At 40.1% G+C, this 144179-nt stretch overlaps 2 protein-coding genes across 2 annotated transcripts; one reads left to right on the forward strand and one right to left on the reverse strand.

The window, feature by feature from the left end:
- The first annotated feature begins 4553 nt into the window (after positions 1-4553).
- On the forward strand, positions 4554-96279 carry LOC131069373 (tubulin-folding cofactor A). The gene is made up of 4 exons (XM_058004745.1): positions 4554-4891; positions 95080-95251; positions 95685-95771; positions 95918-96279. Exons 2-4 carry the CDS (start codon positions 95099-95101, stop codon positions 96014-96016), a joined length of 339 nt encoding a protein of 112 aa, XP_057860728.1. The 5' UTR covers positions 4554-4891; positions 95080-95098; the 3' UTR covers positions 96017-96279.
- LOC131069351 (uncharacterized) lies at positions 85072-85941 on the reverse strand. Its single transcript, XM_058004721.2, has one exon. The coding sequence runs from the start codon at positions 85939-85941 to the stop codon at positions 85072-85074; it is 870 nt and encodes a 289-aa protein (XP_057860704.2).
- Positions 96280-144179: the final 47900 nt, after the last annotated feature.

Here is a 144179-nt window from a genome sequence, read left to right on the forward strand (position 1 = left end):
GCTACCTTTGTAGGAGGGACTTCCTTATCCCAACTAGGGTTTGAGGGCATATTGCTAGAACCATCTTTAAGATTTACAAGGGCTTGCATTTATCAAGAAGAGGGTAGTTTTTATCGATATGGCCTTCCTGCCTACATAAAAAACATGCACTAATCCTGCCAAGGGCTTCAAGAACACAATAAATTGACTCCTCATCAAGGTTGATTTCAATGAACCTGGGAATGTCAACACCAAGATTTATCAAAATAAGGACTCTAGCATCCAAATGGGGGAGGAGAGTTTGGGTGTTATCCACTCTAATAAATTTACCAATAGAATCCAACAAATGAGGGATAAAATTCCATAATAGGGGAGGGAGGTCTGTGATTACCACCCATCTAGGGTAGGAAAGAGCTACAATTTCATCACTCATGACATCCAAAGACCACTTGAGTGCCCTAAATGTGTAGTTTCCAATGGTCTAATATTATCTCTCAACCACAACTACTTGAGACTTAAGGTTAGTGAGAAAAATAATAAACATACCTTTTTGAATTATTCTACAGAAAGGAAAGTGAAACCTTAGTTTTTTCATCCAAACATTTTTTAACCATTCATCCAGAAATCTACGAGTCTGACATTTAGAAGTGTTTGCGACTGCTAAAAATATAGCAGTGCTTTTAAGATGAATATTTTCTTGATTTATAACATTAATCATTTTAGAATTAGGGGTAATGTAGAGCCGAGAAACCACAGGAGCAAAATGCTTACCTTCTTCGTCTCTCAAATCTCCATTACCACCAGTCAGGTCTATAATAGAAGAATTGAACTTAGTAGTGTTAGGAAAAACAACAGAGGATTCTACAAGAACATTTAAAAGATTTCACATTATTAGCAGAGGTCTCTTGGTTAGCCCAGCCCTCAATCACAGGATGAGGAATCCCATTTTCCATATTACCATCCATATATGATAGGTTTCTCCCACCACCTTAATCAAATTAAACGCTCAGCCGCATGAACAAAACACAAACACAACAAAAGGATAAGAAACAAGAACAAAGAAGCAACAATGTAGGGCTAGGTGCATACCTTCATGGAGGAGGTTGTACACCCTCCTCCACATCTGTAATGACCCCTCCGACAACCGAAAGAAACCCTAGAATCGCCCACCTTCAGAGTTTCTTCCTCACCCTCCTCCTCCAAAGAGCTTAGCCAACATTCACTTCCACAACTATTTCAATAATCTTTTTGGTATGAATTTAAAAACTTAGTAAATTTAAAATTTATGCATGTATTAATAATTTATCACTGTTTTCTAATTTTATATTATTTTATGTATACATAAGATATCCATATGATTAACGAAAGAACAAAGATTTTCATTTATTTTTAAGAAACACATGCATCTACATTTCACTATAGCTTCAATCTTGTGTGCTCAGAGATGAAGCTTTAGGTATATCATTCATAATAATTCATACCGTTAAATTCTTTAAAAAAAAAAAATATTTATCAATAAATTTTATCTTTATTTATTTTATGTTTTGTATCTCAATGTCAAATAAATAAAATAAAATAGCTCCTTTCTTTCATATAAGATTATTATATGTTTTATTTTTAGTGGCATTTTTTAAAATTATAATTTCTATTAAAAAATAATTAGTTAATTCTAATCATGCAAAACATGTTTTAAAATAATTACTAGATTATTTGCATTACTTTAGCAAAAATAAAAATTATTTTTTTATATTTAATATGTATGATTGATAAAATTCATAAAAATATTTAAATATAGATGATTTTATATAAAATTATTAATAATTTTTTTTTTGACAATTAATATTTGTTTTAAATGTCAAATGAAAGAAATTAAAAAGACCAAACTATCATAAATTTTTTATATGATAGGTAGGGGTGATCGTCAAATTCTAGGCCTATTTGAGATTGTGTTGTTTAGGGTTTACACACAAGGCTTCACTTGTTAAGCACATAGTGATATTAGTGGCCATGATGAAAGAGACCCTCTACTTGAAATGGGCGAAAAAATAGTAGGAGACCTTGAAGGGGAGGAAAAGGTAGGGTAGCTAGAAGTAGGAGACCTTATTTGGTAGCTAGAAATAGGAGACCTTAGTGAGCGCCAAGGGTGGCAAGGAGTGCAAGATGAGCACAATAATGCTAATGCCTTGATAGAGCTCGATATTGACAAGGAGATTCAAAGTTTGCAAATATTGGCTGACATCTTGGTGATGATAGTCATAGGGGAGCAACTAGGGTTGCAAGGAATGTGAGCTGAGCATAATGATGGTAATGCCATGATAGAGCTCAATATTGACAAGGAGATTCAAAGTTTACAAACCTTGGCTATATCTTTGTCGACAATAGCCATAGGGGTCATTTTTGCAATGACCAATGGTTTAAGATATGAAGAGTCCCTTTCGATCATCATATTTCTCCTTGCAGATTTTATTGTGGCATTTGCATCCTTAAACACTATGTTTTTGCTTGGAATTGTGTTGTTTGGACTTGGGTTGTTCTGTGGAAATAAGTTGAAGATTATCATGTTAGCCAAGGTTAGTTTGTTGCTAACATTAGGAGTTCACCTTCAGTTTTTTTCAAGAAACCACTTTATTTATGCTAAATGGTTTTGAATGGATTACACTGATTGTAGGTCTAGCAACTGTGGTTGTACACTCTGTTTGGTTTTTGCTTAACCTTATTCACAATTAGACATCTTTCCATCTATATTTATTAAGAATTACTTTTTTTTTTGTTTCAATCACAAAGATTATTGTAGTTGTGGGTGTGCATAATGACTTAGCTCAATGCTTGAGTAGTTTAAAATTTGTGTTTGGATTTTGTGATGTTGATGTTTATCTAAGTCTATATTGTTTTTAGCAGCGTCTGTTGTTTTTCTATGTAAGTTTTAACTGCTTTATTTCAATAAAAAAATTGCGTTGTTCAAATTGTTCTTCTCCTATTTCTTGCTCTAATGCATGTTGTTCCACTCATATTATTTACTCTATTACCATTGTATTTATTTCTCTCATTGGTATATATTTTTTATATTTCTCTCTTAGACACACTCATCTTTCATTCGAGCATTCTAATTTTATATCTCAGTGCATGGTACCCATTCATTTGTATATTTCAATGGCTATTTTTATTTGTAAGTGTCGTATAATGAAAATATGTGCATATTATGTGACTAGTTGAATTATAAAGGGGTGTAACTCTCAGCCACTTCTATTCACTCAAGTTATAGTTGGCCACGTTGACATGCACATGAAGAGATAACACATTGATTTATAATGGTTTTAAAGATAGAATACAATTGTTTCTTGTTTTTAGAATATTTCTAATATGGCTTTTTAAAATAGTTTCTAAAATAAATTCCAAAAACTTAGTTAATTTAATTTTTAAAACATTTTAAACAAGATTGCCCTAAATATTTTTAATATGAGTTTAGAAACTCGCTACAATGGGTAAAATTGTACAAATGTTTATGTTAGATTATTATAAATTTATTGTTTATTGATATTTTTAAGAATTACATTTCATATTTAAAATATATAGTTATTTGGGATCTTCGCATAGTGCGTTGGTTAAGTGGTGTTGTTGTTATTGTGACCACTAAGGTTCAAACCCTCACGAGTCATTGTGATCAAAAGGCTTGTGCCTTTGTTGATCTAATGTCCTCGTGGGTTTGGCATTGTTATATGGGGACGAGGTCCTCCATTTGTGACCTCACCAATTCATAGCTTCGGGTCAAAAGCGCTTTATATGGAATCGAAAGACGTGTCATGCTAGCATCATTGATCACATTAAATTATACATAATAATATTTTTTAAAGAATAATTATTTACCTTTTTCTCATTTGAACGTCTTTCATTTGTCATTTTAAGAAAAATATAAATTGTAAAAAATATCTAGATATAAAACTTTTTAAATAAAATTCTTCAAATAATTTATATTTTTCTTAATACATCAAATAAAAGACATTCGAATGAACAAATCATTTCTTGTGAGAAGTGGGGGTTAGTGTCAAATTCCAAGCCACAACAATTACCACATAATGAAATCAACCATTTAAATAAAATATCAAATCAACCATTCAAATAAAATATACATTCATTTACCTTTTAGGAGTCATTGCTGAATTAGGAAAAAAAATTGGAGGAAGAAAGAGGTAATTAGGGTAAGGCCCTATGAGGGGGACTTCGGGATCTATTTTCATGGAGTAGGAAGTCTCATGAATAAAACAAATTAATGCTATAAGATAATTTCAAATCTTTTCTTGAAAAATAGCAGCCCCTATAATTTAGAGGTGCAATTGGGGTGGGGCTAAATTGCCCCACTAGCTTGGAGATTTTGTCTACTACTTGTTAATTAGCTACTATTTTAAATTTCTGCTAGAAAAGAAATAGAAAGAAAATTGTGTTCATTTATTAATTTTTTATTTGCATTTTTCATGAGATCAACAAGCTTCTCTAAATTTAGGAGGTTAAACTTTTAAGCTAATCTCACTACGAACTACCAGCTTTAAAATATTCCTAAAAAATCTGAACAGCACTCACTGAATTTTTTTAGGAAGTGCCCCTCCATGAGACCTTGCCCTTAAAGAGAGAAACTGCAATGAATTTGGAAAAAAATCCGATTTAATTAAAAAAAAACTAAATTTATCTGCTCTGTTTTGCCCTCTATCTTTCTTCTCATTCAGAAATTTCCCTTTAACCACAATTTCCACCCCAAAATAACATTTTATGAGCCAGCGAAAGTCAAATAAATATTGTAAATTATTCACTCCACCGCGCCATTCAAATTCAGGAAACATGTTCAGTTTTCAATCGATAAGTTGCCCTCCGACAGGTTTACTCGGACATAACACATTAGTTCAGTTAGCGGGGATTTCAGGTATTTTGTAAACCCTAGTATACTTTATTGGTGAAATCTAGTCTTTGTTAGCTGAAGTATTTTAGTACACAGGACCAAGGGAAGTAAAAGCATAAAACGGCATATAAATATACCTGCAACATTCGATATTGTGTATGTTTAAGACGATTAAAAAAGGTCTAAATATTAGCGGGGCTTTAATGCTTTATTGAAGTGAACCTAGAAAGTGATAATACTCAGTTTAAATGAATGGAGTGAGGAAATTAGACATATTAATTTAGGTTGAGGTTATGAAGTGGTGTATGTTGAAATGACATGAAATGAAAGATTTTAATAATGAGGCCAAAGCAGTATATGGGATTCAAGAATAGCGCACATTTTTAGAACGGGGCACTAAAGTCTTAAACAATTTGGAATTTATTCTTTAGATCTATCCTTCAACAGTGGATTTTGATCAATAAGTTTGCTATTTTGTCTAGCTTTATTTCCTCAAACAAAGTGTTTAAATTATCCATTTTAAAAATGTCCTCTTAACTATTCCGAATGTCACTATACATTGGACACTCCATGACAAAATGTCATTCTGTCTATACCACTCTCATGTTATAAAATAGACATTATCTCTTTTCCCATTCTTTTTAAGTATTGTCCATGTACGTGATTCACACTTGAAATGATGAGAACTAATTCTCAATTGGACTTATGCAAGAGAATCCAGCTGAAAGTGAAATGTCATTGTGAGAGGTGAAAATAAAGAGATAAAGCGAATGGAAATTAAAAATGTCTGCCATACTAATAGTTGAGAAGGGAGAATGAAGGGCTGCAAGGAGTTTAATAGACAAGCAAAAGATTAAAATTTACAAATAACATATAATAAAGTTCGGGGTCTGCAGCAAGAAGATGAAAGGGCTTAGTAAGAAGGAATGGAAGAGGCACAGTTGTATAGCTGGAAGATTAAAATTTTCAGTTACAGATTTTAAATAAATTAATTTTGAAGTGAAAAGAATTTAGGGAGGGCTGCATTGAAACAGAGGTAGCGCATACTAGAGCCTGGCAGATTTCTAAGTGCATAAAAGATTAGAAGAAGGCTGCTGCGTAGGAAAGGGAAGTCAGTTCGTAGCATGGAAAATTGTTAAGGAAGTATAAGTTGTGTTCGAGTTTGTGGCAACTAGTGTGGAGAGGAAGAAATTAATTACAGTTTGAAACGAAAAAAAAAGACCCATAGTTGCGCAATAGAGGAAGATAATTTCCATGTGGAAGGAAGAAATAGAGAATTAGTGTGTGCAAACCAAAACAATGCAAATTAATACAAAGATATGAGAGCGAGAATGAAAACAGGAAAAGTGTGTAAGAATAAAGGAAGAGTATTATGAGTAAAGAGTGCAGTCTCAAAACAGAGAACAGAGGATTCATCTTTGAAGAATAAAGTTATCTTTGGATGTATTTTTTGAATTCAAGTTTTGAAATTGAATAATTTGTATTTGTGTTGTTTCATTTTTAATTGTGTTCAATTGGGTATTGCGATTGCGAAAACAGATCTTGAGAATTTCTATTGAATGTATGTAAAATGAATTCATATTTTTTAATCATAATCACTTTTGACTGAAGCTTTGAACTAATGGAGCCACAATAGAAGACCCCACCCCAAATTCATATCGAGACATTAACAATTCCTGTCTCTTTATCTCCTCTTCTCTGTCACCTTGTCTCCACTCTGTCTCCTATCTCCTCCATCATCCCGTCTTTGTCTCTTGCCTTTCTTTCTTTCTGTTGGGTATATGAAGCCCAACAGTCACATGGTTGTTTGTCTTCCCCAGAAGACTCTTCATTTCATATTTGATATGTTTATATAAATGGCTGTGTGCAGCCCATACATGATGTACTGTGTAATTGGATATTAGTTAATAAGAATTCTCGTTTCTGGTGGACGTAGCCACTTAGTGGTGAACCACGTTAATCTTGTGTCTTGAGTTCTTTGTTGTGTCTATTATTCTTTCTGCTGTTTTCTGTTCATTATTATGTGTTTTCTCTGCTCGTTTTTTAAACTAACAATTGGTATTAGAGCCACGGTTGGCTTGAGCAGAGATGGGATCTGATTGGATAGTTGATCCTGGAGTTGGGTGCTTTTATGTTATCAATAAACAGGCTGAAGTTTCAGATGATGAGGCCGAATCAGTCATCGAAAAATTTCTTGGCAGTCTAGACTTGGTAGAGAGTGATGTCCAAGTGGAGGTTGAAACCAAATGTCATTGGTGGGATGGCTGGAAAAAGGAGGAGACTTTGGCTGAAGAAGAAGAGGGTTTGTTGTATTCGCTGTTTGAAGAAGAGACTGGTTTGTTTCCCTTCCAAGATGAGGAGGATGCCTCCCGGGGTGAGGAGGATGTAGTCTCGAATCTAGCGAATGAGGATGAACCTGAAGAAGAACAAGCAGATTGCAAAAGTGATGATTTATTGTTGCAGATTGCAGTAGTGGAGGCAGAGTGGAATGCATTGATTGTAGGCACTGCACAAGTTTCTGCACAAAATACAACAAATTCATTCAGTGAGGCAATCGTGAGAATTGGGAGTGACGTTTGTAGGCTATTCACACCTGTACGAGAGTTTTATATTCGGGTATTAAAATCTGATAATGGTGATCTAGATATTCTATTATGGGGGAGCACAAGAGCAAGAGACTTTGATGGAGGAATGTATTATGCATCAACAGATAGTAGTGTTCCTGATTATGGATTACCAGATGAAGTAGTTAGAGAATATGTTTTTAACTCTGATCTGACTTGGAAAAGATTAATTCGCACTGTTCATGAACAGAGTTTGGCGATATTAAAATCTTCTCAAGAGCTGGTTGTAGTATGAGCCTCGGAATGGAGATGCAGGGAATGTTACAGGCTGTGCCAGTTGGACTTCACGGGGGAGATTGTTGGGTATATAAAGCCCAACAGTCACATGGCTGTTTGTCTTCCCCAGAAGACTCTTCATTTCATATTTGATATGTTTACATAAATGGCTGTGTGTATCCCATACATGATGTACTGTGTAATTGGATATGAGTTAATAAGAATTCTCGTTTCTGGTGGACGTAGCCACTTAGTGGTGAACCACGTTAATCTTGTGTCTTGAGTTCTTTGTTGTGTCTATTATTCTTTCTGCTGTGTTCTGTTCATTATTATGTGTTTTCTCTGCTCGTTTTTTAAACTAACACTTTCATCACCCCATCTCCACTATTATGTCTCTTGCCTCCCCTCCTCTGTCACCCATCTCTAGCCTCTACCATTCTCTCCTTCCTCACCACGTCTCCTCCACCCGTCCTCCGCACTCTTCTCCCTATGCTTACTTCCACTGGCCATCCTCCGTCTTCTTCACTTCTTAACCTTCCTCCCTACTCCTTATCTCTTTGCACCATCATTCACTTCATGTCCCTCCACACCACCAACCGCACCTCTGCCATCTTCACCGCTACCCATCACCTCTGGCTACATTACCTTGCCTCCTTTGCCTACAGCCACGTGAGACCTCCGGATGTTGATCTATCCACCGTGCAACTTGCCACAACACCACCGTGGCACCAACGAGCATCCAACGCACTATCTCGCGCCGCCTCCAAACCTGCATCCAACAAACTCAATAGGGGATGAGAATCGAACATGGGACCGCCCTATCAATAGGGCCTGTGACAACCATCGTGCTGTAGGGTCAACCCCATGTAAAATGAATTCATTATTAATAAACAAATTGTAAGTTTTTGGGTACCTTTTGGTATATTGCAGTGAGCTTTCAGTTGTATTGAATTTAATATAAATTGGTTCAAATTCATTGGGGCATTTGGGCGTATTCCCAATTGTTAGCCGCATTATTGTATACGGGAATAAGACTAGTTAATTAAGTTGTAATTGAGTTTGTTAGTTGGCAGCCGAGGGGTGGTAGTTGTGGTGCGACGGTTGGCACTCGCACCCCCTCGGTATCTTTATATACTTCAGAATGTAACTTGCAACACACGAATTATGAATGGAATAACATATCTGATACTTGTCTGATATCTATGGCATTGTTCTGCATTACGTACTTTATGCTTTAAGTATTCACCCGAGAGGGCAAACATTTGGCGCCGTTGCCTAGACGTACTCGAGAACGGAAGACACGGATGGCACACAGACACGATGGGCCTACCCGTTGGTGAAATAAACCCAGAGGCCGACGACGCGCGAACAGAACTTTACGCAGGAGAAGACACGGCAACGAGAGAATTTTCAATTCTGCTCCAGGTAGCCATCCAGACCTACGTCCGACGAGAGGCGGCGAGGCAGAAATCCCACCAAGTGCCGTGTGGACAGCTCTGGAGGTTAGCCTGACAGTAAACCGGTTGATGAACCACCTCCCCCGGTTGCTTGCATAGGCATTGCTGGCACAACAAGCTCGCCTGGTGGAGATTGCCTAGGAAGAGCGACTACGAAGAAAACAGCCAACGGGAAATGAAACGGGATGGCGCCAGGCCAGGAGGGAATTGAACCTTGAACTTTTTATATTCAAATAAAAGTGTCATTGACATGAGTTGTATTTGAGCAAATGAATTAATAAAGACGTGTTTTGATTTATGTATTGTGAGTTATGGAAATGTGCGACAATTAATGCCAAACCTATTGAATAAAGATAGAAATAAAAAAGCAGAAACGGACGAGTGGGAGGCCGCGCAGAGGGCCTTGATTCTGGAGCAGCAAGTAGAACGTAGATGGAGGCTGAGGCAACTTGCCGAAGGACGACCTGCCGAAGGGTGGCCCGAGGGGAACCAAGGAGGTGTCACGAAGGGTGCAGAAGCCGACGGAAATTTCTACATGTTGCCAGAGCATCGTAGGATGCGGAGCCACGAAGAGTTTCTTGAAGAAACAAGGTTACAGCGAAATCTAGTCGAGGAGACTCGGGATCAGTTTAGAAACTTATCCCTTACACCACGGAGTGAAGATCACCAACGGGAACCAGGAGTGGGCGCGGGTGAGAGCGAAGGGAAGGGCAACCGTACTGGTTTAGGTGCCACACATGACAGGCAAAACATCGTACCTCCAATCGCCCACGTAGGACACGCCACCGGCGCCACCAGAGGAAGCAGCGCAGGGCCACAACCACCCCCAAGAAGACGACCCGGGATGGCGAGTAAACAAAAATTGCCAAAGTTCACAGGGGATGGCAAGGAAGACCCCTTACGGCACTGCCGTACATGTGAAACCATTTGGTTCGCCAACGGAGTGACAAACCAGGATGACTGGGTACAGCAGTTCCCAGCCACGTTACGTGGAGTTGCCATAGATTGGTACTCCGATGTGGACAAGCAAAAAGTGGCCACGTGGGCCAATCTACAGAAGGAATTCACAGAGGAGTTTCGGTTGCTCCATGATGACAATGAAATTGTAACGGAGATATACAGTACCAAACAAGGTACCAAGGAGACAGTACGGGCATACAGTAGGAGGTTGAAGGAATTGCTGGGTAAAATGGAAAGCCAACCAACAGAGGGATTGAAGAAACGATGGTTCGTTGAAAGATTGAAATCCTCCCTACGAAAAAAGATGAAAATTGTACCCCCGACGTCATATGACGATGCCTATTATAGGGCGATGGACCTAGAGAGCGAGTACAAAACATCAAAGAAGAAGAAAAGTAATAAATATTCATCTGACGATGATGAAGACTCTGACGGGGAAAGCAATAGCAGTGGCGAATCGAGTAAAAAGGTGCACGCTCTCCAAAAGGACATGGAACGAATGCTGAAAGAATTCAAAGCCATGAAGGGGAGTACAAGTAAGACTGAAGAAAACGACGTGTGGTGTACCGACTATAGGAGTGACGGACACACCAAGGGGTCCTGCCCCAAGAAGGCTTTTTGCGACATTTGTCAGATTGCGGGACATTTGACAAAGGAATGTCCCTACAATATGAAAACTAGGAGCCAACAAGTTCTCTTCACGCAAGAGCAGCCGGCCGTCGGAACTTCGCAAACCGCCAACAATAGTGCATCATCTGGCAGATACCGGAACAACCGGCGAGGGGGGAAAACCAATAATAAGAAGAGCCGGATCCAATATGATGCAAAGGGACGGCCAATGATCCAGTGCCGAGCCTGCAATCAATGGGGCCACTTTGCCAGGGAATGCACCTCAGAAGAAACTCCACAAAAACTATGTAAATGGTGTGGGCCTGGAGACCACGATGATGGAACTTGCCCAAAGTCAGGAGTGAACTTGCTTAACATTGATAGGACGGAGGAACGGGTATTGGCAATCACACGGTCACAGGCAAAGAAGGCCACATACCCAGACCCTTGCACGGAGAAGCAACGGGCACTGGAGGCCAAGGCTGAGGTGGCGAAGGAAATGTTGGCACAAGGGAGCACCCAGGAAGCGGTAAGTACTTCCCGCTCTGAGGCGGAGGAAAATATCCTGAAGCAAATGCTGCAGATTGAAGTACCCGTGAAGATGAAGGACCTCTTGGAAACGATGCCGCAATTACGTACGACACTCCTACGTACGGTGCAAGTAACTCCGCACAGTCAGGCGACCCGGAATACGGATGTTTCCGGCAGAACACCTACAGACCCATTGGTCTTGACACTATACAGTGGCCGGCACCCGACGGTGGTAGAAATGGGAATACTTGGCACCATTTTGACTGACACTATTGTCGACGGTGGGTCGGGAGTGAATGTGCTTCCGGAAGAAACCTGGAAGCAGCTTGGCAAGCCGACACTATGGCTGTCAACCTTCAACTTACTGGGAGCGGATCAACATGGTATCAAACCCCTTGGAATGCTCATGGCGCAACAAGTGATCATCGGGACACAACCATTTGTCCTCGACTTCGTGGTGATTCCACTCGCCAAGAAAGGATACGACGCCATTCTGGGTAGAGGGTTGTTGGTGGCAGCCAGAGTGAATCACAATTGGAAGCGTAACACACCGTCAATGGAGAAAGCCGGGAGAAAATTTATTATCGACCTGAAAACACAACTTGTGAGTGAAGAACTCACGTCAGAGTCAGAATCAGACGGCGAGGGCGGAGTTGACGGAGGAAAGTACGGAAGGGAACCGAACGAGGAAGGCATCCTGGGAATCCAAGGATGTTTCGAGGACGAGACCGATTCCCTTAATGGGCTCTTCCACTGGCAAATGGAGGACTACGAGCTGCTGTATGGGTGCAACATGTTGCAGGTTGATGAGGAATCGGATGAGAACGAATTTCTGCCAGCGTACGGGGAATACATCGAAGGGGATGCCCCGGTCAACGAAGTACCAGTGCACAGGTTTGACATGACGAAACCAATTCGGTACGAAGAGTCCGTAAAACCTACAAACCTCGGCACGGAAGCAGAGCCAAGGAACATCCTGGTTGGCGACGACTGGAATCCAATCTTGAAAGCCGCCGCGTTTAAAATATTCATGGAATACAAGGATGTATTTGCTTGGACGTATAAGGACCTCAAAGGGGTGCCGCCAGAACTGTGCGTACACCAAATTTCACTTGTACCTGGGGCCGTACCTGTACGAAAGAGGCCATACAGAATGAATAAAAACTATGCGGCGAGAGTGAATGATGAAATTGAACGTATGCTCGAAGCCGGGATTATTTTTAAAGTGCAGACCAGTGAGTGGGTGTCGCCCATAGTGATATCCCTTAAAAAGGAGGCAAACCAGATCCGAATCTGCGTGGATTTCAGATGCCTTAACGCGGTCACCATAAAAGACCCGTTTCCAGTACCATTTACGCATAGCATCTTGGAAGAAGTGGCCAGTCATGAAATTTATTCATTCATGGATGGATTTTCTGGGTATAACCAGATATCCATCGCCGAAGAAGACAAATTAAAAACCACCTTCATAGTGGAGGATGGCGTGTACGTGTATAATCGAATGCCGTTCAGATTATGCAACGCTCCAGCGACATTTCAACGGATAATCCTTCACATATTTGAAAAGATGTCAGTAGGGAACTTCAGGGCATTCCTTGACGACTGGTCCATCTACAGTAACCAAGATACACATCTGGCCGCACTTGGCGAATGCATGGAGAGATGCAGGCGAGCTCGCCTAGCACTCAACCCCCAAAAATGTAGATTCATGGTGCCTCAAGGGAAGCTGTTAGGACACATAGTGTGTAAGGCTGGACTCAAGACTGACCCAGACAAGATTCGGGTGATAGTGGAAATGGAGGCACCGACAGATGTCACGGGAGTCAAATCCTTCCTAGGACACATAGGGTATTACAGATGATTTATCAAAAATTTTGCTCGAGTATCCTGCCCTCTGGACAAGCTGACAAGGAAAGGTGAACGGTATACATGGGGGACGACTCAGGAGGAGGCCTTCCAAGAACTGAAGTCACGGTTGGTGGGTGCGCCAATCCTAACATATCCTGATTGGGACAAAGAGTTCCACGTACACGTTGACGCATCCAATTTTGCCATAGGGGCCACACTGGCGCATGTTGGCAACCACGAGCTAGATCACCCGGTCTGCTTTGCAAGCAGACTCCTGTCGAAGGCAGAGAAAAATTATAGTAGCACAGAAAGGGAAGCCCTTGGGATGGTGTACTCTGTCCAGAAATTTCGACATTACTTGCTGGCCACCCCGTTCACATTTTATGTGGACCACCAGGCGTTAATGTACCTGGTAAACAAGCCAATTATCCAAGGACGAATTAGCCGATGGCTGCTATTGCTGCAGGAATTTACATTTAACATTATCGTAAGACCTAGGAAAAGCCATGTGATAGCTGACCAGCTGTCGAGAATCCAGTCAGGAGAACCAGCCGAAGGAGTGAATGAAGATTTTCCAGACGCTCACTTATTTCACATCGCGGTTCTCCCCGCCTGGTATGCAAACGTGGGGGAATACTTGTCGACATCACGGTTTTCGAGGGAGATGCCACCAGGAGAAAGAAGGAAACTGGTACTGAGGAGCAGGACATTCCAACTCATTAATGGCCTCTTGTATAAAATGGGACCCGATCAGATCCTACGGCGATGTGTCCTAGAAGAGGAAATTCAGGCATCCTAAGGGAAGCACATGAAGGGCTCGCAGGTGGACACATGGGGCCCGACACCACGGCGAGGAAAGTTCTGTTGGCAGGACTGTGGTGGCTGACACTACATAATGACGCTAGAGAGTGGGTGACAAGCTGTGATACATGCCAACGGGTCGGACGACCATTAAAGAGGGATTTTAGGCCCCTCAACCCATTGAATGCCTAGGAACTGTTTGAGAGATGGGGATTGGATTTCATCGGACCATTAAAACCAAGTAGAGCTCGACGATGCAGATATATTGTAGTGGCAACAGAATACTTGACCAAGTGGGTGGAGGCACGGGCCTTACCGGACAATTCGACGGTCAATACAGCAAAATTCATTTATGAACACATCATTACGCGGTATGGGATTCCAATCCAACTGACGAGTGACAGAGGAGGACATTTTGTAAATCACATAATCCGATTCCTAACAACGGAGTTCAAAATTTTCCACTCCTTATCAAGCCCCTACTATCCGTGGGCGAACGGGTAGGCCGAGGCGACCAATAAAATAATCATGTCAGTGATTTATAAGTCTTGCGGAGTGGAGAAGGATGACTGGGAGGAGCGCCTACCGTCAGTACTTTGGGCATACCGAACAACTTACAAGGTAACTACTGGACAAACTCCCTTCCAGCTAATGTATGGACAAGAAGCCGTGGTGCCAGTTGAATTCATGGTGCCAAGTCTCCGGATCGCCATCGATAATCGACTTGGCAACATGGAGAGCCTGAGAGAGAGACTGTACGCTTTGAACAAATTGGATGAACAAAGGATGATGGCTCAGTGGGCGACAGAGACAACCCAGCAAAGACGGAAGGTTTGGCATGACAAGCATCTCCGGCGAATGAAGTTTACTCCTGGGCAGTTGGTGTTGAAATTCAACGGAAGGAACGAAATCAAACTTGGGAAATTCAAAGTGCGTTGGCTAGGGCCCTTCAAGGTACGCAAGGTCAATACCAACGGGGCAATTAAGTTGTGGACGCTGGACGGGGAAGAGATACCAGATGCTGTCAATGGGTTGAAATTAAAAGTTTACCACGAACGGAGGGAGCTTGGACCATCTAGTCAGGATGCTTGATAGACTAAATTTATAATAAATAAAAAAAAAAAAACGTACGATGACCGTACCGTACGAAATTAAAAAAAACAAACACATGGGGCCACCGTACGGTGGAACCACCGTGCGGTGGTCACACCGACGATGGGGCCACCGTGCGGTGGTCGCCGCACACCGCACACCACACAAAAAGAAAACCCCCACGCAGCAAAAAAATAAAAACCGACGCACAGCCGCACACGCCCGCAGCTCGCACATGCACAACTCGCACAAGCCCCCACAGACACACGCACAACCCGCACAAGTCCGCAACAGCCGTACAAAGCCGCACAAGTCCGCAGCAGCCACACAAGTCCGCAGCAGCCGCACAAGGGAGCACCGTACGCTGGGGAAGGTTATTTGAAAAGCGGCAGACGGGTTTTTGTTTTTAAAAAAGGTTATAAAAGCAGAATTGAAGAAGTAATCTGGGACTAATGGACATAAACAGGAACAAGGTAGATTGGCGGAAACGGTTGCAGCCGTTAGAAGACAAGTTGCAGGTAGGGCAAAAAGAAACCAGTGCAGACACAGGGAAACGGATTTTGCCATCTGGGGTGCATATTGCAGGTAGCCTCGGTATGAGCACCAGTCAAAAAAGCAAGAAGCATCGTCCCAAACCCTTGGCGACAAAGGACAAAGATGAAATAACAGTAGATAATATTGTGTTCGAGGGTTTGAATGGAATAGACTGTCGGAACTGGTGGGCAAAGACACCTCAAGATGATTTGATAAAGAAAAGCCTTCGCCAGGAACAGGTACACTGGGCCGTCCAGATGCCAGTTTTTTCGATAAAGGACTTTGAGGTGGTTTTGCGTGCCATGATTGGCAGCTATGACAGACATCGCCACTAGTTGGTATTTGATTATCAACACCAGAGGATAACAGTGTCATTCACAGCAGGCGAGTTCACTAGGGTATTTGGCATACTGGGGGTGAAAGGGAAAAAAATAGACACTTCACAGAAAATATCCCCAGAAAATCGTGCCACACTGCTGCAGTTGATGTTGCGCGATAACCTTACCCAGGGAGAAAAAGATAGCCTCAAGAGTGCAGGAAAGAGTCGGGGGGTGAAGAAACAATTTTTCGCCAAGGGAGTATGGCGATGCCTGTTGTCGGTGGTAAAGAGTCGCCTCACAGGTGCCAGCCGTGCGTCGGACATAGCCATTGCACAGATAGTGTTGATGAATGGGTTGCACAATGGAGTGGTATACGATTGGGCGTCACTATTGGCGGATAGGATGGACGAGTTCATGACGCTGCAATACAAAAAGTTCTACATGCCGCATCACGCCATCGGATTATTCCTTGATGCAGTCCGCACGCAGATCACACCGAGCTCACAGCCATTGGAGCCACAGGGGCATGTTGCACCAGACCAGCCGCCCATATTCTATTGGTCACACTTGGATGTCTTGGCACATGGCACGGAGGCACGTTTGGGCACAAAAAGAAAGAAGGTTGCCATGTCCGATATGGAGTCCGACACAGAAGAGTCCGAGGCTGAGGATGTAGAAAGTGGTAGGGAGGAATCCGCAGACACCTCCTAGGTAAGCGGAGGAAGCTTCCGACTGACAGGGAGAAGAGGCGACCAGTTGCCTGAAGAGGGGGTAGTGGAGTCGGCAGGTATAGTAGGGTCTACTTCAGCATCACAGGTGCAGGTCCACTTTACACCAGCTCGCTTACTGGAGACTTGTCAGTTGGCGGTGCCGCGGTCCTTTGGGACAGTGAGTGTAGTCACCACGGTACCAGTTCCTAGCTTCGGGCAGCCTCGGGTGACGATAGCGATGACACCACCACGGGTGGAGACCTTGGCGAGTGCAGAGACTTCCATGGTGCACGATGTGCCAGAGGCTTCCATGGTGCATGATGTGTCGGATATGACAGGACAGGATGTGCCTGGGTTGCCCGGATATATGCAGGAGGCAATGATGGCAGCAAGCACTCTTCATGATGACCTCACTAACTGGTTGAGCCGTTACCAGATGGCACCCGTGGCACCGGGAGAGGCCACTCTATCCCCAGGGCGGACCATGTATTCCTTGGATGTCATTGATCTCGAGGAAGGGAGTTCCCCAAGCAGCAGGGCGGTTCAGAGGGTTGCCTCACCCCCTGCGGTGGTAGTAACCAGTCCGTACAGAGCAGAGGGGGTGCCTGTGGGAAGTCAACAGGGTGCAGAGTTGGAGCAGTTTATTACCAAGATGACTCTGGGAGCACAGCGGCTTGTGTCATTTGCCACGCTCCAAGCCGGTGCGACCATGGTTGGGTGGATGGAGGGGTTGTTGACCTTTGCCCGCACCGGATGCTGAGCTGAGTTTGAGAGGTGTTTTGAGTGTGCCAGGTGGCCGGCCACGGAGAGCCTAGCGATGCTAGAGGCTTGGCGCCTCATTGAGGGGGTTGGCGAGACCCGGATGCAGTCGTTGGTGAGAGAGGTAGAGCAAGCCTTCTGTGAAGGTTATCTGGAGCTTCGGAGGTCACAACAGACGGCAACCACAGTTGAGGCTTTGAGGGTGGCAGCAGTAACTGCTCGGGAGGAGCTGGCTACCAGGCTTCAAGAGCTAGAGGCTACCATGGCACAGAACCACAGCGATGGACACTTTAGTAGCAGAGAAGTCTGCCTTGTTGATATAGTTCGAAGAGGAGAGGGCCTCGAGGGAGCTGTTGGAGACTCGGTTGGTCAGTGCCCTGGAAAGTGTGGACAAGAAGGATAAGGAGGTGCTCGAGGCAGCCTATATGGTAAAGACAGCTATGGAGCGGCAAATGGTCGCGGAACGGGATCTCAAGAGGAGGATGGAGCAGGTGTATGAGCTCTGTAGTCGCTTGGCGTCCATTGCTACACCACCACCGACACCTTCTTCATCAGGGATGCCTTCTGCACTTCCTTAGTTTTTTTTCTTCTGGATTTTTGCGAGCTCCATGTATTCTCCATTTTGTTGTAAGTCGCCTGGAGACGACTTTTCTTTTTGGGGGGGATGATGTTAGCCGCATTATTGTATACGGGAATAAGACTAGTTAATTAAGTTGTAATTGAGTTTGTTAGTTGGTAGCCGAGGGGTGGTAGTTGCGGTGCGACGATTGGCACTCGCACCCCCTCGGTATCTTTATATACTTCAGAATGTAACTTGCAACACACAAATTATGAATGGAATAACATATCTGATACTTGTCTCATATCTATGGCATTGTTCTACATTACGTACTTTATGCTTTAAGTATTCACCCGAGAGGGCAAACACCAATCTCGTCTACACTAATTGGTATTAGAGCCAGATGATTGGTTGGGAGAGTTGAGTCGAAGAGATTTTGACAAAGTAGAGAAGATAAGATTCATCCTCAAATAAGTGGGTATAGGTAAAAGAGAATTGTAGTGTGTGTTATCCTTCAGCAGAGGTTAAGGCTAGGTAGAAGGTGCACCAGAGAGAAAGGAGTGTATCTTCTAGGAATCAGTTTGTTGGGTAGAGGATAAGCGGAGTCAGATTGTTGTGGGGAGGACCTATAATTGTAGAGGGACGATTGAGTATCTAAAGAAGATGAGTTCGAAAAGAAGGATGAGTTGGGTCATGAGGAGACCTGTGATAATACCATTTTGGGGAGAATTTTGGGAAGAAGTGGAGAACAAACAGGTCTTTTTTGTGAAGAATTAAAAATATTGAAATTAGAATGGACAAAGAAGTAGAAGATACTAATTTTGCAGCAGAGACATGTCCATTGGAAGGCATGAAAGAAAAGAATGAAAATGAGGAGATAAGTGCAATAGTTGTGGCACATATAGAAGATGAGATGATAAAGTTAGAAGGCCCCAAGTTGGACAAGCAAGTGAGAAAAGAGGAGAATAAACTTTGGTGGAAAGAAGAGATGAAGAACATGTACAAATTGTTAGAAGGAGAATTGATAGATGAACCTGAAGAGGGGTTAGCAAAACTTGTCGTTGAAGGTGAGAAGATAAACATTAAGGACAAAGAAGAAGATTTTAGAGTTGAGAAGAATGAAGAGGTAATAATTGTTTTTTCTACATTTTACAATGTTAATTTGTATTGGGATAAAGTGGTGAGAATAAAGGATATTGATGCAGTAGTTGTGAGAGAGTGGAATACAAATATTGCATATCTATATATGGAAGTTGTGAATGGATGTGCAGGTGAAACTTGGTGGAGGTGGTTGGTTTGTGGTGGGTCAAAACCCATGAAGGAGAAGAGGAGACGAGTAATTCTTTGGAGGAGGACGATGGTTCATGGTGGATAAAAATTCACAATAGGAGAGAAGAGTAGTCAGCAAGATTGTTGGAGAAAGATGACAAATGCTTCGATGAGATGTTGGAAGAAGAGGAAAAAAAAAACTTTAGAAGAGTAGTCAGCAAGATTGTTGGAGAAAGATGGCAAATGCTTCGATGAGATGTTGGAAGAAGAGTAAAAAAAAACTTTTAGATACCAGTTTCAGCATGGGACCATGCTGCTAGTTGTTCGCAACTTGGAAGAGTAGTTCTACTACTCAGCTCCGTTTTGTGAGCCTATGTTCACATACTTTTTATCGGGTGCATTTGATTCAAGAGCATCCAGCTGAAAGTGAAATGTCATTGTGGGAGGTGAAAATAAAGAGATAGAACGAATGGAAATTAAAAATGTGTGGCAGACTAATGGTTGAGAAGGGAGAATGAAGGGCTGCAAGGAGTTTAATAGACAAGCAAAAGATAAAAATCTACAAATAGCATATAATAAAGTTTGGGGTCTGTAGCAAGAAAATGAAAGGGGTTCGTAAGAAGGAATAAGAGGCACACTTGCATAGCTGGAAGATTAAAACTTTCAGTTATAGATTTTAAATAAATTAATTTTATGCACATAAGTGAAAAGAATTTAGGGAGGGCTGCATTGAAATAAAGGTAGTGCATAGTGGAACTTGGCAGATTTCTAAGTGCATAAAAGATTAGAAGGAGGCTGCTGTGTAGGAAAGTGAAGAAAGTTCATAGCATGGAAAATTGTTAAGGAAGTATAAGTTGTGTTCAAGTTGGTGACAACTGGTGTGGAGAGGAAGAAATTAATTACAGTTTGAAATAGAAAAAAAAAACAAAGACCCATACTTGTGCAATAGAGGAAGATAATTTCCAACATGGAAGGAAGAAATAGAGAATTAGTGTGTGCAAACTAGAACAATGCACAAATAATACAAATATATGAGAGCAAGAATGAAAAAAAGGAAAAGTGTGTAAGAATAAAGGAAGAGTATTATGAACAAAGAGTGCAGATTTGAAACAGAGAACAGAGGATTCTTCTTTGAAGAATAAAGTTACCTTTGGATGTATTTTTGAATTCAAGTTTTGAAATTGAATAAATTGTATTTGTGTTGTTTCATTTTTAATTGTGTTCAATTGGGTATTGCGACTGTGAAAACAGATCTTGGGAATTTCTATCGAATGTATGTAAAGTGAATTCATTATTAATAAACGAATTGTAAGTTTCTGGGTATCTTTTGGTATATTGCAGTGAGCTTTCAGTTGTATTGAATTTAATATAAATTGGCTTGAATTCGCTGGGAAATTTGGGCTTATCTCCAATCCCATCTGCACTATGAGTATGAACTATTAGCATTTTTGCTTTCCATTTAATATTTGCTCCTATATAGACTTTTTCCTCATGATTGGCCGTGGGATTGAATTCTTTGATATAATAGACTTTCTTTACGTCATTTCTTTAGATTTCAAATTTACGGTTTATCGGAGCAAGAGATAATGGTGGCCCCATGTCATAATCTAACATACTAGTACTTAATTTTAAGTATAAAAGGCAGAAAGCATAAAACATCAGTAACAATAAATAGAACACATAGAAACAATACACAAACACAGTTAATTTCATGGTTTGCCAATAATTGATTACATCCACAGAAAAAGAAGGATCATGTTTCTTTTTATTATTTACAGCAGCAAATACATGAGTTCTCCTCAATCATAAAATGTTTCAATCCCCAATTATGTGTTGAACTCTTCAGGATAGATGAAGAGTCTAAAACAGGGGATACAATTAAGAGAATATGGAAGCTGAAGATGTTAGACTTCACAACTGAACAATCTCACATTTAAAATCCAACCCATGCTGCAAATAGCTGTTGATTTTACCACAGGTATTGATTCTTTCTTTTATTGCTGCATATGGGTGCCCATCTACATATTGTTAATTGATTGTATGTGTTCATCACTTCAATTATATATATTGGTGGTGTCCCTTCACTAAGGGTCACCACTCTTGGCCCAATAATTATATTATGTTATTATATAATATAATATAATTATTATATTATAATCTCAATAATAATAATAATATTATTAATATAATTATTATATCATAATAATAATATTATTAATATAATTATTATATCATAATAATTATATTATCACAAACATTATCCCAATAAAATATAATAATATTATTATCAATGTCTATCAATATAATTATTATATCACAATAATTATCACAACCTTTATGTTATCTATGTCGGCCTATAGGAATCTGATCAACACTCCATCTTAGCTGATTAGGCCACTTACACATTTGTCTTCCTTAGGCTGGAAGTGATAACCGACGCTGCCAACGCTGCCAATCTTCAACACTCCCTCTTAGCTAGGGAGGATACTTCCAGCTGCACAAAACATATCACCTCATAGTGATGTTAACCACAATGGCTACATCCATATGTGGAAAGGAAAGATATCACCTCACTGTGATATCAACCATCATGACTCATCCATAGACATCACCTCACGTGATATCAACCATTATGGCATATCCATAGATATCACTTCCTGTGACATCCACCATTATGGTTTATCCATAGATTTTTTTTTTTTTTTTTTGAAAAATAGGGGTAAAAACTTTATTGAAATTTAGAAAAGCTGAGTACAAAATAGCAAAGGGCCAAAGCCCCAGGGACTACAAGAGAGTACAGAAAGAACAAGAACGAGAACTTCATTCCCCAACACCACTTTCATCTTCAACAAGAATCCTCTCCAAATCCCGACATAGCTCATAGGGCAACTGCTCCCACTCGTCAATCCTCCGACCATCAACATCTTCTGACGCCCATTTAGCCAGACAATCAGCTGCCCTATTCCACTCCCTTGGAATATGGGTAAACGACACCGAATCCATTACAGAGCTAACCTGTAATATCTGTTGTACTAACACAGATAGTTGCCAGCTAACCTCAGATATCTTCCTCTGAAGGAGCAAATTAACCAGAATTTGAGAGTCAGCTTCACAAATCACCTTCCGCCACCCTAGGGCATAAGCACGCTTCAAAGCATATAGGATAGCCAAGCCTTCCATCCTATTAACAGTCTGCACCCCCTCATTAGCCGAGAAGATAAAGACCACCGATCCAGAAGAATCCCTACCAATCCCACCAATTCCAGCTGGACCAGGATTACCCCTAGAAGAACCATCCGTGTTAATTTTCAGAAAGCCAGCAGGAGGGGGGAGCCATTTCCCCATCCTTTGAACTCTATGTTTCACACGTCTACCTCTCCTGGCACAAGCTGAGGCTGGAGATATCCCCTGTATACCAAACCTATTAACTATCTCCGCATCGCCTTCCTCCATCAGCAAAATAATCTCACTCTTAGCTGTCACAGTTTCCTGGACCATTCCCATAATTCGAGTCCAAACCTGTTGAAACCCCAATTGTTCACCCCGAAAGATTCTATGATTCCTTTCCAACCAAACTTGCCATAGCAAAAAGATAGGGCCAGCATACCAGACATCCTGCAAGAAGGGAGCCGAGGAAGGGGGCCTTCCCAGTCTCATCCAAAACTCAGCTAGGGAGGATGCATGAAAGCACTGACTCTTCCAGGCATCCCACCAGAGGTGCCATAGTTGCAATGTGAATGGGCAGCAGAAGAATAAATGTGGAGAATCTTCCTCCTCCCCACCACATAGAACACACCTTGAAGGGCCAGCAAAACCCCTCTTCTGAATATTGTCCCAGGTCAAGCATCTATTCCAAGCCAAAGTCCAAGAAAAGCAATTACATTTTGGCCAAGAGAAATTATTCCAGACTCTCTTCCACCAATGGACTTCCCCCCCATCAAATTGTTGAGAGAGCAGCGCCTGATAACCAGAAGACACAGTGTATGTACCTTTGGGATTAGGGGACCAGGCCAATGCATCACTATCCATCAGGGCGCTACAGCTACGACCCGAAAGGATGTTATGAAGCTCAGCACACTCAACTTCCAACCCCAGAATAGGCCACTCCCTTGAAGTCTTCCATCTTGCTTCCACTACCTGCCCTTGAAGGGAAAATGACTTGAAGTCACACACCCTAGTCCACCCAGCTTCGCAAAACCTCTGGGCCAATATACTCAGGTGAGGATATTGGGAAACTATGGGGGGGTAGCCATCCCAGGAGTCATGCCAGAACTGTGCCTCTGTCCCACTCTTACAAATCCAGAAGAGACCACCCTTAATGAGCGCAGCCCCCTTCTTGAGAGTATTCCAAATCGTCGAGCCTTTCCCTGCCAAGCTATAACGAGGGATATCACGCTGGGGGATCCCAAAAAAATACTTGTGAGACAAGATCCTAGCCCACACCCGATCCTGTTCCACACACCATCGCCAATACAATTTAGCTGCCAGAGCAGTACCAGAAAGCAAAGATTGACGTAATCCAAGACCACCAAATCTTTTAGGACTACAAACCGTCTCCCACTTAATAAGGCTCCACTTAGTTGATGACAAATTACCAGCCCATAAAAACTGTCTGGCTAAGGAATCAAGGCTCTTAACAAAGCTCATCTGCGCCACCTGAATCAAACATCTATAAAGGGGAAGAGCCTGTACCACAGATTGAAGTAACTGGACCCGACCAGCAAAGGACAGCCAACGATGAGTCCAGTGGTTCACTTTGACATTGAACTTATCCAGAATACCCTGCCAGGAATCCCTAGACTGCCTGCCAGTAGAGATGGGGATCCCAAGGTATAGCAAAGGAAGACTTCCAATTTGGAACCTGAGAATATGAGCAATTCTTCGTTGAATTGAAGGCGGAGTGTTAAAGAAAAAAATTGAAGACTTGCCCTCATTAATTAACTGACCAGAAGCAGCAAGGTAGACATCCAGCACTCTGCGCATGTTAGAAGCCTCCCTAATAGTAGCCAAACCCATCAAAGCTGTATCATCCACAAACTGTAGGTGAGATTGAACAGGAATACCCTCTCCCCACTGCCAGCCCTGAATAAAGCCTCCTTCAACATTCCTTTTAATCAACCGACCCAAACCTTCCACCAGAAGAAGAAACAAGTAAGGAGAAAGAGGGTCACCCTGCCGCAAACCTCGAGAAGCCCCAAAGAGGTTGGAGTGCTCCCCATTAATCAAAACTGAGAAGGAAGTCGACCCCACACAACTCATAACCCAACAAATCCATTCCTCCTCAAAACCAAAGGCACTCAAAACCTTCTGCAGGAAGGACCAACGAACTCTGTCATACGCCTTGGCCATATCCAGCTTGATGAACATAGCTTTGGCTTTAGAGCCGGCCATGGAATGGATAGTCTCAGAAGCCACCACCACCCCATCCAAAATCTGACGACCTTCCACAAAGCCACTTTGCTCTTCAGAGATTAGCATAGTAAGCCACTTTTTCAACCTTTCAGCAATCAATTTAGATATAATTTTATAAGTTACGTTGCAAAGAGAAATAGGGCGAAATTGACTTAACCGGTCAGCCCCCTCCCCCTTGGGAATGAGTGCTAAGAAGGTAGAGTTCAGGGCCCGGTGCATTTGTTTATTCGTCTGGGATTCTTGAACAACTGCCAATAAATCAAACTTGATAATGTCCCAAAATTCCTGGAAGAACTCAATCGGGAAACCGTCTGGACCAGGAGCCTTACCTTTTTTCATCTGGAAAACAATTTTTTCTAACTCCTCCAAAGTTATGACACTCATAAGATGTTGTTTCATTTCCAAAGAGACCAAAGAAGGGATACAGGAAAGGACCTGGGCCTCTGCAACAGGGTCTCCCTGTGCTTCCTCTCTAAATAAAGAAGCAAAATACTGCACTGCTTCATCAGCGATACCCTGAGTAGAAGAAATAACCTCTCCCCTATCAGTCACCAAAGATGAGATAGCATTACCATGTTGTCTGGCTTTTACTGAATTGAAAAAGAAGGCAGTGTTCTTGTCTCCCTCCTGAAGCCACTCAATCCGAGCTTTCTGTTTCCAAAAGATTTCCTCTCTCAACTCCCATTCCTCCAAAGCTTTTAAAGCTCTGGCCTCTTCCCGTAACAAGTATTCAGACACTCCCTCCTCCCTAATCAATCTGGTAATGCCATTCAACTCGGCCTGAGCTTCATGTTTTGCCTGGTAGATGTTACCGAAGCATTGTCGATTCCACCGTTTGAGCTGAAACTTGACATGTTGGAGAAGCTTAGCAAAAACATACATTGCTGTACCAAAAGCCGGCCTGCCAACCTGCCACCATTCGGCAACACAACCATAGAGGTCCGGGTCACGAAGCCACATAAGCAGGAACTTAAAAGGTGGCTTCTGAGGCAGACGAGTTGAAGAAATGACAAGCTTTATTGGCCAATGATCCGAGCCTCTCCAATCCAAAATTTCAGAACTGGAAGACCACAATCCACCCACCCAAAAATAGGAAACCATGAAGCGGTCTAAGCGTTCAGCAATGCACCTGTCACCCTCCCTTCTATTATTCCAAGTGAAGCGGCCATTGCTAGGCTTGATATCCACGAGATTGAGTGCTGAGATATTATCTCGGAGCAAGAAAGAAGAAGGATCCAGTCTTGTATTACCTCCTCTTTTTTCCGTTAGATCAAGAATAGCATTAAAGTCCCCAGCAACAATCCATGGCAAGTAAGGAAATAAACTACGAACCAAGAAAATATTATTCCAGACAAGGAGCTTACCTTGGAAGTCAATAGGAGCGTAGACATTAGAAAAGAGAACAGATTCCCCCTACTCAGTGCACAGAGCAACCAGGGATAAGGAGGACTTAAAGGAAATCCAGGACACAGGTTGGATCTTTCGTGGGTTCCAGAGACATGCCACACCCCCCGAAGATCCCTGAGCTCCAATACACTGACATAGACCATTCCTCCACAGCTTAGATGCAATACTCATCATGCATTCCACAGAAACCTTAGTCTCCTGAAGGAAGAGAACATCAGGAGAATGACTCCTAACTAAATCCCAAACAGCCTTTTGTCTAGGGCCGCTGTTCAAGCCCCTTACATTCCATGAGATAACTATCATTTCGAAGGAGTCGAAAAGTGGGAATCCAAGGTCTTCACAGAACCTGACTCCACCAATGTCTCCCCAATCATCTTAATCTTTTCTAAGTCCTTCTTTCTTCCCAATTTAACATTTTTCTCTGAGGCCCCCTTCTTACCATCTTTTTGAAGAATGCCCAGATGAGGAGAAGATTTACCTCGCTTATCCGACTCTGGAGCTGTAGTCCGTGCAGGAGTAGAAACATTCTCTACCCCTTGACCCAATTCAACATTTGGCTCTAATATCATCTGAACCCCTGTTTGCCCATCCGTGACCATAGGCATGGTAGGCTCTACATGAGAATCAACCGGAGGAATGGAAGAGATAGTCCCCATTCTAGAATCCCCTGCCAGTTCATCCTCAATAATTGATCCAGGATTAACTTCTGTCTGACCCAATTCATCCAAGATCTCAAACCTGTTAAAGGTATCTTCTTCCTGTCGCTCCCTTAGAGTCCGCTTCTGGCCTCTGTTCCGATTACGAGCCTTAACCTGAACAAAGGCCTCCGCATCTTTGCCCTCCCCAGCAACAGGCTTCTTCCCTTTGTCCGCACTAGGATTATCACGAGGAGGAGGCGAAAATTGCTGTTCCACTGACTTGGCCTTTGGGCATCTTCTCACCAGATGGCCATATTCATGACAAAGGCGGCATCGAAAAGGAAGGGTCTCATAATCCAGTTGTTGCACCCAGGAATGTGAGCCCGCACACATCTCTACCGCATCAGGCAGTGGTCTACTCAAATCAAGTTCCACACAAATTCGAGCAAAGGTCATAACTTTCTTACCCAAGGTTTGTGATGAAGGACCCACCGGTTTCCCGAGCATCGATGCAAGCATATGGAGAACATCCTCGCGACAGCATTCTATAGGAAATCTGGGTAACCGAACCCACACTGGAACCCGATTTGGAAGCTCCTCAGAAGGATTAAATCCTGCATGCCATGGTTTGACGAATAGCCCCACCTGGTTGTAAAAATAGGGTCCACCCTCAAAAACCCTATTCCGATCAGCCATACAAAGAAAAGTTACCATGAAAAAGTTATTTGCTAGCAGCGTAACCTCCATTTCGCCCTCTGGTTCCCACACTTTCTGAGCCCAGTTTTCCAGAAATTGGAGAGAAACTCTTAGACCCAGAAACTTGCAATACAACGAATGTTTAGAGTAATATTCGACATCTTCAGCAATCATTTCAAAGGGAATTACTAGTTTGGGTCTATCTTTGCACCTTTCAAGACATCCGTTAATCTTCGTGATTCGAGATCCCACAGGCGAGCCTGGATCCGTAGCCCCTGTATTCTGAGAGAAGAGGGCATTTTCAAAAACCCTTGCTTCTTGACCTGGCAAATTCATACCCACTGCTTCTTGAGGATTTGAACCAGGCACCGCCCTAGGCGGCTCCCCTTTAGCCATTAGCCCTCTCAACCCTGGAGACCCCACAGCAATGGGATCAGTCCGGGCCCAACACAGCCCCGACCCGTCACAACAGCGCTGCAACCAAATCGCAGACGTTACACAAGTCCGCAATCAGAAAAAGAGAGACCAAAAGCGTCAATCACAGACGCACAGCTCCCGCACGCATGCACCGCCCAAACAATCCCGTCCTAGCATAGATCGGCGGCCAAAAAAAGAGGTAACAAGACCTTCGATAGCAAAAAACGGCTCCCCCCCAGCCCACGCGAACGAACACCCCCCCTACGCAGATACCTTATCCATAGATATCACCTCACGTGATATCAATCATTATTGTGAGATCATCACCTCACAATGATGGTGAGATGTACAAGAGTGCATCATTGTGAGATCGTCACCTCACAATGATATTCACCATGGCTTATCTAGAGGGTAAACACACAAGTACAAGAAAAATCATCACGGACTCTCTTACGTGATGTTGTCATGGCATCACACACATGACATCCTCCATGAACCATATCAGAGGGTGGAGATAAGGGCTTTCACCTCAAGTCTCTCTCAAGGAGAAATGCATCAATAAGAGTTTACACATTAAACATCTTTTCTCAAATATAAGAGTACATTAGTATAACATATAACCAAATCAATGATGCCGAGACTCAATCTCAGCTAGGGCTTCATTCTCCACCATACCAAGCTTATCTCACAAACTTTATCTTGGAGAAGGGCTTGGTGAGAATGTTTCCCGTCCGCTCACCAATACTAATATATCTCAACTGAATAGCGTTCCTTTCCACCATGTCTCCAAAATAGTGATACTTGATCTCCACAGACTCTGACCTCTTATGAAATACGAGTTTGGAGTCTGCATCACTCTTGGTGTATTCCAAGCTCACCAAGTATCCATATATTCAGGAATATCCTAGGAATATCCTGACCTATGTATCAACATAAAGACCTTTCAGCCTACACACATGGAACTCTATCCCATGAATCATAGCCCTCTAACTGCAATAGTTTCCTGATCACTAGAGAAACCAACTCGACATGGTCTACTCTCTTTGAACCAATATGACCAAGATCCTTGGAAATCAATTGGAACAGATCCTCTAGTGGCTCCCTTTGAAGCTGAAATGTCAGGCTCCCTTTGAATGTTGATTCTTTCACTTCGAAGAAACGTCTCCAGCCACCAACTCAATCACATGGCAGCAAGCATCAAGTTGCAATCTCTTATGCTTCTTGGTCTGTCCCGAAAGCATCACAAAGAGATTACTAATAGTTTATAAATCTAAACTATCTTGAAGAGAAATACCAATGTTAGAAGCATGCGTGAATCACTATTCCAATATAATTGCATGAATTAATAACCACACAGAAAATTCATGAACATTAATCAAACGTGGAATACTTATCTCTTGTTTGATGGATCTCAAAACATTAGTCCACTTTCACTACGACAGGGACACGATAGGAGCGATCAGGCCAAGCTTTCACCTATGGCCGACAAGCGCATCACTATCAAAATTAGAGTCATCCACAATCCATCCCTTGGTTTGACACCTTACAATATCCAAACTCTCTATTTACTTCAATTCCTCCAGGAATCATATTGACCACCCAGATGATGCACTGATATAGATCACCATTGTAATAAATCAAACATAGTCAGAAACAAATCTATATCTCTGTTAACAGACATAAATCCATAGTTCAAAGCTTTGAGCCTTTGAAGTAATCCGCAGATGCAGATGTAACGTCGGTTGCAAACTTAGCAAAGCTGATTCTCTTGTCGCCGTCGATGTCGGCCTCCGTTATCATCACCGTTAGTTCCCTAAGTGAGAGCACGTGGCCGAGCTTGGCCATGGATTGAGCCAATTCTTGGTCACCATTTTAAAATGATCTTCAATGTGCAATCTAGCTATCCAAGGCTTGGTCACTGCCTTTGAATGATACTCACTGTGTATGTACAGAAAACACAGTGCCAATTTGACAGTCCACGAATCTGATTACAGCATGTCTTCTTCGAATTTATAACACAATAGCTTTCTTGTTCAATAAGCAATATTTGAAGGGATACCACTCTCATCGATCTTCTAAAGTTTTAAATAGAACTTTGTGATAGTTCATATAGTTGCAACCGAAGTTCAACTACATTCAACCGATCAACTAACTTCTCGACTTCAAACACTTCATAACCGACTTGTATGTTTTAAATACAAATGTCTAAACAATTGTATGTTTTCCAAAGATGTGTGCTCAGAATCAAGAATCAACTCAACCAAATAAATGCACCAGAATCCGAACTGAAACTTGTGAATTCTGAAATGATTACCAAATACAAGTTTTAACAATAGTGGATGGGTCCGCCCTAGACATTCCTCTGAGCACTTTCAATCTGAAGGCTGACGGCAGTGGAGGCATGATCATCGACTCTGGAACCACCTTCACCATTCTCGATGATGCCGCATACTCTCTTGTATCCTCTGCCATCTATCCAGTGTCTCCCTCTTTTCTCCGTCGTTAGACAAAAGCAAAGAGATATCGCTCCCTTCACCCCTGCCTATTCTTTGATAGCACCAACACCCACATGTATGTCGGAAATAAGGCGCCTCTTCAATTTGTACGCCCAGGCAGGAACGACAGCCATAAGACTCTTCTCATTCGCTTATAGATCCCAAGGAACATTTACGGCAAAAGTATTTTAATATCTGTAAATACCACTGGCTCTGCATTTGCAGTGATTGTGAATAAAGAGTTTCCAGAGAGAGGTCTCTGGCTGCTCGATAATATTCCTGACTTTGGCATTTCACATAATTAAAATTTAGATCAAACTTGCAAATAATATATCTACTCCCAAACAAATATTAATTCAAGCTCCTGCCAAGATTTATTGCCGGACATAGCCCTTTACATAAATATTAAAATGAACCTTGAACTCCACGATTATAAGATGCCACAATAATATTACTTTATTTGCGATACTCCTCCAACCATGACTTCACATTATTGAAGTGTCAATATAGTGGAATGTGTTGTTTCCCGTTTCAGTTTTTCATCTTGTCTTTGCCTGTTGAACACATATCCGTATAAATATCTAGGGCCTCCATTCCCTGGAACGCCCCTACTGCTTGTCCTTACAATAAAGTTAAATTCTCTTTCTCAGCCTTTCCTAGTTTTCGTACCCGCTCTGATACCATGTTGATTTTACCACAGGTATTGATTCTTTCTTTTATTGCTGCATATGGGTGCCCATCTACATATTGTCCATTAATTGATTGTATGTGTTCATCACTTCAATTATATATATTGGTGGTGTCCCTTCACTAAGGGTCACCACTCTTGGCCCAATAATTATATTATGTTATTATATAATATAATTATATTAATATATTATTATATTATAATAATATAATACAATCTCAATAATAATAATATTATTATTAATATAATTATTACATCATAATAATTATATTATCACAAACATTATCCCAATCAAATATAATAATTATATTTTCAATGCCTATCAATATAATTATTATATCACAATAATTATCACAACCTTTATGTTATCTATGTCGGTTTGTAGGAATCTGATCAACACTTTATCTTAGCCGATTAGACCGATTAGGCCACTTACACATTTGTCTTCCTTAGGCTGGAAGTGATAACCGATGCTGCCAATCTTCAACAATAGCTAAGCTCAGAGATGCCACCCACTTTTCCAAGCTTAACGTTTCATGTTTACTAAACCAAGAGAAGGTCTGCCAAACTCCAACTTCTCTTTTGCAATGGCCTGCATCAATGCATTTGCAGGATTAAAGGCTAGTATGGATCTCATCCAATTTCAGCTTACCTTCTTCAAGTACACCAGATAAAGTGATATTGAAGCTCTATGTGGTTTGCTTGTGAATGAAAGCCTGGATGTTTTGCAAATGAATTGCATTTGGGATGTCACTATACAAAGTGAAATCTTGTTGTTTACTTCCCAGTTCAGCTAATAGTCATTGCAACCAAAGATGAAAAAATCTTAATCGACAATAAATCTTTTGGTTGAAATTTTTTAAAAAATCGGGAATTGGCAAAAAATCGGGAAAAAATCAGCAAAATTATCGAACATTTCAAAATATATAATTTCTTAAAATATTCTAACAAAACACACATATACACTAAGTTAATAGAACACAATAACATATTACTGGTTTCTATTATATATAAATCCAGTGTTCCATGGGCGTTGGGGACGGGGGGACCAAGGGCCTAAATTTGGGGACGACAGCGGGACGGCGGCAGGGGGGGGGGGGGTGGCGGGGTGGTGGTGCTCATATACTTATACATATACATATAGTACTTGAAAAACTAGTTTTGAAAAGATGTATAACAGTAGAACAATATAAGAATTAGATTTCAAATGAAACTATAGGAAATACCAAGATTACTTAGATTAGTAATACTAATTGCTAAATGCTAAATAAAATTTGACAAATGAAATTGTCAAATTGGAGATTTCTCATTTCTATCATATGAATATCGAAAAAGGAAAACGAAAATACGAATATCTGATGCCATTGCAAAGTCAATAATAATAAAGATGATTACATGATTCATCATTACAATGAGTAGCCAAATACAAATACGTGTAGCAATAGCATTACAAAAGAGACTAGAGTCAAAGACAAAATGACAAAACTCAAAATGTAGCTAATGGAGGCCTCTAATCATCTGCGAACTCCTCACTGGAACTGTTGGACTCCTGAAGATCAAGGTCCCTCAAGCTCACACCAACTAGCCCTGCATCTGAAGTGGTAGGATCATCCTCATCAATCTGTGAAGGCTCCTTTGGCTCTACATCCCATCGTGCCGCTGGATTCTCCTTGTACATGAGTGTCTTGCGGTCCATGAGACGCAAAGCACTGTGTACAACCACAAGCTTCTCTGCTCTCTTAGAGGTAAGTCTGTTCCTCTTAAGAGAGTGGATGAAGCTATATGTAGACCAGTTCCTCTCAGCAGCTGAAGAACTGGAAACCTGGGAAAGCAGACGGATGGCTAGAGTGGTGGTCAAAGATTTCAGGCCATGACAATTCCACCACAAAAGTGGGTCCTCCTATGCCATAGTGTCTATATCCATCTTTGCCGCATCTGAATAACCTCTAAGAGTGGCAAATCTTCCCCACTAAGTGCGCATTGTGCCGGCATCTCTGGAATCAAACATCTTCTCTATGCACCTAAAGATACCCGCCTTCAGCTCATCATCCTGAATCGGTGTCAGTCTACCCGGTCTAGCCTTGTACCACTTAGGATTCAAGGCAAAGGCAGCCATATGCAAAGGAGTGTTCAACTTGTCCCATCTACGCTGAATGATAGGCAGGATCTACTCATTGTAGAATGCTAAAGAGGGGTCCTTCACTCGCACATCAGCCCTCATCTGGTCAAGCATAGAGTCAATGCACTCATACACCTCTCCAAGGTTAGGTGCATCCCCATCCCCATATCTGATCACCTGGAATACTGGATAAATGATGGAGACAATGTATTTCGCATCAGTCCAAAACACATCACTCTTCACTATCTCCTTCACCCTTCTCCCCTGCTCTATCTTGGCCTCAACCCACCTATTCCACCCATTAGTCATAACCATGAGTTGCAATGCCTCTTGCAACTCAATCATTCTCTCCAAGAGAATGAAATAGGATGCATATCTAGTCTCAACTGGTTTCAAGAACTCCTCCTTCGCGAAGGTCCTGAAGAGTGCATGTGAAGTGTGGTGGTTGCAGATAAACATCTGCACATCTCTCGCATCGGTGACCACTCCTCTAATCCAGTCTATCTTCCCCATGTCCTTGAGTGCATTGTTCATGGCATGCACACAACATGGGGTCCACCAAATGTGTCTATAGGCTGCCTCAATGAGTCTCCCTGCTGCTCTACACACATGGGCTGCATCTGTCACTACTTGGACCACATTTTGTGGCCCAACCTCAATAGCCTCCCTGAGGACCTGAAACTGGAAATCAGCATCTTTACGATGCCTTGTACAATCAACTGCTCTAAGGAAGTATGGGTCCTCTGCACATGTGACCATGACGTTGATGAGTGGACGATGGCTAATGTCCGTCCACCCATCCATAACTATGCTGCACCCCGATGCCACCCAACATGCCTTCGTCTTCTCCATCAAAATATTGATCTTGGAATAGCATTTATCCAAGATTGAGGTCCTCATTTTCGTCTCCCCTGGTGGCACATAAGATGGTCCTCCCTTGGCCACCATAGCCATCATCTCCCTATAATAAGGAGACCGTGTAACATGAAATAGAATGCCATTGGCAAAGAAGAACTTGCCAATGGATTCATCTATCTCATCTCTCAGCTGCACATTAAACATATCAGCAATGGGGTTGCTCTGTGGTGTCTGCAACCTACGTTTCCCAGCCCTCGCGACAGTAGAAGTGGAAGTGGATGGAGATCCAAACATCATTCCTCCCGTCTGCGAAGCATGAGAAGTATGTGGCACATTCTGGTTGCCCTGAAGTGCTACCCTAGCAGACAAAGTAGTAGGCATTGAAATATTTGTGTCATCTGGAACCCCCCAAAGCCTGTTAAACTCAATTCTGTACTGTATATTTTTGGCTTCCTCCAAAAACTTACAATGTTTCACGCCTTTTCCTCTCCAAAACAGAAAGTGTGCATTCACCCTACTAATGCTACCGAACCATTCTGTGTCACAAATATTGCACTTCCACTTCCTTGTTCCCCCACTTGAATGTGATGTGCCTTGTACTAATATTCGTGAAGCAAACTGTTTTAGAGGAGACTTAGGATCAAAATGACCCCTAGCATATGGTGCCAACAACTTTGAAGGGCAACCTGTACTAGCTGGTGCACTCGCCATAGAACTAGATTGGGCTCCAGGATCAGCCTCATGGTCACCCCCCTCATTTTCAGGTTCATATTCTGAATCATTCTCACTATGAGAATGGATTTCCATGTCATCTTCACTCATGCCTTGGGAGCTCATTGTGAAATTGACACTGCATTTCACAAAATAAAAATAAAAATAAAATGAAAATCAGCCTAGTTTAACAATATATTTTTAAATTTTTTTCCTATTCATCTCAAAATGAGATTTGATGTTGAATCTTGAGGGCAAAATGATGCCCTCAAGATTCAACATCAAATCTCATTTTGAGTCTTGAGATGAATAGGGAAAAAAAATCCAAAAATGACATAGAACAATGAAAATCAGAAAAAAAAAAAAAAAAAATAACAAGAAAAAGTTGAAAAACCCTACCTTGTGCTTGAAAAATCTCTCCACAATGTAGAAGAATCTTCTTCTTCCTCTTCTTCTTGCTTCTTCTAGCTCCTATCACGCTTGCAATCACTTTTCTCACCCCTTCAATCAGTCTTCTTCAAGTTTTTCCTCCTCTTCAGCTTGCTGGAAAAAAAATCAGTTTTCCAAAATGAAAGTGAAATCTACAAGGAACATGCTTTTGTGTTGTTTTGGGGGTAGGGTGGGGCCCACGTCCAATTAGGGTTACCCCTTTACCCCCCCAAAAGTCATATGTTTGTAAAAAATTGCTTTTTTTGGTTTGCTTTGGCGTGGGAACGCGGGAGATGCTTGGGCGTCTCCCCGTCCCTCGAGAGACGTCTGGGCGACTCTCAAGAGATGGGGAGACGCCCAGACATCTCTTAGGAGACGTCTCCACGTCTCCCTTGGAGATGCGGAGACATCCCGGCGGCGCTTGGGTGGTGGTGGCGAGGGACGTCGCATCCCCGTCCCCCCGTCCCCGAGACGTTTATGACAGGGGGGCGTGCCCAAAAAGGGGGGGGACGCATCCCTGTGAAACACTGTATAAATCATGCGCGTCCCCGTGGAACACTGTATAAATCATAGTTTGAGTCAAATACATGCCATATAGTAATATACCAAAAAACAAGTTCAAGTTCTAAATACGTTTGAACATTATTTGTTTTAAGCACAGGCAAAAAGATGGATTCTTTTATATACTTTGCTGATATAAATATCATGTATTATCATGCATTATAAATTTTGCAGACCCTCTATGGAAAGGAAAAATGGAAAGTATTAAAAATCTGTTATGTAGCTGCTCCCGCGTTGAGGAAAAATGGAAGAAATGCCCCCGTCGCAGTCGGAATCATAGGTCGTGTTTAGGAAAAAAAGAAAAAACGGTGTTAAAAAAATGTTCCCGCCAGTCCTGCGTGTAGGAAAAAAAAGGTTGCATTGTTTTTTATTCCCCATGATGTGTTTTTTTAGGGTCGCATCGAAAAACATGTGAATTTTTAAACGCGATTTTTTACCATTTAAATGGCGATCTACTTGCGATTTCTTACATCCGAAAGTCGCGATTTTACAGCCGATTAAATTGGCATGGCAAAAACCTCCTGATTAATCGCGATTTAAGCGATTTTTTGCCGATTTTTTACATCCTTGATTGCAACCACAACATCTCCTTAGCTCCTTTAGTGAGTGAAATATTTTCAGGTTCTGTAGTGGAGAGAGCCACCACCTTCTGCTATCAAGAAATCCAGCTGATCGCTGCCCCTGCAAAAGTGAAATACCCAATGTTTGATCATCTTTTATCCAGGTCACTAGACATGTCCGAGTCCTTTTAGTTGTGCATCTTCTTCTCTAAACCTCAAAACATAATGTGATGTGCCTTTCAAGTATCTTAGAATCCATTTCACAGCCTGCCAATGAATTTTCCTTGGATTACTCATATACTTGCTGACCACTCTCGTTGTATGAGCAATGCTGGGTCTTATGCATGTCATCACATACATAAGGCTCCTAGCAGTAGAGGATTATGGCACTTTGTCCATGTACTTGTTTTCTTCATGTGTTTTAGGACACATCTCAGAGGATAATTTGAAGTGATCAGCTAGTAGCGTGTCTTCATATTAAACCTATTCAAAACCTTTTCAATAAATTTATCCTGCAAAATTTTTATTTTCTTCATTTTCCTATCTTTGATTATTTTCATTCCAAGAATTTGCTTCATAGCACCCAAATCCTTTATTGAAAATTTCTTTGCCAGCTATTGTTTTAATTGGCTGACATAGCCATGCTCGTTTCTGTTAGTAGCATATCATCAACATACAATAACAATAGTACAGATTCACCATTTTCCAAAGCCTTATAATACACACAATGGTTAGATTCGCATATAGTAAAATTTTGCTCAACCATAAAATGATTCAAATTTAAAATACCATTGATGTGGAACTTGTGTTAGACCATACAAGCTTCAATTCAATTTACAAACTAAATCCTCTTTACCTTATTTCTTGAAGCCTTCAAGATGCTTCATGTACAACTCTTCTTCCAAATTGTTGTGTAGAAAGGTTGTCTTGACATCAAGTTGTTCCAATTCAAAGTCATAAATAGCTGCTAGTCCCAACATTGCTCTACTAGAAGTCATTTACACAACTAGTGAAAAAAATTCGGTGAAATCAACACCCATTTGCTGATCATAACCTTTGATCACCAATTTGGCCCTGTATTTTTTCTTTCCACCTTCAATCTATGTACCCATTTGTTTTTAATGCTTTTTTGTTAGGTGGAAGAGGCATTAAATCCAATGTGTGATTAGCCATCAAAGGTCCCATCCTGTCCCTCATCGCCTCCATCCATTGTTTGTTGTTTTTATCTTCACATGGTTCTTCAAACATAGTAGGTTCAGCTTCATTGGACAGCAAAAAATGTTGAATAAAATCATTGTATTTTGTTGGAGGCTTGCGCTTCCTGGTGGACCTTTGAACCCAGGGAATTAATTCTTGTGGAATACCCTCCTCATGAGTTCCAATGGGATGATCTTGCACTTCATTATTATGAAAACTTGGGGGCTGAATTAATTCTTGTGGAATACCCTCCTCATGAGTTCCAACGGGATGATCTTGCAATTCATTATCATGAAAATTTGGGGGCTGAATTTTTGGTTGTACCTGTGACTGATTTACAATCTCCTTTTGTTTGAATACATGTCCCATTTGTGATGTCTAAAGGAACATACTCCTTGGCTGGTATGTCTTGTTCTTTTAAATTTGCCATTACCTTTTAATTGAAGATCACATTTCTACTTCATGTGACTTGCATGGTAATTGGATCCCACAACCTGTAACCATATTTTTTATCTGCATATACAATTCAGACACATATTTTTGACTTCACATCAAGCTTCGTTCTTTTCTCTTGTGGGATATGAATGAAAGCTTCACATCCAAACACTCATAGATGATTGTAGGAAATGCTCTTTCCCAGCCACTTCTCTTCAGGAACCTCAAAATCTAATTGAGAGGATGGACCTCAGTTAATCGGATACACTGCTGTATTTAGTATTTACAACCTCTACCCAAATTTTTTTTTTAAACCAGCATTAGAGAGCATACTACATGCTCTTTCCAAAATTGTTCAATTCAATCTTTCTAGCTGCACCGTTTTCTTGTGGTGTAAGAGGACCAATTTTAATCCTTTGAATGCCATTCTCTGCACAAAACTGATCAAATTCTATTGAACAATATTCTCAGATTTCTTTTTCATGATATAGATGCAAACCTTCTTAGTGCAGTCATCCAAAAGAGTAGCAAAATAATTAGACCCACCAATAGAAGTTACCTCTGTAGGGCCAAAGACATCCAAGTGCATTAATTCCAACATTTGTGACTTCTCCTCATGTTCCTTTGTGGAGAATCAGATCCTCTTTTGCTTGCCAGTTGCCATATATGCAATGCTTGCATAACTTCAAATCCACCTATTTTAGACTTGGAAGCTGATCCTTCTTACGCAAAATCTCAAAGACCTTTCCTGCTCATGTGATCAAGTCTTTAATGCCAAAGCTCCGTACTGCTGTCGGCAATTGCCATTGTAGCTCCCACTTCTGTCCAACCCTCTAGCATGTACAAAGTGCTTGATTTGCTTCCTCTAGAAATCCTCAAGGCTCCTTTTGTTACCTTCCACGCACTTGACTCAAAAGTGACACAATATCTTGAGTATCCAATTGTTTGACTGACATCAGATTTTTTAAGTTGAGGGACATGTCTAACAGCCCTTAGGAACCAACTGTTACCATTTTTCAGTTTTATTAAAACATCTCCCTTGCCAACAGGGCTCATAATTACTTTGCCAAAGTTGCCGGTTTTATAATATTTGAAATACTCACATGATGTAGCACAAAAAGATGCTTTTGAATCAAGCACCCAAACATCTGTGATGGCTTCTCCTATGGACATGACAAGAGCACTAGCATCTTCTTCGTTAGCTGCATTTGCCTCATTTTCTTTTGACCAATTTTCAGTCTTTTTAAAACACCAACAATTTCTTTTAATGTGGCCTTCGTTACCACAATACCAGCAACTAATATTTCTGCCTCTAGATTTTGATCTTCTGCTTGACTTTAGATCTTTTTCTATGATTATTTTTACCTTGTTCTTGTGATCTTCGTCTGCTACCGATTACCTAAGTGTCTCTTGATGAGGTACCTTGGGTTTTCCTTCTCATGTTCTCATTGAGAAGAATCCCAACATCATCAAATTTCAGCATGCTTACTTGTTTAATCGATATTGAGTTGCTAATGGCCATAACAACTCCTTCCCAACAATCTAGTAAAGAACACAACAAAAAAATAGCCTTGACCTTGGTGGTGCTTCTTAAAATTTTAGAGTTTTGCCGAAGTGTCCTAGGGTTTATTTCTTTGTTTTGGCCAAAACCCTAAACCTTTTGCATGGTCCTGTGCTTCATTTTCTATTTTTATGTTGACTTGTTAGGCTGGTTACTTCCCCACTTAAGTTGTGTTGTGAAACCCCTTTAATCGTGTGTTGACTAGCTCCTTTGTCTTTGAGTTCCTAGTGTTCTTGGTTCATCATGTGCATTTTAAGGTAACATATATCATCCCCCTATAGGTGGTCCCCACCTATGTCCAATTGGCATGATTTGATTGCATCACAGTTTTGCAAGTTTAGTTTTGAAGCATTTTTCCGTCCTATGAAATTGTGTTATAGCCTGTTGTCAACCTTGCCAACGAATATGGTGGTTCCCTTTGCTTACTTGTCATTGCATTGTGCTTACTTTGCTCATCACAAAACCGTCCCCACTATCATCTTTAGAAGTTGCGAATTTGCAAAATGATGCCATGTGTTACCTGGGACCCACCATATTCTTTTATCACTACTAATATTTCTATTACAGGTTTTGTGGTGGGGCCAATCTTCATGGTTGCAAAACTATGCTATTGGCTAACAATTTGATGTTGTCCATGTTGGAGTACGAAGGGCCTCCAATTGGTTTCACAATTTCGCTGCTTAGAGATCTCTCTTTTTGAGTCCGCGAGATTGCAATATCCCTTGGGCTTGCACTTTGCTCCTGAAATGTAGATCTAAGGACCCTATTTGCAACAGATGGACATTAGGATTGTTTTCCCTACAGGTGTGAGTGTGTGTTTAGTGCATTGTAGATAACCAGAATATGACAATATACACAGATGTAGACAAATAGATGAACTCAATACTGCATTCTCATTGATAACATGTGCCAGTACATCAGATAACATCAAGCCTGTACAATCCTACCACAAACTAGAAACAAGGATGACCATATAGGTGTCGGCACGGTTACCTTGTGCCATCTGCCGACAACCGTCAAGTTAACTGCCAACCTTTAACACACAAATTAACACATACGTAATTACCCGACAACATCACCCACCCCAAAAAGAAGGGTCGTCTCTGGATGACATATAACCAAAATGGGAATGATGTAACATATACAACAAAAGAAACTCAAGACGGAGGGGGTATAGAGGGCGTCCCCGATGAAGAAGGGCCCGCTGGTGTGGCTGCCATCTGCTCCCGCAGCTGGTACACCTGCTGTGTACGGTGGCGAAGATCCCTCTCGGCGACCAACTGCCGTTCCCTCGACTGCTTCGCCATATGGATAGTGTCCATAAGCTCCTTCTGTTTCCCGTCAAGCTCGTCCAGGGTAGAAGTGAGTCAAGTCTCCAACAATGCTCGCTCACTCGTGGCCGCTGCCAACTCCTCTAGGCTACTGGCCCTAGTTCGCTATTGGGCAAGCTCCAACTCAAGAGGTGGAACACGGGTGGCCAGCTCCGCTCGAGCTGCCAGGGCGGCCACCCGCGCCGTCTTCGCATTGTGCTGAGTCTGCCTAAGCTGATAATAACCATCTCGAATAGACTGCTCCACTTTCCTAAGTAGGGACTGCATCCCACTCTCTCCAGCCACCCTCGAGTGCTGCCACTCCTCCAACATCACAGGGAGCTCAACCTCAGGCCAACCCTTGCCCTCAAAACATCGCCCAAACGCCTCGGCGTAGCCCCCTGTGGCAAATGCGAGTAGACCCTCTAAGGTTGACGGGCCGAGAGTCCGCTCTTGCGCTAAAGTCGCCCACCGCCGAGCACATGCCTCAACCTCGGCTAAAAACTGGCCCATCCCACTGGGTTGGCTCTCCGCAGGGTCCCCAATCTGCAGATCTAACTGAGGGGCCTCCTCTCCCAACCCCTTTGTCTCATGCAGTGTCCTGGTGTTCTCTTGCTGGGGAGAAGAACTATCCCTCTCGAAGTCCACAACAGCCTTCGGAGGTGGTCGTGGGGATACAAGCGGTGGTCCCACTGGCGTCAGGGGGGGAGCTACATAGCGACCCAACCATGTATCCATAGAGACGTCATCCTTTGCCATGTCCGCACCTCCCTCCAAGGTCTGTACTGACGGTTCCACGGAGGAGGGCGTACTCCTTACAACCCTCTGTGTTGGCTTCTATGTGGGAACCTGTGCTAGTGGAGGATGCAACTGTCCAAAACCCGGCACAGGGACTGCTGGGACGACACTAATTGTCACCCCCGTACGCGAGAGTGGCGTCACCTGGCCATCCACACTCAAAAACGTCGGTGTAAAGAGGATGTGGCTTGTCTTGGCTCCCTTTGGGGGCTTGACCTTACCAGATAGAGGCCCCTGAGTTCCTCTAGATATATGTCCAAAAGTCACTGTGCCGTCAGCACTCTCCCCCATACGAGGGCTCTCCTGCACCTCTCTCCGACCTGTAAGGCGAAACGCATCGTCTCCACCACTGTTCCTCGACGAACCATCATCGGACTCCCCACTGCTACTATCAACCTCTTCTGCGGTCTCTGCCTTACTCTCAGAAACGGTCACCTAGACTGGTCTCCTTCGCTTCTTACTAGATTGTGCATCTCCACCACCTGTGGAGGTGTCGAGGTGGGTCCGAAAAAAAATGGAGGGCTGCAAGGGGTCAATGCTACCGCTCGGCTTCCATACCCACCGTTCCGGAGCCACCTGTGTGCGTACTGCATCTAAGAAGAGACCGATGGCGTGGAAGGGCATGTAGAATGCCTTGTGCTTCAGAGTAAAAAATTCATTGATTCTATTTGAAAGCACTGTCGCCCAGTTATACACCGTGCCGTTCCGCAATCCATCCATCAAGGCGATCATAGGTACCACCATGTCGGATGCCCTGCTGGCTCCCGTGAGGCGGCTCTTCATTACATTGAGCAAACACTGCCAGCCTCCTGGTACGATGAAAGATTTCTTCAAACCCCTACCCTTTGGTGCAGTTATCCTCCCCCATTCGGCTGCTGACAAATCATTGGAGCATATCTGCTATAGGAGCTGCGTCTTTCTCTCGACTGACATTTTCGTGGCACTCCTGTCCACCTCCTTGCCCTCGTCTGGAATACCAAACACCCGAGCAAAAGCGTTTGGTGCGAAGGAAACAACAATATCCGTGTCTTGGTATTTGAATGTCGATACTCGCAGCTTTGCATTATATGTTTTAATTAGCATGTGGAGGTATGGCTTGAAGTCGCGTATGGCGAAAACATGCATTTGTATAGCCCAATGCATGCGTGCCCTGCAAAATGATGTCTTCAACGCAGTGTCATCTGGGGTTTGTGCTTCCACCCACCATGTTCGACACACACTTCTGCTCAAACCTTCGAATGTAACTGTTTCTGTTGTAATTTTTGTTGGCATTGCTTTCTTTCCTTCATCTAGTTGCGCCACCTTTTTCGCTTTGCCAACATTGCTCAAATCCGCCATTTTGCTCCTTCCAGGCGGATGTCCCAATGAGTTCTCGGATTGCTGTAACTGCTTCCTCCAATCTAACTTCTTCAGTTTCTTGCTCCCTAACTCCATCGATGAATTTGTACCCTGCTTGCACACTTATATCCTTTTCAGAATTCGTACCCTATCTCAACTTCTCTGGCCTTGGCTTTGTATGCAATCTTTAACAGATAATTATTCCACACACTCCAATCTCAATGCCTTCCTTGGCCGTACGGATTTCACCTTCTGCACGTACGGATTTCATTTCATGATGTGCTGAATTTGATTTAATGTTGTACGGAATTCATATTTCATAATGTGCAGATTTCTTTTCTCCATCGTATGTATGGAATGCTCTTGTCTATGTGTGCTGTACTGATTTGTACGGATTTCCCCCAACATACCGTACGGATTAATAGTACGGACTTATCTTGTGAGCACAACCTTTTTTTTCCAATATAATGGCTTTTCCGTACAGTCGTACAGATGTTTGTTTTTTTTAATAATTTTATTTTCTTTATTTATTTATTTTTTCCACTGTACAACCTTTTTTGTATGGTCGTATGGATTTTTCATTTTTTTTTTTTTTAAATTTTGAACTTTTTTTTTAGTATGACTGTAATGCCTTTTCCGTACGGTCGTACGGATTTTCGTTTTTTTTTCTTTTATTTTAACTTACTCATCTGGTGGGGTCCTTCGAATGCCTCTCCTAATACAATTTTAGTTTCAACCCGATTACGGCGTCCGATAGCTCCTTCCCGTCGAGCATCCACAATTTAATTGCTTTGTTTGCACTGACCTCGTGCACCTTGAAGGGACCTAGCCATCGTACTTTAAATTTACTTGGTTTGATTTCGTTCCGCCCATTGAATTTCAACACATTGCCCTGGAGTAAATTTCATTCGCCTAAGATGCTTGTCTTGCCAAACCTTTCGTCTTTGCTGGGCCGCCTTTGTGGCCCATTGTGCCATCATTCGCCGTTCGTCCAACTTGTTTAAGGCGTACAACCTCTCCCTTAGGCTTTCCATGTCACCCAGCCGATACTCGATGGCAATCCGAAGATTTAGCACCATGAACTCCACCGGCACCACAGCTTCTTGTTCGTACATCAACTGAAAAGGGGTCTGGCCGATGGTCACTTTATATGTTGTCCGATAGGCCCAGAGTACCGATGGTAGTCGTTCCTCCCAATCATCTTTTTCGACCCCACATGACTTATAAATGACACACTATTATTTTATTGGTTGCCTCGGCTTGCCCGTTCACTCGAGGGTAATAGGGGCTTGACAGGGAATGGAAAATTTTATACTCCGTGGTTAACAGTCGAATGATGTGGTTTACGAAGTGGCCTCCTCGATCACTCGTCAGCTGGATAGGAATTCCATATTGGGTGATGATTTGTTCATAGATAAATTTTTCCGTGCTGATTGCTGAGTTGTCTAGGAGAGCTCGTGCCTCGACCCACTTTGTTAAGTATTCTGTCGCCGCCACGATGTACCAGCATCGGCACGCTCTACTTGGCTTCAGGGGTCCGATGAAATCCAGCCCCCATCGTTCGAATAGCTCTTGTGCGTGCGATGGGTTGAGCGGCATGAAATCCCTCTTAAGTGGCCTCTGGCTCATTGGCACATATCACAACTAATCACCCATTCCTGGGCATCGTTATAGAGTGTCGGCCACCAAAGTCCTGCCAACAACACTTTCCTGGCAGTTGTATCCAGCCCCATATTTCCACCTGCCGGCCCTTCGCGTGCTTCCCTCAAGACGCCTTGAACCTCTTCATCTACAACACAACGGCGTAGGACTTGGTCAGGTCCCATTTTATACAAGAGGCCATTGATTAATTGAAACGTCCTACTGCGGAGCACTAGCTTCCTTCTTTCTTCTGACGGCATCTCCTTTGGAAACTGTGACGTTGAAAGGTACTCCCCCATGCTGGTGTACCAAGCAGGCAAGACAACAATTCGAAATAGATGAGCATCCAGAAAGTCTTCGTTGACTCCCTTGGCCGGCTCGCCAGACCTGATCCTTGACAATTGATCTGTTGTCCTCAATTTTTGATTTCAAAAATTGGACTATCACATGGAAATCTTTATTAAAAAATGAAAATTTTTACTCTATGGAACGCTTCCCGAGGTAGAAATTCACCCCATCCTTGGACTGGATCAATTGTTGATCCATCCCCAAGCTACGTTTCGAATTTCGTCGCGTTTTGAGTCCGTTTGCTATGTTTTTGCTTCAATGTAGGGGAATTTTTCGATAATTACCAGTAACTGGTAATTTGTTTTTTAAAACCCCCTTTACTAGTAGAATGACTTAAGTGTTTTGTAAAACTTGTAAATGGGTTTTTAAAACCCCTTTACATGTTTTTATGACTTAAAAGTTATTTTTATTTTTAAATAGAACTTGTAAATGGGATTTTAAAATCCCTTTACATGTTTTAAGTAAAATCACTTGTAAAGGGAATTCTATTTCCCTATTACAAGTAATGTAACTTGCATTTCCTTTTCTAAAACCCGAAATTTGCCTTAGAGGCAAAAATATGAACATTTTGAAAACTTGTTGTTTCATTTCTAAAACCCGAAATTTCTCCCATGCCTTTGCAAATTGATTTGGGTTCGAATTTTTTGGAGGAAGGATAGGGATTCCTTCCAAATGCGGATTTGCTACAACTTTGAAGGATTCAAACCCTTGTTTTACGCATCTATCAAACTGATTATCGCCATTTGTCTTCTTCAACGTTTTTTTTTCTGAATCATGTATTTGTGCCATTTGCCATGGTTTGGAGGTTCGAATCTACTCTTTCCTAAGGCGTTTTTGATTTAATCATAAATGCGTTGGATTTCAAACTTCATTCAAACCGTTTTGTGCACATTTTGGGGAATCGATTTGCAAAAACGCCCTAAAAACCAGTCACGTTTTTTGCAAGTTTTGCACCTTTCTCATTCAAGGGTTTCATCTTCCATGTTTGGTTGACTCTACAAGCTTGGATCTCTCCTCATCTTTTCAAGCATTCCCAGTTGTTTCCAGATGACAGATGTATCATCACCTCCCACTCCAAAAAAGATGAAATACAAGTATGATAAATACCAGAATGAAGTTCCGCAGTCACAGATCTCCTCCTCCCTTGATCATATCAAGGATACTGAGATAGGGCATGTTGACATGTCCGAATTCATACAAAGGATTGAAGATCCGAAGGAGGGTGATATGCAACGGTTGCTGGACAGCCATATCCATCATGCCGCATCCTTTCCAGTTGCTGCCCTAGAACCAGAATTTATTCTAGCATGTGCTCATCATTTTGACAAAGAGACACGAGTCATTAGAAAAGATGACGGGAAGTGATCATTCGCCTGGATGCAGAAGCTATAGAGAGAGTTTTTAAAATACCTTCCGAAACCATTTATATAGAGATCTCTAAGCAAAGTGCAGCTGAATACTTTGCCAAAAGGGAGAAAGACTGGAAGCGTCATATCAACAAATGGATTCATGAACCTCGCACTGCACTTACCAGATGGGCAAAGTTATATCGGTCTGATTTCAAGAATGAGATCGGTGATACTATTACTCTTCTTAGCCGTATGATGGGATTGGAGCATTCCAATGTTTTTGAACCTTGGATGTACCAATTTATTATGTTAGTAAGGCAGTCTGAGCACATCTGTTGGGGTGAAATCATCAGTGATGCTTTGTGTGAACAAGTTGCGGTCGTCCCTACTACCTTCACCTTCTACATGAATTCATATCTCGTGTATATTGCTGCGTCACTTAGACATTTCCCAGGTCTTTCCACCAAGGGTGACTGCATGCTTGTACCGGTTTGGGAATACTATGATTAGTTGCCTCTAAGATCAAGTAGGTCTCATTTCAGAAGGGTTCAGGATGCTTTCTTTGGTCATTATTTGTGTCAATTTGACAAGAACCTGAAAAACAAAAGAGTCTCAGATGAAGCATCGGAAAAGGTGAAAGAATATGGTTGTTTGTTTCTCCAATTTCCAACTTTTACCTACATGAGAGTTGGATGCTATGGCGGGCAGCCTTACATGTTCCCACGGTACCCAACAGATAAGATTATTCTCATGGAGTTGGGAAGGCAGATCATGGCTGTGCATACACACCAGTCAGTTAAGCACAAGGTTGGCATGGGTATTTCTTCCAACAACCCATTGAAGATTGGTCAATATTCTCTAATGACTTCAATCAAGGCCAGGGCTATGGAGACTGAGTTGCAGGAAATCAGACTCAAAAGATTCAAACCTAGAGCTGATTTCGATTACCGAGGCATGAAGGAGAAGATCAAGAAGACCTTCATCCATGTACACCGGATAGAAGATATTTGGGCTGATCTTCGTACCGAAAAGGAGATTCGCAAGATGGATCACTGCCGACTCACTGCAGAACAGATTGTGGATCTAAACCTTGTAAACGTGCCACAAGGTATGATTGATGATGGTAACGTTCTTGATCCTGAGTTTGTCAATCAGAATGTTGATGAGGCTCCGCTTCCTTCTATCCACTAGTCCCACAAGGAAGGCACTTCTATCTTGGATAGATTTTAGTCAGTTCTTGCCAATACCAATATCTGGCTAAAGAATAATGGTGTCAAGCTCATTAAGATTAAGGTTGGGAAAGAAGATGATTCTACAAGTCCTCTTGGGCGGAAGTCTGAAATTGAACTAGACAACAAAGAAGGTGCATCCTCTTCTAGTACGAGGATTAAATTGCGAGTCAGTCATGCAATGGTGCTTCCTCCTTTGGAAATAACAGTTCAAGGCAAGGAGAAGCCACAGTTGGAAATTCATGTGATTGATCCTGAAGCTTCAGAGGAAGAAACTCAATCTGATAATGCTCCTCAGTCACTTTCTACAGAGTCTCCACATAATTCTCTTTCTTCACTTCCTATTGAGGTACCCATGTTTCCTCCTATGATAGATGTGAGCTCTCAATCTGCCCCTTCAGTTTCAGAATCTCCGCAAAACGTCCTCCCACTTTCAGCAGCAGAACCATCTCAAGGCCATCCTTAGGAAAATTTGTTTAATATCTTTTCAGAAGATCCTTCATATGTACCTGTGTCTGATATTGATACTTCTATGACCTGTTTTGATGAGTTCATGACATCTTCATCACATCCTGTCGTCACTCAGTAGACTATGGTGGCTACCCAGACGGACACTTCTCCCAAGGTCACCACTGTTATTCAAACAAGAAACTGCTTCTCCCTCTATCCCAGAATCAGAGTTAATGGCTTTACCTCCATGGCTCAGTTCCTTCACTGCAAAGAGGAAGAAGCAGGTGATCTCACCTGATCCCTTCGACTACCAATAGTTGAAACAATCAAAACCTAAAGCTGTTAAGAGGGCAAAGACAGTTTCAAGGGTGATTGTTGATGAAAACCGGATGAGAGTGGCAGAGATTGCTGAACCAATATCAGATAAACCAGTTGAAGAAATGCAAGCAGCTGATTATCGGATCACCAAAGTTCAACTGGGTAAGCAGACTCATGAGGTGGTCAAGCACGATGCTCAACAAACAGTGGCTACATTGGTACAACGGTATGATGAGGTGTTGACCAAGAAAGATCAATTGGAAGTAGAGAATCAAAGACTCATGGCAGCTATCCAAAGTATTACTCAACCTTCAAGTGGAGAAGGCCAAGTACCTATTTCTTCCAGGGTCAGCGAGCCAATCCAAGGTATCGAGAGAGCCGCCCAAAAGGTTCAAGCCTTAGACACCTGGGTTGATCAACTGCATGACTTATGTTCACAAGTCATAAGACAGGTATTTGAAACGATGGTTAAATTGGAGATCATTGAAGATAAGTTGAATCAAATCTTGGGTGCTTTCAAACTAAATTTGGAGAAGGTTGAGGGAAATTTAGTTTCTTGGCGAAAGATGCCTCAACATCAGTTGGGCATTCTTTAGGTGCATGATGTAATTCCTTCCAGAGTCACGTACATTGAATATGAGGAACTTCTGGAGAACAAATCTCTTGTTCTCAAATCACTCATTGAAGAAATTGATGAAACCTTAAAGTTGCGTGAAGTAGTCTTTCAAGATGTAACCTCCCATTGTAAAAAGGCATCCTGCGACATTTTAAATCAGAATGATGAGCTGCTACCCGAGGAAGAAGTTCTTGCAGACCTACAACTCAAGATTCATGATGAATGGAGAAGTGAGCAATTCTCACTCGCTTCCATTCAAATATTGATTAAGTATCAAACTGAGTTGCAGGAAATCCGGTCAGCATTGGAAAAAGGGAATTCCACGCTATGCCAATGCCATGATGTCATCATAAAAACTAGGGTGGTGGCTATGAACACTCATGAACCAGATCCTGATAAATTGCAGAAAGTTATTCAGAAGTTCGAATTGTTCGTATCTTCAAGAGTTGCAACTTAAGTGTTTTTAACACTTGTTGTAAAATTTTAAAATTGTAATTTCAGATTTGTAGTTTCCCTTTCGGCAAGTTGTCATCACTTGCATTTTTGTAATTACTGGTAAGGCAACTACAAGTTGTGTCCGATTAGGACTGTAGTTGGAATAAGTCTTAGTTAGTTAATGAAGTCATAATTAGTTGTTGAATAGGTCTTGGTGGTTGAGGAAATTTCTCAAGTTAGTTAGGATCCTCCCACCTTTTTCTCAAGGCTCCTCTTCTATAAATAGAAGAGAGGGTCCTTTGTAATGGACATCTTTTTGGGAAAACAAGCAAAAACTCTGCCAAATTTACAGCAAGAAGTCTTTGAGCTTATGTATGTGAATTGAAGGTTTTGAAGAATAGTAAAGAAAAATTACTCAAGTTTTGAGTCTTTGAGCTACAAGTTTGAGTTTCATTCTTTTTATTTATTCTATGCAAAGTGTTTCTAAAGGAGCTTAGTCCAATCTGATTTGAAGTCTTTGAGCTGCAAGTAGAGAAGATTAATTAAAATAGGAAATCTCTAGAAGGAGTAGCAAGTCTTTGAGCTTGCGTCTGTTCTTGAGAAAAAATTATTGTTTGATAAGAAATAGCAGCAAGTCTTTGAGCTTGCATTAGTTCTTATCTTTGTGTTAAAAGAATAAATTATTCCAGTCTTTGTGTTGTCGTCTTTTATTCATTGTAAAATTTAGTATAGCAAAGGGTAGATAGGACTTCCAATATCAAGTCTTTGAGCTTGATATTGTTGTCCCGTCCCAAAGGAAGTGACGGAAGTCTTTGCGCTTTCAGGAAACTTCATTTCTTTTCTCTCATTTTACTTAAAAGTGGTTATTACTGTTCATATTCAATCGCTATCCTTTTCTGTGAAGAGAAAAGGATATTGTCTTAAACAAAGAAGGAAGACTGTTGTACCATCCTGTTTTTATTTCAGTTTTAGTTAGATAGGGGGAGCCTTCCCTTAATTAGGAGAGTTTTTACTCGTGTGCTGTGGTTGAAACCACAATTTTGTATATTTCCCCAAGTGTACAAAATTTTCAACCAACAGTTTTTTGGTGACTCTGCTGGGGACACGAACGCATTCGGAAGCCTCATGCTTTCGTTTGAAGACTAGTGTCCTGCTGTTTTTTGAAAGAAGAGCTTGGAAATTCTTTCATTTCTTTAAGTTGGAAAGTTTGCGTGTTTACGTTCGTTGGAAGAAAGGTGAATATTCAGAAGAAATATCTGTTGCTAAAAGAGCTAGATCCTTTTTGCTCACTAGTACATCTTCCCTTTCACGAACCACAAGTTATCCTCCTTCAAGGAAGAAGAAATCCATCCCAAGTGAAAATTCTTCCTTCTTCTTCAAACCACTGATACCTTCATTACCCAATATGGCTAATCCACCTCCGCTTCCTCCTCCTGGTCCATGGGGAGTAGCCTTTGGTCCTTTGGCATTGACCCCACCTCTTCATTCGCTTCCACAAGGTTCACGCAAAAATCTTCCTAAATTTTATGGCGATGGAAAGCAACACCCTGATGAACATGTCAAGTCTTTCTATATGGCGTGTGGTGTTCTTGGAGTTGAACATCAAGATGTTGCTGTTCGGTTGTTTATAGAGACTCTTCAAGGTATTGCAGCCGACTGGTTTTTCAATCTTACTGCTGGTTCAATTGTTTCGTGGAACTCGTTGAGAGACAAGTTCGAGGAATGTTTCAAGCCTGTAGAAGATGAGCACGCCTTGTTGGCCCAGTTGACACAAATGAAGAAGGATACGCATGAAGGCATGCGTGAATTCATTGCTAAATTTAACAAATTAGCAAATAGAATTCCTGTTAATTCTAAGCCTACTCTTGAAAACCTCAAGTGTTTTTTTATCAACACTCAGTTGCCCGAGGTCAGTTTCTTCTTAAGACGAGCATCTCCTGTTGATTTAGAAGTTGCTCAATCAATGGCTACTGAAATTGAGGACGATTTGATCTTAGCTGGTAAGATCAAAAAGGATTCTAATCAGTCCAAAGGAGGTTTGCATATGGATGGTTCATTTTCTGGTTCTACCAATCCTATGGTACAAAAATTAGCAAATGAACTACTTGCTTTAAAGAAGCAAGTATCTCAGAATTCCTACCCCGCACCGTACAAGGATATCCCAAGAAGGACATATCCTAATACTGCTGCCAGTTATGCTGCCAAAAATCAACCCAAGTTGCCTCCCCCTCCGGAGAGACTTGCGCTTGAGCCACCTCCTTCAAAGGCAGCAGTTGGCTATTATGAGACTGATCAAAATGAGTCTTCTTATTTTGATTATCAGTCCGATGAAGTTGCTCTTCCTCAAGAAGAAGAAGAAGAAGTGACTGGCGACTCTACTATACGTTACATGCACTATGATGACTCTGTTGTTGCCGATAGGACTCATAGCCAAGCATTTGCTGTAACGACAAGATCCCAGACCCGGTTGGCCCAACAAGAAGAAGCTGCAAAGATCGCAAGTGATTTACAACCACCTGTTATTATTGCTAAAAGAGGAACACCGCTGCCTTATATTCCAAAGGATGCAACGAAAATCCAAGTAAGTAACAAAAGTCCTCCTCTTTCTTCATCTGTTGATCCCAAGCCCAGTATGCCTAACCCCAAACCATTATCGGACAATGTTAATCCTTTTCTAGCTGGTTCGTTTCAAGCCTTTGATATTATTGACCATGCTAGGAAAACTAAGATTCAAATGTCCAAAGTTGAGTATTTACAAGCTAATCCTGATCAATTTGATAGATTAGCTGATTTTGTTAAAAGTAAGGAGACTCGTCCTATACTTGAAAACACTATCCCACAAGAACCCAAGAAGTTGCCCAATCATTTGGTAACCATTCCATCTACCACCCAAGGAAAGATAGAACCTTTTTACATTTCCTTGTTGATCAATGCTTTTCAATTAAGCAATTGTGTCTTGGATTCTAGTGCTTCTGATAATGTCATACCCGCAAAAGTTGCTCAAGCTTTGGGGCTGACCTTGACCAAAACTTTTGGTCATTGTTATTCCATGGAGAATAAGCAAGTGCCTCTTATTGGGCAAATCAAGGATGCGCAATTTGCATTTGTTGCTTTTCCGGATAATAAAATAAAGATGACTGTCTTGGTGGCTGATGTTCCTGCATCATATGGAATGTTACTTGGCCGTAATTTTTGTAAAGATGCTGGAGGTGAACTCAACATGGATATGACGGAAGCAAGAATACCTATCAAAGGTGTTGTGCAAAAGTTAATTCCTGAAAGAGAAACCAAGTACACGGTTGTCAAGTCCAATGACCCTCATGCTCAGATTCTTTTTGAATCTACGGGTTTTGGGAATTATTATCTCCATATAGATGAAATTTCAGAATTTGCTGAAGATTATCCTTCTAGCAGCTCCAACATTTCACTACTTTCAGCAAATGAAAAGTTTGTTGATAATGATCAGGACCAAGCATTAGAAGATGGGTCATCCAGTTCATATGTTATGGTTGAAGAAGTCGCATCTTCACTTGCTGATGAAAGTATTCCATCACCTCGTCAACAAGATGAGTTTCATTCTTCATCTATTCAAGGGGAAAGTTCATCCTCTCCTATGGAAGAAGATGACAACTTTTCTTTTCATAATGCACCCATCTCAGATGAAGGCAGCTGTAATCTTTCCAATGAAAACAACAGTTTAAATGATGTCTGGACTCTTGAATTTGATGGCAGCTGTGCTACAAATGGATCCGGAGCTGGTGTAGTTCTTATATCTCCCAAGGGAGAGATCTTCCCTTACACTTTCAAGTTGCAATTTGTTAATACCAACAATACGGCTGAATATGAGTCGCTTTTGTTAGGGATGAGTGTTGCATTGAAAAGAGGAATTAGAAACCTTCATGCCCAAGGCGATGCAGAATTAATTGTTTGCCAAGTGAGAAACATATATCAAACTAAGAATGAGAGACTCAAGCATTACCACAATTTCGTATGGGAGAATATTGAAGATTTCGATTCTTTCAATATCTCAGTTGTTCCTCGTGAATACAATAATAGAGCTGATTCTCTTGCTGTTTCAGCTACTTCATTAATTCCCCATCTTGACTTTGGTCAAGATAAATATATTATCGAGATAATCTGCAGACCTAGTGTGCCTGATAATTGGGATCATTGGCAGATCTTCAATGATGATAAGCAGATCAATAATTTCTTGCAAGCTGAGGATGGTTTCAACAACCTGTATTTTGAAGGAAGTAATTCTCCTTCTTTGTCATCAGATTCGGTGTCTGATACATCATCTGAATTAGATGAAAATATCCTTCAGCTGAAAGGAAATAAAATTCCCAAGGGGTTGATTTCTCTTGAAAAACTTTTCGATCAACATGATCGTTATATCAAGAGACGACAACAAGAAAGTACCGATTCTCCTATGGGATATGAGAAATATAATATTGGATCTGACGGAGATCCAAAGTTTGTCAATATTGGCAATAACTGCACTCCAGATGAGAGAGATCAGTTTATTCAGCATTTGCGCCAATACCATGATGTCTTGGCGTACTCATATGATGATCTAAAGTCCTTCCAACCCAAGGAAGTGCAGCATGACATTCCTCTCAAACTTGGCGCGGAACCTTTTAGACAAAAGCAACGCCAGTATAATCCGAAGATTTCAGGTACCATTCTTTCTGAAGTTCAAAAGATGCTTGATGCTCGGATTATCTTTCCCATCCATCATTCAACATGGTTGGCGAATATAGTACCGGTGCGTAAGAAGAATGGAGAAATACGTATCTGTGTGGATTTTAGAAATCTTAATCAGCTATCACTTAAGGACAATTATCCATTGCCAATCATGGATCAAGTCTTGCAAACGGTGACAGGCTCCGAGATGCTATCTATGCTAGATGGATTTTCGGGATACAATCAGATTGAGGTTAGCGAACCTGATCAACACAAGACTGCATTCACCACTCCATGGGGTACATTTGCATACTGCAGAATGCCTTTCGGTTTGATCAATGCAGGAGCTACTTTCCAGCGAGCTATGGACTTGGCTTTCCGTGGTATTGTGGGAAGGTATATTGTAGTATATCTTGATGATCTTACTGTTTTTTCTAAAGATCGTGAGAATCATCTTTTTCATCTACAAGATGTACTTGAAAGATGTCGCAAGCATGGCATCTCTCTTAATCCCAAGAAGTCAGTTTTTGGGGTGACGGAGGGAAAACTTCTTGGTCACATTGTTTCCAAGGAGGGTATAAAAGTTGATCCTGAGAGGGTTAAATCTATTCAGAATCTCCCTTCGCCATCCAACAAGACTGCTGTTCATTCCTTCTTTGGTAAGGTAAATTTTCTGCGAAGATTCATTCCTGACTTTGCAGAAAAGACTCGTCATATTGTGGATATGATGAAAGGAAAGTCTGCTTTCCATTGGAATTCTGAAGGAAAAGCAGCATTCAATGAAATCAAAGATGCAATTGCTCATGCACCTGTGTTGGTTTGCCCCAACTACACCAAGGAGTTCATCATGTATAGTTATGCTTCCGAGCATACTCTGTCGGCTATTCTGATGCAGAAAAATTCAGAAGGGATTGAATCTCCTATTGCTTTCATGAGTTGTCCTTTGAAGTCTCATGAACTCAAATATTCCTCTATTGAGAAGAATGCCTATGCGGTTGTTAAAGCAGTCAAGAACTTTCATTTCTACATCTTGAATTCTCATACCGTTGTGTTAGTTCCTGATACATCAATCAAATCTATCTTAACACAACAGGAGTTTGGTACAAAAAGAGGAAATTGGATTGCTAAAATCCAAGAGTATGACTTGGAGATTAAGCCTACAAAGCTTGTTCGAGGAAGAGGACTCTGTCAGTTGATGGCGGAAGGTATTCCAGAGGAGCAAGAATTGAATGATTGTGAAGATCTTCCCAAGGTATTGTTTGTCAGCACTACCGATGAATGGTACTCTAATATAGCATTTTTCTTGACTTATGGCGAATGCCCACAACATTTGTCATTTAAAGAAAAAAGAAGCATCAAGTTGAAAGCTGCAAACTTTGTATTATGGGATACTGGTTTGTATAAGAGGGCAATTGATGGTACTTTCCTTCGTTGTGTTGACAAAGCACAACAAACTAAATTGCTGGAATCTTTCCATGACAAGGCTTGTGGAGGACATTTTTCCGCACCAGTGACTGCTCACAAGATTTTGAGAGCAAAGTATTATTGGCCTACGCTCTTTCAAGATGCTTTCCGGTGGGTGCATAAGTGTGTACATTGTCAGCAGTTTGTAGGCAAACCAAAGCTTGCAGTGTTACCATTAAAGCCGGTTATTGTTGAAGAACCTTTCCGGCAATGGGGCATTGATTTCATTGGTGTGATTAATCCCACTTCGAGTGCAGCTCATTCGTATGTCCTTACAACTACTGATTATTTCACCAAGTGGGTGGAAGCAATACCGGTAAAGAACGCTACTTCTGAAATAGTATGCAGATTCCTCAAGGAGAATATTATTTCCAGGTTTGGTGTTCCATTCAAGATCGTGACTGACAATGCAGCCACTTTTTCTTCCTCTGAAATTTCACAATTTTGCTTTGAATATAGTATCTTGTTAACTCATTCATTTGATTATTATCCCCAAGGTAATGGTCAGGCGGAATCTAGTAATAAGAATTTGATTACTATTATTCGCAAGCTTGTGGAGGAAAATCAAAGGTCCTGGCATAAGGCTCTTTTTGATGCCTTATGGGCAGACAGAATTACACCCAAAAGGGCTATTGGTATGTCACCATTTCAGCTTCTTTATGGGATCAATGCAGAGATACCCATCACTTTGGAACTTCCCGCTCTCAAGTTGGCTAAAGCGATTGAAGATCAAACTTATGAGAATGCTTTAGACAAAAGGATCATGTATCTTTCTCAGCTGGAAGAACAAAGAACACAAGTGGTTGATTGGATTGCTCAGCATCAGCAACAAGTCAAAGTCCTTTTTGATAAGAAAGCAAAGCAAAGGGGATTCCAAGTTGGTGATCGTGTTTTGCTTTGGGATAAGCGAAGGGAACCAAAAGGTTTACATGGAAAATTTGATTCTCTGTGGCGAGGACCCTTCACTATTCAAACACTCCTTCGTTATTTGGTTCCATGTTGTCTCTGCCTTCGTAGGAATCCCACTCCCATCTGTTTGAGTCTTCTGAATCAGAGTCCGATGCGAGCTCCTCGGTGACGACCTGGTTCATGAGGTCAATGACGTACTTCCATCCATCTTTCTCTATGGAGAGGGTGTTCTTCTTCCAATTGTGATTCACCTCTGCTTTGACCAGCCACCCTCTCCCTAAGATGGCGTCGTAGCCCTTCTTCTTAAGTGGGATCACCACAAAATCCAGGACAAATGGTTGTGTTCCGATCGTCACTTGTTGTGCCATAAGCGTTCCTAGGGGTTTTATCCCATTTTGGTTTGCGCCAAGCAAGTTAAAAGTTGGTGGCCATAGTGTTGGTTTGCCAAGCTTCTTCTAGGTTTCTTCAGGAAGGACATTTACCCCAGACCTGCCATCTACAATGGTGTCCGTTAGGATGGTCCCGAGTATGCCCATTTCCACGACTGCTGGATGCCGATCGTTGTTCAATGTCAGGATCAAGGGGTCTGTTGCCGACCCGCCAGAGGCATCCGTACCCTTGGTTATCCGACTTTGCGCGGTTATTTTTACTGAACGCAAGAGTGCCATACGTAGTTGAGGCATTGTTTCCAGAAGGTCCTTCACTTTTACGGGTACTTCTATCTGCAACATTTGCTTCAGAATATTTTCCTCTGCCTCCGAGCGGGAGGTACTTGCCGCCTCATAGGTGTCCCTCTGTTGTTCCATCATCTCTTTCTCCAGTTGGGCTTTCGCCTCCAGTGTTCGTTGTTTCTTCGTACGTGGGTCAGGGTAGGTGGCTTTCTTCGTCTTCGACCTTGTGAGAGCCAACACCAGCTCCTCTGTCCTCGTTCCCTCGATGTTTAGTAGGTTGACCCCTGATTTTGGGTAGTTTCCGTTGTCATGATCTCCTAGTCCACACCACTTACACAACTTTTGCGGGGTTTTTGCCATTGTGCAGTCTCTGGCGAAGTGCCCCCATTGTTTGTAGACCCTACACTGGATCATTGGCCGCCCTTTTGCGTCGTACTGGATCCAGCTCCGGTTGTTATTGTTATTATTGTTATTGCTTTTTCCTCCCCGCCAGTTGTTTCGGTACCCGTTAGATGATGCATTGTTATTGGTGGGTTGGGACGTGCTCGCTATTGTGGATGCTGACAACTGCTCTTGTGTAAAGAGGATCTGTTGATTCCTCATCTTCATATTATAAGGGCATTCCTTCGTCGAATGTCCCATTATTTGGCAAATGTCATAGTAGGCCTTCTTCGGGCAAGAACCTTTCGTGTGCCTGTCGGTTCTGCATTCAGTACACCATAAATCGTCTTCCTCGATTTTGCTTGTGCTCCCCTTCATTGTTTTAAACTCTTTCATCATTCGCTCCATGTCTTTTTGGAGCGCCTGGACCTTGTTGGATTCCCCGCCGTTGCTGCTTTCTTCCGAGGAGTCGTCTTCGTTGGACAAGGATTTGTCCTTCTTCTTTTTAGATGTTTTATGTTCACTCTCCAGGTCCATCGCCCTGTTGTATGCATCGCTGTATGATGTGGGTGGTACAATCTTCATTTTTTTCCGAAGAGAAGGCCTCAATCCTTCCACAAACCATCTCTTCTTCAGCCCGTTTGCTGCCTGGCTATCCATCTTCCCTAACAACTCTTTCAACCTCCAACCATACGCATGGACCGTCTCCTTTTTGCCTTGTTTTGTACTGTAGATTTCGGCCACAATTTCATTATTGTCTCGTAGTAGCTGAAACTCTGCTTGAAATTCTTTTTGTAAGTTAGCCCATGTAGTCACCTTTTGTTTATCTATGTCGGAGTACCAATCAATGGCTACTCCCCTCAGTGTGGCCGGAAATTGCAGCACCCACTCAGCTTGGTCCACCACCCCATTGGCTGACTAGATGGTCTCACATGTACGGCAATGCCGAACGGGGTCTTCCTTTCTGTCCCCGCCGAACTTTGGCAATTTCTATTTGTTTGCCATCACACTTCTTGGTTGCACTATGCCTGTGCCTCCCGAACCTGACCCTCCAGAGGTTGGTCCTCTAGAAACTGGTGCGTTGGTTCCTACTACGTGACTCTGACTTTTAGGATTGGATGCCGCCGAGCCAAATAGATTGCTTCTCGTACCGTGCCCTTGTGTCCCTCTGACACCTTCGGTCGCACTGGTATCCCCGACCTCTCTGTTCTCGGTTTCGGTCCCCTTCTCCCTTCTCGTCTCGTTTCCCCTAAATGGTGTGTACGGATCGACCGCACTCCCATCATTGATCTCCTCCAACGTGAGGGACAAATCCCCCAACCGTTTCCTAGTGGTTTCGATTAGCACCGCATCTTGGCCCTCGCCAGAGCCATTGCTGCCATTTCTGCCGCTTCCTTCCTCGGCAATCCTCTTGAATCTTCTTCTTCGTTCTGCTTGTTGTTTGAGAATTAATGCTCGTTGGGCGGCTTCAGAGTCCCCTACGTATTCCTTTTTGTTTTTGTCCTTATTTAGCAGATTGGGCATTAATTCTAAATTCTCCTTATGAAATAGAACAAGACATCATATTAAAAAGAATACTTTTATTAATTCATCCCTCGTATATAATGTATGTCACTGACATACTCATTACAATGGGGGTGTTCTTGTTTATTCTCCTTCGCCCGTAGACAATTCAAGGATTATTTACCCCTTTGTTCAGTTTCATTGCACTCCTCTTCTTGGCGCTCGTAAAACTCCCATAGGATTTGCTGTCGTCCGTTCTCCTGATAGGTGTCTTCCTTGCGGTTTTGAAGAGCCAAAAATGCTTGTGCCAGAAGGTTAGGCAAGTTGCTCATCAAACGATTTACCGCCGGGCTTATACCAAGCGCACTCCACACAACATCCTCTGGAACATCCTCGGTGGTGGCTTCTCTTTATACGCGTGTTTTGTAAGTGCTAGTTCTCCTTCGAACAGTTCTTCAGGCTCTTCGTCAGGGTTACTGCTTGTCCCTTCGGGCAATGGTTGTCCCATTATCCACGTGCCATGTAGTATATTCTTGTGCTCCAGATAAATTTAGGCAACGACGCCAGATGTTTTCCCTACGGGTGTGAGTGTGTGTTTAGTGCATTGCAGATAACCAGAATATGACAATATACATAGATGCAGACAAATAGATGAACTCAATACTGCATTCTCTTTGATAACATGTGCCAGCACATCAGATAACATCAAGCCTGTACTATCCTACCACAAACTGGAAACAAGGACGACTATATAGGTGTTGGCACGGTCACCTGGTGCCAATTGCCGGCAATCGTCAAGTTAACCGGCGACCTTTAACACACAAATTAACACATACGTAATTACATGACAAGAAGGATTGGCAAATTAGTAGTAGTATCTAATGTGTTTATAAATGTAGACTCAATCAAAGCCTTGGCCAAGGCCTATGATCTAGGTAAGAGAGCCATTTATAGTCCAGAAGGGAGGCTCCTTATGAGTCTAGATAGGAGCTATATTTATGAGGTTTTTGACTTGGATGCAAATGCCGAAGTACCAATCGATTTTGGGGATTTGAGGAGAGAATATGACAGATTGAGAAGGAGCTACAAAGTGATGTGGCTGCCAAATTTCAGGCCAAAAGCCTTGAGCAAGGAAGAGAGAAGATTCACTGATCGGATGAAGGAGCCCTTTTACTATGACATCTTCAAGGACTACTTCATAAAATCCTACTTTGCCCTATGTCAGGTGTTGGTTATAGATTCTGAGATTCAAATGCCTATTCATCTAATGGTCCTTGCTGCTGATCTTCAATCTTGGGAACAAAACAGGTCCTATGATTATTGTACCTTTGTTGCAGAAGAAATTCACAAGGCCCTCAATTCTATAAAGAAGGATCCCAACGTTGTACATTTCAAATGGTATTCAATCCTTTGCCATATTATTCTTCACAATGGGTCTAAGATATGGAAGCCCTATCTTAGGGTAAAGTTTGAAGAGGACATTCAGCCCTTGCTAGTCCAGGACTGGACATATGTATGGGATATGCACCATGACAAGGCCAATTATATCATACTCGAGGAGTTCTTTGTCAGAGAAGTGCTGTTAAACTTCAGGGAAAGAGTGGATTGGAGATTGTCAGAAGATGTGAAGAGATTCTTGAGACCAAAAGAATTTCTCCCAGAGAAGAGAATTGGCTTTAATTTGGGAGATTGGTTTTTGTATAGGGACAACACTATCATAAAGGTCTATGGTGCACCAGTGGCACCTCACATACTACCAAGATCTGTTCTAAACATAATTGCCTTTTTGGAGATTATGTGGCAGCTTAATGAAGCTGATAAGATGCATTTAAGGAACATGAAAAATGGCTCCTTGTTGCCACCTACAATTGTTTTCGCAGATTTTCAGATATTGGCCAAGAAAGGCTTGGAATTGATTTACAATCTCCTACGGCCTTACAGGATGAAAGTGGACAAAATTAGGCAGTGTGACCCAAAACACATCATTCATGATGTGAGGACTGCCTACAGGCTTTTTGCATTTGTTCACCAATATGATGAGCTTGAGGATCTAATTATGAGTTGCCACACTCAAGCCAAGGTGATCAAAAGAAGGGACAATTGGGCTAAATTCAAGTTTCCTATAGAACAAAAGAAAATCCTTAACCCTTCTTTAAAGGGTCTTTTGCAGAAGTTACTGATTTTGTTCTGAAGATCAGATTGTTGATGGATGGTTATAAGAGCACCTTGGAAAGCATAAAACTGCCTCAGATTGGAGGGGCTAGTTCTTCTTCTGCACCTATTCCAATTCCAGAAAGTCCCTAACCACTGACCCCACTTCAACAACTGTCACCAAGAGAGATCCTGCAGTAGAATTCCCAGCAATTTGTGATATTGCTAGCTCAAGCAGCCAAGGGGGAAAATAGGAATTTGATGCCCCATCTAGAATTGTAGTAGAGCCACCTCCTAATTACAGAGCACTTGTTAGTTTCAAGGAGGGAGGTGGTGTCATTGATGATGTCAAGGCAGTGGCCTATGCAGAGTTTATGACCAATAATCAATTTATTGCCACCAAGGAATTTCAACAATTTATCATCAGGCTTAAAGGTGAAAAATTTCAGACGGAAATGAGAATAAAAGAGGTGACAGTAGAAAATAGAGAGCAGGTAGTAGCAGATGTTTGGAAAGAAATTCATGCAGAGATTGCTGACATGACCCCAGAAGAGGGGAGACAAATTGTTAAAGGAAGTGGCATCTTGTTGTTGGAAGGATGGGACACCTCTGCCAGTGCATTTGATACATTAAGAGGCACCAGGGTGATGATTCACTTACATCCGATGAGGAAGCCCTTGAATGATATTTTGGATTTGGCTTTGATCAGAGACATGAAGTATTGGCTATTTGGTCTGTGTATCTAGGGACAAATAAGCCACAAGTGATTAAAGAACCTGGAGAGCTCACTGGCAATCTGATTGTCAGAAGACAAGGGGATGCTTGTGTGCCCCAGGCACCTCAACATGCAGGAGAAAGTTCAACTTAAGTGGATACAACATTAATTCAAGAATTCGGACAACTGAAAATCAAAGTCAATAATTTGGAAAAGGAACTAGAAGAGAGTAGTGTTGACGTGTCTAAAGTCGCGGAACTACGACTTCATCCGGCCAACGCAGAATAGAAATGCTAAGAATGCTATCCTCTCTTGAGATAAGGAAATCCCTAATGCCGTGCTAATTTGATCAATGGGGATTACCTCAATGTTTCGGTTGTCAGGTCTTGACTGCAGGATAGCTTAGTAGTTGATGTGTTTTGCTGGAAACACAAAGGGGACTTACGGTTAGACGGAATTGGTTTTGTACAGGTTCCCTAAAGTTTTATAGTCCTATATCATCTGATTTGCTTCTAATTGATGTCATTTCAGCTTGATCGACGGGTTTCTTTAATAAAAAAAGGAAAAAAGGAGGGATAAGGATAAAGAGTGAATAAGAACAACTAACTAATTTAACTAAGACAACATATTTCAACACATAGACGGAAGTCTCAAAATAACTAGAAATTACTTTGCCAGCCAATTAGCACAACTACGTAAAAACTAGTGCAATCATCTAAGGATTTTGAATTTTTAAGCTATTAGATACGAATGATAGACTCTTACACCCATTCATCCAAATTTAATAACCGAACTTAGCACAATAGGGGCTTAGACTAACCATGCAGAGGAAACAATAATCAACTATTTCCTAATGGTATGAACCAAGATTTTCCATCAAATACATGCATAAATAACTGTCTGAAAGTAAATATAGTTGCAGAAATATGAAATAAATGGAGAAGAGGACTATGCACTCACAATAAAACAAATACAACTTTAACATCCATTAAATCCTTTATATATTTCTCTAGAGTTTTTGCAACAATCTTTGTTTTCTGCCTACAACAAAGGTGGAACAAACTCCTTTATATAGAATTCCCAAAAATGGATGAATGGCCAAGATTTAAACTTAAACAAGTGGGCCAGATTCATCCTTTATCAAAACTGCCCATACCCATAAATGGGAGGCAAAATATCAGCAACAACAAAAGGAGAAACAATAACTACCAAAAAGGTAATCAATAACTACCCAAAAAGCTGCTCCAAAAAGTGCACATGCACAGAGCTCAAGATTTACAACTGTTTTGGTAGTTAGCAATGAACTTTATGTCTGAAAAGTGCTTTTTAAGATTTAAAAAGAAACTTGTACTTTAGGACAGCACTTTCTCCTTTTCTGCTATGGACCCTTTTTCCAAAAATTCATCCTCGCTGTGCAAATACTCCTTCCAGATGTCCCGACCTGCTGTACGCTTTGCCCGAACATATTCCTGAAACCTGATGCATAGCTGGAACAACGCCATGCTTGGAGGCATAGGAGGATGGCGTATTTTATATTGCATACCCTCCAAGTGGCGATCTACATGCTTTAACCCATCCTTCCAGTCGGACCGATGAGCCTCAAAACTTAATATGTCCATATGCAACCCACTGGTAAATTCTAGATCCTCCATGGAGTATGTGACCTTATCAATTCTCAATCTATCCTCGCAGCTTGGTTGCACTTGATTATCGGACAAACTATTTTTCCAGCCTAGGACCATTGATCTGAGGATCTTTCCACCAAGATCTCTCATGTTTTTCAAAATTTCCTCACATTCCTCCTGCTCTTTATTAATGGTATCTTTTGTGTCATTCTTCATGTTGGCAGTCCAGTACCATTCTTTGAAAGTGCTGATGTCACAAGGATCCAGGATAGCGGACAATGTGGGAATCTGCATGTGGGTCCAGAAAAGAGCCCTTATGAGGGGAAGAATTGTACCAACCACCTCATGGACCCTAATATAGTCCCTCTTTACTTCAAACAATTTGACAAGAACGGTCTCTCGGTGGTGGGCCATTTCCTTTACATCTTCAATGATCTGCTCTCCTTTTTCCTTAATGTCCCGAATCCATTCCTTGACAGCCTTGGCGGTATCACGCACTCCTTCAAACTCGGTTGTAGTCCTTTGTGCCAATGCCAATGGGGGAACATGGGATTCAGGGGCATGTTGCAATGGTTTCAACAGATGATCAATGTACCCCTCAACTTGCTCAGCACGAACTCGGTACATGTCTCTCTTAGTAGTCATTTCGTCGAGTTGTCTGAGCATATTCTGCACGGAATCCTTGAACTCTTCCCTTTCTTGCTCTTTGGTGGCTCGCCCTATTGGGATGATCGTAATACTATAATCGGCCAATGCTACTTGATTCGCTGGCTTATCTGTAGGCGGGGTAGCGATACGAATGGTGCGGTTCCTCTGCTCATCCTTAGTGATCCGGGAGTAGGTCTTGGGCTTTTTCTTACCTTTGGATTTTATCTCTCCTATGCGAGAGAAGATATCCTCCAAGTTTATGGGTGGCTTGACAGCTGCTTTTCGCTGTGCACGAGCAATTAACCAGTCTTGAGGGATGGTTTGTCCAGATTTTATTGCCAAATTCCCACTTTGTTCCTTGGAGGTTTCAGCTAGCTCACTGCCTATTTGCAATTGATCGGTCATAGAAGGAACGGACACAGTATCCAATCCCTTACTTATGGTTGAGTTTTCCCCTACCTCGCTGAACAACTGCCGGGTATCCCCTTGTGATGGTTGTTCTTCAGTTTTGTCGGGCTCTTGGGTCTCATCCCCCTTTTGTTCTCCCTCAACGGTGGTGTCATCTTTGCCGATGCTATTCAATTGTAATTCATGCCGACTTCCCTGTGTGAGCTCACGCTTACCAGCCTTTTGATTAGGTGGAATTTCTCCCTCCTCAACTTGGTTCTCAGGTTCATCGGAGCCAACGATCCCGACCTCTGCATTTGGCTCACCTTGTGTTGGAGGATTATTAGCCTCGAACGCATCAACATCACTCTGGGAAGGTGGAGCAGGTATGTAGTCAAGTTCAACTACATCATCCTCCGAATTGGGGTCCCTGGATGAAGAACTAACTTCCGGCCTCCTTATAGGAATCTTTTCTCTTTTGGTTCTTTTTGATGTCCGAGTCCCTCTATTGGCTCTGGCTTTCTTCCTCTTCTTTCCAGGTTTCTCAACCTTTTCTTTTGGTGCGCTTGAGGTTCCCTCATCCTTCGAAGACTGGGAATCAATACTGCCCATTAGATTGCATGTAAATTGAATACCTTCATGGGTCAGTTTCTCAATTTGTTGGGATAACCAGTGATCGGTATAGCTTCTTGGAGCCTCCATGACCGCCTTAAAATCAGTAATTGGATCCTGAGACCAATCAATGCTTGGCAAGAGGTATTTAACTGCCTCAAATTCTTGGACTTGCAAGCAATTGCCATAATCTGTTACCTGATCTGGGACACGACGGTTCTCATAAAGCCGCATTTGCTGGACACTTAGCCTAGAATACTCACGCTGTCGGACCTCACAATCATCGGAACAGTTGCTCCAGTAATCCTCAATTGATGCCTTCGCTCTGTAGCGCCTGCCATAGGCTCTCTTCGCCAAATTGTCATGATCGAAACACTTCCTCGGGAAATGTTCCTGTAGGCCATAGGATGCTAATTCAGCAACTGACTCATCAACTTGCACCGAATTTTTGAAATGCACATCGAGGGTACCTAAGATCATGGGGAAGGTGAATCCGGACTGTTTCTTATCTCTGAGTAGGCTGCCTGCTGGGTGTGCTTGTCTTGCAACTTCCATAAGGACTATTTTGTCTGTCGGATAACGTGGAAGTCGGAATGGTGCTCCCTCAAAGCCTGCTATCCTAAGGTAAGTGAACCTGGGGAATTGAATAAACCATGTGCCACACTTCTGTATCAAAATGGTAGCCTGCTCTGAAAGCCTTATGTGCAATCCTCCTTGCATTAACCTGACTAGGTGCATTGTAAAGGCGTCATTGATACGCTCATACTGACCAATTGCGTAAGTAATGTTGTTCTTTTCTCTTTGAGCTATGTCATGGTAATGCAGTTGAGGGTAGCATTCATACACCTTTACGTGGCCCGATCTCACCTTTCTTGATTAACCTTGTCAGTGGCTGGTGTCGGGTAAACTTGTAAATCAGGTGGGAAGTCATGGTGAAGTACTTCTTTTCTTCAAGCTCGACCAGCTGTGTATGGATATTATTGCTGATGATCTGAGCCTAGTCGAACTTGGACTTCCTGGCAAAGACCTGTTCAGTAAAGTAGAACATCCATTCCTCAAAAAAATTAGATTGAGGGAGTCCCATAACCCGACTGAGTAAGGTGACCATATCGCCATACTCATTATAAAAATCACTTATGGGGATCTTTTTACTGATCCTAATGCTTGGGGGCCTTCTTTCCTTGTACCATTCTTTGTTTATCAATGTCTTGCATTTAGCAGGATTCATGTCATAAGCAACCTGCACCTCATCAATAGTTGTAGCAACAGGATTATTAGGAAATGGGATGTCAAATGCCTCCCCAATGGCCTCAGGTGTGAAATCAGCTAGCACCATATTTTCTAGGACCACTAATCTGGTCTCTAGCTGATAATGTCTGGCAGCCTCAACTACTAGTTCATAATTTTGCATGGACGGAGGGAAACTTGTTGCCTGAGCAATACCACTCTCCATCTTTCGCTTGGGCTTGCTATAGGCGTTAGGAGAGTAGACCCTGTTCCTGAAATCTTGAATGTCTATGTGTCCCAAATCAGTATCACCTACGTTCTCCCATATGCTCTGGACTTTCGACTCCCTAACTCCTCCTTTTTGGTATTGGTACTTCATTTTCTCGCCTCTGTGGGGAATGTCAGATTTGGAGACCTGAGATGTTCCAGTTGCACCAGGTGTCTTTGAGGATTCTACCGCCGATCTAGGCATTTATTCTGCACAAACGGACACAGATTACGAGACGAGATGAAGGAAGCGAACAGGTTAGCCAAGACAGAGGATGATGTTAGCGCATAAAACCAATGATCAAATTGAATTCGAAAGAGCACGACGCTTCAATAAAAGAGCTTGATTAATTGGAAATGAAACGCTACTTGAAACAGGAAATTAAGCTGGTTTGTTTTAAAATTTGCTACTTGGAGCGAGCTCCAAAAAGTGCCACTTCTGACTAATTATGACAGTATGGGTAAATGTTCAATTCTGCAGCTGAGGGCTCAGGTGTTTTAATGATTGCCAATTTTCGCACTTGGAGAAGAGTTTTCCTAAGTTCAGTTTTGATATGGAAAATTTCTCTAAGTCTAAATTTTAGTTCAACGATCAATTTTCCTAGCAGGTTTGCTTTTGCGCTATGTTTAATGCTTTGTAAAATTACAACCTACAAAAATTCACTCTCCAATCCACTGTTTAAACATTATGACTAGTTTGCACAAATTAAAGATTTAAAGGAGAGAAGTCAAATCTTACCTGGTGAATTGCCCAATCGATGAACGAGCTTCGGCCAAAAACGACCCTCTACAAATTGCAATTCTTGAAATTTCGGAGACTTGGGCAATTTTGCAAAGTTCAATGCCTTTCGCGACTTTAGACAGCAAGGGTTTTGCAAACTTTGAAAGATTGCTGCCCTTCCACTCTTCCTAACTTACGTTTTTACTCGAGGGCTTTTGAAAAATGTTTAATAGTTTCGCGATTTTGGATGCTGGGCGATTTTCGGGCTGAAGAGACAAAATGCAAACTTCGCAATTACTTGTTCTCTACGATTTTCCCTGTTTTCTCCAATTTTCGTGCAGGAGGGAATAAATGTAAATCTTATTCAAGCTAAAAACGCCCTTTATACCTCGCGCAATTTTCTCTTTTACACCATCTTTGTGTTGCGCGATTCTCCTGGCTCGGCGATTTTCATGGCAAAATGGAGTTTGAAAAGTTCGCGATTTAACTCCCTTTACTTGCGATTTTTGGCTAGGGCAATTTTCGGGCTTTGGGGACAAAATACAAACTTTGAAAGACTTATGACGCCTTCCTCCATTTCGGGCCGACAATGCCCTTTTGAAAAGCTTTCAAACTTAATGCTTTTTACTTTCCCGATTCTCCATTTCGGGGTAAATAGGCGTTTTGCAAGGTCACAAAATTAAAACGCTCTTACCTATTCCCGCGATTTCACTTGCCTGCCCAATTTCGGGCCAAAGTATAAAATGCAAACTCATAATCGCCCTCATTATACATTTCGCGATTTTCGGGTAAGGGGCATTTTGCAAAAGTGTTTTAAAATTTCGCGATTTTTAATGCTTGCCCAGTTTCGGGCGAAAACAACTTTTTGCAAGCTTAATGAGTTTGCCTTACCTTTTTTGGGGTAAAAACCCCCTTTACAAACTTTGCGCCTTACTTTATTTTGGTAGGGGAGGCATTTTGCAGAATGTTTAAGCTATCTGATTTCACTCAACTCGTGATTTTCGGCGAGAATCACCTTTTTGAAAATTTGCCTTGTAAAAAAAACCGCCTTCCAAAAATTCGAGCTGATAATGTCTTTTGAAAAGTTTTTAAACTTAACGCATTTCATGATGTATTTGCATTTTCGGGGCTTAGGGGAGTTTTGAAAAGTTTATTTTAAAAGTAAAACGCCCTTTCTATTTGCAATTTCGGGCTAGAAGGCCCTTTTGAAAAGTTTTCAAACTAAGCGCTTTACTCCTCATTTTCACCAAACTTGCCCAATTTCGGGCTGGGAGGATAAAATGAAAAGTTTGACGTTAAAAGCCAATTTCGGTCCTAAAAGCGATTTTGCAAACCCAGGGGCGACTGACACTCTTGCCTATTTAGCCGATTTTCAGGTTTATGCTAAAACTTAGTCTGCCTTGGATTGATTTTGAACATTTAAGATTGCGCGACTCTCTGCAAATTGACCCCCGGGCCATGCGACTTAAAATAACAGACGCCCCATCTCCTAATGGTTATACAACTCATTGCTTCACTACTACCTGTTGGATCTCAAAATGGCGGATAAAAATCAAAATCCTACACCGGGCAAGACGAAGACTGGAAAAGAAACGAGGGGGACCCTGTCAGTGATAGGGAGTCTGTGTAACACACAAGTAGGATACTTGAAAATTAGGCCAAAGAGCAAGGTGAGAAAATTAAAAATGACATGATAGACAGTCTACTTGACAATAGGCTTGATGCAATTCTTGGTCTTGTTGACAAATCTTGGGAATATTACAATTCCTTGAGAAATACATTCTTGGAGCATCCCAGACTTGGAGTCCAACTAAGATGTTGGCAATTGCATTAGGCTCCTAAGATTTAGCTCCTCAACATATTGCTTGACAATGCAGATTTTGATAATAGTAGTTTTTAGGTTATCTCTAGTATTCTAAGATTTTCCACTCATGTACAAGCACTATTAGGATATCACAAGACGTACCATAGTTTCATCACTAGGGAATTGACTAAGTTTGAAAGGCTAACAGTGCATCACATGCCTCCAATTTGGAAGGGGGATGGTATCATGAAGGATTGTATTGAATGGAAGGCAGAATTTACTCAAACCCTTCCCCCCATATTCTTAGAGGTCAATGCAGATGGGGAAACTAATATGGACAAATTAAGTGTATTTTTGGATGCACTCTCTAGGCTAGAGTATGGATTAACCATGGTCACAACACTCATAAAAGGAGTTATGGGGGATGAATATGATGGTCAGATGGCTAAGGTCCACCACTTTCTTGAACAAGGTGTTTTTGAATTTTGAAATGAAGTGAAATGAAAGCAGATTTGATTTGCATTTCAATTAGTCATAGCTAGTAAGCATCTTTGCTACATCATCAGTACCCGAGGTCATGAGTGTGCTATGGCTACCTTAATAGTATTGGGTGCTAGTACATAATCAGTTTTGAAGATGGTGTTCCGTATTCGAAAAATGTGCTTGTCTTCAACAACTTCAACAGCCTCAACATTCTTTGTAGCGAAGTTTAAAGTGCTATTTTGTCCTCTAGTGAAGCCAATATGCCTTTTGACAGATTCTTTTTGTAATATGAATGTTAAATGAAAATATGACATGTGTACATGGCTTTAAGCTTGTTTGCTCCCTTATATCTATAAAAGGGAATTCTGAGCCATTGTACTAGGATTCTGAAAGCTTGTTGGGTCAGGTCTTATTGAAAAGTGTCAGAAGTAGGTGTTTTAGGAGAAGTCATAGTCTATTCATGTGATGTCTGTATAGAAAATATTTTAGTCAGAATACAGAGAAGTTTACACATGCTTCTGTTTCAATTGTCTCCATGATATTGTATTCAAACAATTTTGAAATATAATGATCAAATATCATTGATTTCCACTCCAGAATCTTTTTATGGTGTGTTATATTTTCTGCTTCTTTTCAAGTAGAAGATAAAATTGCATTGAATTGAACATAAATGTTTGGGTAAGTATTGAGGATCTAAAAGAAGAATTGAGATGGACTCCATAGATAGGGGGTGTTAGTGTAAGGCGTTATACTGTGAACTCACTAGTCAAAATCAAATTTGCTAGACAAAGATTGTTTACTTTCTTTTAACTAACTTTGTAGCCCTAGGAAGGCACTGGTTCAAGAAGCCTTGTGTCTGCTTTTCAGAATCAAAACTCAAAATGAAAAATACATTTTTACTTTCAATATTGTCTTAAGGTGTAAGAACCCACACCTGGTGGACTCTAACCAACCACAATTTTCTGCCTCTGTTTGATTTTTCAATGTTTTCAGTGTTTGGGTTTTGCTTGAGTTTTCAATGATGTTTCACCAAGGAATAAAGAAAGTGCAAATAACATATGCTGCAAACTAGAGTATGGAAATGAGAGCTACAGCCATAAGCATTTTATCGAACATTTGCCATGCAATTCCTATTATGAAATGTTGACTTTCAGCTAGGGACATTAAGACAAACAGTTATCTTGCAAACTGAAATAAATACTACAAATATATCATATGTAACTCCTTTTTATTGATGTCCCAATTACCACAAATATGAAAGGGCCAAGACTCTTGGCTGACAGCTGAATATGATATGAAACAAAATACCCAGGTCTAAGTACAATGGCAGCATACAACCAACTTCGAATGTCTATTAAATACTGAAATTAAATGCAAGAGAACCTGATCCAATGAAGCGCCTACGTTGTGGGTAATGTAGCAACTCAAATACCATGTAAATTGTGAAGCAACATGTGTGGCTGCTGCTGCTATAGTACGGCCTCCAACAATTATAAATTCTGCCCAAATTTCAATGTCATGACAGCAGCAACTAATCTGGAAATGAGCAGCAATTAAAACCCTTGAAGAACCCTTGAGTAGACTCAACTAAGATGCAATATACTGTAGCGATTTTACTATTCACAAGTTACTGTAGCGCGGCACTGTTCATGTGCACTGTTCACGCGCACTGTTCATGCGCACTGTAGCAGCAAGAACAAACTTGCAATCTGCTCTTAAAACCTTGAATAATTTGTTGCCAAATAAGGATGATTCACAACCAACTATAAATGTTCTTCAACAATAAACTTCAAACCCTTGTAGAAAACTTCACCAATTTGCACAAATGAAAGAACTGAAGTATTCTTTCCCACAACTGCAATAATTCAGGTGTTATTTCACACTTTCAAAATTGCTATCAATAGGAAGTTTTCGTTTCCTATGATCAAAGAAGAAAATTGCGAAAGCCCTAGGCTCCACAATAAAAATCAATCAAAATACTATTCATCAACTGGATGTCGAGAATGAACTCTTGCCTTTCCTTTTATTCTTTCCTTAAGAGAGCTCAAACATCTTCCTGGCCAATGTGGGATAAAAGATTTATTCCCACATTAAATTATTCACTTAACGCACTTTATTATATTAAAGTGACTTTATTATTATAAAGTTACTTTAGAACTTTATAATAATATTAAAATATTAAATAAATCACTTAAGTCACTTAAACTTTAATATCTCTTGATGTACTTGTTTGATTGCTAAACCGTCTGAGCCAGGAGTCGACTCTCCCTGTTCTCCATGTGATTGGATACCTGTCTAAAAATAGAAACCTTGAATAGTGACTTACTATAAATAGTAAGTATGTGGAACTGAGTCTAGAAATAGCTGCAAAGGCCCAATCAAGGTCGACACTGCCAATAAGCTCTGCTCAGGTGTCTTTCTATTAATAGGAACCCTGACTCTCCCAAAATGGTAACTTACTATAAATAGTAAGTGTGCCAATCTGAGTCAAAAAAACCTGTGCAAAGGCCAAAACCTGAATCCAGCTAAAGAGTAATGTCTCTAATCACCAAGTAACTGCCACACGAGGCCCTCTATCAATAATTATTAGCCTACAAGGGTCAAATGATAGGCTAATTCTTACAAACTCTGATGCTCGCAAAATGGGGACATTACATTCCGCCCTCCCTGAAATTGCTTGTCCCCAAGCAATCTCCACTGCAAAGAAACTCCAATCCTTGGGAGGCCCAAAAGAAGAATTGTGAAATGTCCCACACATCCTTAACCGACTCCTGTAGCACCAACATAAACATAGTTGCGCACAATATCCCTGGATCCCAAACCTGGAATGGAAGTCTGCCAAGCCTAATACCCTCTGACTTCCTCTGCGCTACTCTGATCTCAACTTCACCATGCTAGAAGTGGTGAAGCAAACCAATGGGACCCATCCAATACACTGTGCCAAACCTGTCGCCTCCTGGATCCCAAAACAACTGAACCCCACATCCATTTGCCATATAGAGATAAAAATATCTGGAAGCGTCTATAACACAATATCTCTCTACAACTCTCGGTAAACTCCCATGGATGTGATAACTAACCAAACCATCATGCCCACTGACACCATAGTCATCCTGTAACCATGTACCCATAAGAAAACTTTGTGACATAGAAGTAGCAAACCCTGTTGGATACATATCAGCATGATGTATAACTGACAGCTGTCCCTGCAAGTAATCCCCCATAAACTGCTGAGTCGGGCGCTCGCAACTGCTAATCCCATCTTCTGAAGATGATGAATACCCATCCCACAAAGGATGGCATCTCGGAGCCAATCCACACGGATGCATCATCAAGTCCTCTGTGTGTGGATCAAAAGAAAAATGATGAGCACTCCTCACTGTGTAGTCGTGGTAAAATGCTCCAACCTCTGTCAATGGCTCGTCACTAACAACACTTGAATCGAGCAGCTGATCCCTTTGATTCTGAAAAACAACAAGCTGGCATCCAAAATCAGCTGCATGGGATGAAGTGATAGATTTGCTTCCAGGAGATGGAAACAAATCAACATGGGAGCCATACTCCCAACTAGATGACACTCTGCAAATGCCCTGTGAGGACGGAGTAGCGTTGTGTACTACCACACAACTCTCAAGAGAATCCACCATAGTGACACAAGAGCTACCAGTAAACTGTCCTGCATCAACTGTCACAGTACTGACCTCAAGAGAACTTGATGCAACTAGCGGTTCTCTACTGCTCTCAACCAAGGTACTCATCCCAGCTGAAACTTTCGTACCTATATCTGTGATAGATGTAACCACATCCTCACTACAACCAGTGGATATAAAATCCTCATCAACTGCCTCTGTATATAACTGTACTATATCTGCAGTTGGTGGAGACTGCGCCAAACTCAACTCCTCGGTAAGCTTCTCAATCTGTAACTGTGACTCTTGAAGAGCCAACTCGGCACTCTGCAATGAGTCCATAGTCACCTCAAGCTCATGAGTGAGCTCATCGACCTGCTCCTCCTTTCCCTTCAATGCATCATAACAAATGCAATCCAACTCGAGAAGAAAATCCCTGTCCGCAAGTAGTTTTAGGTAATTTTGTTTCATCATTCCAATTGCTTCTCGAAGTGCATGTATCTCTGCAAGGGAAAAACCACTATCACCATGCTCATCTGTCAAAGGAGTACTCCAACCATAGGTAGCCAACATCTGACGAGCAACATTAAAATGCTCAATGGTTGTGGCAATCATATTGTCATTCACTTTTAGTTGCCCAACCAAATGATGAGGATTCTGTAGCTTATGACCCCCATACAAGTTTTTCGGTTCACAATATGCACTGTGATATGAGGTTGATTCGTCATCACTCACTACATGATAAGCAGCATCATGTGTGCTTTCATCCATGCACACCTCAACATCTAAGGTACTGCTGCTTTGTACCTCAAAGGATGGCTAAACTGATAAGGTAGAAGTTGCTGGTATGACAGTATCTTCACACACCTCCACTCTCAAAGTAACTGCATGCCCATCCAAAGCACGATCTTGGGATTCCGTATCAACATATGAATCTTCTACCTTGTTTTCAAAGGTCTGATCTGGAAAATCAGACTCACCACGACATGAATTCTCCACATACAATGCATCATTAGTACCCAATTTCTGAGTACTTTCATGTGACAATTCAATAGGATCATTTTGCACATGTGAAAACACTGCTGTCTCATGCTCATGCAAAGTTTCATCATCGCTGTCATGAAAATCAGAAGTAGCCTCTATATTAGAAACTTCTTGAGTCACCTCTTGCAAGGATGATGTAGATAAATCATTACCCAAAGCTGTGCTAGTGTCTTCTTGAATCAAATCAGCATGTCTATCAAATTCATCATATAAATTTCTGCATACTTCATAGGAATTTGAAGATACCAAATCATTTTGATGAAGAGTTGTATCATCCTTATGTGTAGATTCTCTATCCATTTCATGTGTAAACAATTCATTAGCTATAGTGTGATATTTATTCCTTGCAAACTCTGTCTTATGGCAAAGACTTGGGTGCAAATCCATGTAACTCATGAAAGGAAGTTCCTTCTTAATTTTTTGAGGAAGAGTGCTATACTCCTTAAACATGCTAACCACTTCTTCTTCTTTGTTTTGTGGTGTTCGACCTTTGCTGGTAGGAAGTGAATTGAATCTTTTAGGCAACCCAAACTTTGAAAGCGTTTGCTCTAAACGCAACAACTCTCGGCTGAGCTTGTATTGTGATTGTTCAAGTTCTTTCAGTGCCTGTTTATCGTTGAACAATGTTGTCATGTAGCCCATTTTCACTACCCAACTGAAAACCAAATCAAAACTGATTTGTACACGGATGATTTTCCCACCAATTGAATGCAACCATCACCCAACAGGTTGGCAGGAAACCGCTCTGATACCACTGTAAGAACCCACACCTGGTGGACTCTAACCAACCACAATTTTCTGCCTCTGTTTGATTTTTCAATGTTTTCAGTGTTTGGGTTTTGCTTGAGTTTTCAATGATGTTTCACCAAGGAATAAAGAAAGTGCAAATAACATATGTTGCAAACTAGAGTATGGAAATGAGAGCTACAGCCATAAGCATTTTATCGAACATTTGCCATGCAATTCCTATTATGAAATGTTGACTTTCAGCTAGGGACATTAAGACAAACAGTTATCTTGCAAACTGAAATAAATACTACAAATATATCATATGTAACTCCTTTTTATTGATGTCCCAATTACCACAGATATGAAAGGGCCAAGACTCTTGGCTGACAGCTGAATATGATATGAAACAAAATACCCAGGTCTAAGTACAATGGCAGCATACAACCAACTTCGAATGTCTATTAAATACTGAAATTAAATGCAAGAGAACCTGATCCAATGAAGCGCCTACGTTGTGGGTAATGTAGCAACTCAAATACCATGTAAATTGTGAAGCAACATGTGTGGCTGCTGCTGCTATAGTACGGCCTCCAACAATTATAAATTCTGCCCAAATTTCAATGTCATGACAGCAGCAACTAATCTGGAAATGAGCAGCAATTAAAACCCTTGAAGAACCCTTGAGTAGACTCAACTAAGATGCAATATACTGTAGCGATTTTACTATTCACGAGTTACTGTAGCGCGGCACTGTTCACGTGCACTGTTCATGCGCACTGTTCATGCGCACTGTTCACGCGCACTGTTCATGCGCACTGTAGCAGCAAGAACAAACTTGCAATCTGCTCTTAAAACCTTGAATAATTTGTTGCCAAATAAGGATGATTCACAACCAACTATAAATGTTCTTCAACAATAAACTTCAAACCCTTGTAGAAAACTTCACCAATTTGCACAAATGAAAGAACTGAAGTATTCTTTCCCACAACTGCAATAATTCAGGTGTTATTTCACACCTTCAAAATTGCTATCAATAGGAAGTTTTCGTTTTCTATGATCAAAGAAGAAAATTGCGAAAGCCCTAGGCTCCACAATAAAAATCAATCAAAATACTATTCATCAACTGGATGTCGAGAATGAACTCTTGCCTTTCCTTTTATTCTTTCCTTAAGAGAGCTCAAACACCTTCCTGGCCAATGTGGGATAAAAGATTTATTCCCACATTAAATAAATCACTTAAGTCACTTAAACTTTAATATCTCTTGATGTACTTGTCTGATTGCTAAACCGTCTGAGCCAGGAGTCGACTCTCCCTGTTCTCCATGTGATTGGATACCTGTCTAAAAATAGAAACCTTGAATAGTGACTTACTATAAATAGTAAGTATGTGGAACTGAGTCTAGAAATAGCTGCAAAGGCCCAATCAAGGTCGACACTGCCAATAAGCTCTACTCAGGTGTCTTTCTATTAATAGGAACCCTGACTCTCCCAAAATGGTAACTTACTATAAATAGTAAGTGTGCCAATCTGAGTCAAAAAAACCTGTGCAAAGGCCAAAACCTGAATCCAGCTGAAGAGTAATGTCTCTAATCACCAAGTAACTGCCACACGAGGCCCTCTATCAATAATTATTAGCCTACAAGGGTCAAATGATAGGCTAATTCTTACAAACTCTGATGCTCGCAAAATGGGGACATTACATAAGGTTAAATTATATGTTCTCAAGACCAGCAATGCATACTATTCAAGAATTAAGCCAAATTTGTAGTATATTTCATTTTTTTTGGTCTATCTGTGTGAGAGCATCTATGTTTTACAATACTCAAGTCACTAATTGAGTAGATCATTATGTATTATTGAAGGATCACCCTCCTTGGTCTTTTAGAACCAAAAGTGTAGAGGAAATCCACCTTCTTTTTATTTCCAGTTTGTTGTTAGTTGACGTAGAATCTTTGAGCATTACGAAGTGGCTAATCTTTAGAAGGTTTTAGGCAATTATTTGGTGGAACCAACAGATCTCATCATCTAAATTGATGCTTACTGATATTAATTGAGTGATCAAAGTGTTGAATTCATTCAAATGATTTGAGACGTTATCACTTGCATTTTTAAATTATTCAATTTTTTCATCAGAAATAATATAATCGAAGCAAAGGCCATCTCATACATGTTTGATAGATGATCCATAGTCCTTTCGTTGTCTTTTTTGTTGAGACATTTAAAAAAATGTTGCTAGATAGGGAGAGAATAATAGTTGTCATTGCCTTACTATCCAGTCTTTCCCATTCTTCATCTGACATTGCAGTTGGCTTTTTTGACTTTCCTTCCAGTGTAATTGATAGATCTTTTTGAATTAGCAGAGTTTCTAATTTCAACTTCCACATTCCAAAGTTCTGGCCTGAGAATTTTTCAATCCTCCACTTATCTGCCTCCTCCATCTCTTCTTATTTGCAAGTGGTTCTCTCAGCTATCTTCAGCTTTGATACCAATTGTGAAGGATAAGATAATTTTTAACTTATTCAAAATCTAACAATCATGAAATAGAAATCACACAATATCTACCAACCACGAGACACAACATTTACGTGGAAACCCTTTCACAAGAAACTCCCAAAGAAAAGATTGCTTGCATCTACTGTCCAAATCCAATCAAAAGGAATTCTCTTACAAATTTTTGTAGGCACCAACCCACTGGAGACAACAATCCCCATTATTAAGCACCAACTTAGCAAGAGACACCAATCTGTTCTATTGAGAGGCACCAACCTCCAACTAAACAAAATTTCGCTGTGTTGAATATTGTATCTTCAATAGATGATGATCATTTGAACGAACTTCATAGATTCTGCTCACAACTTCATAAAATTCTATGAGTGACAATCATTTAAATATTCTCCATTAAATCTGCTGTTCAAATATGCTTATAGATCTGCTCTAATAAGTCTGCTCTGCTACAATAATAAAAAAGATATTGCTTTTATTGCTTGCTTTCTTACCCCAAACTCATCTTCACTTTATACCATATTATGCCTCTACATGAAGGGAGGTGATTCTTCCTCAAAGAGGTGGGCCACTAGCAAAATAATAAATTTATTTTTATTTTATTTTCTCCAATTTGGTCAACCACATCAAGAGGGTTGGGCAAGTTAAAGAGACCCCAAAAATATTAATTTTTTTTACAATGGTGTCGTCCATCTCATTTTTAATTTAAATTAATTTCCAGTGAATTTTGAGAGGGTGAGCCATCTTTTGATTTACTCCAGTGCCACATTAAACAATGTAAAGTCTTCCTCTTAAGAGCAAAACATATCTCCTTAGAATGATGCGATCTGCCTTGAATAAAGGGGACTGATTTGTATATTCAAAGCAGGTTTTGGCTACGATTTTTATCTCTCCTTTGAATATATCAATAGGTTTTACTATCCTTTGACATCAATGGCAACAATATTTTCAACAGTCTTCATGTAGCTGTTTAGCTATTTTTTAAAATAGCCACTGCCCAACTTTTAGAGAGATTATTTGTGCAGCTGGTGACCCCATGAATATTTAAATTTTTTGCTTATTTTTAAGTAGTCAGTTAAAACTTATATTAATAGTATTGATAACAATTTGTGCAATTAAAATTTAGAAGAAAAATTGGAGGTGCAAATGTTAAAAAGAGGGAAAACAAATTGTGGAGGCACGTGGCATTTTTGGCAATATGCAATTGCTGTTTTTTTCCATCCTTTCCTTTTTTTTTCACAGCTTATTTTCAATTCCTAAACAGTAACCTGCTCCATTGAAATAGGGAAAGTGTAATGTCCCCACTTTCAAATAGAATTTAATAATAAATAATAATAATAAAATTAAAATGTAGAAGAATATAATTAAATATAACTAAAATTTAATTAAATTAATGAATGGTCAAAAGACATGAAATGAAAAGTTGTGACTCCCTCAAACATGAGATATAAAAGGGAGAAGAGAACCTCATTTAAGTGGGGATAATTTGGGAATCAGAAGTGCAGACCTGATTTAATTAAGAAGTGCAGATCTGATTGTGAAGGTTGTCCCTTTCAAAGGGCAGAAATAATGAAGAGTTGCACTCTTTCAAAGAGTGCTAATGGTGAAAGGGTGTGTCTCTTGCCAAAGGGCATGCATGTTGAATAGGTGCGACCTCTCCCTCACATTGAGAATATATGAAGGAAGGGAATCAATCATATAAGAATAAAAAGAACAGTCTAAAAAAAATCGCAGTCTCAGCCAATGCAGATAAAAGCATTGAAGGAAGATATCCCATCATAGGAGGAAAAACGGACAAGGGTCTGATCTCATGTAAAACACGATTCAGGCCATATAACCATTATATAGATCAGTTCGTATAGTCCTCGAAGAAGGAATCAGATTTGATATTGATAATAAATTGAGGCATACAATAGTTTGACCATATACTGTAATTTTGGTTTGAGTTTCTTGTGGTATACATAGCATAACGAATCTGGTTTATCTGTAATGTCCCTTCCTTAGATAGTCCAGTTGTCAGCATGGGTTAGCCTATAATCAGGGTTCCTGTGGGCTAACGTGGTAGATAGGGAGCCCATTTGGGGGTTTGGTGACTTTTTGAGGAGTATTGAAGACGTTTGGGGCATTCTGGGGCAGTTTTCTATATTTTAGGAGGGTTCCTATTTTTTAGGAAGAGACTGCCAGTTGATTGATTGACCACCGGAGGGCCGAGGAGCATAGCAGAGTGTCTTAGGAGTGTTTATCATCGATTTGAGATAGTCTCCTAATTTATAGGAGCATCCCTACTTTTTAGGAGGAAACTTCTAGTTGCATTGCCACATCCAGTCATCATCCTTGGATAGGTGACAACATTCAGTTTTCAGTTTGGAGTCGAGGTGATAGATTTATGAATAAATCTGGATTAAATAAATTATTGTCTAAAGTTTGATTTAAATAAAATTAAAGTGATTTAATTAAGTCACTTTATATTATAATAAATTATAATAAAAGGGCCCCCTTGTGCCATGCTGCCTAGGAGACATGAGTTAAGTTTTTTTTTTAAAAACAACTTAATTCTTTTAATAAAGTTAGTCTAAGGGGGTCATACATCTTGAGGGAGACATAAGGGGATGAAATAAAGTTAATAAGAGGATACAATAAAGTTTAATAAACTTTATTTAAATAATGTCTTGCAACCCTGAAATCGAATTAGGGTTTGGAGTTGTTAAAAAGACATGAGGAGGCTTCATTCATTCATCTATCAATCATTTTTACAATTAGCTTTTTGGGAATTGTGCTCTACTGAAAGATTCCTAACCAGTCTAAATTGAAAGTTTTCTTGCTTTCAAACTGCTGTAATGATATTTTATAAAAATTTTGTTGATGGTTTTTGATTGAGTTTGTTTTCAATAGTTTGCATAGTGTTTTCCCATAATCAAATGCCAATAAACCAACACTTGGAAAGTAAAATGCAAGAATACAATTGACTGATTTAAACTTCAGAATTCTGATTTCTTGTGACAGCAACATAATAACTTCCAGAATCTAGGAAACTATTCCATCAAGGCATAATGAAATTACCAGGAGTCCAACGCCTAGCCGGAAGAGGGAATCTATTGAATAATCTTGAATAAGTGACAATGGGTGAGCGCTCAAAGACATCCAGTGACTCCAAAGGAGTTTATTTGCATCAACAATAATTACTAAAAACAAATATACTGAAATTGCTAAGGAATGTGCTTGGCCTCCAAGCAAGATTATTGAATTTCCTAAGTTTTCCTCAAAGAATCCTTGATCTAAACCCCAATGACATTTGTAGCCTGTAGAATGCACCAAACCCCTGTAGAAAAGTGAAGACAATGAAGATCATAACAACTTCCAGCTTCCCTCTGAGTTATATGACCCAAATGATGAAGCCAGAGAGTTGCAAGTTGTATGGCCAGCAAGGAGGAGGTACAGTTGGCTCAAGAAATGGTATGACTGCCTTTGGGGGTCTCCAAATCCTCCTGAATCTGCCATACAAAGTCTGAATATGCTGATAAAGTTCTGAATTTGTTGATATAACTCTCAACTGAAGCACAAACAGGAATCTTGTATGAATTCCCCACAATTGTGAACTGGGTTGATGTCCAATTCATTGATCCCCAAGGAGTTTTCTTCCATGGAGGCTTGTCTGCTGCTGAAATCCATTTGTAGAGCTCAATTCCTGAGAAGTTGATTGTAAATTGATTCAAAGATGCCAAAAATGGAGCCCCATACATTGCTTTATTACTTCCCAACCCTAATCGCACATTTTTGGGTTCTCATGTTTTAATTTAATGAAATTTATTAAATGTAATAAACTCCTTGCCAAATCACCCAACTTGAGGGTCTTATTATTCAATGACTAGGCCCCACCTTTTTAAATCACTTTATGCTTAGGAAAACGTGCCATGGGGCCCTTTTTAATAACTTAATTCAACTTTGCACTTTATTTCATTAAGTCACTTTAATTAATTCTGTTTCTATTTTTAGAAAAAGTGACTTTATATTATAATAACATTATAATATCAAATAATAACACTATCAAGTGCCAAATGCCAAGTGTAGACCCCCATGTTCCATCGCTATCATCTCCTATTCACTGAATGCACCTGCAGAGATGGCTAATAGGTGAACCTCTATATCTGAGTGATCTACTAGGAAAGAAGGGACATTACATCCGCAACTCATTTCAGCAGCATAGCAACTTTAAGGAACGAAAACTCCTTGAAGAGAGGTGGATTTGGACAATACCCTAGTTCACAGAATTGAGGGATTCATTCAGAATTCCTAATTGTGCTTCACTTCAGACTTGTTACGGCAGTTTCAGAGGATTAATTGCAGATTGGAGAGGGTTTGGAGACTTTAGAAGGTAGCCATTCCTTCATTTGCAGTAGCCGTATCCTCCCATAGCAGGCCGTACCATCCTACAGACCCCAATTTGTCTAGAACAGTCGTACAACACATGAAAGGGTTTGAATTTGCTCCTATCTCCATTGTCCACACTTATTAGCAAGAATCTAATAATTACTTTAGGCTACAAGAGGCATATGTGGACCAAATCAGTGATTCATTGAGGAAAATTTGGTTAATTCAATAATCTTGCCTACAGGCCAAGCACAATTCTTAGCAGTTTCAGTATATTTGTTTTATTTAATTATGGTTGATGCCAATAAACTTGTTTGGAGCATAGTTCCAGGACTCGCTAGGACTTTCCAAGTCCTGAGCCGAGTGACCCTAGCCGAGTCTCAGGGACTTGAGACTCTCTAGGAACTCACTCTAGGCAAGACTCACTAGAAACTGGTTTTTTGTCGAGTCCTGTCGAGTTTTTGCCAAGTCTTGCCAATTTCTTGCCAAGTCCCGAGTTAGGTCAGACTTGCCGAGTCCGAGTTTTGGAACTATGGTTTGGAGTCATTGAACTTCCCCGGATGCTCATGTATTGTGATCTATTTGAGAATTTCAATAACACCACCTTGGTTGAGCGTTGGACTCCTGGTATGCGATCTTGTCTTGTTTCACATTAAGTCTAGAAAGTTGCTGCCTTGCTGTTTTAGAAATCAGAATTCAAAAAATAAAAATCAGAACTTTATATTTCCGCAAATTGAATTTAAAAGTATTATATATCTGGTTTATAATTCCATTTCAAGGGTTGTTCCATCATTGGCATCCTAAAATGCATCAAAACCATTTGAAAACTATCCTAAAACCTCAAACCAGCAGCATTAAAATTCAGAAAAATTTGTATAAAAAATGGCTGGGGATCTTTCATTATGACTGTACAAATATATTTATTGTTTGTCTTTATACTTTCCTATGGATAATAAAAGATAGGAATGATAGTGTAATAATGCTTTTTTATCACTAACTGTTCATATGACGATTAAGTAAATTATATGATGGAGTTTGCAATTCCTTTCAATCTCACCATCCAATTATGGAGGGAGAATACAAGGAAGCAAGAGCACTAGGCTCTAGCACGTACGCCAACCCCAAGTGTGGGCCAAGAGGCCAAGTTGACAAGGTCCTTGGTGCTCTTGGGCTTGTTGGAGAGGGATAGACTTGAGGTGCCTTGTGTGATTCTCCTTGAGCTCCATAATGGGGACAGGTGTAGGGAGAGAAAGGGTTGTTGAATCCTTCATATAAATTGGGCAATATATAAAGAATGTTGAATATATGATCTATCATAGCATAATGGAAATGTTGACTAACTTGTTGTGCAGGTTCCAGACCAAGCTCTAGTTGACAATTCCCTCCATTGTATTTACTATGTACTAAAATTGTGATTCTAGGTCAGAATATAGGAGGGTCCCATTAGGGGACATTACGTAAAGATTCGAAATTATTCTTTTCTCATATTAATTAAATTGCACGGGAACACTCCGTCTGCTCAAATATAAACTGAAAAGTGAAAACACACTTTAGCACCGGCATGGCAACGTGAGGTTATATGAGACTGTTTATTTAGTTATTTTATAAACAGTTGTTTTCAGTCTTGATTATTGTCATTCAGTTTCAAGCCCAATGACTAAATTTAAATTTTGGAAGACTATTGCTGATGTACTTTGTTTAGTATTGGTCATTAGAACTTGTAGCTCAAGAGCACATCAGTGATATTAGTTTTGGGTTTTTACATGAAAGTGGTTTTGGTGATTTTAAATGAAGTTTCCATATGAACTAATTATGGTTCATTTGTTTTTCACTATGTTACCCCAAGTTTCCGGGATGGGGGAATGGGTTTCCGGGACGGATTTTTTTTGGCCATTTTTTGGGATGATAGAGAGGACAACTATATAAAAAATAGGGAAAATTTAAAATATATAGAGAAATTGCAAATATTCATATGATAACATTGACGAATCTAAAATCATTCATCATATACATTATACATAGCAATTGAGTTGAAATGAGAAAATTCATATACATGATGTAACTTACTACTATAGTTAATTCAAATTGCTTTCATACATTCATAAATATAATTCATTGAATCATTGTCAATATGCATGTAATATGAATATCAAAATGCCCAAAGGCTGCAACTTTCAACAAAAAGATCATATATGTCAAAAGTCTCAAAAGAGTCAAAAGTAAAACAAAAAAAGTATGCCACTGCCCTTCTAATCTTCATCAAAATCAGTGTCACTTCCACTATTAGCCTCAACAAGGTTGCATCATCCAATGGAATACCAACCAATCCTTCCCGTGCGTTGTCCTCATCAACCTGGGTGGCGTCTTCTGGATTAATACCTCACTGTAAAGCTGGACTTTGTCGATACTTTGGAGTTTGATGATCCTCGAGTCATACAGCACTATGCACAGCCACTAACTTCTCCACTCATCGAGAGGTAAGCCTATTCCTCTTGATGGATTGGATAAAGCCATATGTAGACCAATTCCTCTTTGCAGCAGATAAACTAGCAACCTGTGAAAGGAGGCGAATGGCAAGTGTCCTCAACTCTGGTGGATGCAACCCATGCCATTGCCACCATCCAATAGGGTTTTTTTGTGCCACTATTGCTCTATCCATCCTCTCCTTTGGTGTGTTGAAGTTTCAACCATCAAGATTTGAGAAGGCAACCCATTGCTCAGGGATACTGGACTGCTTAGGTGAATGCATCTTTTGAAGGGCCTTCATTAACCCATGTGTCACCTCATCATCAACATAAGGGGGCGGCCCTCTAGGCTTGGGCTCATACCATTTTAGATTTAGTGCAAAGGCTGCCATATGAAGTGGGGTATTCATAGTGTTCCACCTCCACATGTCAATGGGCCTAATATACTGCTCATATAAGTCCAAGTTATTATTCTTAGCAAAATTACTTCATCTTTTAAATTGTGCTATCAAATTTCTCATATATCTCTCCAAGATTAGGAGAGTCCGTATCAGCATATCTAATGACATCTACAATAGGTGAGATGGAGCAAAAATATTTGCAAAGTGCACATTTTTTTCAAATGAGAATAAGATTAAAGATTACTGATCTCAAAGTTAATTGACAACTAGGATACTTAGAAACTTTGAAAGATTCAACAATAATTTAAGTATTAAAATTGGATTTTTTTAATAAAATCTGAAAATCAGCAATGTCTTACCTCACAGTGGACCACCAATCGTCATCAAGGATCCTTTGTTTGATGGCATCTCCTCAACGGTGCTTGCATTAGGCCATTTATTCCATTCTGAATTCACCACCAGCAATTGTAGAGTGTCATGCACCTCAATCATCCTCTCTAACAAAATGAATTAACTAACGTATTTTGTCTCCACATATTTGTGAAATTCCTTCTTTAAAAAAGTCATGAAGAGAACAAGTGAGGTGTAATGATTGCAAATGAACATTTGAATATTTCTAGCTTGTGCCACCACTTCCTTTACCCAATCTAATTTCTCTATGTCCTTCATTGCATTGTTCAATGCATGAACACAATATGTCCAAAAGATGTGCTTGTAAGCACCCTGCACGATTAAGCGAACCAATTTGCACACACATGCTGAATTAGTGATCACCTGAACAACATTTGAGGCCCCAACCTCGTCTACGGCCTCTCTCAAAATGTTAAATTGAAAGTCTACCTCCTTTCTTTTCCTTGAACAATCAATGGCTCTAAGAAAATAAGATCCAACCGTGCATGTGACTATGATGATCAGTGGCTGATGTTTAATATTGGTCCACCCATCCATCACAGTAGAACTTGTCCTCATCCAAGTTCGCCTCATGTCCTCCATCACCAAACTCACCTTACAATATGCTTTGTCAAGGAGGGTACTGCGTACTTTATGATCTCTAAGGGGTACAAAAGAGGGACCAAGAATAGCTATATATTTGACCATTTTTTTGAAGTAAGAAGAACAGGCCACATGAAATGGGATGGCATGGGCATAAAAAAATTTAGCAGTGGAAGACTTTGTCAAAGCCCGTCCCTGCACATTGAATATATTATCAACTGATCTTGGCTGCCCAATATCACTAGCCTTTCCCTTTCCTTTTATGGCATCCACACTATGAATAGCACTACCACTACCAACACTGGATGACATAGGCTGAGGCATAGATGGCTGCGGAGGAAATTGCATTGGCATGGGCACACCTTTAGACTTGTTTTCTGCCTCCATATGTAATCTATAACATTCTATCTTATCATCCTCCTTTATATCTTTGCAAAATTTATCTCCTTTAGTGGGAACAACCAAGAAATGAGACCACACCCTTGTTTAGCTCCCTCTAAAATAAGTATTGTATATGTGACATAACCACACCTTACTCCCTCCCGAATTTTCCTTTTTGACATCTATGCATGAACAAGGCAAAGAAGAGGTTGTTTGGGGTTAAAAGGACCTTGTGCATAGGGTTTTAAGGTAAGGGAAGGGCACTCAAATTGGTCTTGTGGACGTTGTGCTTCACCCAACACCCTCACTCCCACCCCCAGTTATATTTATTTTATTTCCAACTTCTTCCCCTTCTTGGTCACTTCTATCATTGCCACAGCTGCTCATGTTTTATGAGTATAATGCAAGTTTAAAGTACTGAAATATGAGGAAAAAAAATCAAACATTTGATGGAGATTTCTTCTTTAACTTTGAATTAAAAAAAACAAAAAACAAAAATGAAGCAAATGAGTCACCTTGAGTGGTCTCAATGCTCCAAATGCTCCTTCAAACCGTGCTATTTCCTCCTTTTTTTCTCTCCTTCAAACCCTACAGCTTGTTGTTGCTATTGCTACTTGTTCTAAGAAATGTCAAAACGTCAAATTGAGATAGAAATCAGGTTTTTAAACCCATTTAGGGCGAGCTGGGCTGTAGGGGCCACTAAAACAATAAAATAAGACTTTAAAATTTCGGTTTTTTTTTTAAATGTTGCAAAAAATGAGGGAAAGCCAGCCTTTCCTAAGATGGCCGGGAGATGTTTGAGACATCCCTGGCTGTCTTGGGTTTCCGCTGCGTCCCCCTATTTCTGCTCCCATTTCTGAATTTTGCTGCCCCCCCATTTCCGCTCCCATTTCTGAATTTTGCAAGGTTCTGGGGATGGCAAGGTGACGTCCCCTGCCCATCCCCCCATCCCTGGGGCGTTTCTGTTTCCGGGATGCCTGATTTTGCCCAGGAAATGCGTCCCTGGGTAAGCTTGTTTTTTCATATTGATGTCTGATGTTAAATTTTAGAAAACCATTTTTTATGCCGTCCTAATTTGGTCTCAATATAATGATGGTTTTCTGAAAACACTTGTGAACTTCTGAAATTTGATGCGAGTTTCTAGAATGGCATCCTAGAAGATAACAGTAATCATTTAGAATGAAGAGGTTGGGAGTCATGGCAGATCTGGCAGAAATGTAATGATGATCCATGCACTCTGACAAAGTGCGAGGAATAATCTTTGTTTTCCTCTCATTGCTATTGTATTTCTGATAACTATAGAAAGCTTTGGAGTGGTTGGCAGCACACTAGATGCCTCGAATGTTGACAGTGCTAGTAGTGGATTAAGAGACTCTTCATTTTGACCTCTAATGCTCTCTAAAGGAGACTTTCATGGCATTTTCAGTAAGTGTTAATTATTAATCATAGCTTTTCTAGGTGGTTTTATGGAAGATATATAACCTCTATATTTGGAATTTCTAGAATTATAATTATTGTTTGAGCTAGAGCCTTGTCTTGTGGCACAATTTTCTGTGGAAAAGTTTCTGTCCCCAAAGATTGCCCCCCTGTCTACCCGTCCCCATGTCCCCATTCCTGAGACTCCATGGATTACTAAAGTATAGTGTAGGCCCTATTCCATAGTCATCAAACTCAAATTATTTGTCCGAGTTTTGTTCAGAGCTCAATTTTTTTGGACTATCCACTTCCTGCAATTTTGTCTTTATTCTATTTTCACCGTTTAATAAATGCCTTGAAAATGAAATAGTAAATGTGCATGATCAATGATTTAGGTTCAGAATGGAAAGGTCTTATTTGTATATTTGCCCCAGTTGGTTTTAAGATATTAATTTCAATATTTATAATGTTTTGATAAATCGATGACTTTGACTCATAAGGGTACATGATTAAGCAAAAGGGTCTTTTTACTATGCTTGCAACTTATAGTTCGTAGTATTCTAGGCCTGGGAATGCTCAAGAATCGATTGGTTTCTGTTGACGTGTCTAAAGTCGCATTGCTGCAAACTCCATCCGGCCAACGCAGAATAGAATGTACTCACTGAGTATCCTATCCTCTCTTGAGATAAGGAAATCCCTAATGCTGTTTTTGCATTTGATCAAAGGGGACGACCTCAAGGTTTTGATTGTTAGGTCTTGATTGCGGGATTACTCAGTGGTTTGATGTGTTTTGCTGGAAACACAAGGGGACTTACGGTGAGATAGGCAATTGTTGGATGAGTTGCCTAAAATTCTAACGGTCTCGTTATCGATTGGTTTCAGTTGGATTGATACTAATTCAGCAGGACTGCGGATTCTTCTTGGTAAAAAAAAAGGGAAAAGAGGGATAGGGAAAAGAGATACAAAAAATCTAACTATTTAACTAAGATAGCATACTCAAGAAAAACAGACAGACACCTCCAAATAATCAGACTAAACACTATCAGCTATTTAAGCACAATATTTGTATGAATCTAGTGCAAGCTTCAAGGGAAAATTAAGATTTTCATGCTATTAAACAAAGATTCATAATTTTATATTCATTCACTAAATGTTCAATAACCGAACTAAGCACATGAGAAGGTTCAGATTAACCATGCAAAAGGAATGACAATCAGTCAGTCCCTAATGGTATGAACAGCGAGGATTCTATCAGATGTTTATCTAGAAAATGCTATAGAGAAATGAAAGGAACATAACAGAATAATTCAAATGGTGAAGGAGACCATGCACTCACAATGAAATAGAAACAGCCTTAACTTTGCATTAAATCCTGTGTAAATTTCACCAGAGCTTCAACAACAATCCATGAACTTCTTGCAAAATAAGGGAAAACCAATCCCTTTTAAATAGGTTTCCAAAAATAGATGAATGGCCAAGATCTAAACTAAACAAGTGGTCCAGATTCATCTTTACAAAAGGTACCCATACCCATAAATGGAGGGTAAATATCAGCAACCACCCAAAAGGGGAGAAATAACTACCTAAAAAGGTAATTAAAATTAAAGGCTATCCATAATAATTCAAAAAGTGCACATGCACAAAGTTTTAAAGTTTACAATTGACTTGGCAGTCAAATATGAACTTTGGCCAAAAAGTGACCTTTTCAAATTTGAAAGGAAAAAGCACTTTTTCTTTTCCAGCTGTAGATTCCTCGGTGATGAATTCGACCTCGTTGTATAGGTACTCTCCCCAGATATCCCGATCGGTTGCACGTTCTACCCGAACGTAGTCCTAAAATCTCAGGCATAACTTGAATAATTCGGTCGTCGACGGCATAGGTGGATTGAACATTTTGTAATGGATAGCCTGTAGGAGGCTATCCAAATTCTCCAGCTCCTCTCTCCAGTATGACTTGTGATTTTCAAAACATGATATGTCCGCTTGAAACCCAATAGCAAAATCTAGATCCTCTACGGAGTAAGTGACCCTGGGATTAAGCCTGTCCTCCCACTGTGGTTGCACCTCACTATCCTCCTTACTATTTTTCCAACCGGGAACCATGGATTTGAGGATCCTTTCACCAAGATCCTTCACATTTGATAAAGTGTCATTGCACTTATCATGCATCTTATTGATATTATCCCTCATGTCGTCCTTCATGCTGAGGGTCCAATACCACTCTTTGAGGGTATTGACACTATAAGGATTTAGGATAGTATCAATAGCAGGGATTTGAGAGCAGGTCCAAAATAGAGCCCTAATGAGGGGCAATGCCCTGACAATCGCCTCATGAGTGTTATAGCATTCTTTCTTCAGCTTACACATTTTGATAATAGTGGCTTCCCTATGGAGGGCCATTTCGCGCAGATCCTTGAAGATTTTCTCTCCTCTTTCTTTAATGCCTCGCATCCACTCCTTGACGGCCTTGGCAGTATCTCGTACTCCTTCAAATTCTGTGGTGCTCCTTTGTGCCAATGCTGTAGGGGGAATGTGGGATTCGGAAGCATTATGCAATGGTCTCAGGAGTTGATCAATGTATCCTTCGGCCTGTTCAGCACGAACTCGATACATGTTATTTTTAGTTGTTATCTCTTCGAGTTGTTTGAGCACGTTTTTCACAGTCTTTGAATTCCTCCCTTTCCCGCTCTTTAGTGGCTCGTCCGATGGGGATAGTTGTGATGCTATAATCAGCCAGTGTAACTTGATCTGCTGGCTTATCAACAGGCGGGTGGCGATATGAAGGGTACGGTCTGTCTTGATGCCATGGTTAAATTTGCATTCTGTTCTTTAATGTTTTCAGCCGGCTCATTGCATATTTGTAGCTGCTCCGTTACAGGAGGAGTGGAGGAAGTGTCAAGTTCTTTGCTCGCAGCTGAATTCTCTCCCACTTCACTGAACAACTGTCTGGTATCCTCATGTGATGGTTTCTCTTTAGTCTTTTCAAGCTCGCGGGTCTCATTTGTCCTTTGCTCGCCTTCAATAGTGGAGTCATCCTTGGCAGTACTATGCAACTGTAGTTCATGGTGGCTCTGTTGGGTGGGTTCATGCATCTCCAACCCTTGAATGGATGGAATCTCTCCTTCCTCCACTTGATTCTCAGGTTTGGTAGATTCAATGGCTCTTACCTCGGTATCTAGCCTGTCGGGTGCAGGAGGATCATCAACTCCGAATGTGTCAATATCACTCTGGGAAGACAGAGCAGGTATATAATCTAGTTCAACTTCTTCATCAGATGAACTGGGGTCTTTTGATGATGAAGTGACCTCTGGTCTTCTAATAGGGATCTTTTCCCTTCTTGTTCTTTTAGATGTTCGAGTCCCTTTGGAGGCTTTAGCCTTCTTCCTTTTTGCAGGCTTTTCAACCTCTTCCTTTGGTGCATTGGAGGTTCCCTCATCTTCAGAGGACTGAGAATCAAGGCTACCCATCATTTGGTAGGTGAACTGGACTCCCTCATGAATCAGTTGCTCAATTTGCTGGTGCAACCACTGGTCAGTGTATCTTCCTGGGGCTGCCATAACCGCCTCAAAATCAGTGATTGGATCCTACGACCAATCAATGCCTAGCAAAAAATGTCTTGCTGCCTCGAATTCCCAGATCTGTAGGCAATTTCCTGAATCTGTTAACTGATCTGGGACCCGACGGTATTCATAGAGTCGCATTTGCTGCACACTAAGCCTTGAATATTCGCGTCGTCGGACCTCATAGTCATCAGAGCAATTCTTCCAATAATCTTCAACTGACTCCTTTGCTCTGTATCGCCTACCATAGGCTCTCTTTGCCAGATTGTCGTGATCAAAGCATTTCCTTGGGAAATGTTCTTGTTGGCTGTAGGAGGCTAGTTCTGCAAGGGATTCCTCTGCATGGGCTGGATTCTTCAGATGGACATCAAGGTTACCTATAACCATAGGGAAGGCGAATCTGGACTGCTTCGTGTCTCTGAGTAAACTGTTCGCCGGACGTGACTGCCTTGGGACTTCCAGGAGAACTATTTTGTCAGTTGGGTATCGCGGAAGTCGGAAAGGAGCATCCTCAAAGCCAACTATCCGGATGTAGGAGAACCTTGGGAACTAGATGAACCAGGCACCATACCTCTGCACCAGAATAGTAGCTTGCTCCGAGAGCCTTATGTGTAGTCCTCCTTGTATCAGCCTAACTAGATGCATTGTGAAGGCGTCATTGACGCGCTCATACTGACCAACTGCATAGGCGGGGCTATTCTTTTCCCTTTGAGCTATGTCCTGATAGTGTAGCTGTGGATAACAGTCATATACCTTCACCTGATTGGGCCCATTCCCAATTTCACCCTTCATGATTAAACCTGGCAGTGGCTGGTTCTTGGCGAACATGTAGACTAGATAGGATGTCATAGTGAAGTACTTTTTCGCCTCAAGTTCGATCAATTGGGTATGAATTTTGTCACTTATGATCTGGGGCCAGTTGAACTTGGATTTCCTAGCGAAGACCTGTTCTGTAAAGTAGAACATCCACTCTTCAAAATAGTTGGATTGGGGGAGTCCCATAACCCTTCTGAGCAATGTGACCATGTCTCCATGCTCATTGTGGAAGTCGCTCCTGGGGGTCTTTTTTCCAATCACGATGCTTGGAGGTCTTCTCTCCTTGTACCACTCCTCATTTATCAGTGTTCTGCATTTGGCAGGGTTCATATCATACGCCACCTGCGCTTCATCTATAGTTGTTGCTATGGGGTTGTTTGGGAGGGGAATATTAAATGTGTCGCCAATGGCCTCAGGAGTGAAGTTAGCGAGGACCATATTCTCGAGGAGCACCAATCTGGAGTTTGGTTGGTAATCCCAGGCAACCTCTACTACCAGTTCATAGTTTTGCACTGATGGGGGAAATCCTGCTGCTTGGGCGATGCCACTTTGCATCATCCGCCTAGGTCTGCCATAGGCATTAGGGGAGAATACTCGGTCTCTGAAATCTTGAATATCAATGTGGCCCAGGTCAGTATCACCCACATTTTCCCACACACACTGAACTTTTGATTCCCTTAATCCTCCTCTCTGATATTGATATTTCATCTTTTCGACTTTGCGAGGAATATCTAACTTGGATGCTCGTGACGTCTCAGCTGCACCAGGTGTCTTTGATGATTCTACTACTGATTTAGGCATTTATCCTGCACAGCCGGATGCGGATTACGAGACGATATAAAGGAAACGAAGCGGGTTAGATAAAGGGATACGCCAGCATACAAGGATTAATTTGAAAACCGAATTTTAAAGAATAGCATGATATTTCAGCTTAAAAAAAAAAGCTTGATTGATTTAGACATGAGCATTTATGAAGCTTTTTCGATTGCAAATTTATTTATTTGGTTGTGGCTCAAGGATTTAGATGATTTCGACTACTAAATTTACACTTAGGCATTCTAGGATCGAATTTCAAAATGGACGATGCTTAAGATTTTCCCTAAGTCTGAAAACGCATTTCTTGGTTAACTCATGGGAACAGACTTGGATTTTAATTGCTTGCTTGACGCGCTTATAAACTAGGAAAGATGCGGTTTTAAGATTTAATTGTTTTAATCAACTTTTGCACACACATCTATACGATTTTGCAAATATTTCAAACGATTTTAAGAGAGGTGAGGCAGACTTACCTGGTGAAATGAATGGCGTGAATCCGCACAACCTGTCTTGCAAGAATGATTTCCTTTGGATTCTGAAAAATGTCTCTTATGCTCTACGTTTGAAAAGACAAACTCACAATTTGCAAATTTGGAATGGGAGAGTTTTGCAATTTCAAATTTCAACGGTTAACTCCCTACTCCAAATTTTCGTGCCTAAGATTTGGAAAGAAAGTGCAGTTTAGAAACTTGGGCATAGCGATTTTTTACCTTGGCGATTTTGACTTAATAGTGATTTCGAAAAGGGTTTGCAACGTTTAGAAATCACGATTTTAGCAGCGTCAGGGGTGGGCGTTTTTGGAGAATCTTCTAAACCTTTTGCATGGTTCTTCCTTGGTGATTTTCGTGGATGGAGAGGGGAGCTGGGCGAAAACCATTTACTGCGCGATTTTGAGATGGAAAGCAAATTGCGGATTTTGGAAAGTCTTTTCAAACTTTTGCGTTGCAAATGCCATTTGCAAACATGTTAAAAACTGCGATTATACCTTATACTGCAATTTTTGGCACTTTGTGTGCTTTTGCAAGCCTTTACTTTAACCGATCTTTCACGCGTACCCTCTAAATCACGTTTTTCGGGATTTTGGGAGTCTTTGTAAGTTATATGAAAAAACACGATTTTCCTTGGAATGCCAACTCCGGTGTTTTGGGTTGCTTTTGCGAGTTTTTACTTTTCGCACTTTTCTCTCGAAATGTGAACTTTGGCGTTTTGAGGCATTTAAAAACTTCGGCACTTTCCCCTTTATGTGATTTTCGGTGATAGGAGGAGGATTGTCAAGTTTATACTTTTAAAACTTATCCCTTATATCGCGATTTTTCGGGGTTGTCATACACTTTTCAAATTTAGCACTTTTCGCATTATTCCCCTATCGTGCGAATTTCGGGGTTTTGGGGTCATTTGCAAACTTCGGCACTTTAGTGCACTTTTCCAACTTCAGCACTTTTACCTTATAATGCTATTTTTGGGGTTTTGACCCATTTTGCCAATTTTCACTTTCACGCACTTTACTTATGCAATTTTCGGGCTTTTGAAGGAGTTTGCAAACTTAAAATAACTTTCAACTTACCCCATTAATGTGAATTTCGGGTTTTCCATGCACTTTTCAAGTTTTTATCTTTCACATACTTTTCCTTAGAATGCGATTTCGGCATTTCGTGTTGCTTTTCAAACTTTATTTCCCTCACTTATCCTCCATAATGCAATTTTTGGGGTTTTCAGAGGTTTTTGAAACTTCGGCATTTTAAGAGCTATTGCAAGTTTTCTCCCTTTTCGCACTTTACCCTCCAAATGCGAATTTTGGTGTTTTGGTTGCCTTTGAAAACTTTAAACTTTCGCGTTATTCCCTTATTGTGCGAACTTCAGGCATTTTCGAGGGTTATGCCAATTTCTATCATTCTACGCCTATCTCAGGCGATTTTACAAGTCTGAACGATCTCTTGGAATTTCAATGCCCGAAGGCTCAACTCACCTTGCGAATTCACAGGCTGCCGCTCACAACACCATCATCTCATGCACTGATTATGGGCACGCTCAAAAGGACGCGAGACACCCTGTGTGGAACTCAACAGGGTGAAGGCGAAAAGACCAAAAAAGGAAAGGGGGACCCTGTCGGTGACAGGGAGCGTGTGCAACGCACAACAGTTTCCCATAGGGCACAACACACTCTAGTGCGTTGCTCCCATACTTCTTTTTTGTGCAGTGCAATGTGGCATGCTCCCTATTATTAATCACAATTCAAATTCAGTCTTTCAAAGATTGTGCCTCTTTTACATGTATATATATGAGCATTACGATTATGTAAACGTATTCTTCAATAGATAATCATGATAGGGTACAAGCACTGTGATTACGAATATGTATTCTTCAATAGATAATGATGATGCTGTACAAGTATTGTTCCATAGTAATCGTGATAAAATGAAATACAGTGTTTATGTAAATGACTTGTGAAAATTGGTTATTTCCAATTTCCTGTTGGGCATGATTTATTTTTATTTTCCTTTATTGTAGTGCGCTTAACATGTTTTTTTACATACAGTTTCAGGGACAACAAAGTAATGGCAACTCTGAAAGCTCTTAAAATCAAGACAGGTAGTTGTAAGCGTATCCTTAAAGAGCTTCATTCATATGAAAAGGAAGTTGACAGGGAAGCTGCTAAGACTGCAGCCATGAAAGAGAAGGGTGCTGATCCTTACGACCTTAAACAACAGGTATGTGTGCTTGTTTAAGAGATGTAGACTAGAACATGAAATTTTTATGACAAATATTGGCTATTATGTTTGAGTACAAGTTTTGATTTTGCTTTCACATATATATCTGTCGTAGGACTTATCATTTACGTATCAGAATTTGTGAAGACCTTGTAATATAGTTGGTTGTAAATTACTGAATGCAATAGAAGTTCAGCTGCTATCAAATAACAGACAAAAGCAATAGAGTAGTTGTTACATTTAAAATGGAACACCAACAAAGAATTGGTGAGTAAAAAATAATTCGCTGACATGTGACCATTTCATACTTTATTTACAATGCCTTGAGATGAGATCTTGCTATTTCTGCCAGTCTGCTTGAAAGTAAATGTTGTCTATTTAGTATTCTCTAGTTCTCCATGGTGAATGAGTAGCCTTTCGTGATGTGTTTTAGGAGAATGTCTTGGCAGAATCAAGGATGATGCTTCCTGATTGTAGAAAGCGTCTTGAGTCCGGCCTTGCTGACTTGCAGGGAATGCTGGTAAGTTTCAGTCTTTCTTTCCAAAGTGAAGGGGATAAATATTAATTGTTAAAGGATATCCTTTCACAACTGAACTCAAAATATATATTGTGTTCAAACATCTCTTTTTTTTAAATAAATGACTATGCGTGATTTTGTTGATTCAGGCTGGGCTAGAAAAGCCATGTGATGATGCTGAGGAGATTATTGAAGCCAAAAATATAGTAAAAGAAGTAGAAGCTTTGTTTGAGACCTTACCATCGTGAGGTCACTCAGTCATTGTCTTGAGAGGACTTCCAACTGGTACCTTTAACATGTTGCAGAAGGCTTGGAGGTTGTTTAAATCTACATTGTGCCTTTCTTGTGCATGAGACAATACTTGTGCCTAAGCGCCATTTCAAATATGCTAGCAACCTCTTGTAACATGCTAAACTATAGATGTTTGCATCATTTGCTTACATTGTGTGCTTCGAGAATGGTGGATATTTTTTTCTGTTTCTATTTTTCTTTTAAGGAATTTTTTCCTGTATTTCTTGTCATTTTGTTAAGGATTTTTTTTATTTGCTGTGCCATGAACTAAAGATGAGTTATATCTTAATCATTTCATCAAGTACAAACATTGATATGCTTAAATGTATATGTCATTGTATCTTGTGTTTACTCCCTACGGGGTATATGCTTTATTACTGGAAGTAAACGGGAATTGTAATGGGAATATAGTAATCCAGTATTCACAACAATATATGGCAGAATGATTTATCCTTTATTCCAAAACATGCAATGTGTACAATCATGACCACCTTGTTCCCGATACAAGATGTGATATATATACCTCTCGGCGGTTGGTTAAGAATGCCAACTACTGGCAACTACCAACCACCCCTACGACAAATATAATTCATTACATTGCCAAAACAAAGTATTATTTATTTAGTTGTGGCATATTTGTCGTCTACATCAGCGCCCTCCCCCCTCCCCCCTGCCCCCCACAAAAAAAGAAGTTGTATTCCAGACGACGAAAACAAAATGGGGCTATTCAATTATAGAATTACTGAGAAGAGGGGATGTGAGAGGATGTCCCTGGAGTAGCTGAGGGTTTGGGTGCACCCGAGAAGGTGGAAAGTTGTTGATAGAGATGTTGCACCTGGTCAGCCCGAATCTGGAGGTCTCTCTTAGCAATCTTCTGGTGCTCCAGAGCTACCTTCACCAACTGGATTGCCTCCATAAGGTCCTTCTGTGTAGTCTATAACTGCCTAGACAATGCAACTAGACGGGTATTTGCCTCTTTCAGCCATATCTCGCTTCGCAATGGCCACCCGCTGTTGCTCTAATTCAACCTCTAACGCCACTCTCCATTCCTTCTTTGCCCTGGTAAGGCACTCCCGTTGTATCAACTCTTCCATTGTGGCTAGTTTGCCCGCCTCTGCCTCCCCTGCCAAGTGGGTTGCCTTTTGCAACTCATAAAAAATAGCACAAAATGTGCTCTCCATGCTCTGTAAGGTACCTAGTACCCCACTTGGTTCCTCGCCAACATGCCGTTGATGCCAGGAATCCACCATTTTAGGTGTCTCAATATCTTGCCCTTGAGCTCTAAAGTGCTGCCCAAACTCCACTTTACATCCACTCATAAATGTCAGGAGTCTTTCTACCTTAGTTGGTATCAGGCCAATGTTGATCCACTTCGCCAATTTAGCTACCTCTCGAGTGATTGCAAGAATCTCTTCCATCTTTGTGAGGTGCCTTTGGATGGTCCCGAAGGCATCTTGTGAGTTGGGTTTTGAAACTTGAAGATGTCCAACATGTGTCGCCTGTCTACTAGATTCCTCAACTAGTGCCTCCTACTACTGGATACATTCCCCTCACCATCGAGATGTGCACTCTCCTCGATCTCGATCACATCCCTAGCTTGTCCATCCTTTTGCATAATATCACCCTCTTGGGCTTTTGGGGGCTCTTCTGCATGTTGCTCCACTTGGATGCCCAGAGTAAGGCTAGGTGACAATGGTGGGATGTTTGTAGTACCTACATCAAATCTACTTAGGAAACTGTCAATCCTGACATCAACATCCCTTGTTGCCTCTTCGCTCACGACATCCCCTGTCATCCCTTCGACCACAGGTGTATTCCCTTCGGGTGCCATCTTCCGTACCACCCCTTCGGTTGCGGCACTCTCATGTACCACCCCTTCAGTTGCCACACCATCCTTAAGTACACGACCTTCCGTAGTTGATGTGACAGCCCCTTCTAGAGGTCTAATAGGTTGTGGTAGAATACCCATAGGAGTTGCTTGGTCATCACATCTCGATCCTATGCTTACATTTATCATTAGTATAATCGGTAGACTATTAGACATAATTCATGTTGTTTGTTTATTTCAATTTTAACATGGGCGTGATTGGTAAAATTAGAGGGTTAAATTCAAATGCATTGAAATAAAACTGAAATTAAAATGAAGTTAAATTATGATTATGAGATTAATATCTCATACGTGCTTTGAATATGGTTTATGGTATTGACCTACTGATGCAAATCTGAGTGCAAGTTAGTGCAGGTACATGTCGAAGATGAGAACTTGGTTGAGGTAGAAGTGCCCTTGCCACTTGGTAAGGTTATGCATGATGGAACCCGATGTACTTGCACACACTCACATAGTATGTTCATATTGCATTTGGAATGTTTAAGTTTTGCATTCATGACATTCTGCATTCTTGGTTATCTTGATGTGTAGTTTGAATGTAGAATGCAAATGATATTTATGAAGTTGCATCGTTTACATTATGTTTTGTTTTGAAATGATATGATAGAAAAATTTAACTGTCATCTTTAATGTACATCATTATTTTTTTGTGTAATTACATAATTATTTTTATTACAAAAAATGAAAATCATACTTTTATTATTTAATAATAAAAAAATTTATTGTTCAAAATACATTCTAAATACATTATTTTCATTTAAGAATATATTTTATTTAAAATATGTTTTATTATAAATAAAATACTTTTAATTTAAAATTTCAAGCAAGATCCCAAAAAGAGGGCTGGCCTTCTCTGTTATACCATATTTGACACCCATTCCCAAACGCATAAATCCATAACTCACAAAGTAAAAGAGAACTTCTCTCTTCAAAGAAAACACTCATGCAAACATGTATATGCATAAATTTGTTTGTTCAATAATGAAATAATTAACAGACATGAATGTGATAGAGAACTATTTTTCCTTTTGATAAGATTATGAATCTACATGCATCCTTTTTCTTATTGTGAATCATGCAAAATTTCTTAAAATGAATACCTCTGTCTATGCACAAGAGGATAAACTCAACTATCTATCTTTCATGCTATCAAGGGATCTACATGGTCGTATGCATTTAATCATTTATAAAGATTAGCATAATTTAACCATCCCTATATACATATGTCAATCAAATCCCATTAATACTAATACATGCATGTTAATTCTTAATACCTATGAAAAAAATTTCAACTATAATGCAACAAAAACTAGTATGTGCCAAACAATATAAGTGTTAATATATATACATAATGTCTTATGCATATAGTACAATTTGACCTAAAATAAAAGAAAAAAAAGTATTCCACGTGTCTTTATGCTCTTAAATACAATAAATAATCCATTTTTCCAAGCAAGTTTGGTTTATAAAATACAGTCACATAAATCTGAAAATAAAAGTGTATGAGATTATTTTTCCATTCATTGTATATAATTGTAGATTTATAAGGAATTATGTATTTCATTATCCTTTATAGTGCTTGTAGCATTAAGGTTGCTTGGTTTCATTTATGCACACATGTATATACTCTTGTATATATATGTATATATGTACACATACACATACACATACACATACACATACACATACACATATACACATATACATATACATATACATATACATATACATAAATTTGGAAAAGAATAAAAACTAATAAATATGTATCCATAATTTTAGTTTTCTTATTTCAAACCTACATTTCCACTCCAAAATGAAATAAATTAAAGAAAATAATAAAGAAACAAGGGAGAAATTAACTTCTTACCGATTTGATATTTGCTTAAAGAGTGCTTGAAAGTGGTGTTTCAGCTCCTCAAAAAACCCTCCAAAGAACTTGAAAAAAATCCCCAAAGCTGAAACTAATACTCCCAATAGAAACTCTTCAAGAATGATTAAAATTTTGATGTAAATAAACTCTAGAAAGTGCTGAAAATCTCAACCATAATACTGATGTAAATTCTCCAATCTATCCTCCTAAACCCCAAAAAACTCTATCTAAAATAATGGCCCTAAATCTGCTTTCCTTCTGCCTTAAAAACATATCAAACACTAATAATAACCACTGACCAACGCCCCCTACCGCTCCGCCCCCTCAACAAAAAACAAAAAAACAAAAAAAAAAAAACACTATTTAGATGCATGCATGAAAGTTGATTTCCCATGAAGAAAGTGTTGATTCTCACACTTATAATACATCTCATATTTAAAATTTTTATTTACTCATACTTAAAATGGTGTTCATGCATCAATAATTCTAAAACTTTCATATGATACCATATAAAAAAATACTTGCTTTCTATATATAAATGGACTTTTCTTATATTTGAGTTGCATTCGAATACAACGTTTTCACTAAAATTAGTTTTACAAATCTCACGCTTTTAAAAGAAGCATTCATTCACTTTTAAGAAAAACCTACTTAAGTCTTTTATAAGATCGATTTCCTTATGAAGGCTTTGCTTGTTTAAAAAAAATATTTAAATGACTATGCTATCCAAAGTCAATTTACTTTGACTTGTTTAATCTAAACACTAACTTAAAAAAAGAAAACATCAATTCTTCTTTTTTATAATAAGACTAGACTTGATTAAAATAAAGAAACTAAACATACTAAAAGAAATCCATTATTTACTTCTTTTTTTTACTTTATAATTTGTTTTTCTAATATATATAAAAAAATGTTTTTCTTTTTATAAAAGTCTATTTTAAATATGTAAATAATATTATATATTAAATTTAATAAACTGATGTGAATGGGGATGCCAAACTGTGTCACGATATGTTTGTAGAGAAATCTTGTTGTGCTGATGGTAGTTTTTTTTGGAAGTGCCCTCGCCTCCGCTCACTTCGTGAGGTACTTGGTTGCCACTACGATGTACTTACACTAGTGCATGCAACTTACCTTCAATGGTTTGACAAAGTTGAGACCCCACCTCTTGAACAATTCCCATGGCTATGAAGGGAACAAGGGCATAAAGTCTCTCCTCAGTGGTTTACTTGCCCTCTAGCATGTATTACATCCAAACACCCATTCACGAGCGTCGATATGCAGGGTTGGCCACCACAGTCCTACGAGTAGTACTTTTTGTGTAGTTGCATCGGGTCCCATATGTCCTCCAACCAATCCTTCATGTGCTTCTCTCAGTATTCCTTGGATCTCTTCTTGCATTACGCACCGCTGTAGGACTTGATCCAACCCCATCTTGTATAGGAGTCTGTTGATGAGCTGGAATGTCTTACTCTTTAGGGCCATCTTTCGTTGTTCACTCAATGACATCTCCCTTGGAAATGTAGAGGTGGACAAGTACTTGCCTATGCTTTTGTACCATGGTGGCAATGCCGCAATTTGGAATAGGTGGGCATTGGGAAAATTTTCATTCACCTCCTTCGTAGGCTCTCTAGATTTAATCCTCCACAGTTGATCTGCAATAACATAACTCCTCCTAGGTCGTACTATGATGGTGAAGGTGAACTCCTGTAGTAGGAGTAGCCACCTACTCACCTTTCCTTGGATAATTGGTTTATTCACTAAGTACATCAACGCTTATCTACGATTGGATCCTTCAGTGGAAGTTACAATACCATACAAAGTGTTTGGAAGTGGCAGTCTACTTTTCTGTACGAGTGGAACTTGCGTCCGGAGCTGAAGGGTGTTGAGTGCAGTTGATTGAGGGCCGAAGGTGTCGAAGGTACTTTGCCCTCGAGTGCTTCCCTCGGGTATTTGCCCTCGAGTACTGTTACCGTGCCATTTATTCCTTATGGCAAGAGTGGATCATCTTTTCATTTTTATGTTGGAGTCCTAGTTCATGCCATATTACCTTGGTTCAAGTCCTTAATGTGTCCTCGAATCCTTTTTCTTTTCATTTAAGTCAGGTTTAGACAATTGATTGAACTCCTTTAACATGTCGAACCATTCTGAACTGGGTTCAAGAGGTTCATTTAGGTTCAATAGGTTCCAAGGTGTTCAGAAAAAGTTTTTCGTACTAACATTTTCTCTATGTGTTTTGCAGTGGCTCTTTAATAAAGTTTTTCCTGTTCGGTGATATAACATTTGTGTTGAACTGAGTTCAAAGGGTTCAAATATGTTCAACGTGTTCGACACACCAAGTGGTCAACAGTTTGACGTGGCGTACATCTTGAACTACTTGAACACTCAAGAAGTAGGTTCAAGATGTTCATCTAGGTTCAATATTGGTGGGTCCCGCGGTTTCTAATGTTTTGGGAAGTGCATTCATTGCTAAATACGGAGAGGCAGAACCATATCTTAAGGTGATGTCATTCTTTGGCTTTTTCAAAGTAAGTGAACGTTTCGGGAACTAGCAGTTTCTAAAAGAACGCCACCATGCATTTAATGCATGCGTGCGAAGGTCTAATCTATCAACTTGTCGCGTCCAGACCGAAATTGTGAAATCATTGCATTTAATGTCTCTGTATCATTACCTTCCTCAATAAGGTATGAAAATCATTTGTGTTCTGCATTTGTTACTTGTTGCTGGACTTTTGTTTATGTTATCCCTGGATAGGAGTCTTTCTTGCTGCTAGCCGTCGTCCGATTATACAACTGTGAAGGTGAGTCTTTCCTTATTTTCTCCAGTGTTTTCCCTTGCATTTTCTCTCATACAGAAGGTTTCACTGCAATCAAATTTAGGTTTCTTGTTTTGAAGTCATGAAGTCCACTTTGCATTTGTTTGGAAACGTCTTTAGCTTGGCGTTCACAGAAGCCATAGTTAGTGATACTGACCTGAAAGGAGAGAACCTCGAAGATTTGAAAGAAAGGGTGTTCAAGGGTATTGTTAAGTCTTTTTGTATAGAGATTTTGAGTAGTGGACTTTTAGAAGCCACAACCTTTCCTCCAGCAATTCCTTGTCCAGAGTTGGTTCGGAAGTGTATTGCTCGATATAACCCTGTATCTGAAACTATTAAGAGAGATAATGGCTAAACCCTTCTTTCCATTAACCGTGAGGTGATTGCTTCAGTTTTTAAGATACCGGATTACTAGTTTTCTAATTTCTCTCCTGCCCAGTCAATCAGTGAGTTCAATGCAAATAGGGCCGGACACCAAAATAATGTGGCGAAATTCTGGTTGAAGGTCCCACAGAGAGGTGGTTCTAGGTTACCTAAAAATCCTAACAAGAACCACATGTTGCCACATATCCACGATGTGATGCTTTTGTTGCATCGAGCCAGAGGTTCTGCCAAAGCTTATAGCTTTGATGATTGGATATATTGCTATGTGCAATTAGTTCTGGAAGGAAAACAATATTTGGATTGGGCAAAGTTAATTGCTGATTCAATGAGAGAGCAGTTGAGTCTAGCCAAGCAGTTTCAACAAAACTTCTTCATGTCCTCATATCTCTTGTATTGTCTAGCTTGTGTTAAGGAGTTAACGGGTGTACCAAAGCAGCTCACTGAGGAAGATGTTCCGGTGTATGAGTTCTATCCTATGCTGCAAAAAGACAATGCCCTACAAGATTTCAGAAGGATACACAATGCATTCCTGGGTGATATGTGTCATGAACTGAAGGGTACAAAGGCCAAATGGATTTCAGATGATGCACAGACCTTGATTAAGAAATTCGGTAGTTTTTACATCCAGTTCCCACGCTTTTGCTATATACGGGTAGGGGGCTTTGAAGAGGAACCCTTCAAGCTTCCACACTTCTGTTCTAATTGTTTTGTTCTAGCAAAAGTATGTAGACAACTGACTTCTGTGGTCAAGAAGGCACAACTTAAGGACAAGTGGGAAGGTCATTTTCCAATACAATTGGGAGTGTTGTCTTGTAATTCAATGTCTGATGCACTAAGTATAGGAGTAGACCTTAGGAATTTTAATTTCTCTCTGTATTCTGAAAGGAAAGGGTTTGACAATAAGGGATTTTCTCAGAGCCTTGGCTTAATGCCTTATCTTCCCATGCCATAGCTAGAAGACTTTTGGGAAGACTGTACAGATGAACTTGAAGTTTTCAAAAGGGAAAACATGAGATTGGTACTAGAACAGGCTGTCTCTTTGCAAATAAAGTTAGATGTTAAAGGGCTTGAAGAGGATTATCTTGAATTGTTTGAACCAGGATATTTGCCCATGTAGACATTGAAATGCCCTCAATTAATTGAGATGAGGAGGAAAATGATGACATACAATTGAGGACTAAACGAGTTCTAGAAAGAACTGTGGCATGGGTGGCTAAAAAGAAAGCAATAAAGCCAGGAGCCAAGTCCCTTTCTGCACGAAATTGTAGCGTCCTAAAATTGCGACACTTGCAATTTCAACTGCATTTGGGTCTTCACGATGGCGGCGCAACGTTGAACCTGAATGGAGACCCCGAAACTTGCTTGTGACACCAAAAACTGCATTTTTCTGCACCTTGGCCTGATCCCTCCTTGCACCCTATTGTCCCGGGAGGTGGGACCATGGCGCCCAACGCCCTGGTCCTTCAGAGGACCATGGCGCCCAGCGCCCTGGTCCCTGGCCCTATTTTGGGCCCGGTCTCTTGTTGGGCATCGGGTCTTTAAGTTTGCAAATTGGAAAATATTGTTTCTAGGTCGGCCTAAGGTCGGGAAAATCAGTCTCTCAACCCTAATTGACAAGTATATAAACTACTTTTCCTCTCCTAGAAAGGGAGGAAGGAAATAAGCAAGGGCAAGACGCGGAAGCGATATTCAAACATTCCAACATTCAAGCATTCCTTCAAGCAATTGAGCATTCTAAGTCTCCATTCAAGGCTAAGTGTTGCATTCAAGACAAGGATTCAACCATTGAAGAGGAGATCACATACAACATACATTACACCTTCGCATGTAAGAATACAAACATTCTTACAACAAGGTATCAATACTTGTTTACATTACAAACATTTACATTTACAGCATTCTCATTTCTTGGTTAATTCCAAAACCGGGGTTTGACCTAAAGGCAAACCCCTAATCCCTAACCCCCCAATCGTCCTCTCTTTTCTGTGTGTAGGTTGCAGGTACGCGGCTGTAATTGAAGATCTGGAATCCTTGTGCAGAGATGAGCAGATCCCCCTTCGTTTTGCGGATTTTTCGGAGGACCGTGTGCACGCCGGGCGCCATCGTCCCATCAACTTTCGCTCAAATTTGCAGAACAACACCGTCTCGACATTTTACTGCTAATTCCAGGTCCGTAGCTTCATCCCGTATCCCTATCTCTGTTTATAAGTGAATCTTTCCTACTTTACATGCATTCCTAGTTCAATCATTCTATCTACATTCTTTACAAAAGAGGGTATCCTTGATGTCTTAACCCTTGAAACTCATTTAGAATCCAATCCTGCATTGTGTGGGATTGGATCTTGTGGGTTTCAACCCCTCTTTTGAATGTAAAGTCTATCCTAAGTGAAAACCATCAACCCTAGTGACCTCCCTTCTCTCTCCTTGGAGTTGGGAAGGGGAGAACAACTAGGGTTCGATTTTTCCGCTTTACAGAAATATATTTTCACCAAAATGTCCTTCTAACAGTGCTCCTGTTCGTGCAGGTAAGGAAATCAAGTCGGCTTAGCCTAGACGCAGGTCTAGCCCAACTCTGGATTTCAGTACTCCTCGGCATACTCGATCACGTAGTGTCGCCCAGAGGAAGATGGACCAGGTCAAGGATATGGGGGTAAAAGATGCCGTGCTTGAGGCTCAAATTTTTGAAATTGAAGATTTGGATGGTGAAGTTGCTTCTGCTCTAGACTCCCAAACAGTGACTGTGGCAATGACGCCACCACCGAAAATGATTGAAGGAACTTCTTGTTCCGTTGCGACCCCTAAATGGTTAACAACCTCAGTGAACAAGAAAAGGAGCTTTCTTCTTGTGACCATTCCGATTCAGGAGATGGTTGCTAAGTACTCCGAGAAGAATCCAAAGCCGAAGAGGTTCAAGACCACTGCTCACCTAAACAATGACGAAGAAACTGGAAAATGGATGGCCGAAATTGCCTCATACAAGCCGAAAGAAGAAAATAGAGAGGCTGGTCCTAATGATTTTGAAATCACAAAAGTAGAGTTGGGAAAGATGAGCAGAGATACAGATAACCATTTTTTCCAAGTGTCAGCAAAGAAGATGCTTACCCGCTCAAAGAAGGATGGATGGGAGAAAAGAGAACTTAAAAGACACATAAGTGTTTTGGCTCAGTTCATCGATGGTATCGGTTGCCTTGGAGCAATTCCAATATCCCATGCCACTGAGAATTTTGACCCAACTTCCTCAGAAAACAAGAAGTTGATGAACCAAGTTCAACGGGCTAAAAGCATCGTTGAAGCGGTTGAGAAGTGGAGTGAACAAATAATCAAAGATGGTGAAAAGTACATAACCGACTCCCGAAAATTGTGTGATGAAGTACAGAGCTTGATTTCTGAAATCCAAAACCAACTTGTACCATGGGAGAAAGAAGAGCACAAATGGCAAAATGTCCTGCCTCTATTTGCCAAAATCGAAGAATATGGGACTACCAGGTTTCTGACGAAACATTCAATTAAGTTGGTGGCCGATGAATTTCAACTTTTCGTGTTGAAGAAAACTATCATGTGGCGAGTGCTCACCTTTCAGTCGGTGATTACGGATGCAAGAACCTCTGTCTATGAACTCCAGGATTTGCAAAGCAGTATAGTCAAGGATAATAAAGTGGTTAATCCCGATCATGACTGGGAGTTAGGAATCTGCGGGTCAAGCACACAAGAAGCAATCAAATCTTTTCGGTTGAACATGGAGAAGATCAGAGTCAAGAGTAGCTTCACGCCGGAGGATATAACCAAGGTGGCTAGGATCGAATCTATGGTTTTCATTGGGAATGATCAACTGCCGAAACACTCAGAGAAGATGGTGCAACATAAGTGGAATAAAGAGGTGGCAAAGGCAAAACTCAATGCAATGAAAGTCCCGAGCCAATCCATGGTTCAAGAACTCATAGCTGCTCATGATGCCCGCGAAGATGGAGAGGATGATAATGATGGAATATGACATAATGCATCCGCTTAGGGCTAGTTTTCTTTATTTTTAAAACATTTCTTATGGTTATGCAGAAACTTCGGGACATCTGTCCCAAAATACTCTTTGTTGGTTTTGTAACTGTTTTATCGGGGAGTGGTTGAGTTTTTAGGGAGACCGCCCCCATTTAGACTATAAATTAAGTAAAACAGATGGTAGAGGGGTTAGATTTTAGTAACTAATTTTGTGAACTTCGACTGAAGTTTTTGTTTTGGTATTTTCTGTTCTTAATCAAAGGAAGAATTAGATGATTGGGATCTGTTTTGGAAAAAGATTGGTAGATGTGTTTTTGTGCCTTTGTTGCATAAGGATATATATATGAAATCTGATCATATTGTTTTTGGGGAGAAGAAAGATCTGTGTATTTTGAATCCGAATAGATAACATATCTTTGCATGTGTTCATCCGATCAAGTAACAGTAATTGATCATTTCATTGCAATATTTCATTATTCCTCTGATGTTCTTTCCTTTGAATGTGTTGTTTACTCTAGAAAAGATTCATGATTGAGGGCGGATTTATTTTCCCTGAATCTGTTCATCTTTTATCAGTTTAGGTGGAAGAAGTATATTGAACTTTGTTTCAGTTGCTGTAGTTACATGTTTTGAAAATTAAGAAAATAGCTTCCATTGTTTTATGAGACATGAGAAAAGTTTGAGCCTTTCATCCAAGAATGAAATAGGCGGCCTTACACGCTTTCTAGTTAAAAGCTTTCATTTAGATATAAATAAAAATAAAACACATTTCATGAAAAATCAAGATAGGGAGCTGTACCTATGCAAAAAAAATTCAGAGGGAAGTGATTAGAACAACACTTACCCAACTGTTCAGTGAATCATTTGTTCTTAGAATAAGGTAACAGAGTTTAAGATTAATCATTTAAAAATAAAGAGCAAATATGTTCACTAACAAGTACTTGCCTCAGTAATTGCCCTTGGGTACTTCCCTCAAGTACTTTGCCCTCAGGTATACTTCCCTCGGTAATTGCCCTCGGGTATACTTTCCTCGGGTACTTTGCCCTCGAGTATACTTCCCTCGGGTACTTTGCCCTCGGGTACTTCCCTCGGGTATTGTGTCGTAAGAGAGCATCGGTACATCACAGTGGTATGTGACGTGTGGTGAAAATTTGGGTACCGTACAATTGGGTACATTACAGTGGTATCAAAGCCAAAATCCTGCCAACCTGTGGAATGCTTGGGATGACTACAAAAATGGAAGAAAGGGATAATAAAATTGCTGCCAATAAAATCACCAAGTGGTATAACAAATATCAAAAGAGGAAGAATCTTCTGACATTTCAAGAACATCTTGTTCTGATAGGAAAAAGTATACCTGTGCATGAGGAGGTTATCAGAATCTTTGATGAATACTCAAGTGAACCTGAGGAGGTCAAGGCTATCGAATCCTTTGATAGGTACTATGTAAGGAAAATAAAAGAGGAGAATTAGGAACTCAATCAGAATCCAAGAAAGATGAACACAAGTTCACATGTTCACCCTAGCGACAAGAGGATATGGACAAACCAGAGACAACAATTGTCCCTTCAAGTGGAGAAGACTTAAACTTTCATGACAACTGCAAGGATGAAGATGTTTGTATGAATTTTTTCAAGCCAACAATGGTTGATCTACTTCATTGAGATGCGAACTAGCAGTCATGGTGTGTCATCAAGCTTTTAGTGGATATGGCTACCACCATCCACGCATGGTTTGGGATCTCGGAGCTTGTCAGATGGCAAATAGTTGCGAATTGCTTGAGGGCAAGCAATCTTTGGGTTGGGAGGACTGTAATGTCCCCAATTTTAATAAAGTGACTTAATTAAGTTAATTAATTAAGTGGTCCTAAATTTTAAATAATATCATAAGGACTTATTTAATTGATTAATTTAATTATTAAAAGGGGCCCAAATTAATAAAATAAAAAACTATTGTCAGCCTACTTGTAACCCTTCAGGAAACTTCCCGGAGCCCTTTATAAGGCTGAGCTTGGCATAGTTGTATGGCATGGTGAATTTTATATTTTCTTTGTATCTTCGAATTGCAGTTGGAGTTTGGCACTATTGCAGTTTTGGAGGTGCAAGATCCTCCCTTCTGTAATCGTAGTTTTGGTGGTTAGCAGCCACCCTAGTCTGTCATTGGAGATATCATTTCTAATATTTCACTTTGTACTTTATTGTCAGATCTATCTCTACCGTGTGGAAATATAATTACAAATATCTAGTTCTTGGTCATTCAATGTTGTTGGTGTATACTCTGTGTTGATAATTCCTTCCCGTACATGCAATAATCTTATCGACGAAGGAATTATCTACGATTGGATCCTCCAGTGGAAGTAACAATATCGTACAGAGTGTTTGGAAGTGGTGGCCTACTTTTCTGTACAAGTGGAACTTGCGTCTGGAGCCAAAGGGTGTCAAGTGCAATTGATTGAGGGTCGAAGGTGTCGAAGGTACTTTGCCCTGGAGTGCTTCCCTCAAGTACTTCCCTCGGTAATTGCCCTCAGGTACTTCCCTGAGGGCAAAGTTTATATCAGAGTGGAGCACCGCAAACTGATTGGGGATTTGTAGGTGGTGCTCGTAGTCATGGTGCGATGTGAACTTCGAGCAGGGTAATGTTTATATCCTCAACTCCGAGTAGGGCAATGTTTATATCAGAGTGGAGCACCGCAAGCTGATTGGGTATTTGTAGGTGGTGCTCGCAGTCATGGTGCGGTGTCAAGCTTTCAGCGGATATGGCTACCAACATCCGTGCATGGTTTGGGATCCCGGAGCTTGTGAGCTGGCAGATAGTTACATATTGCTTGAGGGCAAGCAATCTTTGGGCGGGTTGGACTGTAATGTCCCCAATTTTAATAAAGTGACTTTATTAAGTTGTCCTAAATTTTAAATAATATCATAAGGACTTATTTAGTTAATTAATTTAATTATTAAATAAAGGGGCCCAAATTAATAAAATAATAAACTATAGTCGGCCTACTTGTAACCCTTTGGGAAACTTCCTGGAGCTCTTTATAAGGCCGAGTTTGGCATAGTTGTATGGCATGGTGAATTTTATATTTTCTTTGTATCTGCAAATTCCAGTTGGAGTTTGGCACTGTTGCAGTTTTAGAGGTGCAAGATCCTCCCTATTCTGTAATCGAAGTTTCGGTGGTTAACAACCACCCTAGTTTGTGGTTGGAGATATCATTTCTGATATTTCACTTTGTACTTTATTGTCGGATCTATCTCTACTGTGTGGAAATATAATTACAAATATCTAGTTCTTGGCCATTCAATGTTGTTGGTGTATACTCTGTGTTGATAATTCATTCTTGTACCTGCAATAATCTTATCGATGGAGGAATTATCTACGATTGGATCATTCAGTGGAAGTAACAATACCGTACAGAGTGTTTGGAAGTGGCGGCCTACTTTTCCGTATGAGTGGAACTTGCGTCCGGAGCTGAAGGGTGTCGAGTGCAGTTGATTGAGGGCCGAAGGCTTCCCTTGGGTACTTCGCTCGGTAATTGCCCTCAGGTACTTTGCCCTCAGGTACTTCCCTCAAGTACTTTTCCCTTGGGTATACTTCCCTCTATAATTGCCCTCGGGTATACTTCCCTTGGTTATTTCCCTCGGGGACTTCCATCAGGTGCTTCCCTCAGGTACTGTGCCATAAGAGAGCATCGGTACATCACAGTGGTATGTGACGTGTGGTGGAAATTTGGGTACCGTACGGTTGGGTACATTCCAGTGGTAGATTTATTAAGTCACTTTATTAAAATTGGGGACATTACACTATGCTAAATTTTTTATGAATCTCTGGTAGTAGCCCACGTGTTTGATGAAGGATTTCACTCTGGTCACATCCTTCAAACTCTCCATTGTAATGATAACCAATTTTATCGGGATTTGTCTTTAACCCCCTCTTACATACTATGTGACCTAATAACTTGCCTTGGGGTACCATAAACCAACAATTTCTTCGGGTTGAGAGCCAAATGCGTCCTTCGACACATTTTCATGCATTTCCTTAGTGCTCTAAGATGGGTCTCTCGCCCGTTGTAGATAGACCAGTCATCTAGGAAGACCTTAAAATTTCCCATGGACATCTTATAAAATATATGCAGTATTATTTGTTGAAAGTTGGTCGGAGAATTACATAGACCAAATGGCATTTAGTTGTAGGCATATGCTCCATCCTCTACCACGAAAGTGGTCTTCAATTTGTCCTCTTTGGCAATACTGATCTAGTTGTAACCAAAAAACCTGTCCATGAATGAGTACATCTCGTGGCCTCCCACCTCCTCTAGAATGCTATCTATGAATGAAATTGGAAAAAGGATCCTTGATTGTGACTATGTTTGGACACCTAAAGTCCACATAGATACGGATTTCATTCACCTCCTTCAGGGAAATAAAAATTGGTGATATCCATTCACTTGTCTCCACTTTGAAGACAATGCCTGCTTCTAACATTTTCTCGATTTCTTCATTCACCTTCGCGGCATAGTTCTTGTTCATCCTATAGGGCCTCTTCTATATGGGATGCACAACTAGTATGAGAGGGATTTTTTGTATGCAAAGTTCTGGAGGTATCCCTTTTAAATATTTTTATATCCAAACAAAGGTGTCCTTGTACTCAAGGAATATCTTGAATGTTTCTGCCTGCAGTATAGGTTCTGGTTGTCCCCCACCAAGATCACCTTTGGGTCATCCTCATCCCCTAGGTTTAATTTTTTTATGTTTGGTTCTTTGTACTTGATGGTCTTATGCCTCTCGAACTGATGGATAGGGGTATCGTCCACCTTCACCACTCCCTCCCTATACTCTTCATACTATGGTGGAAAGGTGGAACTTTCTGTACCATCACCAACCTTTTCAATTTCACTAATTTGCAACATATTGTAGTCTAAGTGGAAGACCTCATAGTCCTCCATTTGCCAGTGGAATAGCCTTTTGAGAGAGTTGTCTCATCCCTCAAGAAGCCTTCCAGTTCCAGTACCCCTTCGTTATTAGGTTCCATCCTTCCCTTTCCATGCTTCGTACCCCATTCATAATCATTAGAATCATCAGAGTCCGAGTTGATCAGCTAACCTTTTTCAACAAGGGCGTCATACGCCTTCTTCTCTAGTGGGATGACAACAAAGTCCAGGAAGAAATGTTGGGTGCCAATGGTGACCTTTTGTGTCATTAGCATTCTGAGTGGTTTGATGCCATGTTGGTCCACACCTACCAGATGGAATGTTGGGGGCCAAAGTGTTGGCTTGCCAAGCCCCTTCCAAGTCTCCTCTGGTAGCACATTCATGCCCGAGCCTTCGTCGACGATTGTGTTTTTTTGAACTTGCATCCCATTATTATCTCAACCACAGTTAGCTTCCTCTTGATGCATACTATCAGTAACAACGGGTCAATGCCCAACCTGCCTATTGGCTTCTCTATTGGCTTCTCTATTGGCTTGTTGTGCTCCTGACCAACTCCATTGTCATTGACTACATTGGTAATGGCCATCTTTAATTGTGGCATGGTTTGCAAAAGGTTGGATACTCGTACGGGTATTGTGGTCTCATGATAAAAAAAAATTCATTTAGACCTTAGTGGAGTATTGGTGGTCTCACTTGAAACCTTTCTCTCTTCGGCTATTTCCCGTTCTATGTTATCCTTAACCACCCAAAGCCTCTCCTTTGTACGAGGGTCCAGATATACTAGCTTCTTAGTCTGGAGTCTGATAATCGCTAGTATGTCCTCATCTGGCTCCTTCACTTCTAGTATGTTCACCTCCTTCTGTCTCAAGCAGTTGGTTTCTTCATGGTTTCCGGGTCCACACCATTTTCATAGCAACCCTACATTGTTCCTTTGGACACTTTCACAATTGTGTGCAAAGTGACCCCATTCGTTGCAACTCTGACATTGGATTGTGGGTCTACCCTTCTCATCATACTGTATTCTCCTCCATGGGGTGTTGTTATGGCTATTATTATTCCCTCACCTATTATTTTGATATCCTCCAGGAGATGCATTAGAATTAGCAGGTGGTTTTGGAAGTATGGCCAGAGGAGTTGTTTTCTCCTCTTGGACGAAGAACACTTGTGTGCTTCTTGTTTTGAGATTGTAGGGGAATTCCTTGATGGAATGTACCAATACCTAACAGATGTCACAAAATGAATTTTTGGAGCAGCTAGTCCTTGTCTAACCTTTTGCCTTACAGTCAGTGCACTACAACTCTTTATCGCCCTTATTGCTCTCTTTCTCTGCTTTTAACTCCATCAGTCGCAACATATCCTTTCATAGGGATTGTACAATCTTTGATTCCCCATCACTTCTCTCTCCAGTAATATCATCATCACTCACTTTCTTCTTTCCTGGGATGTCTTATTCTCACTTTCTATGTCCATTTCCCAATTGTAGGCATTGACATATGAGGACGGTGGCTCGAACTTCATTTTCTTCCTCAAGGAGGGAATCAATCCCTTAACAAACCACCATTTCTTGAGTCCATCTGCTAGTTCATTTCCATCTTCTTCACTAGTTCGTTGAGCTTATGATTTTATGCTTGTACATTCTCGTTCTTCCCTTGTCGGGTGTTGTAAATCTCTGTAAAATTCTCATTGTCATCATAGAGAAGTTTGAATTCATCTTGAAATGCCTTCCACAATTCACTACATCCCCTCTTGTCCTTAGTGTCAAGGTCTGTATACCAGTCAATGACAATTCCCCGTAGGGTAGCTGAAAATGCCTTTAACCAATAATCTTGGTCATGCTTACCATTCACCTCCCATATTGTTATGCAAGTCTTGCAATGGTGCAATGGATCCTTTGATCCATCCCTTGTGAATTTTGGGAGTTTTTGCCTCTCCTGGGTATTCAACATTGTCTTGATTGTCTTCACTTGGAAGGTACCATGTGTGTTTAACTAGATTGGACGGTCTTGCTCTTGTTTGCGTTCCTATGACTCTCTTGCACTCTCAGCTATGCACGATCTTCCTACGCATCCACCTTCTGCGTCTTCTACAACTTGGTCTCCTTCTTTGCTTCAGTATTCACTCCTTCCCAGAGTCTTCAACTCAAACCCCCTATTCTCGGTTGGTTTGTGAGGGACAAATTCCCGATTCAGCATAAGTTTTTTTCAAGGATTTTGGCAATCTTGGCCTCGAGATTTAGTACCTCCTCTTCGTCATGTACCAAGTGTACAGATAGGCCATTCTCAGAGTCAGTTATAGAGTTGTCACTTGAAGTAGGGTGTCCTTCTTGGTCAACAAAATCTTCCTCCATTATGTCTGGAGTGGTAGGTTCTTGGCAACCTCTACCACCTCCTTCCACATACACAATTTTTGCCTCTCCCGACTACAACTTCTGCTTGCACTCCTACTCCTACTTCTCACTAGGCTCTCTGAACCTTTGATGATTCATCTTAACCACCATTTGCTTTCACTTTGTTTTCTCAGGCGAAGGGATCTCCTTACTGATGTTTCTCTCTTATCTTTGGTGTGTCTTGTATGTCAGTCCTAGTTTGGGCATAGGGGCATTAATTGCTGGGGTACAATGTCTGCTAGTATCCCACTCTTCTTCCTCCCTACGAGTCCTCTCTTCGTAGTATTTGTTGATGACGTTGCTCTCGGCTAGTCTCCTCTATTGGTTTTGCAATTCAATTAGGTTTAATGACAACAACCTTGGAATTCTTTTGAGAAGATCAAAGACTACAGGGTTCACTATGAGTTCATCGCTTACTTTGCCTTCATGGACCACTCGCTCCTGAGCTTCCCTCTGCACATACCGTGTGACCGAAACTTCCCACAGATCTATCAAGTCCTCTATCAAGCAATCTTCCTGTGCTTCTTCTTGTGTTACCACTTCTTCGCTGTCACTTTCATTTACACATATTCGTTGTTCGAATGATCAACCTATTGATGACTGTTTTGACACACCCACCAACAGTTAGGTAGCCAATGTGAACACTCACCACCTCTCCTAAAAAGCAATGAATTTGGGAAAACTCACTACCCCAAGGTCTCTATAGTCAGGTCACGATGATGATGGGTAGCCCAATGGTTGATGTGGTTGTACTTGTAAAAGGGCCTGTTGGTTGGGACTAAATCTCGCTAGTTATGGATAACTGCACTTCCTTTCTTTTTGTGTTTTTATGGTTTAAGATTCTTTGGGAAATAAAATGTGAAGCATCAAGGGGAACAAGAAAATAACAATAAAAACCAATATAATAACAACTTAATGAACTACTCAATTAGTTACCTGCAATCCAAGAAATTATCAAATATTATCCAAGTTAGCATTCAACAACGAACCTCCAGAAAACCTGCAAAATCATCAATTTCACAAATTTATGGAAATAAAATCATCAACAATATCACAATAATTCTCATACATCACTTACATGCGCAATATGATTCATAAAGTGATAAACAAAAATATTAAACCACGTTGCTAACTCCAAATAATAGACATTACTAGATTACACAGAACAATTTGGTAGAATATAGATGTAGATCAGACAATCTACAAGTTGCTTCTCATATTAATCTCAATGAATGTATAACAAAAAAAACTCAAACTTCTTAACAATCTGCAAAATATTCTAAAATCTCTAAGTGGGCCACAAATCATCAATTTGGGACCCTTACAAATGAATCCAACTTCTCAATTTATAGAAGTTCTTTGCCCTATTATCTAGGAAATAAACCTACCCTAAATTAAGAATTGAAACTAGGAGTCGTAGTTAACTTGCAAGTTTCTGCCTTGACACTCCACTTAACAACTACGAAATGGGGACTACATGAGCACTACGAAGACCATGTTGAGTGAGCCACGTTTTCGTAGTCATGCAGAATTTCTCTCAAAATTGGAACTTGAGTAGGAGCTGCAGCTGAAAATACAAGATTAAGGATTTATGAAAAAGCTTTGCCATCTTTAGTAATTATGCGTTTATTCCTTATTTCTTGGTAAAAGCTCTATAATTATCAACTATACATGCAACTGCTTGAACTGGAGGATCAACTACGTGCTTAACTCTAAATTTATATTTCTTCAAAACTTCATATGCATGCGTTCTCCCCTCCTCTAACTCATTCACCGTGCCTGCCACCTCCTGACACTGAGTAATTAGATATGTATACCTGTCCATGAGGGTGACATCAAAATGGGCCTAGGGTCCTAGGTGTTGTGCCTCATATGCATCCCATTGATCCAAAACTTGTTGCTGCTCCATTATTACTGTATTAGCTAATCTGAGGCCAAAGGGTCCTAGCATATCCTTTACAAAACTCTCATATGACAAAATTTCCCTGAGGAGAGGGTCCCGAATCTCCGTCATATCCTTGATATACTACTGAAGCATTTCAATCTTCAGCTCCAATATGTACACATATGACTGCAAGTTTTCATAATTGTCACCCCCTAAAAGGTCCTCCTCCATTACCATCTCTTCCCCTAGCTGCAATATCTTTTTTAAAATTTGAAATTGTTTATTGAAAATATTCAACTTCTGTTCCCATTGCGTGGAATAGGAAGCCAAAGCTCCACCTACCTGTACCACCTTACGATATATCTCCACAGTATCTTGCAAAAATAATCTTATCTTGGCTGCATTTACTTGGGCCCATGACTTGGCTGCAGCGGCCACCCGTCTCATCTCCATTAATGCTTTTACTTCTTCCTCTGGCAGCGATGAGGTAGAAGGCAAGTCATCAGCTCTGCATGAGTCCAGGGGTTTTATCATTTCAATTAGTAGCTGCTTATATTGCCCTAGTTGTGCTTTGAGCTCCATGTTGGAAGTATGCTCCTTCTCTACACGCCCTCTGACGACACTCGTGGCTAACTCCAAAGTATCTAGCTCCCTCCACTTGGTTTGTTTGCCCAAATTTATCTGGGATATTTGATATTTGGGGGAAGCTTGTCCCTCGGCTTAGGATGGAACTGCCACATTTGCAATCACTTCACCGGAACCAATTTTTGATAGATGATGAATAGTTTTCAGCTTCTTAACCTTTGGTGCCTCCTCAGTGATTACTTGTTGTAGAGTGACCTTAGGGAGCTCTGCTTTTCACTTTTTCTTCCAAAAGGTAAACTCCAGCCATTGCAGTATATCTTCATCCTTGTCACCTTGATGTGACACTATATCCACAATCATAACATGGACCTCTGCCTTCTCCTCTGCTTCGTCTCTCACTTCTATTTCTGTTTTCTCGGGGTCTTGAGGTGGGATAATTTGACAGGCTAGATTGGTGTGGAGAGCCTATTGCTTATGTAACTCTCCTAGTTTTCCACTGACCTCCTCATTAAATGCCATCTCTTTCCCACCTGCCTCTATTTCACCTTTCCTAACTACTATATCCTTGAGGAGGTCCTCTTGATCTTGAGGGGTTAGCACTAGTCTTTCATTCAATAGGTCTTCTGCCTCATCCCCTTCTTGCTCGCCTTCTAGCGACCGTTGTTGTTCAAGATCTTCTTCCTCTTGATTTGAATCCGAATCGATGTTTCTAACTTTTATTTCTTCAGTGGTAGACCTGAAGCCTTGCACTCCAGGCTACCTTGCGGGTATATTGACTAGTGGTGGTACAGGGGTGTTGGTGCCTGGAGCATGTGTGGCATCTGTTGAAGGTAGTTGAGTAGGTATATCCTCAGTAATTTCTATATCTTCTTCTTTCTCTTGGGTACCCTCTCCTGCAGTCTGCCCTATAGCCGTCCTTGGTGGGAGAACTTTGGCAAGTGGTACCATTCCCAATCTATCGATCACTCCCAGGTCCGCTGCCTTCTTTAACAATTCTAACTCCCTCATCTTTTCTTGGAGTTTCTTGATTAAGTCCTCAGTACTTTCTTGAGGTTTGTCCTTCTCATCTGGATCAGTGGACGCATTTTGCCTTGAGGCTAACCTTGTCTTCCGAGTGTACTCTTTATGGACCCTTGATTGAGGTACCCCTGAAGTGGACTCCTTTTGTTTTGCCTTTGAGACACTAGGCCTTACCCTTTGACCTAACCATTGCTTGGTCCTATTGATGACCACTTGAGAAACTTTTTCCATATTTGTGTCTTCACTTGCAGACCACTCTATTGGGGAGAGGGGCCTTTTATCTATCTCTGATTCCCTATAAACTGGATCAAGTAAGTCTCCATCATCCCTAAGGTCTTTAGGGAGGTTAGTCTCAATTCTGAATTCTTTTACCTATGGCACATATAACCTGTTATATCTCTTCTCCCTAACCTCAAAACTGTCTTGCAGGTTGGCCCAAAGTCCTCCAAGCTGAGCTTGTGCCCCTCATATGCCTTAGGCATAGCTTGTTTAAGTTTCCTGTAGGGATCATAAAACTCCCTATCATGATCATACTCCTTCAAGTTCAAATCTTGAAGCTTTTGTTCTGCTAATTTTGCTACTTGTATCTTAGAACATGCAAAGTACCCAATAGATACTAAGAAATCGATACCTGCTTTATGTTTTGATGACAAAAGTGACTGGAGGCCCACAAGCTGCCTTACATACTCTAGAAAAATTATCCTATCATTGTAATATCGGGACAACAATATTGGGTTCCCTGTGAATCCGCTAACCTTGATGTAAGTGGACCGTGGGTTTTGGATGAACCAACATGCCCACTCTCGGATGATAGCCATGGCCTCTAGGCTAATCTGATATCCTGCATCCCCTGTCAATTTGATTATTATTGGGAAAACAAAGGCATCATTAACTCTCTTGAAATGAGCCTTTGCATTGGCTAGAGTGAGTTGGGAATAATACTCCCATACCTTCTTTTGTCCTTCCTCCTCTCCCAATTGACCTTCTACCTGTAGCCCTGGAAACTTTCCAGCTCTAGCAGCTAGCCAGATGACGTATGATGTGAAAAAGAACTTTTGGGTATGCTGAACTTCTTTCATCTATTTGCAGATATTATTGGAGAGGATCTACGACCAATCAAAGTATTGTTTCCCTATTAAAATAGTGCTCATGAATTGGAACATCCAAGGATGAAAATGCCTGCAATCCGGCTTGCCAAAGGCCCTTCTAAGCATAATGATTAAGTCTCTTTGGGGCTCTTTGAAATCCGCCTCAGGATCTTCATTGCCTTGAGACCTGTCTTTATTTCTTCTTCCAACCAGTTTGTATTCATGTGCCTCTTACTGGCTAATATTTTGTCATTGCATGCCCTTAAGGCCTCTTCTTCAGTTAACAGAAATATCTCCTCTCTGGTTGGGATGCCAAAAACCAATCCGAGCATGTCAGGAGACAAGTCTATGACTGTTTTTCCTTGTGCATTCATGCACTTTCTAGTCTATGGGTTATAAAATGGGGCAATGGTCATTATGAACTCCGGTGCCTGCAATGACTGTGGAAAGGCAGTAGCTTCCACTAGGCCTGATCTCTTGATTCTCCTATGGAGGGCCTCCAAACTAGGTTTGTCTAATTAAGCCTTGATGTCCTCAATTTCTATATGGGCGATTTTGGTATCTATGACCCATCTAACTTGATCATCTAAGTTTGAAGCACAAACCTATCCTTGATAATGATATTTCATGGTGGGTGGGAGTCTATCAATTTCTTTGCCTCTTTTCCTGGAGGATGAGTCCATTTAACCACTCGAACCTGCAAGGAGAAAACAAATCCTCAGTCTTTGATAATAATCATAAAAGTTGATTTACTTTGGGACTTCGGGGTCCCGGGGTCAGGTTGTATGCAAAAGGAATCTTGGAACTCTGGGGGTCTGGGGTTTCGGGTTCATTAAATGGGAGCCAGCTGAAACTCTGAGGTTCTGGGCGGGAAAACTAAAACAAGAAACAAACAAAAACCTAACAACCAACAAAAAGAACGATGAGGAATGAAAATCTAATCTACAAACCACAAAAATGGGCAAGAAAAATCACCAACCTGGTGAATCGAAATGTCCGAAAATGCCAAGGAAATCTCAAAAGTCTGGAGGTTTGCCGCTTGGAGCTAGGGAAGAGGAGCTCTGAATGCACAAATGAACTTTAAAGTTCATCATTGGTGCAGGAGCACCTAGGACTTAGGCTCATAGTCCTTCTACAATTTTGGCTTGTACTGACCTTAGCCAAGTCAGGTTTCTAATAAGGACTCTAGGAGGGTCAAAGGTGTGTGTGTATGTTTGATTTGAGTCAAGTGTAGGCCTAGTTAAGTTAGTTTTCTTTCTAGGCTTGCATCTTTGTGAGTAGGTGGTAGCTTGAGTAGGTAAATGACCTTCTTGTTGGTCAAAAGAGGCATAAATTGGTGTGAACATTAGAGAGGTTTAGAATAGACTTAGGAATGTTTAAAAAGTCACGAGTAATGACTTGTAATAGGTTGCTTAAGTTGTAAAGACAAAATGGGAAAAGTTGTGATGACAACTTTTAAAAGTTGTCATTACTACTTTGGTCCTAAAAGAGCTTAGTGGTGGAGTTAGGGTTAGCAATTTGACCTAGGATGTCTCCACACATGGGGAAGACTATTTAAACCTCCTCTTGCACGGATACCAAGGTTGGAAGTTTGATTTTGTATGATTGGCAATCTGAAACTACTCATTTTTGGACTGTTATCACTGTTTTGTACTTCTTTTGCATAAAATGTGAACACTAATGGATTGAATCCATTGATCCAGTTTTGGATTGTAGTTCTTTGGTATGTTCCAATACTATTTGGCTCATTTCATGCTTTGTAGATAGGGTGGGTTAACTTGTAAATTTCTTGTAAAATGGTTGCCCCATAAAATCCCTTTGCGCTACCATCACGACCTGTTAGGACATGGAAGGAAACCCTATGTGCAGTGTAAATATGCATGGAGGAGTTCTAGAAGTGGAGTTCATCATGGTTACCACCTTGTTCTAGGCGAGTCCAGGAGCAACCCGGCTAGAGGAAACATGGTGTAAATTGAGTGCATATTGCAGGGGTGAATACAAAACCTTAGCCAAATAATTTGGAGAGGTTAATGAGGTCCATACAAAGTTGCAACTACAAGGAGAATCCTTGACAAGACCTTTAGATTCCCATTGCACAAAATTGAGCAGTCACTGTTGGTTAAAGGCCTATAAACCCTAGCAAACCCTCATTTTTGGGTTAGGGTACTGTACGGTAAGTTGGGAAGCCAAAACCACCAAAATATCTTGGGGATAGGTGAGTGGTTGAAGAAAAGTAAAACTCTTTTCAAGGTCTTTTGGCTGGTAAAACCAAAAACCCTCAAAAACCGGATTTAAGAGGCCTAATTGGGGCTCATCCTTGTAGCCCTATTTCTAGACAATTTAATGAAATCGGTAAGGGAGATGAAGATTGCACGACCTCAAATGGACCTAGTTGGATTGATTCCATGGTAAACACAACCTCCACACCTTTGCAATGACTCACAATAGTATGGGGGTGGAAAGTGAGAAATTGACAGGTTGTTGTCAAGGTAGCAAAATTGAGCATATAGGAAACACATTGAAATGGTAGGGTTCTTGGTCAAACACTTGTTGCAAACACCTTGAGTTTGGTAAGGAGTAAGTCCTAGCAGAGTTTGGGAAGGACTTGGAGGTCTTGGAGCATAGCTAGATCTAGTGAGGTTGGTGGAATTGAGCAACACCAACTAGGTGAAGTGTGAGCAAGCTAAAGAAACCCCATCAAATTGGTATCAGAGCCTATAAGCTTTGGGCTAGGAGAGTAGATGTCCTCAGTGGAATTTGTAGGAGACAACACCATGGTGACCAATACAGAGTTGACAAAGAAAGTGGATGATTAGGAGGAAGAGAATAGACTCCTGAAGGAAAAGTTGATAGAATTAGAAGGTAAGCTTGGTGAGATTGAAACCAAGGCAGATGAAGTGTTGGTAAAGGTTGAAGGAGCAGAAGGGAAGGGTAAAGATGTGTTAGAGGTAGACAAAATACCTGAACCTGATCCTATCTTAGAACAGGAACCTTTCCTAAAGGCATTGAAAGCCTTAAGTGGTAAATCACTAGAAGGATTGCCATTGTTTACTAGTAAGATGGAGGCATAAGTGGTTCTAGAATGGATAGTGGGCATGGAGAACCATTTTTAGTGTGAAGGCGTAACTGAACCTCAAAGAGTCAAAGTGGTCAAGTCTATAATGAGAGGAGCAACTCTCACATGGTGAAAATTTGTGTAGGATGAGAGGAAGAAGGTGGGAAAAATACCCATTTCTTCTTGGAAAGGGATGTTAGTCAAAATCAAAGAAGTCTATCTCTCTGATGACTATGAAGTGCATATTCATAGGAAGAGACAAAAACTAAGACAAAAAGAGTTTGATGTAAGTGGCTATACAAAGGAGTTTCACAAACTTAGTCTTAGATCTCATGCGGTGGAAGAAGAAAGTCTTAAGGTTGTTAGGTACCTAAATGGACTAAGATGGAACATCCAAGAGGAACTTAGTCTAATGAGCCCAAAGTCAGTTCATCAAAGTTATCAACTTGCCCTTAAAGTGGAAGAAAAATTGAAAAGAAAACATGATTTAAGTAGTAATAGGGGCAGGGGTAGAGGAAAAGAAAATAGAGGCCATAGGGGAGGCTTTGGAGGAAGAAACTCAGAGCAAATAACACAAGGTGAGTCTAAACTCACTGAGCAACAATAAGGTGGCACTGGTAAAGGAGGATTCAATAGAGGAAGTGGGTCAAATGATGGTTTTAGAGGAAGGTCTAGTGGACAAGGTAGAGGTTCCTCATATTTTGCCTCAATGAAGTGTTACCATTGCAACCAGCTTGGTCATCTAGCATATAGGTGTCCAGAGAAGGGATCATCATCATAAAATAGTGAAAGGAGAGTGAACTACCTTCAAGAAGAGAATTCAAGAAGCAAGACTTCAAAGGTTGCCTTAGAATTAGAGGTAGGTGACAACTTGATGATAAGAAGAACTTTGATAAAAGAACCTGTCAGAGAAGAGCCTAGCCAAAGGAGATCATTATTTAGGATCAAATGCAAGATTATGGACAAATTTTGCAAAGTGATCATTGATTTAGGGTCAACAGACAACATTGTGTCAGAAGAGGCAGTGAGTAAGCTTAAGTTACAAAGGATACCTCACAACAACCCATATAGGGTCACTTGGTTCAACAAAAGCCAACATGTCCTAGTCAATGAGAAAGCATGGGTGGATTTGACCATTGGGAGATATAAGGACAAAGTGTTATGTGGTGTCCTACCCATGGATGCATGCCATCTTCTATTGGGAAGACCATGAACATTTGATAGACAAACTATTCATGATGGAGCCAAGAATACATATTCATTCAAGAAAGATGGAGTCACATTCAAGATCCAATCTATCCTTGAGGAAGGTTAAGCAGGTCCTAATGTCCTCTTAGTGAGTGAAAAATAGTTTTTGAAGACACTTGAGGAAGGTGAAGGTATAGGGTTTGCATTAGTGATGAAGCCTAAAGAGGAAGACAAGAAAGAGCAGCCGGATTTGCCAATAGAGGTTCAAGACCTATTGAAAAAGTTCAAAGGAATAGTGAGTGATGGACAACCAGCCACCTTACCTCCTAAAAGAGCCATAAGCCATCAAATAGACTTTATTCCCGAAGCATCCTTACCTAACAAGGCAACTTATACGATGACTCCCCAACAAAATGTTGAGATTTCTAAGCAAATCCAAGAGATTTTAGATCAAGGCCTAATTAGGAAAAGCATTAGCCCTTGTGCTGTACCTACCATTTTAGCCCCAAAGAAAGGTGGTACTTGGAGATTGTGCACTGACTCTAGGGACATAAATAGGATCACCATTAGATATAGGTTTCCAATTCCTAGAATAGAAGACCTAATGGATTGTTTAGGGGGATCCAAATATTTTACCAAGATTGACCTTAAAAGTGGATACCACCAAATTAGGATTAAGGAGGGTGATGAATGGAAAGCATGATCAAGACAACAAAGGTTCTTTATGAATGGCTTGTAATGCTATTTGGCTTATCTAATGCTCCAAGAACCTTCATGAGACTCATGAATGAGGTGATGAAGGACTTTATAGGTAAATTTGTGGTGGTATATTTAGATGATATTCTTATTTTCGGTAAGGATAGGGCATATCATGTTAATCATTTGCAAATTGTGCTACAAAGATTGTATGAAGAGAAGCTAACTATGAACTTGGACAAGTGTTAATTTGTTAAGCAAGAGTTGGTTTACCTTGGGTTTGTGTTGTCACAAGGGAATCTCAAGATGGATCCTAGCAAGGTTGAAGCCATAGTAAATTTGCCTACTCCTAAGTCAACAACAAAGGTGAGAAGCTTCCATGGACTAGCTCAGTATTACAGGAAGTTCATTAGGCAATTCAGTGCTATATGTGCACCAATGTTGGACACTATTAGAGGTGGAATGAAGGCAAAGTTTCAGTGGAATGAACAAGCAAATAAAGGATTTGAGACCTTGAAAGAAAAGATAGCTACTCAACCGGTGTTGGTGTTGCCTAGTTTTGAGAAACTCTTCACAGTGGAATGTGATGCAAGCAATGTTGCAGTAGGTGTTGTCCTAAGCCAAGAAGAAAGACCAGTAGCTTTCCATAGTGAGAAGCCAAGTGATGCAAAGAGGAAATACTCCTCATATGACTTGGAATTATATGCTTTAGTGCAGGCTTTGAGGAAGTGGAGACACTATCTCCTTCCTAAGGAATTTATAGTCCACACAGACAACCAAACCTTAAGATTTCTAAACTCACAATACAAACTCAGTCACAAACACATGAAGTGGGTAGAGTATATGCAAGCCTACACATTCACAATCAAGCACAAAAATGGTCAATTAAACCGGGTTGCTGATGCATTCAGCAGGAGACTCTTGACATTCCAAGAGTTAAGAAGCATATGTGTTGACAGTTTTAGAGACCTATACCCAAATGATGAAGACTTCTCAAATTCCCACAAGGTATGCACAAAGTATCAAAATCATTTTCATAGTGAGTATTCAGATTTTACCTTGCAAGATGGGTTATTGTTTAGAGGAGGACAACTTTGTATGCCTAGAGGGTCAATGAGAGAAAATCTCATACAAGAGAAGCATAATGGCAGTCTTAGTGGTCATTTTGGAGTCAACAAGACTCAAGAGTTGGTTCAGAGGTATTACTATTGGCCTAGGATGAATCAAGATGTTAAGAAGTATGTGAAAACTTGCATTGTTTGTCAAAAGGCAAGGGCACTTCTTCAAATGCCAGTTTATACCAACCTCTTCCCATACCAAATAGACCTTGGGAGTGCATTAGTATGGATTTTGTAGTAGGTTTACCAAGGACAAAGTAGGGATTTGAGAAAATTTATGTCATAGTGGATAGGTTTAGTAAGATGGCCCACTTTGTACCTTGCAAGACTACTCATGATGCATGTTATATAGCTCAGTTGTTCTTCAAGGAAGTGATAAGGATACATGGTTTACCCATGAGCATTGTTTCAGATAGAGACTCAAAGTTCATGAGTCATTTTTGGAAGACACTTTGGCAAAATATTTGCACCAACCTATCTTTTGGATCAGCCTATCATCCACAAACAAATGGCAAGACCGAAGTGGTTAATATGAGCTTAGGAAACTTATTGAGGTGCATTACCAAGGAGTATGGTCAAACATGGGATCAAGTGCTATCACAAGCTAAATATGCTAACAATGACACAATAAATAGAACCACAAGCAAGAGTCCTTTTGAGGTGGTCTATGGTCTTCACCCAAGGGGTATATTGGAGTTAAGAGATTTAGGTAATGCAACAACAAGGAGTAGATATGTTGAAGATTTTTCTTAGTCAATGAAAGAGGTACATGAATTAGTCAAGCAAGCATTGATGGAGAACACAAGTAAGATCAAGCAAAAGGTTGATGAGAGAAGGAAGAACCTACAATTCCAAGTAGGTGATCTTGTCATGGTGTATCTAAACAAAGCAAGGCTACAACAAGGAGTACCTAATAAGTTGCAACATGGGATCTTGTCATGACAACTTTGGTCCTAAAAGAGCTTAGCGGTGGAGTTAGGGTTAGCACTTTGACCTATAATGCCTCCACACATGGGGAAGACTATTTAAACCTCCTCTTGCACAATTACCAAGGTTGGAAGTTTGATTTTGTATGATTGGCAATCTGAAACTACTCATTTTCGGATTGTTATCACTGTTTTGGTCTTCTTTTGCATAAAATGTGAACACTAATGGATTGAATCCATTGATCCAATTTTGGATTGTAGTTCTTTGGTGTGTTCCAGTACTATTTGACTCATTTCATGCTTTGTTGATAGGGTGTGTTAATACTTTCATTATTTTGTTTCCAAACAACCAGTTTTGGCTTGTAAATAGTAAATTCTTGTAAAATGGCTGCCCCATAAAATCCCTCCGTGATACCATCACAACCTGTTGGGAAATGGAAGGCAACCCTATGTACAATGTAAATATACATGGATGAGTTCTGGAAGTGGAGTTCATCATGGTTACCACCTTGTTCTAGGCGAGTCTAGGAGCAACCCGACTAGAGGAAACATGATGTAAATTGAGTGCATACTGCAGGGGTGAATACAAAACCTTAGCCAAATAATTTGGAGAGGTTCATGAGGTCCATACAGAGTTGCTGTTAGGCCCAATATGGAAAGCTAATGTACTGAGAGGGGAGGGGTGAATCAGTAGTTCAAAACTTTTCTTCAATAATATCTTTACTATTATGCATAAACCGAATAGTGCAGTAACATAATATAAAGCTAAAACAAATAGATAACAATCATACATGATTCACTCCATAACACATATATTTTGGTTACGCAAAAACTCTTGGTTAGAGAGAAAAACTGTGGTGGGGATGACACCCACAACTTCACTACTGCAATAATAAAGAGTGCTCGGTTAGAGCTACATGTTTAGCTATTTCTGATAGCTTACCCTATTAGGAGTAACAATATCTGTTAGATCTACCTTGCTAAAGGATTTTACAACACTTAAACTAAATGCTGCACCTGGTTAGAGGCTTTACAATTTATAGACTTTATTAGAGTCTTTTACCCTGTTAAAGGTTTCTTTTACAACTTCAAAATATTACAATAAATCATTACAAATATCTGCAACTTTACATCTGGAATGTTATAGAAGATTCTATGTGCTTAGAATAGATTACCTTGCTTATAGCATACCTCGATAACCCATATAGTAACTCAGTAAACCCTTTTGTTTACTTTGTTCTTTGACTGTTCTCTGAAATCCTTCTCGGTGACCTCTGTGTCTTTGTAACAGTCATAACACTTAGTGTTTTTACATGTCTTGCTTCATATATCTCTATATCTTCCTTTCTGTCATGCTACATGTATATTTTTGATATTAATCCATGTTGTATAAATAGATCTCTTATGACAGTGATTCTTTCATTGCTTCGATCTTACAAACATGTTTTATCGAATGAATAACCATGCAAAATATTTCATTGGTTAGATGACCTCAAAATCATACACAATCTTTAAGTGCAAATTCCAATGTGATAACGGTTAGATGTTCCTCGATCTTGTAACACATTTTCATATGTATGTCCAGGTTCAATGAATCTGGTAACACATTTCACTCGGTGTGTCATCTTTGCTGCTCGGTAGACATGAAATGATACTCGGTAGACAACTTGGTGTATACTACGTTCTGAGACTACTTTCTTTAATAACCAACTGGACTGTTCATACCGACTGAATATCTTGGTAGTAGTAATCGACTAGAGTGTATAGAATAACTTTGAACATAAAACTAATGGCAACTTGATAAGTAGTAACAATCTCCCCTTTTGACATTAGTTGAGATGTTTGACAAAAACTACTTTCAAAGTTATAACTCAATAATCTATATACCTACAATATGCTTGTACAAAACTCTGATTTTGCATGCTCGGTGATCAATGTTCTATGTGCTACTCTTGATCTTTGCTTACTGTCCTATTCACTACTCGGTTCACTGCTCTTGGATACTCTGCTTGCTCTGCTTGGTATACTCCCACTGTATACTATACTCCTTTTGTTTGATACTTTGAATACTACACTCCCCCAATACTGTATCACTCCCCCTTTTTGACAAACATCAAAACTTAATTACCATTCGGGGGTGGTAATTGGTCAAAAATGGATTTGTACTTGGTTCGTGCTTCGGTGAGAGCGACAGAGAGTGCAATCTTTACACTGTCCATTAAAGAATTATGTTCTTGAATATCAGCCAATAATGATATTAAGCCATCTAGAGTGCTTCCCTCTTGTGTAGTAGATAAGTATGTGGCTCGGTTGATCTGTTCTTGGACAGATGAAAGATGAGGAAGGAATAATGTTTGAAGTGTCATTATGTCCATCCCGATCTTGTGTTCTTCATTTCTTAGGTCCAATTATTGAGCCATGAGCTGTTGTAACCTTGTATAGAAATTCTGAACCGAATTTGGCTCTGTGGTCAACTTATTTGAGAGATCGGTGATCTCTTTCTCAATTGCCTCTGTTTTATTTTTAATGTCTTTAATGAATAAAGAAAATGTGCAGAGTTTCTGAAATAAATAAAGAATGTGCTTGAGTTGAGGAGTCAACTTAGCAATAAATTTGACAAGTTTAACTTTGCCAATAGCTATAGCTTTCTGTACCTCTTCTATCATTTTTGCAGTGAGCTCTTTGTCTTTTAGCTTGCTCAAATACTTTGATGCATCTACTCCAGATGTCTCTATCTTTGTTAGGAGTTCATCCAGTTGAATGTGGATGGCTGCATCTGTTGACACTGTAGCTTCAGGTAGCATATCTATTACCAGTGCTTTCACCTTCTGAAGTACCTTATTTTTCTTTTGAATTGCCATTTGCTTTTCTTGTTCGGCCTTTGCTTTGCATAGTTCACCGAAATCAATGAGTGCTTGCCCCTTTAATTTTGATATATCTATATTGGGCAACACTATTGGTTTTGACAAATCAACTTTAAAACTATGCTTTTTCATCTTCTTTTCTTTACCTTTTATCGATGGAACTAAGACAATGGCTTGTGAGGCTTGATGACCCTTGGTAGGTTGCTCGATAGAGGCAACATTTTGGTCGGTTTCTTTAGCCTCTTTAGTGTCCTTTGGTGTCTCGGTACTTGGTGTCTCGGTTGCAACATTCTCAGTGCTAGAAGGTACTTGAGATGTTCTTGAGTAGTACCTTCTCCTGTTGTAGGCTTGTGACCTTCGGTGCCTTGATCCGTATCCTGAGGGGTTTCAGTTCAGACAGGTTGTTTGACTGGTGGATAAGGCTAAACTTGTTCCAAGACTGATTCACTAGATACAAGTTTTTCATATGCATTGCCTTCTATCATTTCCTGTTCTGGTGCCTCTATATCCATGACATCTTCATCTATTTGAATGGTGTCAGCAGGGTCTTGCTCGGTAACATTAGGATCTTGCTCGGTGACATCAACAATTTCAACTGTAGCTTGCTCACCGGCATCCTTGATTTTAAAGATTTCCTGCCACTTTGCTTTTGTCTCATTTTCAACTTCAATATACATCCCATTCATCAGTTTTAAGGCTCTCTGTTTGACAAGAAACTTTGAGTTGTAGGTTGTCAGATGTTCTTTTATTTTAGCTACTAACATGTCAGGAAAGAGATGTACAGACTTCTTTCTCTGATTTGTTTCTCTGAGTCCATTGCATACTTCCATCTATTATCAATATGCAAATAAAGTTCATTCGGAAGTGACTTAGCTAGTTCCAATGGAGCCAACCAAAATTTTAGAAGTGTATAGATGATAGCTTCTTCAATTTGTCTCTTTTCATCATTATTTCTGATTTCATACTTGACATATCTGAATGATCCAAATCCTCCATATTCTTTCAGATTAGCACAGAAGTTTTCAACACTATGTACATTTACCTTCTTTCTTTTGACAATTTGAAATTTGCTTGCATCCTCTGATTTGGTATCACTAGACTCTTATGCCAAAATGAGTCTCCGAGTAGATTTCTTGTAGGTCTTTGTTACATTGGGAATAGTAACACTCTTTGTTTTCTTACTTGGTGAAGCCACAGATGCTCTAGTGTTAGGTTGCTTTGGAGGTGGAGTCGGTGAGGCCTTTGATGTGTCTTGTTTCTTTCTCTTCAACACTTTTCCCTTAGGCAATTTGGTGCTCAATGTTATAGCTGCCTCTTGGGCTTCAGATTCCTCTTTGGTAATGGCAATGGTGCCTTTGACAGGTATAGAGGAAGATTCTTCTCCGAATTTCTTTGATAATGCCTTTATCATCTTTGTTGCCTTTCTTGTAGCTTTGGGTACTGCAATGCTCATTTTTACTTTTTCCTTTACTTCTTCATAGGTTCCATACCTCAGCTCGGTAGCATGTCTTGGCAATGTAAGAAATGCATCAATTTGTTGTTGTGTGATGTCAAAATCAATCTCGTATCCTATAGGTGACAAAGATTAAGTTCTCGGTTCCACAGCATTCACATAATAGTAATCAGTGTCTACTTCAAAATATATGTCATTTTTGTATTTCTCCACTAGCTGGGGTGGAATCCGGTACCTGTTATGCATTTTATTTTGGAACTTACTAAAGTAGTCATCCATAATATCATTGAAATTATCACCTAACTTCTTAATGAAGTCATTGATCTGATGGGTGATTGGTCGGTGTAGTTCCCAAACAACTTTACCGACTGATGGAAAGAATTTTTCAAAATAGAAAAACATGCATACAAGTAATGATCCAAACTTTAGTGTATTAGCCGAGTTGTTTTTCTTCGGCTTCCTGATGGTGTTCAGATTCTCAAATAGGTCCTTTAGCAACACCTCACATAGATCAATTTTCATTCCCTTTTTCACAATTTTGTATGCTAGGTCTATTGCTGCACAGGGTACATTGTTTTCCCTTGCTAATTGGAAGAAACAACAACCTATTACTCTTATGGCAAATTTTAGTTCTTCATCTGTGACATTGTTTAATTTCAATCCTCTGCAATCTGATTCAACTCCAGTTAAACTGATCAATTCCTTCTGTGCTATCATCTTTTGGGCTCGGGCATGATCATAAATAGGGTAACCGGTAATCAGATGAATGATTTCCTTGGTAATCTTAAATGGTTTCTCTTCTAGCCACATGAAATCATCGTGAACTCTGCTTAGAACAAACTTGACCCACTGGGGTTTGAACAAACGGGGATAGGTTAGGGCTTCAGTTAATCCCTTGATCTTGATGTGCTCAAACTTGCTATTCAATTTACCATCGGTACACAGCTCATCATAGGTGTCTTTGATTTCAACATAACCAAGTTCTTCAACACAACATTTGGTGAAGAATCTCACATCCTCGATCTATCTGGGATGAGTGAAAAAATAGTTTTGTCATCCGGTTCAGATGCAACTTTGGGAGTCAAAGAGTATTTTAGTGAGGGCTTCTCTACATTCTTGACAACAATGGGATCTTGGATCTTAGGCACCATTTTAGATTTCAGATAAAAGCCAACAAAGGATCCTTAGGGTTTTAGGATTTCAAACGGCAGACGCTTCACACTTAGCAAATAATAGCAACTTGATAAGATCGGTAAACCAGCTTAACAATGCATTGAGATTGATGTAAATACCTTGAATTTGCTTTGTAGGAGGTGTGATCGCCTTAGATTCACTTTGCTCTGCTCTCTCAAAAACTTGGTGAGTTGAAAATGATCGCGAAAATGCTTTTAAGTACAGAATATGCCTTATCGGGTTCCGTGCAGGTTAGGTCAAAAACATTAAATGCACTCGGTTCCACTAAACCTTCTTTCCTTTTTTCGCTTTAACCGAGTAACCAAACTTCCTTCATTCACCGACTTGACAGGCTTCCTGTATTCACCGACTTGACAAGTTTCCTGTAAAGTGCTTCAAAAGACTTTGATAGAATTTCAAACTTACTATTGCATCTTAATTATGCAGATTTGAATTAAGTACATAATAAAATAGGAACTGTTAAGATTTAACCTTGATAGAATGCAGTCCCTTCATACCTTTACGGGTTAATTTGGAATAGGTGCACCTAACTCGGTAGATAAGGTGTTTTTTTCATTTGACACAATTTCCTTCTTTTTCCAAATCATCTTTAATTTGTCTTTTATTTCTTCAGTGTCTTTTCTAGGTTGATCTTTGCAATCTCCAGCTAAGTGTCCAACTTTGTGACAATGAAAACATGCCATACCAGGATTTCTCCATGATCTTCAGTTGTACATCCCAAACCTTATAAAATAGTTGGCACTTATATGTCCATATCTTCCACAGAATTCACACCATATCCTTGTATTGTAATCCCATGGTACTGCAGAATACTGTTGGTAAGGATTTGTGTGAGTTCGGTAACCTCTAGCATTTGCTTGGTGTGCAGACCACATATAGTTCTTTTGCTTAAACCAACACTTCTTGGTACTATGTCCATATCTATTGCAGTTTTTACAAAACCCTTTGAATTTTGCCTTCTGATAATTGTTTACATACTTTGTCCTACATTGATTAGATGTGTGACCATATTTATTGCAATTGTAACAATAACCTTTGGACTTAGTAACATTCAGTTGCTTACTTTTTTTGATTTGGCACAAGTTGGCAGTGTGACCTTGATTTCCACAGTAGTTGCAAATAAGTTTCTTTCTTTTGATGTTGTTCTTGTTTCCAGCTTGCTTTGATGATTCTCCTCTCTCGGTAGTATGAATTCCCTTTTCGATAGAGTCTTTTCCTTTGTAACCGAGTCCTGCATCTTTGTTGGGTCTTCTTGTATTTAGTTTCTCATCCAACATCTTTGATGCTTCATAACTCTTCTTCAGTGTTTCTTTGGATTTCTTCTTTGTTTCAAGTTCATCGGTCAACCTTGATACTTCAAGTTTCAATGCTTGATTCTCATCATCCTTCAGATTTGCTTCATGATGTGCATAACCTAGTTGATCTGACAGATTTTGTTGAATTCCAGTCAACCTTGTGATTTCATCATTCTTATTAGATACTAAGACTTCAAGTTGTTGTTTCTCTCTTTGTATATCTCTTACTTTATCCTTGGTTGTCCTTGATGCATCAAGATTTTCAATCATCTGTGTGCTAAAATGTTCATGTTCTCTTTTCATTGCTTTTAGTTGATCAGCCAATGCTTTGTTCTTTTCTCTCAATACTCCAATCATTTCTTCAGTTTCTTCAAATATACTGTTCTCAGATGATGTCTCAATTTGTTCCACTAACTCTTGAGAGTCCTGCAAATCATCAGTTAATCTTCTTCTTACTTTCAGAGATTTTTGCTTTTGCCTTTGCATGTCTGCAATCACTTGATTAGCATGATCTTATCCTTCCATTGATAAGATCTTTCTCTTTAGGCAGTTAAACCCTTTTCCAAGATTGAAGCTCTGATACCAATTGTTAGGCCCAATATGGAAAGCTAATGTACTGAGAGGGGAGGGGTGAATCAGTACTTCAAAACTTTTCTGATCTTCCTTTCTGTCATGCTACATGTATATTTCTGATCTTAATCCATGTTGTATAAATAGATCTCTTATGACAGTGATTATTTCATTGCTTTGATCTTACAAACATGTTTTACCGAATGAATAACCATGCAAAATATTTCATTGGTTAGATGACCTCAAAATCATACACAATCTTTAAGTGCAATTTCCAATGTGATAACGGTTAGATGTTCCTCGACCTTGTAACACATTTTCATATGTATGTCTAGGTTCAATGAATCTGGTAACACGTTTCACTCGGTGTATAACAACTCGGTGTGTCATCTTTGCTGCTAGGTAGACATGAAATGATACTCGATAGACAGCTCGGTGTATATTACGTTCTGAGACTACTTTCTTTAGTAACCGACTGGACTGTTCATACCGACTGAATATCTCATTAGTAGTAACCGACTAGAGTATATAGAATAAATTTGAACATAAAACTAATGGTAACTTGATAAGTAGTAACAGTTTCAACTACAAGGATAATCCTTGACAAAAACTTTAGATTCCCATTCCATAAAATTGAGCAGTCATTGTTGGTTAAAGGCCTATAAACCCTAGCAAACCCTCATTTTTGGGTTAGGGTACTGTACGGTAAGTTGGGAAGCCAAAACCACCAAAATATCTTGGGGATAGGTGAGTGATTGAATAAAAGTAAAACTCTTTGCAAGGTCTTTTGGACCGTAAAACCAAAAACCCTCAAAAACTGGATTTAGGAGGCCTAATTTGGGCTTATCCTAAATCAGTAAGGGAGATGAAGATTGCACAACCTCAAATGGACCTAGTTGGATTGATTCCATGCTAAACACCACCTCCACACCTATGCAATGACTCACACCAATATGGGGGTGGAAAGTGAGAAATTGACAAGTTGTTGTCAAGGTAGCAAGATTGAGCATATGGGAAACACATTGAAATGGTAGGGTTCTTGGTCAAACACTTGTTGCAAACACCTTGAGTTTGGTAAGAAGAAAGTCCTAGAAGAGTTTGGGAAGGACTTGGAGGTCTTGGAGCATAGCTAGACCTAGTGAGGTTGGTGGAATTGAGGAACACCAACTAGGTGAAGTGTGAGCAAGCTAAAGAAACCCCATTAATCATCCCTATTTATACCTCTTCCCAAGACTGTCTGTACGAAGGCTTTAAACACGACCTTGGGACTCCAGGGTCCCGAGGTTGTGAGCTCGACACAAGAAAGGAAAGACACCACCCTAGAACTCTGGGGTTCCGAAGCAAGGAAAAGGAGGTTCCACCTCAGGATTCCGGAGTTCCGAGGCAGAAGACTCAAAACCTTTGGGCTCTGGAGTTCTGAGGTCAAAAACCAAAAAGGAACAAAGGGACCTTGGGACTCCGGGACTCCGAAGTTTTGAGGTCAAAAAGCAAAAAAGAACAAAGGGAAAAAGCAAAGAAAAGACAAAAGGGACCCAAATTTTGACGCAAGGAGACTGATGGGGAAATAGATATGCAAGGCATAACACAACCCATTATGTGTACATACAAATTTCCATACTAATCTTCGAGTTCGTATTGACAATGACACCAAAATGTTTACTTCCTATGGGGTATATGCTTTGTTACTGGAAGTAAGCAAGAATTATAACAAAAATTCAGAATTGACAACAATATATGGCAGAATGATTTATCCTTTATTCCAAAACATGCAATGTGTACAATCATGACCACCTTGTTCCTAATACAAGATGTGATATATATACCACATGGTGGTTGGTTAAGAGTGCCAATCGTCAACAACTACCAACTTCCCCTATGAAAACTATAATTCATTACATTGCCAAAACATAGTATTATTTATTTATTCACGACATATTTGCCATCTATACCTTGGAAGGAATTTAGGATCTACCTTTGATGAAAACCTCAACTACTCTTTAAAACATGGACATTGAAACATAACTATTTCAATTACTTTATATTGATATTGTCTTAAATGCCAACCTTATTGCTTGGTAGGGAAAATTGGACCAGAATAGAGAGTTCAAGTTTATTGCAGAAAATGCATTTATTGTGATTGCATCCCAACTTTGTAGGAGATAGAACATATACTGTGTCCCATGTGAGGAGAGGAGGAAGTGGGTCAAAGGGGTAGAGAAACTTGACTACATTGACTAGCATGATTGTAGTCTATGAACTTGTCTCTTATTGCTTGCAAGGTTATAGAAATGTAATCCAAGGGGTTTCCCTATATGGTACATACTCTCCTCCCCTTAAATTTATTTTAAGGGGTTTTATTCTGTAAAAATTACTTGTAACTCGTATTAAACTTCATTCCTATGTTTTTCATACCTTTTGAGTGGGGTAGGCTACAAATGGAGCCATCATTGTGATCACATTGGTTCATATGACCTTATCCTTAGTCAAAGGGTTTTTGGTTGGCTCATCATTTTTTTGAAAACCTATTTAACAAATGTGCCTAATTTGCAACAAATTAAAACCAAAACTATAGTATTTGGAAGGGTACTCGAGTATTCAATGAACCCATTTATATTCCCAAATTAATATAATGTTAGATTTATCTTTTGAGAATGCAACCCTCAACCAAATAACTTTTAAACGTTTGAGTGGTCGATAGAAGCATTCTCACTTCATATGAAATACTATTATATGGTGTGGATGGTGTTTTTACTTGCTATGATAGATTACTATGTGGTCTTTGTGGTTTTTAAGTATTATGTGGTACACCAAAGTTGTTCAATTGATTGAGCATAATTTGTGAGGATGATGTATTTTCCTTGATTATGTCATCCACCAAGTTTCAAACTCCCAAAGGTGTAGTAAATAAGGGATAGGGTGGGCACCTTGCTCTAGGTGACTTTGGTAGAATGAATACCCCTTAGTGCTTGGTGATAGAAGTGCTTTCACTTCATATGAAATGCTAGTATATTGTGGGGATGGTATTTTTACTCACTATGGCATACAACTATTGGTTGAATTGAACTTACAACAACCCAAGAACACCCATAAACTATTTTTATTTTTTACTTGCATGGATTGAAAGGAGAAAGATGCCTTGGCCACACTATATTTACTTCCACAAATCCAATTTTGTAGGGCTATTATGATCATATTGCTTCAAGTATTTTTTGTTGGTATCCAAATAATCATCAATCTCTTTGCACGCAGATTTGATTGTAATTGGTAATTATTTTGGTTGCAAATCTTCAAAGATGGGTTTTCATGATTGTTGGCATATTCTTCAACCCCAAGATGCTAGTGTGGCTGGTAAATGTAGTGCATGATGTCAATAGAATGGTTTTCACTTGCACACCATGTTCTTTGTGTTTTCCACAACTTTGATGCAGATCTATGCAAGGGAAATGAATTTTTATTGTAAAGGGTTACGTTTTTTTGTATTTGTATGAGAAAAGCTCATATAGGTTAACCTACATTTTATGTGTAACCTGCATATATGGTTGCAACTCGAACTTCTAAGTTTTTTAGAAACTTGTAATGACAATGTAAACATTTTCAAAAAATCAATATAAGACAATTTTTTATCTTGTTTTACAATTTGTCTCTTTTAATTTTTTAGATATTTAAGGGCTTCAAGGAAACCCTAAATACAAATTTACCATATTTTGTATTAGATTTTTATTAGTTCACTTCAAGAGATGTAGTGAAGTATTTTTATTTCATGCATATGTTTTCTATATAAAAACCTTTTGAATTGATACACAAGGCTTTGAAATAGTTTACAAATTATCAAGTAGAGATTGCATCGCAAAGATTTAAGGTAATTTGAGCTCCACAAGACAAAGCCAAGTAAGTCAAGCCCATTTAAAATTTGGGGTTTGTAGTGCCATTAAGGTTTCATTTAAATTAGATTTTGTGTTGCAAGATTAGGCACTAGTTTTATTGTAGAAGGTCAATCACCCACATTCATTAAAAATAAAAGCAAATATTTAAAAACCCTTATGTCATTTTTTATTTCTACCATTGTGCACAATCCTTTGCTATAAATGTATGTTATAATTATTGTGCTCCCATGGTTGTTAAAAACTTTAGAGGATTTATGTATATATTTACCTTTTTAACAAGGTCAATGATCTTGTAAATAACTAACATTGAAGGGATTTATGACCACGACTCATAATAAGTTGCATCATTTAATCTAGCTGCCTAAAGTAAGAGATATGCAATATCAATGTATAGAGGCCCTAAAAAAAGAAATAATAATTAGTACTAAATACATACTCATCTTTGTTTGATAATTCATCTATGTTTTCTTAATTATTTTACCCTCCAAAGCTTGGCAAGACTCAAAGTTTAGAAGAGATTTATAATCCTTTTTTTTTTTTTTCCTTTTTAGCCCCTATTTTAAGGATAGGTGTTGTATTGTTTGATAAATTGGTCACCTTATTTGTATCTTGGTAAGAGTTTTAGGATTAGAGGTTAATATAGAAAATAACACCACTAGGAAGTGTGCCTTATAAGCTATAACTTATACTTTCTTCTAAATTTTATCTTATTTTTTGTGTCTCATTTTTAAGGAAAGTAATAATAATAATATTTTCATCCAATTAAAACTACCCAAGTTAGTTAAATAAGAAAGTTTATTTTGGAACCTAATAAAATTATTTGAGAAAGGGGTGAAATAGTTGCAAAATATAGTCATATCAAAAGCCTTAATTAAGTGGAATAATATGCTGATGAAAGAAGCAACATGGGAAGATGAACAATTCATACAAAATATCCAAGGTTGCTAAGCATTGAAGACAATGCTTTTCTAAAGGGGATGGGCATCCTAGGTCCTCAATATAAATTTTTAAATATAATAAATGTAAGCACTTATGACATTCTTAATGTTTACAATAGTTTTAGTTACTACCTTAATCTCTCTTAATTAGAATGAAGGGCTATGTCCTTACATAGTTATGCCTATTAATAATGAAGACAAGTCTCTCCTAGATCATCATAACTTCTAATTTACATACATACATATACATATACATATATATATATACACATACATATACACATACACACAGAGAGAGAGAGAGAGAGAGAGAGAGAGAGAGAGAGAGAGAGAGAGAGAGAGAGAGAGAGAGAGAGAGAGAGACTCGTCTTCATCATTAATAGGCATAACTATGTGGGAACATGGTCCCCTCTCTCTCTCTCTCATCATTAGAGGTTATCCCGTCAAAATGGTTTACCTTGTTTTTTTACATTTCTATGTATTTACAATAAATAACATAAAACCATGGTAAGCACATCAAAATCATAGATTGAGAAGTTCGATGGCTTTGGATATGATCTCTATAGAAACTAAAAATGGAGGATCTCTTGGAGGAGAGAGATCAATTAAGAGTAGTTTTAAAGATAGTAAAACTTATATAAATGTCTAATGAAGATTGGATAAAGATGGACAGGAAAGTAAAGGAAATGTTTTGGTTGTCTTGTGGCTTATGTTGTCTTGAATGTCTTAGAGAGGGCTATCACTTTCACTTTGTATAAGATAATTGGTGAGATCTATCAAATGAAGATTCTAGTAGATATGATTTATGCAAATAAATGGTATTCCTTAAAATGAATTTATACTTTTTAGCTGATCATTTAAATATCTTTAATCTCTTTTGCATCAACTAGATAGTATTGATGTTAAGCTAAAAAATGAGGATGTGTATTTTGTTGTTTTACTCATTACCTAAATCTTAGGAGAATCTAATTATTGCATAGAGTGATTTCACTACAAATCCCAAAATTGGTGCTCTTGTTGCCACATTTAGTAAGGAAATGAGGTAGAAATCCATGGTGAGGGTTTAAAGGATGCTTTACATGTATGGGGTACACCAAAAGAGAAATGTGGTAAGAAAAAGTGGGATAAGGATAGGTTTGTGACAAAAATGGTCTAAAATCCCTTCTAAGAGTAGAGTTAAAAGTTGCAATTGGTAGAAATGAGTGTTGAAGTGGTCACCCACGATCATTAATCTGCAACACCAAATAAAATCCACAAGACAAGAGAGAAGTAACAATAAAATATGTTATTTAACCAAATCAATAATATAATAAGATTAATGACACAAAAGATTGATTGCGTGATTTGCAATGCTAGAGGTACCTTCCTTATAAAGGCAAGGTAAGGCATATGATTAGACAAGATCATGACATGTGTCTTAATCAAATTGCATGAGACAAATAACATAAACAAATGTTAAACACCTAAAACTCAAAAAGTAAATAAGATAAGACAAGATCTCATCAAGACAACTAAAACTTATAGAAAGATTCCTGGGACCTAAGTAAACTTAACATGTGAATAGAACCCACAAGGTAAACTGGTTAGGTAAAAAATCTTATTCTCACCAACACCCTCCCTTAAATGCAACTTAGGAAGGAACAAACCAATGCAAAGATGCAAAACATGGGTCTCGACAACAACGCATGATAAGGTATCCATGTACAAAAAATATCATAAATGGAAAAAAAGAGAAAACCTTTGTGGGAGAAAGCTCCTCTTCAAAAGAGAGAAATATAAGATGGACTAAGAATTCTCCAAAAAAATATCCCCAAAATAGTAGAAACATGAAAGAAGATCTTGTTGTTCCCCAAAACTGGTTAACCCAAGTTCACCTGCAATTGATCTATGAAATGGCCAATTTCAATCTATGAAATACTTCAGGACTTGGACAACATAACATAGGACCCTAATGATCCTCCCACACTTCAAGTTCTGCTAGACCTAGGGGGGGACACCCTTTGATGCATAAAATACAACCAGTTACAGACATATGGCAACATAAAACAATAAGCAGATAGATCATTCCACAAGCTCAACAAGTTAGAAAACACTACAGGTTGGCTAGATCTGTACAAGTAATGGATGAATAAGAGCTTGAAATGAAAAGGACACAACCCCCAAAACATGAAGGGAAATAGATTTCTTTAAATTTATACGATTCTAAAAATATCCCCAAATTCTTCAAAGACCAGTGCCTTGTTTAGTGGGCATGGAGTCACACATAGAACTGTAAAATGCAAATCTCACCTGCAAATATATTTTCATTATAAAATATTCATGCATCAATACCTCATACCAATGCATTACTCAAATCAATCACAAAATCATCAGATCTTGGATACATATTTCATTATTTTGTGATTGATTACAAAATTTACACTCTTCACTGAACAATACCTACAAACAATCACAACAATCTCCTTGAGATGACAAATTCCAGCCTCTTTGAAGATTTAATTTGTAATAAAGAAATACATATTTGGAGACAATTTTATGTGAAATCTACTCCTGCCTTACACAAGTAAAATCTGCAACTATGAAACAAATCTGAAATTACTAAAATGCAACTCTATACGCTGAAAAGACCAATAGAATTTGACAAACTTGGAAAAGAAATTTAGAGATGGAAACACAGAATTCTGGAGCCTTTTTCCAATTTTTTTTGAAACCCTTACAATTGAGAAGAAATGGAAATATGAAGGAGAGGGAAAAGATCAAAATTTGCATAACACATTGCCAAGTGTCCTCTATCCCCAACTTACAACATTTTTTCATCCTTACCATGGAAACTGTCCTCAAAATATCTAATGATTGTTGAAACTAACTACATGAATGGATTCCTCATCCCGAGAGCTTTCCGATGATATATAATACTTTTATATTTGGGCAAAAAATAACCCCTAGGCAAATTAATCTTGAATGCAGGCCATCATTTAAATTTTTGGATTTCTTCAATAGTCAGGACTATGCTATTTAACTTTGATTTTTTGCCTGATTTTACTCTCTGCGCCTTGCCATGTGGCATCCTACGATTCGCCCATGGCACCACCTGGATGACACCTCACCTATCTTGCCACTTGTCTGCCACCTCACCTGCCTTGCGAACCGCCACCTGATTGCCACCTCAGTGGGACCCGCCTGCTCACCAATCGCCATGTCGTAGGGGTTAACTGTCGCACATATTTTTATTGCAGTATAGCGACAATCATTTCGGGCATTTTCGCACTACGGTATAGCGATAGCCATCGGATCTTCCTCAACCTGCTCACTGGTTAATTCAGAGTAGGTTAATTCACCTTCTTACTGCAAAACCTAGGTGCCCACCATCTAGTCGCCATGTCGCTGCTGTTAAAGTTCGGACATTTTCGCACTGCGGTATATCAGAGCAAGTTAATTCACCTTCTTACTACAAAACCTGAGTGCCTTGGGATGCGTGCATGCATGTGGGGGCCACCAGATCACTGAGCTAGCACTTGCCAAAAGCCTTCCAGCTCTTAACATTATAAATGAGTGTGACTTAGAATTTAAATACATTATATTTTTGGATCACCACCAATGTGGGATTAATGGCTTTGCCTAGCATTTGCATTTCCTTGAAAGTTTCTGAGCCTTAGTCCACGCAGATAGGATGCTAGCAAGGGTCGTGGCATTTGCTTTACACCTGCCATTTGCATTTGCATTGGAAATTTCTTTTAATGCCTCCTTTAACTCACGCGACCCCTACCGATTTCATTTATTGGAAACTATACTAAAATTTTTTAAATAGTGCAACATTGGGAGGGTTGGGCACTTTGCTTGAAAGTTTATAAGCCTTTTCAACAGAACACCATTTCCATGCCACGCACCATAGTAGGGGAACTTTGGCATTTAACGTCGTTGCGTATGCTGAAAGTTTCAATGTGTTAGTTTGCAATCTAGCTTTCATGCAGTAGGGGAATTTGACATACACACCTGCCATTGTGCATTTTTCTAAAGTTTATATGCCCTCTTATTACCACGCCACTCACAACCAAACCTCACACGAAGGGGAAGAAGGTTGTCACCTGCTAATTGAATTTGCCTGGAGTTTGGTTTTGTGTTGCTCACACGTGGGAGGGGGAGGATGTCTTGGACCTGCTAATTACATATACTAAAGGTTTTAACGCCATCGCCCTCCACACTTCCACCTGCCAGTGCATTTGTTTAATGGTTTCTAAGCCTTTTATTTGCCATGCACCAAGGACGTTGACCTGAAGCCTGGCCAATATGCATTTGTTTTAAGGCTTTAAAAAAAAAAAAAATCTTCACCAACGCCATCACATAGCATGGAGGATTTGGCATTAAATTTACCAATTGCATATGTTGAAGGTTTATAAAGAGTGCCATTAATTTCAAAATCATTCTGGAATTGCTTGAAGGGCCAAGGAGAATTTTGGCATTTAACGCCATTGCAATTTACTTGAGGTTTCATGGCCTTCATGCCATACAAGAATTGGCTTCACCTACCAATTTGCGTTTGCTAGAAATCTTTTAAGCTTCTTTGCCCTCACGAACATACCACGCCATCTGCCAGGGAGAATGCTACCAAAATTTGAAAACTTTGGTTTTACACTCTTTTAGCTATCAAATAGCCAGACATCTACTTCAATGTACCATTAATGTCCATATTGCTCTTATAATATTCTCTAGCTTCTTCTATATCTCTTAAATCATAAAAACACATGATTTAAAATAACAATTTAAACTTTTCCTGAAAAGATACATGAAGCTACAAGCCCCAAAGTGGGCCCGGCTGAATTTTTTTTCGTTTTCATTCAACTAACCCTTGAAATGACTCAGGAACCTTGAACATACCTTTGAAGTTGATCGACACAATTTTCTAATCACTGAGCTGAGTTTTGCAACTCACTGACAACTGTGCCACATTTTCGCATTTAAACCCAAAGATGCAATTTTAAAAATGGTCAGAACACCTTTCTGGACTTCACAAATTGATAGGCGTACTGTCTGATATATGGGCATTCACTTTTCCAAACCCTTTCTCAAGAAAAATCCTGGGCGATGAGATATTAATGGTCAAAGATGACCATTTGGCTTTGTCAGCACTATGAACCTGATAAAATCAATGTGCAGGGACCTCAAAGTGCCTTTACTAAAAATATCAAATGGTCTCCATAGATCTCCAAATATGGGCATAGATACTTTGAAGTACAAGGAAGACCATGGAATGTTTAGTTTGACCAAAAGGCTGACTGGGTGCAAATGGCAAGCTCATGAAAATGGCAACTTTAGCAGATGCAACAATGAAAGTGCAGAAAACTCAATAAAATGACTCAATAAACCATCTTGGAAAACTGATTAAATAGATTGGCTATGACTTGAAACTTGGCCTGTGGACTCACCTATATTCATAGAATTCAATGCACTTTGAATTTCAACATGACGATCTACTGGTCAAAAGTTATAGGCGCTCAAAGTAGGCCACTTAATAAAATCTAAATTTGCGCATAGAACAACTTCTGGTCCACCCCTTGAAATGGGTACTTGATAAAATCATCTAAACTGAAATCTGAAAGTTGCAAAACACTTCATAGGCCAAATGAAAGGTGTAGAACAAGATTCCAAGGCTTTACCACTTAATCATCTAGCTCCATTTTACACTTCTTCAAAATAGGCCTATCAGGTTGACTCATTAGGTGGTCCTTTGAAAGTGCAGAGCAAAATTTTGAAATGGGCCTCTCAAAATACTCAAATTTTATGAGTCCCAACAATGGCTTTGACTAGGGATGGTTGATTGCAAGATCAACACAAGAATTCAGAATCTATGGTAGAGCAGATCACCCAGAAATGAAATACTTCTCTTCTCTTCTAAAAAACAAAGGGTTCCTTATCCCACCCAAACAGTAGGGCTCCTTATTGAAAACCACACAACTAAAGAGAAGCAATTGTACAAGATGTATAGACATACATACAACTGATTATAAACTGCCCTAAACAATCTCAACATTTACCTCTGTCAAAAATTTGATTCTCATCACTTGATGTCATGATCCAAACCTAGGCACCTTTTAACAACAAC

The sequence above is a fragment of the Cryptomeria japonica genome, chromosome 10 (genome assembly GCF_030272615.1).
Source record: "Cryptomeria japonica chromosome 10, Sugi_1.0, whole genome shotgun sequence".
NCBI classification, from domain to species: domain Eukaryota; kingdom Viridiplantae; phylum Streptophyta; class Pinopsida; order Cupressales; family Cupressaceae; genus Cryptomeria; species Cryptomeria japonica.

Excerpts from the sequence above, each read along its gene's own strand:
- LOC131069351 (XM_058004721.2), bottom strand. The coding sequence starts at position 85,941 with ATGGAGGCAGAAAACAAGTCTAAAGGTGTGCCCATGCCAATGCAATTT.
- LOC131069373 (XM_058004745.1), top strand. The coding sequence starts at position 95,099 with ATGGCAACTCTGAAAGCTCTTAAAATCAAGACAGGTAGTTGTAAGCGT. Across the intron at positions 95,252-95,684 it reads CTTACGACCTTAAACAACAG|GAGAATGTCTTGGCAGAATC; the intron begins GTATGTGTGCTT and ends GATGTGTTTTAG. Across the intron at positions 95,772-95,917 it reads CTGACTTGCAGGGAATGCTG|GCTGGGCTAGAAAAGCCATG; the intron begins GTAAGTTTCAGT and ends TTGTTGATTCAG.